Source organism: Trichosurus vulpecula, chromosome 4, assembly GCF_011100635.1.
Source record: "Trichosurus vulpecula isolate mTriVul1 chromosome 4, mTriVul1.pri, whole genome shotgun sequence".
Taxonomy (NCBI): Eukaryota; Metazoa; Chordata; class Mammalia; order Diprotodontia; family Phalangeridae; genus Trichosurus; species Trichosurus vulpecula.
In genome coordinates this window covers 118,109,028-118,253,206 of record NC_050576.1, presented here as the reverse complement: position 1 = coordinate 118,253,206, position 144,179 = coordinate 118,109,028, and the positions used below count along the sequence as shown (strand labels likewise).

The following is a 144,179-nucleotide window of genomic DNA, read 5'->3' as shown; positions in this document are numbered from 1 at the left end:
GGGGTTGTTGCTAGCCCCTCATTCCCTACTCCCAGCCAATCATATTGTTCCCCATGCCTCCAGCTATGTAACCAATCATGTTCCATCAACCCCATGATGTCACCTAACCTGTTCTGTGTTCCCCAAAACCTATAAAAGAGGATCTATCCTTTGGTTTGAGGTCTTTGGCTAGAAACTGAGGCAGTCATTTATTAATCTTTATATGGCCTTTATTAACAGGTCTGGTACCCTATTAATAAATTGTAATCTTGCTCAGAGAAATGTACCTCAGTTTATTTTTTTGTTAAATTTCACTCATGACAATATTAAGGGCTAAGGATACAAAAACATAAACAAAAACTGTCTCTGGCCTAAAGGAACTATTATACAGTAGGAGGAATAAATGCACATAAAAATTAAATTCAAAAATATATAGAAAGTAATTGGGGGGGGGCAGTTCACAGAGTTAGGATTTGAACCCAACCTCTCTGACTGCAAACACAAATCTCTTTCCACTGTACTAGTCTTCTTCCTAAGAGCATAGGCTAGGACTCCCAAAATCTTTTTTTTTTTAATTTAATTATCCTTATGTGATCTGACGCAGTAAGATCAATTGATCAATAAATGTTTATTGACTGACTGATCTCAATATGTTGCAGGCCTGGGATTATGGTAGTTTAGGTCTGATATTACTGTCACGGGGGTGAGTTTGGCTGATATGACTCCGCTTGTGGAAGACCGAGAAACCTGCTTCCAAAAAGGTGTGATGGCATGTAATTCAAAGGCTTAGCTCCCCAGTTCGGAGCCTGAACGTTCTATGACTGGTTCTCTTTGTCTAACCATTTGATGAAGAAATGGACTCTTAATTGGCTACATAGTCAGAAATAGGGTATATTCAAAAGGCACTAACTGGTCAAAGCAAGGCTGGTCCTCATTTCTGATTGAGTGTGTTCTAGTGAACAGTCAAGAATGGCTCTGTGTGTGCGTGTGTGCGTACACATGTATACATATATATACATATATGTGTGTGTATACATAATCTCCATGCTTCATTGTAGCCTTTGGTTAGGGTGGAAAGGGGAAGGGGGGAAAAAGAACAAAGTAAAAAGTTCGCAGCAGAGAACAAAAGAAAACTTACAAGGAAGCAAAGAAAAGATGGACAGCTCTTAACACAATGCAAAGTATTTATTACATAGGCTTTCTTGAAATGGAAATTTATTGCTATGTATTTTAAATCCTCTCATGTTCTGCTGTGCACATGACATACTTTTCTTATTTTGTACTTGTTTCAATATTTAATTATGTTTCTTTTTTCTATTGTGTATTTAAGTTTTAGTATTTACATTTAAAAGAAAAAAATTTAAAAACAAATGGCTGAAAGTCTTTATTGGGGACAAGAGGCTAAGGCCTGCCTCCAGTCTCTCTCCTACTCCAATCCATCCTCCATTCAACCGCTAGAGTGATTTTCCTAAAGCACAGGTTGATCACATCACATCTTTACTCATTAAACTCTAGTGGCTCCCTATTGCCTCCAGAAGCAAATACAAAATGCTCTGTTTGGCATTCAAAGCCCTTCCTGCCTTCTTAGTCTTCTTATACCTTAATCCCCACTTCATACTCTTCTATCCAGTGACAGAAACTGGACTCCTGGCTGTTTCAGGAACAAGATACTCCATTTCTCAGTTCCAGACATTTTCACTAGCTGTCCCTCATGCCTGGCACATTCTCCCTCCTCTGCTGCAGCTTCTGGCCTCTCTAGGTTCCTTTGAGTCCTAACTAAACCCTACCACCTACAGAAAGCCTTCCCAAAGCCCTCTTAATTCCAGTGCTTTCCCTCTTAATTATTTCCTATTTGGCTTGCTTGGTATATATTTGTTTGCATGTTGGCTCTTACATTAGATTGTAAGCTCCTCAAAGGCAGAAACTGTATTTTGCCTCTTTTTGTATCTCCAGCACTTAGCACAGTGACTGGCACAGAGTAGGTGCTTAATAAATGTTTATTGAATGAATAGGTTAATGATTGAATGTTGTCGTATGGCCTATGAGCTCACGGTTCTATTGGCTTATGTTTCTATTATGTCTTTTCTTTCCTCCTTTTTTACTTGTGGCTCTGAATTTGGGTTAGTTAGGTGGCACAGCAGAGAGAATGCTGAATCTGGAATCAGGAAGACCTGGTTTAAATCCAACCTCAGAAACTTATTAGCTGTGTGACCCTAGCAAGTCTCTTCACCCTGTTTGCCTCAGTTTCCTCACCTGTAAAATGAGCTGGAAAAGGAAATGGCAAACCACTCCAGTATCTCTGCCAAGAAAACCCCAAAAGGGGTCACAGAATCAGACCTGACTGAAAAATGACTAAACAAGAACACTGTGCCAGGTGTAGAATCAATAGGATTCATTTTTCGTGACAGATCAGATTTACCTTTTTCTCCAGTTTAACAAATATTTATTGAATACGTATTATACAGAAGAGAGTTAGCATGGCATGGTGGCTTGTGGGTTAGCTTTTCAGTCAGGAAAACTTGGCTTCCAGTCCTAACTCTGACAACTACTACTTGTATGACAACAGGCATGTCACTCAGTCCTTCAGTGGCCCAAGCAGGACTCAAGACTATAAATTACAAACAAGTTTCCATCTGCTTCTGTAGAGGGAATTTCCAAATTGGAAGCTCCCTTCACACCCAAGGTATCACAGATCCATTCCAAAATACAACAACCAGGCCCTGAGGATACAACACCCCCCTCTAAATATCAGGGAAAATATGGGAACAAAAAAAAATGATGATGAAGAGAAGAATGCTACCATTAAATAGTAGAGGCTGAGCCAAAGTGCTAGGAGAAATTTTAGAAAGGAGTGGTCGTTCAATTTAATTCAATTAACCTTTCTTAAACTTAAACTTAAAGCACTGTGTTAAATAATAAAGCTACTTAATGGAATTTAAAAATAAAAATCAAACAGTCTCTGCCCTCAAGAGGCTTACAACCTGGTAGGAGGGAAGATAACTGTACATAAGTGATTTAGTACAAAATTGAATGATATAAGGGCTTAGGAGAAGGTCAAATGAAGCGTTAAATAAACTTGAGGAAGAAAAGATGGCTTACAACTGGGGAAATCAAGGAATATCATATGGAGATCATAGCATCTTGAGCTAAGCCAAGGAGTTCTGCAAGCAGAGAAACTAATGGAAACTTGTGACAATTAATATCCAACCACTCCTCCACAAGTAGAGAGAAGAGCAAGATTCCTGGTATTTGGTTTTATGTACTTTCCTCAAGATAGAGATGTGGATGTGAAATTTGCACAGTGTAGGGAAATCAAATCACACTTTTTACACACTTTTTAAAGTGCTCCCAAAGGCAGAAAGCAACCTTGGGTTCTTAAAGAGAACTCAATTAGTAGAGAATCAGTGTTTGCAGAGACTGTTTAGACATTCATCTGAGTGACACAAAGTAGGCAGTGAATAGTCTCTTAAAGAATGATCAACTGAAATCTTTTTAATTCAACCTTAATTTTACAGACAAAAGGAACATGGTGGGAAGACAGATTGAGTGCCTGCAATGATTTACACTTTGCTCCTTCCTAACTCCCATCAAATTGTTTGGTTCCTTTAAAAATCTCTCCTACCTCTGCCTCCAAATGTTGGGCTGTTTTTTAAATGATTTTCTTTGAGTTGGTGCGCTTTAAAAAACCCCACACAGGTATTCATCTAACAATCATTTAGTCTTAGCCCACTGTATAAACTCAACCCCTTCCCACAGTCTGTTATTATACGTTTCTCCTGGATTTAACATTATGCTGGTTAACAAACATACATTGATACCTACTCTATGCAGAGTATTAAACTAGTTGCTTTGAGAAGATACAAACGAAATGAAGCATAAACACAATCCCTTCCCTCTGGGAGTTTCTATTCTGGTTGAGGGACCAAATATGTATAAGTGAAGGAACCAGAGAAAGATAATAAAATGACATGTGGAAAAACCTAAAAATTCTCCAAGAAGTTGGGTTACCTAAACCCCTATAAAATATATCATGTTCTACATATCTAATTACGGAAGGGAATTGAATAAAGGCTCAATTCAAGTGGGTATAGCATCTCTTCAGGTTACTGCAGTCAACTAACATTCATAGGTTGGGTTCTCTCAGGGGTAACTTTCCCTGATTAAAGTATTCTATGGGTTTGTTCTACAATAAATGATAGTTCACTAGCCCCCACTGATGTGCTGAACTTTTACTAATCAGTCTGGAGACATAATTTGTTCTAGAAAAAAGGTACTTACTAAAATGGTATTCTAAGAAATATCACCATAAAGCTGGCACATACTCTCCATCAATGGAAAGAATGGGTGCCATGAGAGTTCACAAGTGGAATGATCCCTTGAAGGGAGATGAGTTTTAATCCCAAACAAGATCCCACATTTCCATAAACACTTTCAGGAGATTGATTTAAAGGAGGGGGATAAAGTTAGAGCTATATCTTTTGTTTTATTTGTTCAGTGTCAGATGGGGAGCTTAGAATTTATTAGAGTGTTGCTGGTAAAGGGAATTATATGTAAATATTCTTTGTCCATTTAAATTAAATGTTGGCTATTTCCTTGGAAGAAAATTTAATGATTATGATTCTGTGTTTTTTGGTAAATGCTTTATAAGATGATGTCGCTCTCCATGGAGCATAAACAGAATAAATCTGCTGACAGTTTTAGTTCTAATAATCATAAGATTGCAGTAAAAATTAGTACATGGGCTTCCAATGCTTGTGGCCAAGAAAAATGATTCTGGAAATCCAATTGCATGAAAATGGACACTGTCGTTGAATTAGTCTCCACTGAAATGAATTTGTTGGTAACTACCAATAATTCCTTCCAATAAAGAAGTTGTCCATACAATAGAAGCAATCAATAGATCTCTTTCTAAGGAATCAAGTCATTACTTTTCTGGGATTTTGTCCTAAAATACATGAATTAATTTCATGCTTTATGTAAGCAACCTCCTCGATGAAGCCCTATTCTGATATCTCATCATGGAGTGGAGATATTAGATAGCATTTGGGTTTAAAAGGTTATACTATCAAAGCATAAGCTCTGGAAGGTTCTACCATGCTGGAAAGACTTCAGCCCTAGTAACAGACTAAGATTGTTAATTATGCTAACTATGGAGAAGCAGTTCACTAATAGGCTGGCCACCTAATGATGAATTGTTTTGTGCCTGAATAGTCCACGTAACTGAGAAAAATAGGAAAAGTTTTCAGTATTATGAGATCCTCCTCCACTTTGACAGAGGAATGGGAACAGAGTAGATAAAGAATCAAACAATTTTGGGACTTTCAATAAACTTTAACTATTGTCATCTCAAATGTGAGATCCTTGCTGGAGTAGATAAATCATCTCAATCTTGACACTCTTGCTGTTCACAAAGATGAAAAAGAAGATGCAACTCAATAGGCCAGCCCTGGATAGATGATCCTTATGTAGATTTTTAAATATATGGGAGAGTAAGCACGTAGGTCAGTAGTCATTCATGTTCTTAGTTGCAATTTTTATATTAATGAAGTTCAAGATTCTTTCCTTATCTTTAGTATTTTCATCTCTTTTAAAGGAGTTGGTGAAGCGAGTTTTATCAGACACCCAAAAGAGCAAGAAACTTTATTTCATGAAATACTTGGCCATTGTGCATTGTATTTCTAATTATAAATATTTACGAAAAGATCATCATAAAAATTACTGTACCTTACACACCTACCAGGTTTCTGAGGACAAAGTGGCAGAGAAATTCCATGAAGAGCTTGATACAACCCAAATTGAACTGACAAATACTCTGATACTTGATGACTTCAAGGCAAAGCTAGGAAAAGGTAAAGATGGGAAGAAATATGTAGGAAAGCCCGGTGAAGGAAGAAAGGATGTGAGTGGCCAATGACATATATGATACAAAGCAGCCTCACATCCCCGTGTTATAAACACTTTCTTTAAGAAACTAATTGGGAGGATCTGCACATGGAAAGAACTGAATAACATTGTAAAGAATGAAATAGGGCTAGGCATGCCTTGGTCATTTGAGGTTGCTGGGGAGGAGGCAGACTGACAAACAGAGTACTATTAGCCTTAGGCTGGGCCACCGGGCCCTGGATGCTCTCACAGAGTGGAGGTACTGGTGGCATATAGTGGACAATTCTCAATGGGCCCATAATGGGTCTACAAACCCAAACCTACACCAAGGAGCTATTCCAGAAGAATGTGGAGAGGAATGAAGTTCTTCCATATCCAGAACTGATCCTAGATGAATTAAGTGATAAACCAGTAGAAAAATACTTTCACAAAGAAGTGGACATTTGAACAATTTATTGGGATGGTGCAATCCCTCACGAAATTTTACATAAATTAAAGAAGCTGGAACTCTTTGGCACAAAAATTCCAGAAGAATATGACGGCCTCGGTTTTTCAAATACAATGTGTGAACGTTTAGGAGACATCTGTTCTCGGGATGATATAATTTCCATTACTTTAGCTGTATATTACGTAATCTGGCTAAAGGTCATCCTTTCGATAGAGAGCAGATAGCAGAAACCAACATATTTGCCCGACTTGGCAATTGGGGAATATATGACAACTTTTTGTCTCACAGTGAACAAGTGGAAGTGATGATGCATCCCTTCAAACCAAAGCAACTTTAAACGGCTCCCAATATATTCATAGTCTTCTCCAAGACCCATGATTCAGACGGCTTCAAGAAGCACAAAATAACATCATTCATCATTGAAAGAGGATTCGGTAGCCTCACTGACGGAAAACCTGAAAATAAATTAGGCATCTGACACTCACAAAACTGATTTCAAAAATACAAAAGAACTCCTTGAAAATGTAACTGGAGACCAATTTAAGACAGTGCAGAGTAGATGATTTAACATGAGGAGTTTAGTTGATCAAGTGACCAAGAAGTTGATTGGAATGACAACAGAACGTGCTTATACAAGGTCCGATAGACTTCTAAGTAGATTTAATTGAAGAAAAATTTGCTTTGATGATCAAGAAAGGATATGTGGAGACAGTGTATGGCCTGCTTTACCACAGGGATGTTGGACAGACTAGGTTTATCTGATTTCTCTGGGAGGCAGCCACAGTGAAGGTACTGTTTCAACAATTTGGCTAGCAGCTGCTGGGGGGGGGGGTGTAAAACCAACAACAACCAGCTCACACAACGCTGCAAGACCAGGTTCTTTTGATCTGCTTTACTAAGGAAAGCAACGTTAAGGGGTTAACAATCTTACTTTAATCCAACATATAAACATCATTCACTTAGTTCAGGAGGAAAAGCCAGCACCCTGAACTTAAGAGCAAATACAAACAAATTACAAACATCAACAGACAGACCTTGTCTGATTCAAATCTCAATGTATAGTTACTAGAGTTTAGCAAAGTCTGAACATCTGGGTTTACAAGCTGGAGGGCTTTTAGCTACAGCTGCCCGGAGTCTCCACATCAGCACACCTTCAAGAGTGAGAGAACTAAGCAAATAGCTCTGTCTTCTCCTTTTATGCACTCTTTAGCCCGTCATCAAAGTCATCTAAGCCACCAGAACTTAAGCTCTTACTATTGGCTCTGGAGTTAGCACTTCCCCCTAGGACCCTGGGAGCTTCACACCCACATAGGCTTAGCACCTAATAGATACAGGTTTGGGCCTGGCACTTAGCACCTAAAAGGACTCAAAGACACTGAATTAATCAATGGAAACAAAGGCCAAACTCTTCAAGGGCACTTGGTTGAATTAAGTGCTAAGAGCCCATTTTGATTGCCAATACAGGTATTCAGCTTGAAAGCAGCCTGAATTTGTGTGAATAAAGCCCTACAAATTTTTGGAGGTTTGAAAGATTGCATTTTGAGTGGTATCTCCAGGACTCTGCTGATTTTGAAGGGAACAAATTAGATCATCTATGAGCACATTACCCAACAAGACTTCAATATTCGGGCAGTCTTAATGGGAAAAATCAAAGAGATAAAGTTTGATAATGGAGGTGTTGCTGTGCAACAGATTTTGAAGAAATTTGGAGATAGGCTGGGCAGCATGATATCTTTGGGCCTAATGGAAAGAGATGGACTGGCACATCCCAACATGGGGGATAGTACAAACAAATTGGAAGAAGATGTATATAATTTGGGTAGAATAGCTAAAGTACTACTGAGACAATTTGGCAAGACTTACTGTGGAAAGGCAGAAGGCCATGAAATAAGTGAAAGACATTCTTATTAACCTGTATACCATGACAGCCCTCCTCTCCAGAGCCAGTAATTCCATCCACGTCGGGCTACGCAACTATGATCATGACATTCCACTATGAAGGTTTTCTGCACATAGGTGTATTTGCAGAACCATGTCTCCGTCAGAAAATTATTCCTCTGAAAATCTAAATGAACATGTTTTTAAAGCTTCATTGCAGATATTGAATAAGTAGGCCTTCATTTGTGTTCATCCTTTGGAAAGGACATACCACAGAGTAGGGCAAAATGTTTATGGAATCAAATATGTGATTATGATTAACTGTGTCATTTAACTATGCTGGCACATAGTTTTATATATGTCTGACTTAAAATGACATTTGCAATTTCTTCACAGAATAAAGAAATGAATAATTTAAAAAGAACAAAATAGATTTAATTTAACAGCCAGGAAAAGGCTTATTATTGATATGGAATTGTACTTCAGTCAGCCATCTGGGTACAATAAGACCATCAGCATGTCAGAGCTAATAGAGGAATAGGAAAAAGCCTAAAAGTATAATAACGAGAAAAAGGCAATGTGCAATTGAAACAACTTGACCCTTAACAATTAAAATAAGCAATTTAAAATCAAAAATAGAAATGGACAATAGAAGCAATATTAACAACAACTCTAATAATTTTATCCTGAAGTTTGACCAATGTAAGTTATTTGCCAAAAAATCCCAGAGGACAGCTCAGTCAGCAAATATCCGACATTTGTCAAATGGAGAGAGATGATTGCCAAAGGCAACACTAGGTTAGAATACAAACTCATTTGTAAAATCTTACAAAGAAGAATAATGGACAATTATAAGAAGTGTAATCTCACAAAACAAGAGAAGCAATGGAGGATAAAACGAGTTGAAAGCTGGTAAGATGTGCAACTAAGAAATTTCATCTTAGCAGGGCAAAGCCAAGATGGCAGCTGGAAAGCAGGGACTTGCATGAGCTCCCCACCAGGTCCCTCCAAAAACCTATATAAATGGCTCTGAACAAATTCTAGAACTGCAGAACCCACAAAACAGCAGAGGGAAGCAGCGATCCAGCCCAGGACAGCCCGGATGGTCGCTGGATGAGGTCTATCGCTTACAGAGCTGGGAGCAGAGGGAAGCAGAGCCTAGCTTGGGCTGTGGCAGGGACAACCAGACCAGGAGCCAGGTGGAATAGGCCCTAGCACCCTGAATCAGTGAGCTGTGGCAGTTACCAGACTTCTCAACCCACAAACACCAAAGACAACAGAGAAGGTTAGTGGGAAAAGCTGCGGGGGACAGAGTGAAAAGAGTTTGCACTTCGGCCACCGCCCAGGGGACAACAGGGGTTGTGCAGCTACAGAACTACATCTGCAGTTGCTTCCAGCCCCAGGTCCACGTGGTGAGGGGAATTAAGTGGGGATCAGAGCAGGAGTGCAGAGCCTGCTTAAGATCTGAGTCAGGTCCAGGTTGGTGGTTCTTGGGGGAGGAGGAGTGCTGGTGTGGCAGAGCTGGCTGTATAGAAATAGCTCTGAAGACAATAGTGCATCCCCTCAAGCTTGGAACAAAGTACTCTTCTACTCTACAAGCAGTCATACCCCGATGAAAAACTTAAGGGTCAAGTAAATTGGCTGGGAACATGGCCAGGCAGCAAAAACACACTCAGATTCAGTCTCAGACTTTGGAATCCTTCTTTGGTGACAAAGAAGACCAAAGCATACAGCAAGAAGAAGTCAACAAAGTGAAAGAGCCTACATAAAAAGCCTCCAAGAAAAACATGAACTGGTCTCAGGCCGTGGAAGAGCTCAACAAGGATTTGGAAAAGCAAGTTAGAGAAGTAGGGGAAAAATTGGGAAGAGAAATGAGAATGATGAGAGAAAACCATGAAAAACAAGTCAATGACTTGCTAAAGGAGACCCAAAAAAATATTGAAAAAAACATTGAAGAAAACAACACCTTAAAAAATAGACTAACTCAAATGGCAAAAGAGCTCCAAAAAGCCAATGAGGAGAAGAATGCCTTGAAAGGCAGAATTACCCAAATGGAAAAGGAGGTCCAAAAGACCACTGAAGAAAATACTACCTTAAAAATGGGATTGGAGCAAGTGGAAGCTAGTGACTTTATGAGAAATCAAGATATTATAAAACAGAACCAAAGGAATGAAAAAGTGGAAGATAATGTGAAATATCTCATTGGAAAAACCACTGACCTGGAAAATAGATCCAGGAGAGATAATTTAAATATTATTGGACTACCTGAAAGTCATGATCAAAAAAAGAGCCTAGATATCATCTTTCAAGAAATTATCAAGGACAATTGCCCTGATATTCTAGAGCCAGAGGGTAAAATAGAAATTGAAAGAATCCATCAATCGCCTCCTGAAAAAGATCCCAAAAAGAAAACTCCTAGGAATATTGTCGCCAAATTCCACAGCTCCCAGGTCAAGGAGAAAATACTTCAAGCAGCCAGAAAGAAACAATTTGAGTATTGTGGAAACACAGTCAGAATAACCCCAGATCTACCAGCTTCTACATGAAGAGATCGATGGGCTTGGAATACGATATTCCGGAGGTCAATGGAGCTAGGATTAAAACCAAGAATCACCTACCCAGCAAAACTGCTCCAAGGCAAAATATGGATTTCCAATAAAGTAGAAGACTTTCAAGCTTTCTCAGTGGAAAGAGCAGAGCTGAATAGAAAATTTGACTTTCAAACACAAGAATCAAGAGAAGCATGAAAAGGTAATCAAGAAAGAGAAATCACAAGGGACTTACTAAAGTTGAACTGTTTTGTTTACATTCCTACATGGAAAGATGATGTGTGTAATTCATGAGATCTCAGTATCAGAGTAGCTGAAAGGAATATACATATACATATATATATATATATATATATATATATATATATACGTGTGTGTGTGTATATGTACATATATACACGTATGTGTGTATGTATATATGTAAGGTGTATATATGTGTATGTGTATATATATATATATATATAGACAGAGGGCACAGGGTGAATTGAATATGAAGGGATGATATCTAAAAAAATAAAATCAAATTAAGGGATAAGAGAGGAATATTTGAGAGAGGGAGAAAGGGAGAGATAGAATGGGGTAAATTATCTTGCATAAAAATGGCAAGAAAAAGCAGTTCTGTAGGAAGGGAAGAGGGGGCAGGTGAGGAGGAATGAGTAAATCTTGCTCTCATCGGATTTGACCTGAGGAGGGAATTGGGTATCTTATTGGGTATACTCAATTGGGTATCTTACCCCACAGGAAAGAAGGAGGAAGAAGATAAATAAGGGGGAATGATAGAAGGGAGGGCAGACAAGGGGAGGAGGTGATCAAAAACAAACACCTTTGAAAAGGGACAGGGTCAAGGCAGAAAATTCGATAAAGGGGGATAGGTTAGGAAGGAGCAAAACATAGTTAGTCTTTCACAACATGAGTATTGTGGAAGGGTTTTACATAATGATATGCGTGTGGCCTATGTTGAATTGCTTGCCTTCTTAGGGAGGGTGGGCAGGGAGGGAAGAGGGGAGAGAATTTGGACTCAAAAGTTTTAAAAACAGACGTTCAAAAACAAACAAACTATAAAAAGTTTTTGCAAGCAACTAGGAAATAAGATACACAGGCAATGTGGCGTAGAAATTTATCTTGCCCTACAAGAGAAGAAGGGAAAGGGGGATGGGAGGGGAGTGGGGTGACAGAAGGGAGGGCTGACTGCAGAATGGGGCAACCAGAATATACACCATCTTGGAGCGGGTGGGAGGGTAGAAATGGGGAGAAAATTTGTAATTCAAACTCTTGTGAAAATCAATGCTGAAAACTAAATATATTAAATAAATTAAATTTAAAAAAAAGAAATTTCATCTCAAGGACATTCAAAGATGAAAACAGAAAGACTCCATATTGAATAAAATGGAAATCATTTGGAAAAATCATCATAACAAAACTGGGCCCTACCATCATAGTATCAGATGTGCTTAATAGGAGAAGTAGAAATGGAACTAAAGAAAAAAAAAAAACAAGAAAGGCAACTGGATTGGACTGAGAATATATGCAAGATTTCAGTACTGAAGGTGACAGAACTGTGAGGACACTGATGAATTTATATGAAAATTATCTAAAAGAGATGAAAATATCAAAGATGTGGAAAAAATCTTGGACCTTGTTAATACAAAAGAAATGCAACTGAGAACATGAACTGTTACTGATCTATATTCCTACTTTCCCATATATTCAAAAATCTGTATAAGGATTATCTATCCAACATATCTTTGATAAGGTTGTTGTATTAGCAGGGGAATGGGAACAGAAGGGAATAAGAATTTTATAGTGCCTACTAAGTGCCAGGGACTATGCTAAGCACTTTACAAATATTAGCTCATTTGATCCTCACATCTACCTCTATTATTATCCACATTTTGTAGTTAAGGAAACAGAAACAGATAAAGTTTAGGTGACTTGTCCAGAGTTCACATCACTAATAAGTGCATGAGGCTGGATTCGAACTGAGGTCTTTCTCTGAGACAAGAACTCTATCCACTGCATAACCTGTCTCTTAACAGCACACCATATCTTTACATTGCAAAATTAACTGAAAGATATAGATATTGTAATATCTCATTGTGATTATTTTTTATTACAAATGAATATTTTGATTTGATAGAACAAAATGATACCTTTCATACTCTTTTATAAGGTGCCTCCTGTCTTGATGGACTTACATAAAATTATCTAAAAGAGAGGAAAATACCAAAGAGGTGGAAAATATCTTGGAGCATACTAATACCAAAAAGATGCAACTGAAAAACATGAATAACTACCCGACCTATATGCCTACTCTCCCATGTATTCAAAAATCTGTATAAGGATCATCTATCCAGGATATCTTTGATGACAGTATTAGCAGGGGAAGAAAAACAGAAAAAATAGGTATTTGAGATTTCCTGGAATACGTAACAAAAATAACCTCAATTGGCTACCTGTGATAGTAAACATCAGGCAAAACATAAGATGGGGAGATGTCTATTTCCCAGAGATATCTGCCACTGTAATGGAGGAGATCTAGAACAGAGTCTATGTTGAAGAGGAATTCCTTATGGATAATGAAGTTATTCAATTGTGCTTGTTGTTAGATGACATTTTATTGATTACATTAAGATTCAGAATATCGCAGAGCCTCCAGAAGCAAGCTACAATTACTCAAAGGTGTTTTGTCTGTCCATTTATACAGGAAAAACTAAGTAGATGAAAAAGATCTATTTCCCAGATTTCAATATGCATTTTGGATGGACACTCAGTGAGACTTATCCAGCAGAATATATATCTGGGCCAGATAACAGAAATGGAAAATGAGTTGGGCCCAGAGTTAAACAGGAGGAAAAGAGTGGGCTGGAATATTTCCAAACTTCTTTACTGACCCCAAACTTCCTATGAAAGCAAAGGTCTACTGTTTTAATATTAATCTTTTCCTGGTGTCATTATGTGAGAGTGAGACATTGGATACAACTGCCTCAGAAAAATGAAAAACAAGTTTCACACAGAGGGCAATGAAGTTCCAGCATAGGAGTAGTCTCTCCAAGTTCATGTCCAGAGCCAGCAAGACTTTTGATTGAATTCTCATCCAGCTTCCACTAGACTGGATCCGAAAGATCACTCTTTGCTCCTCGGGGCATCAGTGGTAGGCTGGCTGTAACACTTGGCCTGAAACACTGGCTCTGGGATTCTGGGATACCAGGACATCCTCATGATAATCTTTCAAACTCACTAAGTTATAAGACTCCACATTTTCTTCACCTAGAATGGAAAAAAAATGAAAGAGACAAAGGACCAAAGCCTTTCTCTCTGAGCCACATGGCTTCAGAGGGAAGAAGACTTAAGGCCTTTCCCCTGGAAAATGGGCTCTCACTGGACATTGTAAGCAAAGAAGTCATTGAGATCTCAGGAGTGACCAAGACAAAAAGGTAGTAGATGAGGCTGACAAGCTGTTTTGAATGTCTCCAAAGCCAATCAGTCTTTTCTTCACCACTTAACAACAGAACTAGATACAGAACATCTAAACACGGCCAACAGTCTCTCCAAGGCAGTTGCCTCCTGGAAGCAAGCTCCCTAGCATCCTCCACGTGGAGAAGTAACATCAGCAGAGCAAGCTGATGGACCCTATGACTGCGCTAGAGATCCTCAACATCTATATGCCATATCTATCTCCAAAATATAAGCTTCTTGAGAGTAGGAACTGCCATTTTTGTCTTTGCATCCGCATTGACCCATCTTAATGTCTATAACATGTAATAGGCAATTAATAAATGTTGAAATTAAGGGGGGGGGGGGAATTTGCATCAAGTTTCCCTGATAGAAGCCTCATTTCCCAACTATATAAGGGAAGATTCAAATTAATAAAAGCCATTCCCCAATTGTTGGTGTTCATTCTTTGTTTCTGAAGAGAACCAATGACATCATGATGTTGAGGTAAAATAATGGATGGTGGGTCATGTCTTGACTTGCGTGTAAATTGCATTTAAGTGAGGCAGAGTCATACGAAGTCATCAGTCACTCTCTAAGTCCAGCGGTGAAACAAAAGTTCCACAGTGCCTGCTTCATTCACCCGTTCTACCAGGGGAAATCTTCATATGCTTAGGGTAGACATCTCCCTAGCTCCCCAATTGATAAATAATAAAAGGATGTGTAGTTTTCAAAGGAAGAAATCCAAGCTATCAATATCCATGTGAAAAAACCTTCCAAGTCACTAATAATTAGAGAAATCCAAATTAAAGTCACTGAGATCTTTACTTACACCCATCAAATCAACAAAATTGACCAAAAAAAAAAGGAAAACATTAAATGATAAAATGGCAGCGGGAAAACAATCGACGTAGTTTAAGTGAAATTTGAATTGGGCCAGCCACTTAGGAAAGCAATTTGGAACCATGCACAAAAATTCGCTGTACTGTATATGTATACCCTTTTTTGTTTGTCTGTTTAAATTTATTTAGTATTTTATTTTCCCCAGTTACATGTAAAAACAATCTTTAACATTCGTTTTTAGATTTCATGGGTGACTAAGACAAAAGACGTAGTAGACGAGCCTGATGGATGTTTTTGAATGTCTCCAAAGCCTCTGAGTTTCAAATTCCCTCACTTTTTCCCTCCCCACCCTCCTCACTGAGAAAGCAAGCAATGCAACATAGATTATAAGTGTGTAGTCATCTATACATACCTTTTGACCCAAGCCAAAGATCACTTCTAAGTTAGGTTATAAAATGATGTAACTGGGTAAGAAGAGACCAAAATGGGATAGTTAGATGCAAGAAGTCTTGGCTATAAAGAAGACATTCAGAGAAGACATGGAAACATGTATAGGTCCTAAGTTTCCTTCCCTTTTTTCTGACCTAGAATTTTGCTCCATTGAGGGGACCGAGGAATGTGGAAACCTCCATCTTTTTTCTCTAGATCCATAGCTAACTATGGGTATTCAGCCAATCAGCTGTTTAGGATTACATCCTGGTGAGATCAAAAATTTCAAAGTCCCAATGTTCTACACTCCAGGTGGAAATCTGTGGTCTCCAATAACAAACTTGTTGTCTCCATATTTTATAAGCTTTCTACATAATTTCGACCACCACTGATTTTACAATATAACCCCAACCTCACTTAGCTGGCTTCTTTTTGAAAATGAGAAAATGGTATCTTATGAAACATACATACACAGCAAGAACAACCCTCCAAAACCCCTGAAAGCTCTTCGTTCATCAGGCCTCATTATAGTACAAGCAGTTAAGTGCTGCATCCAGGACATGGTGTTCAGAGCTTATCCTGGATAAAGACATAATTTCATAGGCACAGAGTAAGTTGTTCATCAATTTTACTTCAATTGTCAGTCACCATCACTACGGATACATTTAAACAGAGCCATCAATGTAACAAGTCTAAAAGCAAATCCATCTTCCCTATTCCTGTCCAAGGTCATCATGAAGCCATGATGTAATCTGTAAATATCCAACTGTACAAACAGAGGCCCTAAAATGTGAGGAGACCTTAGAGAACATCTTGTCCTATCCAGCCCTCTTCTTTCACAGATGAATAAAGTGAGGCGCAAAGACATGAAAAGATTTTCCCAAGGTCACAAAGCTGCTTAGGGAGGGAAAGACAAGACACTGACCTGGATGTAGGGCTAGGCTAGAACAAGCTTCTGCCGCTTCATGAGAGCTGATAATGTTGAATTTCCAGTGTATTTACACCTCAGAAATCAACCAGTTAAGGCTTGATTTATTGTTATGTTGATTGCATAGAATTAAGTGACAGAGATAGGGTTAATAATGCAGATTAGATTTTAAAATATGTCCTGGTTTTCAGAGAGCCATTTGTTAAACATTCACTAGTACAACCTTGCCTGATTTGCTTGACTTCCAACTCAGTGTTCTTTCCATTACACATATTACTATTCATTTCACTGAGGAAACCACACGTGGTTGCAGAGAAATGATTCTCTTCCGGAAGGCTTACAGTTTGTTTTTAATTTTTTGTAGTACTCGGGTGTCTGGGTTTAGCTAAAATTCAGTGCAATCCAATTCAAAACTGCAACGTGTTCTAGGTGAAAAATAAGGGGCTACAAATGGTCAGCGAAACAATCCCTGCTCTCCCATAATTTGTGCAATGTCAGGGAAAACAATTGGTACACATGCAGACATACACATGATATGTAAAAGAGGTGAGGGGCTGAAAAGAAAAAAAAGCTATTTGTAGGAAGAGATGCAGAAACTGAATCTAAAAGGGAAACGTGGATTCTAAGACACAGAGGCAAGGAAAGAGCGTGTTCCGAGCATGGGAAACAATCGATACAGTCACAAAGATGGGGAAAAGAGTGCCGTGTATGAAGGAATAGTAAGAAGGCAAGATTCACTAGACCTCAGAAAGGGGAGTAATGGATAATTAAGCTAGAAAGGCAAGTTGAAGTAAGGTTGTGGAGGGCTTTAAATACAAAATTGAGTTCATATTTTATCCTAGAAATAAAGAGGAGCCATTAGAAATTTTTGAGAAGAGGACTGACACGGTCAGACCTTTACTTTAGAAAAAAATCGCTTAGGCAGCAATGAAGATGATGGATTAGAATTGGAAGAGACTTTAGGTAGGAAGACCAATTATAATGGTAGGTTATTGCAATAGACCAGGTGAGAATTGATGAGAGTCTGAGTTGGGGTGGTAGCTATTGGATAGAGAAGACTGAGTTGAGAAATGTCAGGAGAAAAGAAATCACAAGATTTGTCAAGTGATCGGATGTATGAGGTAAGGGAAATTGGAGGTGACACTAAGGACACAAAATGGGGTAACTGGGAGAATTGTGGTGATCTGACAGTAATAGGGGAGTTCAGAAGAGGTTTGGGAAGAAAAAGAATGAATTCTGTTTTGGATGTGTTGAGTATGAAATGTCTAAGGGGACATTCATTTCGGAATTTGCCACTAGGCAATTGTTGAGGCAAAATTGGGGCTGAGGAGAGAAAGTAGAGCTAGATATATAGATCTGGAAGTCATCTACATTGAGATAATAACTCAACCCATGGAAGGTAATTAGATCACTAAGGGATATTGCATGGAGAAAAGGAGGACCAGGACAGATCCCTGGGGTACACCCATAGTTAAGAGGAATGACAGGTTATGATCCAACAAAGGAAATTAAAAAGGAAATGCCAGTAGAGTAGAAGACTCAACAGAGATCAGTCTCCCAAAAACCCAGTAAGGAGAGAGTATCCAGAAAAAGTGGATGGTCAACAACATCAAATACTGAGCAGAGGTCAAGAAAATGATTAAGGTCTATACAAAAACAACACCTGGTCACCTGTTGGTCATATACCTTTGCAGCATGGTGGATAGAATACTAGACTTAAATTTTAAAAGTTCAGATTCAATTCTTGCCTTAGACACTTACTAGCCATGTGATCCTAAGCAAATCACTTGGTCTCTCTCAGCCTTAGTTTCCTCATCTGAAAAATGGGGATAATAACAGCACCTACTTCAAAGAGGTATTGTGAGGATCAAATGAAACACTTTGCAAAACTTAAAGCCCTCAATAAGTGTTATTATTATTACTATTATTATTATATACCTTTCATAGCTAAGAGTATGAGAAATATTACTAACCAAAGGATAGAGGAAATCACAGAAGGTAAAATATATAAGTTTAATTACATGAAATTGAAAGGCTTCTGCACAAATAAAATTAATGTATCAAGTATAAGAAAGGAAGAATTCTAATAAGAAAAAAATCTTTGTATTATATCTCTCAGATAAGAGTTTGGAATCCAAGCTATATAGACAACTAACAGAAATATTTGAAACCAAAAGTCATTCCCCAAAAATGAGAGGCCAAAGAATATAAACAAATAATTCTCAAAATAATTATAAATTGTTAATAATCATATGAAATAATGTTCCAACTTACTAATAGCAGGAGAAATGCAAATTTAAATGACCCTGACATTTTACTTCACACCCAATAAATTGTCAAGGATGACAAAAAATAGCAATAATAAATATTGAAGCAACTCTGAAGAGATAGGCACACTAATACATTGTTAGTAGAGCTGTGATTTTGGTACAACTATTTTAGAATAAAGTAGCTAAAATGTCCACACCCTTTGACCCAGAAATTCTGCTGCTTGGCATGTAACTTAATGAGGTCATTGATTAAAAAAAGAAGAAAGATCTCATATATTTAAAAATAGTTATAGTAGCACTTTTTATGGTAGCAAAGAAGTGGAAGCAAAGCAGATGCCCACTAATTGGAAAATTAATAAACAAATTGTAGTATATGGAAGTAATGGAATATTACTATGCTGTGAGAAATGACAAATATAATGAATACAGAGAATTGTGGAAAGACTGACATGAACTGATGCAAAGTGAAGTAAGCAGAGCCAAAAAACAACTCACACAATGATTATAACAATGAAAAATGAAAGAACAATCATAAAACAATGAAAAACAAATGCTGAAAAATTACAAAGAGCAAGCTTGACCCCAAGGAAGAGATATAAGGACACACACATGTCAACTCCTCTTCAGAGGTGGCAAGTCCATGGCTATGGAATATTACATATATTATCAAGGTTTATTTGATCAGTTTGGCTGATTTTTTTTTACTTTGATGCCAACTTTCTTTTCTCTTTTTTCTTTTACACCAGAATACAAATACAGAATAAAGAAAAAAACAAAAACATATCATAAACTTAAATATTGGAACTTAAATACAAAGTAAAGGAAAAAGCATGTCATGTGCATAGCAGAACATGAGAGAGGATTCAAAATATGTAACAATAAATTTTCATTTCAAGAAAGCCCGTATGTGTTGAGAGCTGTCCATCTTTTCTTTGCTTCCTTGTAAGTTTTCTTTTGTTCCCTATTGCACACTTTTTTATTTTGTTCTTTTTCCCTGCCCTCCCACCAAGGCTACAATTAAATGTGGATACATTTCTCTCTAGCTATATATATATATACACACACAAATACATACATATGTGTAGAGAGAGAGAGAGACACATACTTTCCCAAACAAATTCTACTCCTGATCTTTATTTTTATGTTTGTTTATCTCATTTCCTATCCCTCCTGCCTCCTCTACTTTACTTCTACTCACTACCTTGCCCTCCTATTACTTGCCTACCCCCTCCAAAGTTCCCTCCCCTATCCTCCCATTCCCATGAATCTAAAACACCTTTCTATAACTCCCTATAACCTATTCCCTCTCCCTCTCCTCTACAGATCCCTCCCTTATCCGCCCATTCCCATTGATCTAAACACCATTCTATACGCCCCTTTTACCAGTTCCCTCACTTTCCCCTCTAAAGATCCCTCCCTTGTCCTCTCCCCTTTCCCTATCCCCTTATTGCTTTATTTCTTCTGAATTTGGAAGACTTTTAAATTCTTCTAAATATATACGTATTGTTCCCTCTTAAATCTATTTCCCATGAAGGTAGGCTACCAGAACTACCAGGCCTCCTCCCCCAATTAATTCCTGTGTCTATTCTTCCTCTTGTACCTCATTTGTATAAAATAATCATTCTTTTTAGCTGTTCCTAAATGATTTTACTTTTTAAATTCATATCATACTCAGGTTTACCCCAATCTTTCTTATGAGCTACCCAATTATTAATAAGAATCTTAGACACAGATTTTGCATTTTACATATGTGAAAAGTAAATTGTCTGTCCTTATTGAATCCCCTGTAATCACTCTTTGGTATGTAACTTATGTTTCTCTTAGCTCTTGTATGTCAAATCTTCTATTAAGTTCAGGCTGTGGTTTTTTTTTTAATAACAAAGTCTTGAAAGTCTGACAGTTGGTCAAATGCCCATTTTTTTCCATTCAGGGTTATGCTTAACTTTTCTGGGTATTATATTTTCAGCCAGAGCCCCAATTCTTTTGCTCTTCAATACATAGTGTTGAGACCTGTGGTCCTTTAATGTTTCCGCTGCTAGGTCTTGTGTGATTCAAATTGTTGCACCATCATATTTAAATTGTTTTATTTTATTGCTTTAAATATTTTATCCTTGAGCTGGGGGTTTCAGAATTTGACTATAATATTCCTATGAGTTTTCTACATAGGATCTCTTTTAAGTGGTGATAAATGGATTTTTTTTCTATTTCTACTTTCCCTCCTTGTTCTAATGCTTCAGGATAATTTTCTTTAATTATTTCTTGTATTATTTTATCAAGATTCTTTTTTTGATCATAGCTTTCACTTAACCCGATTATTTTTTTGTTTTCTCTTTCTTGATCTATTCTCCAGATCTGTTGTTTTTCTTTTAAGATGTTTCACTTTTTCTATTTGTTCATTATTCATATTTTGTGTAATTATTTCTTGATCTCTTATAATTTTGCTGGCTTCACCTTGCCCAATTCTAATTTTCAAGATACCATTTTCTTCCTTAAGATTCTGGATCTCCTTTTCTAATTGGCTGACTTTCCCTTCATATTCTTCTTGTTTTTCTTGGATTGTTCTTTTTTTTTTTTTTTTTTAGTTTTTCCTCCATTCTGTCATTTGATTTTTAAAGTCTTTAAGATCTTCTATGAATTCCTTTTGGGCAGGAGTTTGGCTGATTTTTTCCTCTTCTTCCTCTTTTTCTATTTTTTTTAAATCTTTGTTATAAGATATGGCCCTCTGGGAAGAGTGTTAGGAAAGGATACAAGGGAAATTTTAACTAAAAAACCAAAGATATCAATATTTCATGTTCAAAAAATGAATCCAAAAAAGCGTGAGGACAGATAAAAGATCATCAGTTTTAACTATTAAATAAATTTGATTTTGGTAATTCATTAGTAACTTTCAGTTTATCGATGGGGTCAGAAGCCAGATTCCAAAGCACCGAGGAATGAAAGAAAGTAGAAGCGGAAAGTGTAAACAGCTTTTTCAAGGAGGTCGGCTAAGAAAGAGAGGAGAGATATACAACAATAGCTTCAAGAAATAGTTGGGCATGGTGAGGTTTGGGTTTTTTTTTTAAAGATTGGAGTGACTTGGGCATCTTTACAGTAAGCAGGGAAGGAAACAAGAGATACTAAGAGATTGAGGTAGAGGATGGAAATTATCATTGTAGCAGTCTGCCAGAGAAAATGGGAAGAACCAAGAAGAAATAAGAGAGGGCACTTCAAAAAGCTGACCAAACTCAAAATAGGTATATTCTTGTTCATTCGTTCTTGTTCATTGTTGACAGCAACAAAGAAGCCTATAAATGAGCCAGAAAGAGAGCTAAAAAATGAGGAGACTCAAAATGTTTGCAGTGACCTTTAATGCTATAGGCAATATTCTGCCTAGGCTCGCCTGACAGTCTCTACACCGTCTTCTGTTAGTCTTTTCTCCTTGAGATACAATTATATTCCTTGGCTATGTTTAGTCATTTTCTTCCTCCCTACCCTTTCCTCTCCATGAACATAAACTTTTTGAGGACAAAGACTTTTTTTCACTGTCTTTAATTTCCAGGCACCTAGCTTAATACCTTACTCATTGTAGACACCTAATAATTGTATGTTGGATGGGATTGGATTAGAATTAGAGATCATCTGGTCCAACCCTTTAATTTTCTAGAGAAGGAAACGGTATGTTTAATATTTCATTCATCCTTTCTCTCAACAATGATATGTCTATTATGCAATAAGCCTGTTCTAGGTGATGAGGATACAAAGCATGAAAAGCAAAATTCAGTCTCATCTATCAAGATCTTTACATTCTTCTATAAATATACTGTAAGTAGATATAAGATAATTTAAGGAGGGCAAGAATACGAACAGCTAAAAAGAACGGGAAAAGCTATCCCAATGACTGTGTGCAGTAGCTTTGGCCAGGATCCAGGGAAGTTTGTATCCTAAGGCCATTTTAGAGAAAACTTGACTTGGCTGGCAGTTACTTTTGGCAGCAAATAAGTCCAATAGAATTATTGCTAGGGGTTGCCTATCACCTCCTTCACTAGTCCAAAGGGATATAGTTGACCCTCTGTTCCATGAGACACCAGGGACTTGGTCAAGGAGTTCTGCGTGGATGAATGGACGTCTCTTGGGCTGCAACAGAAATGATTAGTGAGTAGTTAGGGTACTGTCTTCTCTCTGTGGGGATTCTCCATATGTTTACTATCAGGATGAATTAGTTCTTTGTGTATTTTGAGTTTACTACCCTGTGTTTATTTGGAAAATACACATACTTAGGAGGAGGAAAAGAACTCCTGCAGAAGTGGGGAAAATGAGGTGATAGAAGAGGACAGCCTATTTTCCATGAGAGGCCCTCAGGGAAAGAGGGGAGAAAAGAGCATCATATGACCAAGGCCAGTTTTATCTGCCCATTTTTTTGAAAGCACACACTGTTCTGTACTCCTAAGCTCTTTTGTTCAAGCTAGTAGGGCCTACGAGATTAGAACATGTTCATCCAAAAGGGCTTTTCTTTTATTTTCCTCTTTTGTCCCCTGATCATCATTATTCGAGTTTTTTCCTTGTCAGAGTGAATAGGAGAAAATGAAGGGGGATTAGTAGGAATTTCATCTGAGTTCATCACTAGGGGGAAAAATATATTCTTTAAAAGAAACCAATTGGAGAAGAAACAATTAACTAGGGGAAAAATCTTCGCAGCAATTTTCTCTGATAATGGTCTAATGTCTATGAAATATAAAAACAAGATATTAAATAAACATTCAAAGGATCCTAGCAAATAGTTCTCAAAAGAAGAAATGATGCTATTAACAACCATATAAATATGTCCCAAATCACTAATAAGTGAAATGAAATTTAAAACAATCTTGAAGTTTCATTTCATACCTATATGACTGGCAAAAATGGAAAGTAACAATCACTAGAAGGGCTTTGGAAAACTACACTAATGTACTTTTGGTGGAGCTGTATGTTTGATCCAGCCATTCTGGAAAGCAATTTGACTATATCTAAAAAGTCACTAAACTGTGCATACCTTTTGATCCATTTAAATACTATTATTACTAAGGATATACCTCCAAAGTGATTAAAGAAATAAGGAAAGTATCTAAATGTACAAAAATATTTATAGTAGCACTTTTTGTTGTGGCAAAGAACTGGAAACTAAGAGAGTATCAATTGGGGCATGCGTGAATGAATTATGATATGTGAATGTAACAACATTATAATAAAAAATTACAAAAAGGACAGATTCAGAGAAACCTAGGAAGATCTGTATTAATTGATGCAGTGAAATCAGCACAACCAGAAGAACAATTTATATAATGACTAAATGTTGTAACGGAAAACAACTTTGAAAGATATAAGACATCTATCAATGCAGTGACCAGTCAGAATTCAGAAGACTAATATGTATTTCACAGCTCTTGGAAAAGAAATGATTGCAGGTACAAAACAAATATTTGTTTATCACAAGGGAGAGAGCTTTAATGTGGTACAGGGAGAGTTGGGGGCAGGGTGAATGGTAATAATGATGCGAAAAGAAAAAGTATACCAATGAAAGATTCTTTTTGAAACTACACAAAAGAGAGCACAGTGAAGTTCAGAAGGAGCCACAGACAAGGTAGGCTGTATTAGTACTATTGTGTTAAATTTAACATCTACTTTTTTAAGCACCTAGTATGTGCTGGGCACTGTCCTAAGCACTGGAAATGCCAAAAAAAAAAGAGGTAAAAAAGAGAATGAGAGAGAAAGAGAGAGAGAGAGAGGAAGAGAAGGAGAGAGGGCTCAAAGAGTTTAATGGGGAAGACAACAAGTAAAGAAATATGTATAAACAAGCTATATATAGGATAAATAGGAAATAATTAAGAATTAAGAGAGGTTGAGAAAGGCTTCCCAAAGAAGGTGGCATTTTGAGTTAGTACATGAAGGAAGGCAGGGAAGTCAGTAGGCAGATATGAGGAGGGAGAGCATTCCTGGAATGGGGGACAACCAGAGAAAATGCCTAGGGGTAAGAGATGGAGCGTCTCATTGGAACAGCCTGGATTGAAGAATACATGGCTGTAAAGTGTAAGAAGACTGGAAAGGCAGGAGGGGGCTGTAATGTGAATACCAAATAAAAGCTTGCTAGAAATTCAAGATTTCGCATACAAGTCTCTTTTTCTGTTCTTTGCAAACTGAAATATTCATTTTCATTGATGACTGTTAAGTTCAGCCATCCAGCCTCAAGTCTCTTCTGCATCTGTTCTTCCTATTCCAAGTTCCCAGCATTGCAGGTCTCCCCATGTGCTTCCCATAGCCCTCCAGGAAGAATCTCAATACCTTGGCTTGGTTAGCAAGGCAGCAATTTAATGTTCCTTTTTCCCATTTCAGATACTCAGAAAGAAATTCCAAAATGGAACTTGAGCAGGCAGTTCTCGCAAACCTGCAAAACTTATGGTGGGAAGTCTCTTCGGGGGCAAAAGGGAAACAGAAGATCTCTTGGTATCACATGGCCACACACACTTCCTACCTTACTGGAGCTCTGCTGATCATTTTGTGACTTCCTAAGGATCTCAATTACACAAGTATTATTATTCCCATTTTATAGATGGGAATAACATAGAAAGGATTTCAAAGGGACAAGTAACTGGCCTACCATCAATCACCCAGGTTAGTAAGTGCTGGACTTAGAATTCAGAGGAGGATGAGAAGTTAGGGATATTTAGGACATAAAACACCTGCTATGCTTATGTGTTCCCTGTCCCTCTTCCCCCCCATTTTCATTCTCATTCTCTCTCTCTCTCTCTCTCTCTCTCTCTCTCTCTCTCTCTCTTTCTCTCTCTCCCCCTCCCTCCCTCTTTCTCTCCCTCCCTCTCTCGTCCTCCCTCCCTCTCCCTCTCTCTCCCTCCCTCCCTCTCTCTCTCGTCCTCCCTCTCTCTCTCTCTCTCATCCTCTCCCTCCCTCCCTCTCTGTATCATCTAAAAAGGGTTTTGGAAGCACAGCTGACTTTTCCTTCCCAGTCCAACAACTTCACCTTTTAAATAATGGTTCATATGATACTAGCAATTTGATTCCTCCTTAATAAGTAAACCCAGCAGGTAGGTGATACAGTAGATAGAGTGCTGGGCCTGGAATCAGGAAAACCAGACTTCAAATCACATGTTATCATTTCAGCAGTATTTTAATTTCAGATTGATCTTTAATTGACAGTAGCTACTGTCAATATTAACATGTTAGATGGTGCAGTGGATAGAGCTGCAGTCCTGGAGTCAGGAAGACCTGAGTTCAAGTCTAGCCTCAGACACTTATTGACTGCGTGACCTTGGGCAAGTCAACTTAACCTCTGTTTGCCTCAGTTTCCTCATCTTTATAACGGGGATAATAATAGTACCTACCTCTTAGGGTTGTCATGAGAATCAAATGAGACAATATTTGTAAAGCACTAGTGCCTGGAACACGGTAAGTGCTATATAAGTGTTGGTTATTATTATTAATAGCAATACCTGCCTTGTGGAAACATTGTGAAGATTCAGTGAAAATGCATTTAAAGTATTTTCTAAATCTTGAGAGTTACATATATGGCATAGTGGAAAGGTCTGGTCTCAGAGACAGGATTGGATTCAAGTACCAATCTCAAGCCTTTCCCAAACTCTTTTAATTCTACCACCTTCCTTCTCCTATTTATCCTGTATATAGCTTGGTTGTACACACACTTGGCCTGTGCTTCTCTGTCTGGTTTCAACTCCATGGAACAACATGCCCCTCCCAGATTAAGCTCTCCACTTCCAAACTCACCACCGTGCTGCTAACTCAAGACATGATTGACACCACCTCCTTCAGTCCCCTCTAATTAGAGGGTTGGAGGGTGGAGTACCACACTCCTTCCAATTCCTTCCTTTATAGAGGGCAGAAACTAAATTCTCAACCCATTCCACTTTGTATCTACTGCTCTGCCTGGTTTCAATTCCCTGGAATGTGACCCACACTGGGTACCTATTTCCTGGGTTCTTTTGTGTATTGTCTTTCCCCATTAGATTGTAAGCTCCTTGAGGGCAGTGACTCTTTTTATTCATTGTATCCCCAAAGATTAGCACAATGCCTAACACATAGTAAGCATTCAATAAATGTTTATTAGATTGGATTGGATTTGTTGTCTTCTCCTATTACATTGTGAGCTCCTTATCTTTACCTCTTTTTGCATCTCCAGCACTTAGCAGTGTCTGGCATATAGTGGCTACTTAATAAAGGTCTACTGAAGTGTATAGATATACATTTGAACATGGATGCTGTGACAATGAAGTCAAAAGGAGAAGATTAGCAATTAGTTCTTCTCCGGTAATTTGTTAGGGGACCAGAGCAGAAAAATACATTTAAATCTAAGTTCTGCCTTGGCAAATGTCTACTGAGGGAAGCTGGAAAACAAAGGAAATATGATACTTGGGTTTTGATAGAAGGTAGAACTGGTCAATTGCTTCCTGAGAGTCAGTCAGTTAAGAACAGTTATTAAACGCCTATGGTATGCTGGCCTTGTTTGGAGAAATTAGAATTACATTCCTACCATTGCTCCCTGCTGAGTCCTGTAATGACACAGAAAAGGAAATGTTGCCTCTTCTTGCAGCCCAAACTGAATGAGTTACTGCTAAAGACTGGAGGGGCAGAATAAAATGTCACTCTGACCCAAAGGCCTGAGAGAATGTTAAAAAAAAATACAATTATGAAAAATAATACCAAGCAGGCCACATAAGTCAGGGCAGTAATGTCAAAATGATAGGTACAGTGCTGGCCCTATTAAGCTGCTATACACAATTGAGGCTGGTAAACAAAAAACACAGGAAAAAGAGAAACTATGGATGGGCCAGCAGCCATTTAAGGTTAGTGCTTACTAAAGGAACCTGTGGCCTCAAGGCCACATGTGGCCCTCTAGGTCCCCAAGTGAGGCCTTTTGACTAAGTCCAAGTTTTACAGAACAAATCCTTTTATTAGGGGGATTTGTTCTGGGGAGTTCAGATTCAGTCAAAGGGCCACACTTGAGGACCTAGAGGGCCACATGCAGCCCTCGAGGTCACAGGTTCCCCACCCCGGTACTAGACTATTCCTTGCTATTCCCTTACATGGTAGGTGCTTATAATAAATGACTGCCGAGTGATTATAATTATGGGATTCTGATCCAGTTGAATTTAATTACATACATAAAAGCTGAAAGACATATAGGGAAGAGGGGGTAGTGAAAGGGAACAAGCATTTATTAAGTACCTACTGTGTGCCAGGCTGTTTTGTGACAGTCCTCTGGCATACATGGGAGATACATGCTTTCTACAACTGGGCTCACCATATCATACTCCCCCAGTGCAGGTACAGCTGTCAATAGGTTAAGTCTTTGTCCGGGGACCCAGTTTATGTCTAAGGAAAGGATCATGGACCAGCCAGAGATGTTGTGGGAAACAACCCCTTAATGAGTTCAGGAGCTGAGAATAACATATAAAACAAAGGGAATCAATTCAGTTCAAAGCTTTATTGTAAACAACAGGGAAAAGAGGGAAGGGGAGAAAGGTAATACTGTACACATGTATGAGAATGTAACCTCTGATTGACTGAGAGAATACTAAGCCATAATATTCTATACCTGTATGTAGGGAAAATCATCTTAAGACATGTTTGGAATACTTTGAGAGAAATGGTTGGGAAAGGCAAACATAGGCTTTTGAATGGCTGCTGGGAGCCCTCAGAGCCACAGATATGTGGAGGCGTTAGTCCCCTAACACATCCCTCAACTTCTAGCCCTTACAACCCTAGGTACTGCTAAGAAGAGACTTTCCTTGGTGAGAATGTTTTATCTCTCTTTGAGAAGCTGAAATCTTATCTCTTTCCCAGTTAAAGAGCCTCATTACTTTATGGGTTCTTTGGTCTATTGTAATCTATATTTCTTCAATTTCTATTTACTGCTTAGCTTGATAAAGAGATATATTAGAATTTTGTGGTCTTTTGTGTACTAATATTTGGTGAGAGTAAGCTCATCTGAGAGTGTAACCTAAGGGTTGATACTCTGAGAGTGATCATGACAAGTGTTTTTTATCCTAAATGCATTATTGTATACCTAGGCTATAACTATGTGAAGTACAATAGATAGATATAACTCTAGCACTATACCCTGCTGTTTCCACAATCCTGCTAGCAGCTGCTGTGGGAGGTGTAAAACCAACAACAACCAGCTCACAGAATGCTGCAAGCCCAGATTCTTTTGATCTGCTTTACTAAGGAAAGCAACATTAAGGAGTTAACAATCTCAATTTAATCCAGCATACAAATATCATTCACTTAGTTCAGGGGAAAAAGCCAGCACCCTGAACTTCAGAGCAAATACAAACAAATTACAAACATCAACAGAACAAATACAATTCATAGTTACCAAGAAAACCATCAACATCCAAGTTCAGCCGGAAGGCCCTTACAGCGACTGCCCAGATCCAGGCCTCCAGGAGTGAAAACCTTAAGCAAATAGCTCTGTTCTCCCTTTTTATACAGTTTCAGCCTTCATCAAATATCATCAGAGCGACCAGAACTTAGGCTCCTATGATTGACTCTGATGTTAGCGCCTCCCTTCATTGGCCCCACCTGGAGCCCCACCTTAGTTACCAATTCACACCCACATAGGCTTAGCACTTAATAGATATGGGTTTGGGCCTGGGGCTTAGCACCTAGTAAGACTCAATCAAAGACACGGAATTAATCAAAGGAAACAAAGGCCAAACTCTTCAAGGATTCCCCAATACACCTGCTTGAAGATAGGTAAGGGAAAGAGCAAATGCAGGGCCACTGTCTTTCCCATTCCCCACAAAGGCAGAACTGGCATTCATTCTTGGAGAAAAGTGAGTCAGATCCTAGGTCAGATATCTATCCATGACAAACACAAGTTAAGCAGTCTTTTACATTTAGACAGCTCCACATGCATACATCTTACAGGTCTTTTGTCTTTATATAGATTGGCCAGCTTAGATACTACTTAAAATAACATACAAACAACTTTGAAAAAAAACAAACAATTGGATAACCATGAAACTTAATGGAAAGGGGAAGAGGTTTTTTTTGTTGTTTCAATCGGATCTGACTCTTTATGACCCCGTTTGGGGTTTTCTTGGCAAAGATATTGGAGTGGTTTTCCATTTTCTTCTCCAGCTCATTTTACAGATGAGGAAACTGAGGCAGAGTTAAGTCTCTTGCCCAGAGACACACAGCTAGTAGTTGATTTCAATTCTAGGATAAGTGTTCCCGATCCAAGCCTAGTGCTCTATCCATTGTACCATCTAGCTGCCCCAGGGAAGGAAGAAGTACTTGGATCAATCTCAGGCAGAGGAGAGTTCACCACGAATGGGACATGCCTCGTGCTCAGGAGTGCATTCTGTCTCAATGGATAAAGAATACTGATGACGCAGTGGAGGCAGCTTGTGCTCAGCACCAGCTATAAGTGGCTGCTATACTTTCCTATGTCTTCCCATCACTCATCTTCCCTCAGCCCCCAGTGCCTGTGCCCAAAGGGATGCTGACTAAGCAGCAGTGACTGAGGCAATCTGTTCCAATTGCCTCCTGAAGTTACTCTCTCATTTTCTAATCCCCTGCCAATGTCCTTTCTTAGTACTGTGCTGTGGTGCACACCTCTTGAGAGCCTTTCAATCTTTCCAAGGACAGGGAGGAAAAAAAGCAACTATCCTTCCCAATAACTAACACAGCTAGGCTTTGAGAACTTTATCACTCTGCCCACAGAGGCCCTGGTTTCCCCCCTCCCCCAAAAAATATTAATAATAGCTAGCACCTATATGGTGGTTTAAAGTTTGCAATGTGCTCCAAACATTATTTCATTTGATCATCAGAAGAATTTTGTGAGGTGGGTGCTATGATTATCCCCATTTTACAAATGGGGAACTGAGTTTGGGAGAGGTCAAGTTTCTTGCCCACTTTCGCACAACTAGTGTTGGAGGCAGGATGTGAAATCAAGTCTTCCTGATTCCAAGTCCAGAGCTCTTGTCTGCTTTGAAATACAATTTCTTTTTGAAACATTTTAATTGATTCCTTAAGTTTTTATGTAACCTTTATTTCCTTTTTTTAAAGCTATATATCCTCTATCTCCCAGGATGAAAGTGCAGCCACTCATAGTGCCACTACTGATAGACAGAGGGGTTTTAATTTGCTCCATTTCTGATCTACCAACTTCATTTTCAAATATACCTCTCCCTACTCCCTTGCCCAGAAAGCCATTTCCTCGTAACAAAAAATATAAAAGAGAGGAAGGGCAACATTTCAGCAAAATTAGCCAACACACCAGCTGAGTACAATAGTACATTCAATGTCCCCCATCTAACCAATGAGGCAACCCCATTTCCCACTAGCTATCCTGATTTGGGACTTCTTTGGTCTTCTCCATCATGACCCTGTGCTGAATTCCTTCCTCCGCCCTGATTTCTAGTTTCCTTTTGTGTATTGTCTTCTCCCATTAGATTGTAAGCTCATTGAGGGCAGGGATTGTCTTTCTATTCCTATTTGCATCCCCAGCCCTTAGCAAAGTGCCTGCACATAGTAGGCACTTTGTTCTTACTGTTGAGTCATTTCAGTAGTGTCCAATTCTTTGTGACCCTGTCTGGGATTTTCTTGGTAAAGATACTGGAGTGGTTTGCCTTTTCCTTCTCCAGCTCATTTTATAGATGAGGAACTAAGGCAAACAGAGTTAAGTGACTTGCCCAGAGTCACACAACTACTAAGTGTCTGAGGCCACATTTGAACTCAGATCTTCCTAAGTGCAGGCCTGGCACTCCATCTACTATGCCACCCAGCATAGGCACTTACTAAATATTTATTGACTAAGTGAAAAGATAAATATTTATTGACTGACTAAGGGTGGCATATTGGTCATCATATCATACTGTTTTATAATCTTTCCCATTTACATTCTTGTAATCCAATCCAATAAATATTAAGTGCCTACTATGTGCCAGGTGCTATGCTAAGCAGTGGGAATATAATTAATGAAAAGAAAGTCTCTGCCCTCAAGGAGTTTACAATCTAAAGATTACAATCTAACCATCGTTTTATTTTCTCAGTTCTGCTTCCTTCACTTTGTATTAGTTCATACATCTTCCCAGTCTTCTACAAATTCTTAAAGTACTGTTTCAAGCAATGTGTGGCAGCTGGGGGATAATGGCAGCAAACAGAGTGAGCAGACACTCAGTAACTAGGCACCAGGCCAATGTAGGTATTAAAAGGAAGGGAAACAGTTCTGTGTGTGTGTGTGTGTATTTAGGTGAATATAGGTGGTAGTAGGAAGAATTGGCTTTGGCTAATGAATTCTAAGAGGTAGCCATACCAAAAAAAAAAAAGTTCTGGATATTCTTTGGAGAGGGGAAAGTGTTATTGGAGCCACACCACTGTGGCACAGATAGATACATTGGGTAAACAAATTAGGAACACTTATAGCTAGAACTTTGAGAAGTCCACTAAGGGAACACTTGAGTTATGTCTGAGACTGGCTCCTGTGTTCCCCATACTTGAGATTCAAGCAGCCTCTGTCCCCTTGAGGGTAGTGCTAATTGACAGAAACTTGCCAAATAGCTACCTGAGAGAAAAACCTGTAGCATCTGACCAGGTAGTAAGGGAACCTTAACATGAGTCTGGTGGGAAAGAAATTTATAAGAACCTCTCAGACTCTGGTAATGTTTTATTCTTAAGGGAGGGTATTATTTGGCTCTATTAATATAGTTTCGTTGCATACATTGAGAAGTCTAATTAGTGTTTCCCTTGCACTATTTAGTGTATATATATATATATATATATGTATATATATATATGTGTATATATGTATATATATGTATATATGTGTATATATGTATGTATAGTATATGTATACATATATGTAAAATAAAAACAGATGTAAGTGGGCACTGTGCTTTACAATCTATCACTGGATTTGAATGCTAAAGTCCTTCCTGGCACTCTCTTTAACCAGAATTGACGCAAAATTAAGAAGAAATAGAAAGCTTTTGCCCCAGAAGGAATTCTATAGAAAAGAGGAGACTTTCACTTTTCCCAAGGAATACAAATAACCAGACGGTAGAAAAGTGATTAAAAAGCTTATTTATATTCCTGTTCTAAATGTCTTTGCCTAAACAAGTAAAAAAATGTCATAAAATCTTTTCAGTATTAGATCTCTGTGGTGGTCCACAAGTCATGTAACTTCACAATAATCAGTAATGGGTGGGAGGCCACTAGGTGCAATGGACTGAAAGCTAGTCTAAGGGTTAGAAGACATAGATAGGGTCAAGCCCTACCTCTGCCACATGCAGGCTTTGTGACTGTAAACAAGGGTTCCCAGACAACTCTCTAGGACCCCAAGTTGTAGAAGAGCAGCTTCATAGAGTAGAGGGAATTTCTACTCCTATGCAATCATATGTCTGGACCCTCCCTCTTCTCCCCCACCCCCTAAAATAAATGATTGAAGACCTCAAAACATTGAGAAACTCCCCACCACTAGAGGCAGTTTGGACAGCTCTGATTGTTAACCGTTATCAGGGAATAGTAAAGAGTGAACTAAACATTGGTCTATGTGTCAGAAGATCTGAGAACCAGTCCCAGTTCAGATACTAGCTGTGTGACTCTGAGCAAACCATTTATTCTATTTCTTTACCTACAAAATGAGGGCACTCGACTTCAGTGACTTAAGCCTCATTCGATTCTAATATTCTATAATCTCCCAACACAGAGCCTTCCTCTGCATGTTCAAGAGTTCCTATGATAGCTACGTCCAAGGCAGGAACCTGAAGTCTAAAACCAAAGACCACATCTGCTGGCTTGTGCCTATTCTACTATAATCAATGCAAATCACATAGAATGTGACACCTGAAGGGAGGCAGCTCTTAGGATACTCTTTGCCTCCTGTAGGTACTGTTCTGTTTTGATGCTTACTTTCTCATCATATTTTCTCAAAAAATTTATATTTCTTGGAAGAATATATTTTACGGAGGCACAGAACTCTGAATTTGTGTTTAGTGAATCAGACTTGCTAATTATTTCATGAATAATAAAATATAGAAGAACAGAAAGACCCAGTGATTTTCTACCTTATTGGCATTCATTTACATACTTAATGACACTAAATTAAGAATTAAGACAATGGCGTAGCGGCTCTTAGCAAAACTAAGAAAGTTATAAAGTTTTTCCACAGAGAGAAAAAGTATATGTAACCTACAACCTAGGATCCCCTAGCCATGAGCTCATCTACACCAAGTCATATCTTGAAAGGCAAATCCAAAGATCACTTTTTTTTTTTGGCTCATTATACTCTCACCTAGAGTTTACTCTGGGAAATCTCAGAATACCTCGTATCTAGGTCTCCCAAATGTGAATGACCCTTCGCATATATTAAAGGTAACAAAGGGTACTGGGAACAGTATCCATGTATCGACATTGTATCAACCATGTATTAAGAGTAACAAATGATACTGGGAACAAGACAGCCGTTATTTCAACCCATAGAAAATGCAGAAGATGGAAAAGATTCATTAGAAAAAATAAATGATATGAAAAACACATAAAGTAATCACAGTAGGCCATAATCAGTACCATGCTCCTGTCTTTGCAATGGGTCCTATTTTTATAGGGTTCTCAGAACCTAGATGGTACAGTGGATAGAGTGCCAGGCCTGGAGATAGGAAGCCTTGAGTTCAAATGTGGCCTCAGGCACTTTAGAAGCTGTGTGACCCTGGGCAAGTCACTTAACCCTGTTTGCCCCAGTTTCCTCATCTGTAAAATGAGCTGGAGGAGGAAATGGCAAACCACTCTAGTATCTTTGCCAAGAAAATCCCGAATGGGGTCACAAAGAGTCAGATGCAATTGAAAGGAATGAACAACAGAAACTCCAGGTTCATCACCACACAATGGTCTGGACCCTCAACTGGAAGGGCACCGTTCAATATTTCACCAAGACTCAGAACACTTTCTATTGCTTAGACTCTCTGGAAAAAATATACCTAGGGCTGCAGATCAGGCCCTAACGATATTCTAATGAATAATTTTTCTCACCCCACCATCACCACCACCACTTTCTGAGGGTTGCTATAAAGGCAGTCCCCTTCCCATCAGACCCACGTGGTCCAAATAACTCACCATAATAGTAGAGCACAAAGTCCAAGTCGTTTGCCTGAATATTTTGGCTGTAGTCCCTTGGAGGATTCTCCTTCAAACTATAACAGCCAATGTGGACGATATTCCTCTCTCTCCAAGAGGCACACTACTCAGGAAATTCCTCTTCTCTCAATAGACAGATGCCCAAACTCTCAAAATCAGGGTTACACACAAGGCAAGCCCTGAGCCTGACAGTACCCAGGAAATCTGGCTCCCTCCCCCTTCTCTAGCTAGAAGGTCAGATTCCAGGACTCTCAGACTTGAGACTCAGAGAGCTATCCCTCAGGAACTCCCTCAGGAATCTGAGGTTCAAGAACTCATTGTTCAGGCCACGTGGTCATTTACACACCTGCCTCTGCCACTTGCCTCTTGAAAGTTGTCATTGACAGCACCTGTGGTTGAGATTAGATATGGGAAACCCCAACAAAACCAGTTATATTTGCAAGATCTCTACAGAAGAAAAGAAAAAAAGCTTAACTCTTACCTGAGCCCATTTTATAGGCCAGCACAAAGGTGTGGCTCCTCCCATAAAAGTCTACCTTCCCAGCACCTGAGCCTAATTCACCTCATTCATCTTGAAACAGCCCCCCCATCAGTGAAACCCATTCTCCAGCTGAACCAAGGTGGAGCTCTAAGCTAACCAATTCAACTTTGGGGTGAAACCACTCATTGAAATTTAGATTTCTTTAGTCCTCTCAACAAAGTTCAAGTGTATATGTTCATATCCTCCATAGAAAGATGCTTTCAAAAATCCTGACCCCCATAAATTTGTCAAATTGACTAGTGAAATCTCTGGATTAACACCTTATATGAACAAATCGGAAAAAGGACATCATATTCTGGCTAATGAGAAACTGAAAACTAACTTACATTTCAAAATTAGTTTTTAAAGTTTGGTTAAATGCTATTAAAATAGTAACCATTACAATGAAAATCCTTGTATATCAAAAAAGATTTCCACAACAAAATCCAGACCAAAGACCTGAACTGTCCTTTAGAGTAGTAGAAATGTGATTTTCTCTGCAGTAAAAAGTTTACCATCCTCAGAAATAAGGATTTTTCCTACTCCAACCATATTTTCACTAATTCATGTCTGAGAATTAAGGGTCATTTCAAATAATTTATACTCTAACCTACTTTCACTTAAACTGAAGCCATGGCTAGTTTTTCCTGAAATTATCTGGGTAATGCCTCTAATTCTCCCATACTTTGCTTTGTGTAGAGCTTCACCACTCTTCTCTAGGGCTCAGCTGGATCTCACCTTCAGTCACACATTTTGCCCAGCAAGAACTGGGCTGAGATTGAATACCTGATGATCTCCACCTGGAACCTCATAGCTGCTCTCTGAGAAATGCATTTGGTGAGTCTTTCTCCAAGAATAACTGTGTAATCAACTGTTTTGTTTGGCACTACAGCCCCCAACCCTGAGCTTCTCTTTGGGGATGGGGGAGGTCACATAGGTGCAGGTGGAAGGAGGGCAGGTGCTGAAGAAAACAGACTTCAGTCACCTATTTACTGATCCTAGAGATTTCAGGTGGTCCTATCTGACATTTTGTTTCTTTTAGTGCCAATTAAGAGAATGCCCTGCTGGGGTGCCAAACCCATTCAGTCCCTTGGCTGAGACACCAAGTCAAGATAACTATTGTTTGTTGCCAAGGTTCCTGTTCAGACCCTGTGAGCATCACTACCATCTTTCCTAATCTCAGACAAGAACAGTGGGTTTTGACCAAGGGGTAAAAACTAGGAGGAAGGCTTTTGTTCTATGACTCTCTGCCAAATGAAAACGCCCCTCCTTTTAAAACTTGCTGTGAATTAATCCAGCCATTCTGAAATACATAATTCCAGAATTATGCCAAGAAAGTGATTAAAACAATCATACCCGATCTCTTTAGTCAAGATGGCGGCTGGAAAGCAGGGACTAGTGTGAGCTCCCTGTCAAGTCCCTTCAAAAACCTAATGGCTCTGAACCAATTCGAGAAATGAAGAACCCACAAAATAGCAGAGGGAAGCAGGGCTCCAGCTCAGGACAGCCTGGATGGTTGCTGGGTGAGGTCTTTAGCGCACAGAGCTGGGAGCAGAGCGGAGCAGAGCAGAGTCCAGCATGGGCCACGTGGACCAACCAGACCAGGAGCCAGGCAGAGCAGGCCCTAGCGCCCTGAATCAGTGAGCTGCAGCAGTTACCAGACTTCTCAACCCACAAGCACCAAAGACAACAGAGAAGGTTAGTGGGAAAAGCTGCTGGGGACAGGGTGATAGAGTTCTCGGTTCAGCCACCACCCCGGGGGGCAGCAGAGGTGGGGCAGCTACAGAACTACAGTTGCAGTTGCTTCTGGCCCAAGGCGCACCTGGTGGGAGGAATTAAGTGGCAGATTAGAGCAGGAGTGCAGAGCCTGCTGAAGATCTAAGTCCAGTCCGGGTTGGGGATTCTTGGGGAAGGAGGAGTGCTGGTCAACAGCGCATCCCCCCAAGCTTGGAGTATAGTACTCTTTACAAGCAGTCATACCCCGCCGAAAAACTCAAGGGTCAAGTAAGTTGGCTGGGAACATGACCAGGCAGTGAAAACGCACTCAGATTCAGTCTCAGACTTTGGAATCTTTCTTTGATGACAAAGAAGATCAAAACGTACAGCCAGAAGAGGTCAACAAAGTCAAAAAGCTTACAACAGAAGCCTCCGAGAAGAACATGAACTGGTCTCAGGCCAAAGAAGAGCTCAAAAAGGATTTGGAAAAGCAAGTTAGAGAAGTAGAGGAAAAATTGGGAAGAGAAATGAGAAGGATGCAAGAAAACCACAAAAAACAAGTCAATGACTTGCTAAAGGAGACCCAAAAAAATATTGAAAAATGTACTGAAGAAAACAACACCTTAAAAAATAGACTAACTCAAATGGCAAAAGAGCTCCAAAAAGCCAATGAGGAGAAGAATGCCTTGAAAAGCAGAATTAGCCAAATGGAAAAGGAGGTCCAAAAGACCACTGAAGAAAATGCTACCTGAAAAATGAGATTGGAGCAAGTGGAAGCTAGTGACTTGATGAGAAATCAAGATATTATAAAACAGAACTAAAGGAATGAAAAAGTGGAAGACAATGTCAAATATCTCATTAGAAAAACCATTGACCTGGAAAATAGATCCAGGAGAGATAATTTTAAAATTACTGGACTACCTGAAAGCCATGAACAAAAAAAGAGCCTAGATATCATCTTTCAAGAAACTATCAAGGAGAACTGCCCTGATATTCTAGAGCCACAGGGCAAAATAGAAATTGAAAGAATCCACCGATCACCTGCTCAAATAGATCCCAAAAAGAAAACTCCTAGGAATATTGTTGCCAAATTCCAGAGCTCCCAGATCAAGGAGAAAATACTGCAAGTAGCCAGAAAGAAACAATTTGAGTATTGTGGAAACCCAAACAGAATAACCCAAGATCTCGCAGCTTCTACATTAAGAGATCGAAGGGCTTGGAATACGATATTCCGGAGGTCAATGGAGCTAAGATTAAAACCAAGAATCACCTACCCAGCAAAACTGAGTATCATGCTCTAAGGCAAAATATGGATTTTCAATAAAATAGAGGACTTTCAAGCTTTCTCAGGGAAAAGACCAGAGCTGAATAGAAAATTTGACTTTCAAACACAAGAATCAAGAGAAGCATGAAAAGGTAATCAAGAAACAGAAATTGCAAGGGACTTACTAAAGTTGAACTGTTTTGTTTACATTCCTACATGGAAAGATGATGTGTATGATTCATGAGACCTCAGTATTAGGGTAGCTGAAGGGAATATGCATATATATATATATATATATATATATATATATATATATATATGTATGTGTGTGTATATGTATATATATATATAAGTATATGTGTGTATATGTATGTGTATATGTATATATATATATATATATAGAGAGAGAGAGAGAGAGAGAGAGAGGGCACAGGGTGAGTTGAAGATGAAAGATGAAGGGATGATATCTAAAAGAAATAAAATCAAATTAAGGGATGAGAGAGGAATATATTGAGAGAGGGAGAAAGGGAGAGATAGAATGGGGTAAATTATCTCGCATAAAAGTGGCAAGAAAAAGCAGTTCTGTAGGAAAAGAAGAGAAGTCAGGTGAGGGCGAATGAGTGAATCTTGCTCTCATCAGATTTGACCTGAGGAGGGAATACCATACACACTCAATTGGGTATCTTACCCCACAGGAAAGAAGGAGGAAGAAGATAAAAAGGGGGGGGGGGTAACAGAAGGGAGGGCAGATGGGGGAGGAGGTAATCAAAAACAAACACTTTCAAAAGGGGACAGGGTCAAGGGAGAAAATTGGATAAAGGAGGATAGGTTAGGAAGGAGCAAAATATAATTAGTCTTTCACAGCATGAGTATTGTTGAAGGGTTATACATAATGATATGCGTGTGGCCTATGTTGAATTGCTGGACTTCTTAGGGAGGGTGGGTGGGAAGAGAAGAGGGGAGAGAATTTGGAACTCAAAGTCTTAAAAATAGCTGTTCAAAAACAAAAAAAAAGTTTTTGCATGCAGCTAGAAAATAAGATACACAAGCAATGGGGCATAGAAATTTATCTTGCCCTACAAGAAAGGAAGGGAAAAGGGGACGGGAGGGGAGTGGGGTGACAGAAGGGAGGGCTGACTGGGGAACTGGGCAATCAGAATATATGCCATCTTGGAGTGGGGGGGAGGGTAGAAATGGGGAGAAAATCTGTAATTCAAACTCTTGTGAAAATCAATGCTGAAAACTAAACATATTAAATAAATTAGATTTTAAAAAAAACATACCCTTTTCCTTGATCTTGCTACCAGAGATATGGCCCAAAGAAGTCAAAGATGGGGGTTGAGGGGAATCCCATTTACACCAAAACATTTACAGAAGCACTTAATTTTTTTTATTTTTCCAATTATATGTAATAACAATTTCTAACATTCATTTCTTTAAGTTTTGAATTTCAAAATGTCTCCCCTCCCCCTTCCTTGCACAAGCATTTTGATATTAGACTACACATGTGTAGTCATGCAAAACATATTTCCATATTAGCCATGTTGTGTAAGAAAACACAGATATCCCACCTCCCAAAAAAACCAACCAAGAAAAATAAAGTGTTTTTTTAAAGTATGCTTTGATCTGCATTCTGACTCCATCACTTCTTTCTCTGGAGGTGGATAGCATTTTCCATCATAAGTATTTTGGAATTGTCTTGGATCATTTTAATGCTGAGAAAAGCAAAGTCATCCAAGGTTTATCACTGTACAATATTGCTTTTACTGTGTATAATGTTCTCCTGGTTCTTCTCACTTCACTTTGCATCAGTTCATATACGTCTTCCAGGTTTTTCTGCAACCATACTGTTTGTCATTTCTTATAGCACAATAGTATAGAAGCACTTTTTTTGACATAGCAAAGAACTGAAAATGAAGTTAACTATCCAACAACTGGGGAAAGGTTAAACGAGTTGTGCTACATGAATGTAATGGAATATTAATTACATCAGTGTAGAAAACAATATAATGAATTCAAAGAAGTACGAGAATATGTATGAACTAATGCAAAGTAAAACAAACAGAGCCAAGAATATAATATATACAGTGACCTGAACAACAGAAATGGGAAATAAAAGGAAACTGAATATTGCTTGTTAACATTATCTATCAAGCTTGGTCCTCTTGTTCTGAGAAAAGAAAATGTGTTTCCTTCCCTTGTTTGCAAAGATGGGCGATTATGGGAAAGGAACGTTTTCTATGTTGACAGACATTACTGACATGTTAGTTTTTGCTGAACTGCTTTTTTCTCTCTTTTATTCATTACCAAACATGGCTCTCTCAAGAGGAGAGGAAAGGGGAGGGGATAGGATATATGTGGAAATCCAAGCAATGTCAAAACAAAAAGTATAAATAAAATTAAAAGAAAAGAAAACACCTCCTTCCTAAAGTCTTTCCCTCATCAACCCACCTGATCACTCCTTTTGCCCCAATTATGCCTCAGGGCATATTTTATGTATTAGTATATTAAAAAGATCGATGGGCTAGACGTCAGGAAACCTGAGTTCTAACGTTGGTGCTTCCACTATCTAGCTGTATGATTGAAAAAAAAGTCACTTCTCTCTCTGATACTGGGTGTTCTTATGTGTAAAAATGAAGGGATTGGAATAAATCAGAGGGTCCTAACCTCAAGTCCATAAACTCCTTAGGCATCCTTGGATAGATTTAAGAAGGTCTTTGAGTTTGAATGGGGAAAAAATTATATTTGTATTTCAATATTGTTGGTTTCCTTAGTAACGTTGTGCATTTTATTTGACGCATTAAATACATTATTTTGGGAGAAATCCATAGGCTATCACCAGTCTTCCAAGGGCTCCAAAACACAAAAAATGCTACGAAGCCCTGGATTCCATGGTCTCTAAGGTCCCTTTCAGTTCTAATATTTACATTCTATAACCTACCTCTATAGAGTTATTTCTTTTTCCATGTGTTCTTCCCTGTCTCGATACTAAACATTAAAAATGACAACGGGTCAAGATGGTGGAGTAAAGGCAGGGACTCACCAGAGCTCTCATCCAAACCCCTCCAAATACCTTTTAAAAATGACTCTAAACAAATTCTAGAGAAGCAGAACAAATTTCCAGCCCAAGACAACTTACAAGGTCAGCAGGCTAGGTCTGTCGCGCTAAGCTGAAGGAAGAGCTCAGTCCAGCACAGACAGGGCCCCAGTGAACATGGAGCAGGCCCTGGGGGGACTGAATTGCTGGCAGCTGTGGCAGTTTTTGGACCTCACAGCCCACAGACACCAGGAACAACTTAGAAGGTCAGCAGGGTCTGTCATGCCAGGTTGGGTGTGGAGCACTGCAGCGCAGCTTTGGACAAGCTTTAATTTAGCAGCTTATATAGGACACACAAAGATGAATGACACAAAACTCCTGCCCTTATAGGCTTAGAATCTACTTGGATAGAAAATATATATAAAAAGATAAAATATGCATAACATGTACATAAAAAGATAGGAGACAGTATATATTAGGGGAAATGAGGGGTACAAATGAATAGTAATCTAGCTTTTAAATTTAAGTTATCATTAAGGTCTGGGCAGCAAGATGGCACAGTGGATCCAGTGCTAAAACTGAAGTCAGGAAAATCTGAGTTCAAATCAGGCCTCAGACAGTTACTAGCTGTGACCTTAGGTAAGTCATTTTAACCCTGTTTACCCCAGTTTCTTCATCTATAAAATGAGCTGGATAAGGAAATGGCACATCACTGCAGTATTTTTGCCAAGAAAACCCCAAATGGGGTCACAAAAAGTTGGACATGACTGAAGAACCAATCTGGGGTAGTTGGAAAGGTATCATGGTGAAGGTAGGAGCTGATCCACCTCTTTAAGGAATAATGGGATTTAGCCAAGCAGATAATAGATGAAATGGTCTTCTAGATAGGGAAAAATCTTAGAAATTCAGACATCTTTGTTTTCTCCTCCTCCCAATCCACCAAATCCATTCAGTGGTAAAATCTGCTCCCATTTATCCCACCCTTTCCATCCCCACTTTCACCACTTTACTCCGGATCCTCTGGTTCTCACCTACATTGTAACAGACTCCTAATTTATCTCACCCCATCTTTTCCAGTCTGTCCTGCATCCAAGCCATACTTTATACCCACTGCCAGATCCATCTTCATAAAACACATCTCTGATCATGTTACTTGCCTATTCAAAAAGATTCTCTGGTTTCCTATTGCCTACTGAATAAAATTCAGAGTTAACCTAACATTCAAGGTCCTCCATAATCTTTCTTCAATCTACCACTTTCTAAACTTATTGATTTCCCTCCACCCACCCTACACTTCAGCCAAAGTTACTGTTTCCTGATTACCCCATACCGACCTTTGCATCTTTAATCCTCCTAGAAAGCCTTCCTCCATCCTCAAGAGAGAGTTCCTCCATCCTTCAAGAGAGAGTTCAAATGCGAGTCAGTCAATAAACATTTATTAAGCACCTACTATGTACCAGGCACTGTGCTAAGTGCTGGGGATACAACTGTAAAGGGACTTACTGATGGTTCCCTCAGCATGCACTGTATTACATTTTGTAACTAATTTCTTATGACCAATTTGGTTTTGCCAATACATTTGAAATCTGAAAACATTTCATGAATAAGTTTTTTGTCTCCTTCACTAGACTATAAAATCCTTTAAGGCAGGATTGTGTTTTTTTTTCCTTTATCATCCATCCTTCTGCAGTGCCAATTCATATAATGTTCTGCCTACAGTGGATAGTCAATGAATCCTTAACAAAAGTTTGATTTGCTTTTTTCAGATTTGGCAATTTGAGAAGTGAGAAGAAAGGATTAAGTTTTGGGGCCATCCAAAGGGTATTTAAATATTTAAGTAATATTATGAACAATTCTTGGAAAGAATGACAATGAGAGACATTTTCAGTCTTCATTGTTTCTCAAAGAAGCAACAAATGATTTGCCTGACTTCCCTTTCGGTGCCATTCCCAAGACAAGATCCAAGTATTTCAGAACCTTAAAAACTCACTACTAGTAAGTATAAAGTGGATTCTTCCATCCACTATACTGATAATGGGTCAAATGAATTTGATGGCCTTCCCTCTCTGGAACCATATATCTCTACTGTTCCACATACCCTTGATCAGATGTTGACCTTGGGTTATAAAAAAACAGAGAAACTAGTATGTCACTTTCAGTGGGTGAATAAATCAAACCACATCCCAACCCTCCATAACTAGCCCCAGATTCAGCCTTATCCCATCCAGTCCTCACACCATAACTTAGCACACCAATCTTCCCATCTGCCCTTTTTTTTTTAGTGAATAATAGCCAAACCAACATTATTATTGCTACTGGGAACCACATAACAGTTTATCGCCCAATGGCTCCATTTGGAATTGGACTTGAGTCTTGGGCAGCCTATGCTAAAGTTTCTATCTCTGTTCACCATTAATGACTCTCAAACCTATTCAAGTCAATTCTATCCCTCCCTGGTTGTTATTCCACCCTACTCTCCCCTTCCACTATGCTCCATATAACCCTCTATCTGCATATGGGTTAACTGTCCTTTATACTTACTCTTTTCTTTTCATTCTTCCTTGCAATGATGAAAGCCAGGATCTCCTCAGAAAACACTGGCCACCCACCCCTTAAAGTACTGGATTTATCTCCTCTCAAGCCTGACATCCCAGTCCTCTTACACACACACACACACACACACACACATACACACACAGCCAGAAAGGGGAGTAAGACTATGTTATTCCTCATTTTTAGTGACTCTCTCCTTTGAGGTTCACTTCATCGACAGACAGACAGACAGACAGATGGATAGATAGATGATAGGACATAGATATGAATGTAATCTATCTAGCTATCATTGACCATCTATCTATACATATAGGGATATATTTTTTATATGTATATATCAATTTCGATATCCAAATTTTTTTTTCCAGCTTGCCTAGCAGAGATTGACACTCTCTGGCTGCCTGAGCTCTACAGAAGCCAGCTTACCTAACATGCTGCAGGCTCTAAGCACTCTCTTTGGATGCTCAGCCTGCACAGCAGGCAAGTTGCCTATAACCAGGCAACCCCCTCTGCCCATTTCCAGCTACACATAGCTTCCAGTTACTCAGGGACAACTCCAGCCCCAGACTGAACCAAAATAGACAATGTTATAAATACAAATTAATCCAATAGGACTTATTCCTTGATGATGAATATATACTCCCACCTCATCATTCCCTCCATTCATCTCTGTGATTCTGAACCCCCAGCTGCCATTGATAAGACCTCAGTTCTTGGCACCCAACTTTGACTGTTCTTTTATTCCTATCTCCCCCAACCCAAACCTTCTAAGGTCTCACTCTAAAGCTACATGCCTCTTCTACAGTGCTTTCAGGAATGCCTGACTGCTCCATAGGTAACAAATGAGATTTCATCTTAAAACTTTATGTTTCACCTTAGACTTACAAGAAATCCTCGAGTTTTCCTGGCTTTCCAGTAGCTTTTGCATATTGATTCATACCCTCCAAATCTCTGGTCATGCTGGAAGGAATGGACTACTTGTTCACCCTTGCCACTTCTAGGTTCTCCCTCTACCACGCTAACTTCACTTCGAGATTCATATAATCCACGTTTATAACCCAATTAAGATTCTGATGGTTGTCGTCTACCAATCTTCAGGAGATCCTCCTTCCTCCCTCAATGTGCTTGCTCACCATCTTTCCCTCCTCTCCAACTCCTGCCTTCAGACTGGGGGGTTTCAATATACATACCGATATTCCATCAAATATCCTAATCTCCCAGTTCCTCAACTTCTTTTCCCATGACCTCTACCCCACCTCAGCTACACAGAAGTGGTCATAATCATCTTTGCATCACCCACAAACATATCACTTCCATGTTCATGAACTTTGAAATTTCTTTATCTGATCATAATCTATCATCCATTCCACTTCTTCTGCCTTGCAACTCCCAAACCTATTTTGTCCTTACTATGACCTTCAATCCCTCTACCCTTCAGTTCTCTCCCAGGTCACCACCCCTATGTTAACTGCACTCTACTCCCTTCCCCATCTTGATTCTGGTGAAGCAGTTCAATTTCTATACTGTCTTCTCCTGAATTCTTTGCCCCTTTATCTTATTGTATTACTTGTATTATCTTGTATTACTCCCATCATTGCTCCTATACACACTGCTAAATAAAGCTGGGGAAAATCATGAAACTGTGCTGACTGGACCACCTACAAATGTGTTCCATAATCTCAACTGGGCACTGTCAAGGCAATCCTTCCACAAACCTGCAGTTGAATCACTCACCAGTAGCTTTTCCACACCTTTTCTTCCCTCAAGACTCCCATGAATCCCCTGATCCTTACCCTCTCACCTGAGAACCTTGCCTCATATTTTGTTGAAAAAATATTGGTCATTAGTCAAGAGTCCCCTCTTCATCCTGTATTTTCTAAATGCCTTCTACCACTACCTCCTTCACCTGTTTCTCATAAAGAGACCTTATATCCTGCCAAGGTAAACTAGCAATCCCCTTCCATCCTTTCTCCTCCAGCTGATTTCCACCTCTTATCATCTGCCCTCTTTTCTTCAATCTACTTCCCTCCTGCCTACAAACATGCCCATCTCTTCCTCCATCCTTCCAAAGTCCTAACTTGATCTCTCCATCCCTGTTATACTTTATCTCTTCGCTCTTCCTACCTAATCTAAAGAAAGCTATTGATGCCTTTACTTCCTTTCCTCACTCCCTTAAATCTCTGCAGTCTGGCTTCCAACTACATCATCCACGTGGAACTACTCTTTCTGAAATTACCAATGATCCCTTCACCCCTTGCATCTTTGATCCAGTAATGCCAGCCTTCTTGCTGTTCCATGAACAAGATACCTCATAGCTCCAGGCATTTTCACTCGCTGTCCCCCCATGCCTGAAATGCTCTCCATCCCCATCTCCTCCTCCAGGCTTCCTTCAAGTCCAAACTAAAATCTCATCTTCTACAGGAAGCCTTTCTCAATCCCTCTTAATTCTGGTGCCTTTGTATTTATCCTGTACATAGCCTGCTTGTACATATTTGTTTGCTCGTCTTCCCCCATTAGATTCTGAGCGCCTTAAAGAAAAGTACTATCTTTGCCTCTCTTCATATTTCCCAGTCCCTAGTAGTGCCTGACTCATAGTAGGCACTTCAGGAAATGTTTATTGATTGATTAAATACAAAATCTAATGGTCTTCTCTCAATCCTTATCCTTCCTGCCTTCTCTGTTGGCCTTTGACAATGTCAACCACTCATCTTAATACTTATCTTAATAAAAACCAATTTGGGGTTTTTTGTTAGGGGTTGAACTTTATGTAATCATTATACCTATTATCTGAATAACAACAGGATTTCTAAGCATTTTCGCACACACTCACATTTCTCCATTACCCACACCAGGAGTCAACAGAATTCCACAAGTAATACATTTTTTTTTAATTTTTAATCATTTATGTTAGCTATAGACACTTCAAAATCATAATTTTACTATAAACAAACTATACATATCTTTTACTTACTGCTAAAATACATGGTTTTCTTTTTATTTGTTCAAGAGGACATATGGCTCACTACAATTCCCTCCTCGAAATCTCTCATATGTCTCCTGATATAGGCTAAAACTACAATATACATTTTTGGTATTATTAGTCATTTTAATGAATATAACATATAATTGAAATATTTTACAACTTTTCCCACGTAACTTTATACAGGACTATTTACATTACTGTACATGGCAGAACGAGAATGACATACAAAGGCAAGACAGCCATTCTTGTTCTAACATTTCCCATCTAAACACACACACACAGAGCTCAACAATTGCAAGAATGACTAAAGAGAAACTTCTATGGGAGGGTTTTTAAAAAATGTTTGTTAGCTTGTATAGCACTGATACACTGAAACCTTTTAGAACTTATTGAACTCTACAATTTTCTTCTTGGTTTTGTTCTGGTACAGTGTGTTTGCTTGGGGAATGCTTCGTTCTCATACTGTCTTTAGGGAGGTCAGTAGAAGCTCTTTTTGAAGGATTATTTGCAGAAAGAGGAGATCTTGTGGTAGGTTCCGTGACTGTCACGAGTGATTCCACGTGGTGCTGATGGACATCTTTTGCCTACAACAGAAACATATCTGTTATAATGAAGTGGTTTTAAGGCAAAATTAAGAACAAAGCATCACAACAAACAACTTTAAACTGTCAGATGCTTTCTATATAGAAACTGTATGTGTTGTTTATTTATCAGGGAAGAAATTAGGAGAAAAGTATGGCATAATGGAGGAAGGCAGCATAGTAATGAGAACTTGCAAGTCAAATGACTTCACCCGAGTTTAAATCCTGCCTTTCTCTGCAAGTCAGTATATGCCACTCAGAATGCTTCATTCCCAATCCATTGTTGTTTCTATTATCTGATGCTGATGATAATATAGTTAAACTCAACTCTTAATAATTCTTTTCAGTGATTTACAAAGAATATACAAAAGACATGCTACCTGACCTCAAAGCACATATTTTTAAAGTATTAGACAAAGTAAAGAAATATATAATGTTCTTCATTTACTGCTTATTAAGATATTTGATTAAACACTGACAGAGAGACAGCTGTCTGATGGCAATTTTCAGGAACAGAACTTCTCCCTGATGTACTAAGTTAGAACTAGCTTCTTAAAATTTAATTCAAACACTTAACATGCTTATATTTTGTTAGGTTTGCAAGCTAGAGTATAGACATGTGTCTGCCCTCACGGAATTCCTAGTCTAATACAAAAGCTGAGAGTTGAAAAGAATTGTTGAATAGATGAGAGGGATAGAGGTATTAGATGGGAAGAATTAGGGCTATTTATGGATCTTATGATGAGAAAGAAAAAGGAATAAAAGGATCATAAATAAAAGCTATACATGACTGAAGTTGAAGGCAAATGGAAAAGGCTACTCCCTAGCCTATCTGCTTTGAACATAGTAGGTTACTGATGAACTACGATTTACAAACACAGATTATGACAAATCAAATAATTTAAAAATCTTCCTCTGCTGTACAACTGCAACCAATTTTGAAAACAGGCAGGATGTAAACTATGTAGTTCATGTACAATAAAAAGAAAAGGAATTCTACTAAATCATACCTTAAAGAAGAATGGTAAGACTTATATGAAATGATACAAATTTAAATTTACCTAAATGACTACAACAATATTAACTGAAAGAACGATTTAAAAATAAACACTTAATACTATTGGCCCGTGAGAAGAAATGGAAAAAATCCCTCCCTCATTTCATTTTAGATGTGAGACACAAGAAATAAAAAATGATATGCAATTGGTTGATGTTTCTGAGCTGTTTTATGCTTTGTAGAAAGGGACAGCCAGACAGGGAGAGGGGGGAGAGGGATCATATTCAGAAATGACTATTAAAAACAACAGCAGCAATAAACATCAAATAAGGGATGCCGATCACCACTCAACAAATGCAACACAATCTCAGGGCTCACCATACGTAAAGCAGATCACCAACACTACATTGAGAGCAGCCCTAGCCAGCCACACAGCCAAATCCTGGCTACATTTAGGGGGACTTCGATAATCTTGAATCATGTCCAATTTAGGAAATTATGGTCTGCAACTGATTAAAGCTTGCATTTTAGGTTTGGTTCCCAATAATGGTCAATTAGCTTTACTAGACTTTTTTCAAATTCAACTTAAAAACACTTTACTCATCACAATGGGAGACAGGCTGTAGTGTGTATAGATGGTATAATACAAACCTGTTTTCCCCAGGTTAAGGGAAAGAAACAACTTAAACCCAACTCAAGGCCAACAATGGGTCAGGACTGTACAGTTTTATTGTAAGAGAAAACTATAGAAACACATTCATTAGATTCGTATGAGTATTTATTACTAGGGAAGGTGATTGAGAATAAACTGCTGAACTTGAACTGAAAAGACACAGCCCATCCTTGAGCATCTGAGAGCTGCTGGGCTTATCGGCTCATACCACAAACTCAGTATTTCACTTCTTAATTAATTTGATCTGATCAATTCTCTCATTCACCAAGTTAGTTACAAAAATTAAACAAGAAGCCAAGAACAGCCAATTTCTAAACTATCAGTATACTTTGATAGATATTTAAAGAATAGATACTGATGTATTTTTAAACTTTGTTGTACATCCCACTGTCAGACGCAAGCTTTCAACAACATCTTTTAAAATGACTAGGTACGGGGAGCAAACAGGTGGCTCAGTGAGTAGAGCACTGGCCCTGGAGTCAGGAGGACTTGAGTTCAAATCTGGCCTTAGACATTTGAAACACTTACTAGCTGTATGACCCTGGGCAAGTCACTTAACCCCAACTGCCCTGCCTTCCCCTTTCCCCCCTCCAAAAAAAATGACTAGGTAGGAGCTAAAGCTAAAAGCAAATTTGAGTCTGATCGAGGCATTTTCTAAAAGTCTACTTCCAAAAGGATGCCTTATTATTTGCATTTTCCATTTCAAATTTTCAATTCAATTCAGCTCAACAAAATTTACTAAATAAACAAAAATAAAATGCCTAGTAAGGCCAAGCACTGAGGATACAAAAACACAAACCAAATGATCTCTACCCATCTAACTCACTCAGCAGTAAATCCGTTGCAACCAGTTATTAATTCTTGGACAGTTGAAAAAGAAAATAATATGAAATGAAATGAAGGCCCCCTAGTGTGCAAACCTTTTTTTTCTTAGACAGCTAATCCTAGAAGCCACATTCAAATTAACTTTGCCATCAAGTCTATGATGACACACATGAAAATAGAAAAATACCATACGGCCATTTTTCACAGGCTTTGCTATATCTGATATGTACACTCATCCACAGATATATACATGTACATACAGATGTATACATACACATACAATATTATGAGAAAAATTAGTAACAAACCCAAGTGACAACTTGATATTAGCTTGGAGTAGCTGGTCAACAACAAACATTTATATTAAGGGCTTACAACATACCAATAATTGTGCAAAGTACTGGGGAGGAGGGGGGGGAGGGGGAAGGGCGGAGCCAAGATGGCGGCTGGAAAGCAGGGACTAGCGTGAGCTCCCCGCCGAGTCCCTCCAAAAACCTATAAAAAATGGCTCTGAACCAATTCTAGAACTGCAGAACCCACAAAACAGCAGAGGGAAGCAGGGCTCCAGGACAGCCTGGATGGTCTCTGGGTGAGATCTATCCCACACGGAGCTGGGAGCGGAGCGGAGCAGAGCCCAGCATGAGCGGCAGGGACCAATCAGACCAGGAGCCGGGCGCAGCAGGCCCTAGCGCCCTGAATCAGTGAGCTGCAGCAGTTACCAGACTTCTAAACCCACAAACACCAAACACAGCGGAGAAGGTTAGTGGGAAAAGCTGCGGGAGTGGAAGGAGTTCACCATTGGGCCATCTGCCACCGCCCCTAGGGCAGCAGATGTGGGGCAGCTACAGCTGCTGTTGCTTCTGGCCAGAGGCCCAACCAGTGGGAGGAATTAAGTGGCAGATCAGAGCAGGAGTGCACAGCCTGCTGAAGATCTAAGTCCAGTCCAGGTTGGGGGTTCTTGGGGAAGGAGCAGTGCTGGTGTGGCAGAGCTGGCACCTCCCCCCCAAACGTGGAACATAGAATTCGTTAGTCTACAAGCAGTCATACCCCACTGAAAAACTCAAGGGTCAAGTTAGTTGGTTGGGAATATGGCCAGACAGCGAAAACTCACCCAGATTCAGTCTCAGACTTTGGATTCTTTCTTTGGTGACAAAGAAGACCAAAACATACAGCCTAAAGAAGTTAAGAAAGTACAAGAGCCTACACCAAAAGCCTCCAAGAAAAACATGAACTGGTCCCAGGCCATGGAAGAGCTCAAAAAGGATTTGGAAAAGCAAGTTAGAGAAGTAGAGGAAAAATTGGGAAGAGAAATGAGAAGGATGAGAGAAAACCATGAAAAACAAGTCAATGACTTGCTAAAGGAGACCCAAAAAAATACTGAAAAATACACTGAAGAAAACAACATCTTAGAAAATAGACTAACTCAAATGGCAAAAGAGCTCCAAAAAGCCAATGAGGAGAAGAATGCCTTGAAAGGCACAATTAGCCAAATGGAAAAGGAGGTCCAAAAGACCACTGAAGAAAATACTACTTTAAAAATTAGACTGGCGCAAGTGGAAGCTAGTGACTTTATGAGAAATCAAGATATTATAAAACAGAACCAAAGGAATGAAAAAAATGGAAGACAATGTCAAATATCTCATTGACCTGGAAAATAGATCCAGGAGAGATAATTTAAAAATTATTGGACTACCTGAAAGCCATGATCAAAAAAAGAGCCTCGATATCATCTTTCAAGAAATTATCAAGGAGAACTGCCCTGATATTCTAGAGCTACAGGGCAAAATAGAAATTGAAAGAATCCATCAATCGCCTCCTGAAAAAGATCCCAAAAAGAAAACTCCTAGGAATATTGTCACCAAATTCCAGAGCTCCCAGGTCAAGGAGAAAATACTGCAAGAAGCCAGAAAGAAACAATTTGAGTATTGTGGAAACCCAATCAGAATAACCCAAGATCTGGCAGCTTCTACGTTAAGAGATCAAAGGGCTTGGAATACAATATTCCGGAGGTCAATGGAGCTAGGATTAAAACCTAGAGTCACCTACCCAGCAAAACTGAGTATCATGCTCCAAGGCAAAATATGGACTTTCAAAGTACTAGCAGAGTACTAGGGCTAAAAAGAGGACAATAAACAGTAAATACCTGGTCTCAAGAAGTTTGCATAACAGGGGCAGCTAGGTGGCACAGTGAGCAGAGCATCAGCCCTGGGGTCTGGACCTGAGTTCAATTCTGGCCTCAGACACTTGACACACTTACTAGTTGTGTGACCTTGGGCAAGTCACTTAACCCCAATTGCCCTGCCTTCCCCTCTCCAAAAAAAAAAAAAGAAGAAGAAGAAGAAGCTTACATAACAGACATGGGAGTGTGGGATGGGCAGAGAGACATGAAAATAACCAGGAACATATAAGGTAAATATACAGTTAAGATAGTTGACCTGAGAAGGGAAGGTATTAGTGCAGAGATGATCGGGAAAGGTCTCCTGCAGAAGGTGAAAGTGAGATAGGTCTTGAAGGAATCAGGGATTGTAGTCAAGTCAATGAGCATTTATTAAGTGTCTACAATGTGCCATGCACTGTGTTAGGTATACAAAGAAATTACTTGTCCTCAAGAAGCTTACTCTCCAATGGGGGAGAAACTTGCCAGCAACTATGTTCAAGTAAGATATAAATGGGATAAACTAGATAATTGAGTGAGAAGACACTGGCTTTAAAGGGGCACCAGGAAAGGCTTCTTACAGAAGGCAATATTTAAGCAGAGGTGTGAAAGAAGGCAGGGAAGCTAGAAGACTGAAATGAAGAGGAAGAGCATCCAAGGCATGGGGACAGTCATTGAAAATGACCAGTCGATAGATGGAGTATCTTGTGCCAGGAACAGCAAAGAGGCCACTGTCACCGCATTCTATAGTATGAAGAGGAGAGTAGAAAGACTGGAAAGGTAGGAAGGCGCTAGGTTATGAAAAGCTTCAAAAGATGTTATAGTTTATCCTGGAGGTGACAGGGAAACATTCAAGTGTATTGAGTTAGGGGAGTGGCATGATCAGACTTTTAGGAAGATCACTTTGACAACTGAGTGGAAGACGGAATAGACTGGGGAGACAGAAAACAAGGAGACCGATGAGCAGGCTCTCACAATCATCAAAGGATGAGGTGACAAAGGCTAGCGCCAGGGTGGAGGCAGCCTCTGAGGGGTCATACACCAGAGATGTTACAAAGGTAGACTATAACTAGGCAAAGGACTAGATTTAAGAGGTGAGAGAAGGAGGAGTTAAAGATGACACCTAAGTCACGAGCTTGGGTGAATAGCAAGATTGTGCACCTAAGCCAGTGTCGGTGGATGAGATAACATGGAGGGGAGTAAATTGTAAGAAAACTGGTAGTGTAAGAAAAGGCCACATTATGAAGAGCTTTGAATGCCAAAGGTAGATGCTATCTGAATCTAGAGGTAAAACGCCACTGGAGCTCAGAGTGAACCTCCATTATAATAATAATAGCTGACCTTTATATAGCACTTCAAAGTTTGCAAAATGGTTTCAATTTGATCTTCACAACAACCCTTGGAGGTAGGTGCTGTTAATTATTCTCATTTGTAAAATGAGGAAACAGAGGATCATCAAATAGACATTTAAGTGACTTGCACTGGTTGTATAACTATTAAACCTCTGAGGCAGGATTCAAACTTAAGTCTTCCTAATTCCAAGTTCAGTATTCTACCTACTGCACTACCTAGTTACTCCAGAAAAATCACCTTGGCAGCTGAATGAAGGATGGACTGGGGTGAGACTTAAAATAAGGGAGAACAATTAGAAGGCTATTCTAATTGTCCAGATGTAAAGTGAGGAGGGTTAAATTAGGGTTAAAATGATGGCTGTAAGTAGAGAGAAGAGATATATCTGGAGACCGAAATGACAAGATTGGCAATTGATTGAATGTATGGAGCAAGAACAAGGAAGTCAAGGATAATACCAAGTTTGTGAATCTTGGGTATGATGACATGCTTGACAGTAATAGAGAAACAGAGGAAAAAAACAGGTTTGGAGAAAAAACAGGGAAGTTCTGTTTTGGACCTATTAAATCTGATATACTGACAGGGCATCTAAATTGAGATCTTCACAAGGCAGTGGTGATACTAGAGAGAGATTAAGAGGTGCATATGCAGACCTGAGAATCATCTGCAGAACATGATAAAACTGCACTCATGGGAGTGGATAAGATCAGCACATGAAAAAGAGAGTGAAGAGAAAAGAAGGCCCATGACAGTCTTAGGGAACATCATGGTTAGTGATCATGACACTAATGAGGAATCAGCAAAGGAAACTGAGAAGTGGTGAGGCAGATAGCGGGCAGAATCAGGAAAGAGCAGTGTCACTAAAACCTAGGGAGACAAAATTATCCAGGCAGAGAAGGCAATCAACAGTGTCAAATGCAGCAGAAAAAGGTCAAGAATAAATCAGAATTGAAAAACTGACCACTGGATTTGACAGTTTAGAGATCCTTGGTAAATCTGGAGAGGGGAGTGAGGACATAGCAACTATTCCGGGGATTTGTTGTTTATAAAGTGCTATCACCTCTTTTTGCAGAGGCAAAGAAATGAAAACAAAAGGAATGCCCATTAATTGGGAAAAGGCAGAATATATTTTCGTATATGAATGTAATGGAGTATTATTGTGCAGTTAGAAATAATAAAGGGGATAGTTTCAAAAAACTCAAGGAAGAATGGTATGAGTTAATGCAAAGTTAAATAAGCAGAAATAATAAAACAATTTATACAATAACAACATTATAAAGATAGTTAGTTTTGAAAGACCAAGAACTTGGATCAACACGAGGAACAATCACAGTTCTTATGGACTCAAGATGAAAGAGGCTATTCAACTTTAGAGAGCTGATGGGCTCAGAATTCAAAATAAAGCATCCTTTTTTTTTTTAAATTCTGGACGTGACTAATGTGGGAATTTGCTTTGCATGACTATACGTATTTTTAATGAGTGTAGTTTTCTTGTCTTCTTAGGTGGTGGGAGAGTGGGAAGAAATAGGGAAAGAATTCAAAACTGAAAACTGAATTAAATAAAAAAATAGAAATAATGAAAACACTGTGTTCAGAGAAATCAGTCCCTATAGGAAATTGATGTCAAGTAAAGGTAGTTAACTAGAAGAATAATTTATACAACGCTATAAAGAAAAGTGCAATAACCAATTATAATTTCAAAGAAATAATTATCTATGTTGCTCACCACCTGAAAGAGAATTAAAGATGCCCAATGATACACATTTATGGACAATGGAAATGTGGGAATTTGCTTTGCTTAACAGTACATATTTATTATGAAGAGTTCCTTTTTTTCTCAATTTGGAGGATGGGGTGGGTGAAAGAAAATAAATGATTGTTATTTGCTGATTAAAAAAAAAACTAAAGCAAAAAAAAAAGCTCCTCTTAATAACATGAGACCAGGAGTTATTAATGGCACAAGTGTTTCTTATAGAGAATAAGTTATATGATTTGCCTGAAGAGCAGGCACAGGTTCTTTTAGTTACATTTACATATGTATATGGATGGCATCGTGGCCTTGAGGAAAGTGTGTGGACAGTGGAATGTGGAAGCCTCGGTTCAAGTTACATCTCAGATATTTACTAGCTGTGTCGCTGGGCAAGACACTTAAGCTCTAGGAGCCATAGTTTCCTCATCAATAAAATGGGAATAACACCACTTCCACGACCTTCCTTTCAAGATTTTCTCTGTTGTTATGTCTTAAAGCATTATGCAAATTGTCACCACACACAGAAGAACCACAACGCCATCTTGGGTATAAAGAGACACATAGTCAACCCTTGACTGACATAAGCACAACAAACAACGGTGCCACCCATGGGAGCCGAGCGGAACAGTGCGGAGCAACTCTGGTGAAGACTTCACTTCCTGCTCTGACTTAACACAACAATTCAAAGGCCACATGAAAAAATATACTAATTTGTGAACATGAAAAACATGGACTACGCTTAATACCTTTACCATTCTAGAATATGTTTTTTTTCTGCTAGAATTCCAATGTTCATAGCCCTCTGCAGGCACCTCGATAAGAACCATCACTATTTCCTCCTAATCAGGGCTCAGTGTTCAGAGTACCGAAAAATACTGAAGTAAAAACAGCCTAGAATGAGCAAACTGTCAGTGTCTGGGAGCAAAGGGAAAGGATACCACCTCCAAGCCCTCATTGCTGTTCAGCTGTTTTAAGTTCTATCCAACTCCTCATGACCCTGCTTGGGGTTTTCTTGGCAAAGACACTGGGGGGCTCTGCCATTTCCTTCTCCAGCTCATTTTACAGATGAGGAAACTAAGGCAAAGAAGGTTGGTTAACTGATTTGTCCAACTGGTAAGTGTCTGAGGCTAGATTTGAACTCACGTCTTCTTGACTCAAGGCCCAGTGCTCTAACCACTGCACCACCTAGCTGCCCCAAAGTCTTCGTTATTAACTTAAAAATCTTTTCTCACCATCTCCTTTGGAAGTTTGAGGTAATGCTATTTCTTATTAACTATTTACATATAACACCGCAGGATCCTATATGGTCAAAGATTTATCTGTACATTGCAATGCTTTGCCTTAGGCATTTTCATTGGGCTTATCTTTACCGATTTATTTACACCATACCATAGGAAAGGTAAGACATTAAAAACCAATAAGCACAGGAATTTTGTTGGACCACATCCTCTAAATAATATACACGAATTTCCTAGGATTTCAGATGAGATCACGGTGCACAGCAGTTAGTTACCTTTTGTGATTTGCTGCCCCCAGCTGTTGGTTTGGAGGAGGTCTTAGCAAGATTTTCTGACTGTCCCTTCTGCAGATTCAGAGCAGGTGGTGATAACTTTTGTGCAGCAAGACGGGGGCTGGCCCTTGTGGCCAGGGTCGTTCTCCGAAGGACATAAGGGCTTGTTTTTCCAGTGGGGATATCAGCAAATCCTGTGACACAAGTTTGTTTGTTTTTAAAATATGGCTGGCTTTGATGAGGCAGAAATAGTAATGGTTATTCTAACCTACAGTTGCAAAAAATATTCATCCTCAGGAAGTAAGTAAAGTTTAGATTTTAGAAAAAGGTAATTTTCATGAACATTTCACACTGGCCATAGAACACAGCATAAGCATTTTGATCTATAAGAGGGACTTTTCTTAGAATTCCTCAATTAAGATTTTCCTTCACAAGGATTAAAAAGATTAGAGGGAAATATATGTGTGTGTGCATACTCACATTCACATGCATGTGTACATGAAGATTCTGACAAGCAATGAGGTAAAAATCACCAACTGAGTCACTATCAATTCTGCAATACCAATTGCTGTATTCCTTTATTAACCTCAGAGACAATGCCATGCTTTAGGTTAAGGTACAGCCAAGGAAGAAAGGAAAAAAATGGAAGTAGGAGAAAAAGAGGAGGAAGAGTAGAACCTGTTATTTGTGGGTAGAAGATAAACAAAAGCCACAAACTCAAGTGGCCCCCAGTGATTATATCACTGACTACCTCCAACTAAACAACAGATTGGTAACCTTTGACCTAACACACCCCACTGAGCATAAACCTAAAGGAGGTGAATAATAGAAAGGTAGTACTACATAAAGCAAAATATTCAAAGCAGCACATTTTGTGGTACCAAAAAGCTGGAAACAAGGTGGGTGCCGCCCATCCATCATGGAAAGGCTGAACAAATTGTGGCACGTCAATGTAATAAAATATGATCCTGCTATCAAGAATCAATGAATAATTTTTAAAAGGATCAATGGAATATGAAGAAATATTAGAGAGCTTTGTATGAAGTAACACAGAGTGAAGAAAGCAAAACCAGAACAATATACACATAAATCAATGAAAAAACATTTAACAAGCACCTGTGCTATACACTAGGGATACAAACACAAGGAATGAAATATTCTCTTTTCAAGGAGCTTATATATTAATTGGAATGCCAATATATGTGTGAACACACACACACACACACACACATGCACACACGATAACAATATTCAGAGTAAATACAAAGTTAAATACAAGGTAGTTAGTGGGGAAAGGGGCACTAGAAGTTGGGGGGAGTTGGAATTAAAAAGTCATTGTTTCAGAAGGTGGTGCTTAAGCTGAATCTCAAAAAAAAAAGGTTAAGGCCTGTAAGTATATCACAGACAACAGCCAAACTGGCCTTCTTTCTCAGTCCTTATAACCTGTGCCTGGAATGCGTTCTATCACTGCCATCTATCAGAAGGCCTTTTTCCTTCAAGTCTTCAAGTGCCATGAACTTCTTCCTGCTCCCAGATAGCTGATGGTGGGCCCCTACTCCCAAATCACCTGCCTATTGTAAACTGTATGCTCCTTAAGGATAGGAACTGTCACTTTTGTCTTTGTATCCTCAATATCTATTGTGGCTGGTGCATGGTAGGTACTAAATAGTTATTGATTAACTAAAAGCCATATTTATGACTTTCGGTTAAAATGACCAGTTTTCACTTGGCCACAATGACAGAGTATTAATTTTTTTTAAAGGTATATCATGTTCTTTGATAGGATACTTTACAGGATAAGCTATTTATGACATACATAGAGCTGAAACAAAAAAAAAAATGTAAAAGGCATAGTAGGAATATTAGAGGCAGGGATATCACCAATACTCTCACACTAGCACACCTAATTTCCAAATGACAGGTGATCAAGATATCACTGAGAGTTACTAGGACTTATGGAAGAGTCCCTAGAACTGAAATTCAGGAGATTAAAATCTGTAGCTTTTTAATCCAAAGCACTATTTTTGTTTCGTTATTCGAATCAACCCACTTTTCCTTGTAATCTGGCATGAAGTTTTATCTATCACAAAAAAAGGGGAGAAAAGAGTCTAGACCAATTTAAATAATCATTTGCAAGTCATAAAGGCCAAATTATATACTAATATCCATAAATGTTCTAGACACTGTATACTTCTGTCAGAGAAGGATTTTATTTCACACATTAGGAAAAGGGTGGGGGGATTAGGGAAAGAGAGAAATTATTTAAGAAATAAAGAGTTACCTTTCTTTACCACCTCTGGTAGTCCTTCTGGCTCATATTCAATGTTCTCCAAGCATGCAACACCTTTTGGTGTCACTCCTTTTTTGATCCTTTTAGTAAAAGTCTCTGGTGTAGAAGGCATTGATTCTCCATCACTTTCTTTGGCACCACAAGACCTTCGTCTCTTGCTTGAAACTTTACTTTGACTGGCTAATGTCTTCTTTTCATTAACAGGATGACTTGATATTGAATCAACTGAGTTTGGCAAAGGAGAAGTCTGAGAGGTAAGTTTTCCTTGCAGAGAATTCAAGAAAGTAACCTGTGCTTCTAACATCTCTTTACTTTTTTCTAGTTTTTCATAACTCACAAGAAGGTTGCAGTACTTATCCAAATATTCATCTGTCTCTTTATTTTTTTCTTCAATAGTTTCTTTCAGTTCTTTCACCTCAGCTATCAGTTCTTCTACATTAACATCCGGGGCATTATCTATTTAAAAAGAGATGTCATATTCACAGTTAAGTAATTGAAGAGGTTCTAATTGTTAATATAAATCACTAACATTTAAACAGGTAGCCTTAGGACAAAATTAAAACTATTAGAATACATTTTAACACAGATCAGCCAAACCCCTGATCATGTTTGAAAATGTAAACGTAATGGCTTAAGTTAGATCCATAGCTAACTCAACATATGATCTTAGCTAAACAAACCAGCCTCCCCTCCTAGCAAATATTTTTTTCCCAGGGATACTTACAAAGTCAAATTAATGAGTCTGAATTTCACTTCCTACTTTCTCTACCCACACTTTCTGCTAACAGTGATAATGAGTAATGAAATGATCAAAAGGAGATGGAACAAACAGTCCTGACACAGGTGCAATACTAGGTAAAACAGGCCATGCGCACACATGCACACACACACACACTCTCTCTCTCTCTTTGTCTCTCTCTCCTTCCTGTGGCCTATTAGCTCAGTGAAGTGCTAAAGGAATACACTCTCCAGTGACCATGGCCACACATAAAATCTTGCTCAATTGAGTCACAGATGTACATACGGGCAGATAGGTGAATGTTTTCGGAGAAGGCAAAGCTATCCACAATACAGTGATTCTTATCTTGTCGTTAAGTGTAAGGTAAGCCTTTATCTACTCACTCCTTCCACACAGGTCACCTTAAAAAAAATATTCCCTTAATCTTGTTATTCCTTCAGACTACTGTCCTTTATCTCTCCCAGCTCCTTCTGTCTAAATTTCAGCTACCACATGCCCACGCAGTAGCCAAATCTTGTCAATTCTATCTCCACAATATGTCACGTGTATTGTTTTCCTCTTTACTCATAAGAGCTATTCATCACCTTTCATTAGTCTCATCTGCCCCTTTCCTCAATGCTCCAATCTCACCTGCTTTAATCAGCCTTTATAATTTGCAAAATAATTTTCCCTAAGCATAGGTCTTACCACATCACTCTCATGCTCAAGAATCTTCTGCAGTTACCAATAAATAACTCAGCCTTGGTATTTAAGGCCCTAATGATTTGGAACCAGCCTAACTTTTCAGTATCAAATCACAGTGCTTCCTTTCATGAACTCTACATTCCAGGCTACTAGGTTATTTATTCAAACATCTATCTTAGTCTGTTCGGTCTTCCACACCTGGAAGTAAGCACTTCTTACTCACTTCTAGATGTTTACTTGTTAAAATCTTCATCCTTTCATCCCTCAAATTTTCTTATAACACTCTGTACAGACCTCATCCATCAGACTCTACACCCTGCATTATACTTTACTATATACGTATAAAAAACATGCTATATCCCCCAGTAGGCTAAAAGCTCCTCAAAAGGCAGGCAAGATGTACCTTTTCATCCTTATTTTCTAGCACAAAGTTTGCACAAATTGAAGCCTTAAGTAAACATTTGTTGAATCTGAAGATCATAGTTATTATAACATTAAAAAATGTGGTTCCTTCTTAATTGGCAGCAAATTTTAAAACAAATTCAGAAGAATATGAATTCTTGTATCACTGAATAACAAAGGGACATGTGTCTCAAATACTACCATGTTTCAAAAGTAAGAGCATGCCCTGTTGAAAAAGAATTCTGGTTATTATTCCTCTGATTAATGCCTACTTTGTTTCTGATTCTCTTGTAGAGCTTCAAGGCCAGTAATTTCTTTCTGTAATGCTTCTTTTTCATTCTCCAGCTGTTTACAGGTTTTGATCAACAACTGTATTTTTCCTCTAGCATTTTCATTCTCTTTCTTCAACTGAGTTACGTATTTCATATTATCCGCCTACAAAATAAAAGCACTTCTGGTTAAAACTTTATACACTTAAATAACGTCTCTGTACCCGCAGAAAGTGTCTTCAATGAATTCCAATGATAATGAAACAATGATGACATTTTATGGTTTGCAAATTGTTCCCTTTACAGCAGCACTGTGAGATGGGTAGCCCAAATAGATAGTGTCATCACTTATTTCAGGCAGGGTACCGGAGGACTCACAGTTAAGTGACATGGATGAACACACACTACCATTTGTGTGACTAAGGTTCAAAGCTAAGTCTCTCGACTCCCGCTCATTTCACCACCTTCTACGCTACAAAGTCTACGCCACCATGCTACCTCACCAAAGGTACAAAGCAACAAGAATCATTACATCTTGTACTTTAAAAGACTAGTTTTTGTTCAAATCTAAGAATCTAACTAACTCACTGGCTGACGTTTCCAAATGACTCTTCAGCACAAGTTTAAACATTTCCCCACCTAGAATTATAAACAGGATGTTGAATTTACCATTTTTGGTGTATTTAATAGTTAGAACAATATATGTTAAGATATGAGGGAGCTTACGAATTTTAAGTAGTGTTCCTTTAGTTCTAAATAACTGGATGACCTCCAAGATCCCCTGAATCTATGACCCATGACATAAATTTTCACCACTGAATAAAATGTATAACATATTATGATCCATGAATGAAACCTTCAGATATAAATCCAAGAAAATCGTTAGAGGTAATATGTAAGGAGTGAACCTTGACCCCTTTGTCATAAGGGCACAACTTGGAATGGAAAGGCACACTGACCCAGGTGCCGAACTCCGAGTAGAAGGGATAAAAACCTGGGATCTAGCAAATCTCTGCCATAAGGATCTGGATCGAAAGATTTATCTAGAGGAACTACATTAGCCCACAACTAAAAATCATATACTAAGGAGTGGGAGTTTTAGTATGTGGAAGACTCGTATTGACGGATAATGAGTTTTTAAGTATTTTAAAGCCAAATAATAGTGTCATCATGAATCAGGAACAATGAACAGGAAAAACACTCCAAAATTTAGAACTATATGAAAGTGTAATTATTCAAAAGAAACTGGATGACAACTTGTCAAGAATGCACTAAGAAAATATTCTTATTCAAGTAGGGACTAAAATAACCTCTGACATCCTTTTCTAGCTTTGAAATTATGTAGTGCTTAAAATTTTTTAAGAAAACAAATACTTCATTATTCTGGTTTAAATTCTTATACATTTTAAATTTTGAGAATTTTTTTAAATATTCAATTCTGCCACTTAACTAATTCACAATAACCTTCCCTCCAAAGGTGAGGCATTACTGGGTCTTTTACTATAATACATTTTTCACAATAAAAAAAATCCCTGGACTAGGATTACATGACCTTATCTATCCATTGTCTTATGATGGGTCCATATACATGAAAGAGATGAAAGTACAAGGTACTGACCTGGTTATCTCCACATAAGCCTCAAACACCTAGGATGAAACTGAAGAAACTGACTTAGCAACAGGACTAGCAATAAGGTTATATGATATTTACTGGTATATCACAAGCAATTACTGATTGGGAAGCTCTGTCCATTGCTTTCTCATTCATCTCCACAACTCCTTAATCTCCTTTCAACAGAACTCAGGGAGAAATGCTGTCAAAACACATTTACATGTGCACAGGTTGGAAAAGACAGCTAATCACTTATCAGTCTCTTCAGCAACACAGCCTGTGACATCCTTAGTAGCATCTCTGAGCATGAATTATTATAAAGTTAAGTGAAAAGTGGGAAACATTTAAACTTCAACTCTGTAAATTCAATGTAAACCAAATATTCATATTAGTATCACTATATCATTAATGACCCTTAAAATGGGCTGAACATTATCATGGAAAAATACCTTGGTTTTCTTCAATTCTTCTAATATCTTACTAGTAGATTTCAGCGAATTAGTTAATTCTTCTTTATTGGACTTTAAAATCTCCATCTCTGACTTATGTGAGCTGAGATCCTGTTCTTTACAAATTAGTTTCTCTTGATATGCTTCAATTTCCATTTCATGCTAAAAAAGATAAAATATAGTATTGGTCAAATAACTCAGCAGAGCCAAGTTTACATAACTAACTCACAGTCAAAACAAAACAACATGACCTGGAACTCTGGGTTTCAGAATGATACTTTCTACAGTGAAGGTACAGAATTCTATTTCAGGACCCCTCAGTAAGCAGGATTTTTTTTTCCTCAAGAGCAAATGCACTTTTATCACTATATTGTAGAGAGATCTAAAATATATACATACGTATTTACAAACATTTATAATCTCTCTCACTTCCCTATTCAATTAAAAAGAAAAAAGAAAACTCTCTTAACATATATACATAGTATAGTTAAACAAATTCCCATACTGTCCACATCCAAAAAACATATGTCTCATTCTACATTTTAAGTCCCTCACCTCTCCGTCAGGAGATGAGTAGGAGGAGTAGTCCTCTGGACTCAAATTTTATCAGTAAATGTACATGCTAAGAGAGGCAGTGCAGCATAGTGGATAGAAAGCTTCACTCGGAGTTAGGAAGACTAACAAGTCCCATTTCCATAATAGCTCTGTGACCCTGGGCAAAGCAATTAACCTTTCAGGGTATTCCCTAAGACTACACATTGTAGAGAAGCTGACAATCTGCCATGGTTAATAAAACCCCACACTGGAGGCTACCTCCACCACTGAAATCACAGCTCTGATCCAAAAAAAAGTCAAAATAACTGGACCATCGATTTAGAGACTAAAGGCACCTCAGAGACCTTCTAGGGCAGCCATCACCTCTGAAAGGGCAAGAGACTCTGCCATTTAAGAGCAAACTTAATTAAGGGTAAAAAGGATTTGCCAAAAAGCTCCAAGGGTACAAAAATATATTTCTTTACTCAATAATTACTCAATAAACTGCCAGAAAGGACAATACACTTCTTTTGTTGGTTATCACAAAGATTTTAACACAGTTCTAAAGTCATGGTTTATTCATAAATTCATGTATATGAATATTCACATGACATGCTTATATATGACTACATTGTATTGAGCACGTGTCATTTGACGTGTACCGACAAAACTGTTCCGTCTTAGCATATCACCTATACGATAGTGTCAACAAGAATTCATACAAAGCAAGGCACTTTTCAAGGAGATAGTTCATCATAGTTGATAATGGATCATCAACTTCATCATAGACGTTCAAAGCCTTAAATCAACTATCATCCCTCCTAAAAAATAGATCCCTCCAGCAAAAATTTTCGTAGTAAATTTATCTAATAAAAGTCTCATATTAAATATCTATAAGGAACTGATATAGAACAAGAGTCATTCCCCAATAAATAAATAGTCAAAGGATATATAAGGGGAGAAGGAAGGATACATTTGGACTTCAAGTATTTAAAGAGCTATCATATTGAAAAAGGATTAAGCAGTATGATACGGTGCAGGGTTAGCCAGAGCACTTTAGTTTAAATCCCAACTTCTTATTTGTGTGACTTTGGACAAGTCCCTTAATTATATCCTTAATTTTCCTACTCTATGAGAGAAATTAATTTTAACACTGTACCATTTGATTATTAACAATAATTGGTAATATTTCCTTTCTGTCTAAACATTAGCTTAAAGAGAAGTCCCTCCCCTGGCTAAACAATGCCAACAACATTCCAGCTCCAAGGCATCTGGGCTATAAAATAAACAGGATCCAGTTTGGTTTAGGTCCTTCCCCTGGAGAAAAAGCTCCTATCCTTAGTCCCCCCTTCATTACAGCTTAGACACAGAAGTAGGGAACCTGAGGCCTCAAGGCCACATATGTGGCCCTCTAGGTCCTCAATTGTGGCCCTTTGACTAAATCCAAATTTCCAGAACAAATCCCCTTTAATAAAAGGATTTATTCCGTAAAACTTGGACTCGGTGAAAAGGCTGTGCCCAAGGACCTAGAAGGCCACATGTGTCCTGGAGGCCACAGGTTCCCCACCCCTGGTTAGAGTGACCCAGCTCATGAAGGAGAAACCAAACCAGAGAGAACCTAACTGGGGTGCCCAGATTACTGAAGGAGGCTCATACCTCATGATCAGGCCACATTCTCAGCTGATTTCTCTTCTCTCCCCCACCCCCCATGAAATGACTGGGAGGGGCTGAGGGCTTTTAGTCTACCTCCTCATTAAATGTCCTCCAATCAGTGTTGAGTTTCACTTGTCAGGGAAGTTCCCTGCCAGAAGGTACACACCTGATTTAAGGTGTTTCAGAGACTGTCTAGGGGACTTTGGTTACAGAGAGAAATCACTGACCATTAATTTATTTATTATTGGCTAGCCTATTTAATAAATTAATTTTTATTACCCAGAACTTTGTCTCTTGGAGTTTTACATGACAGCTATAAAATGAGAGGATTTGAATGAATAAGGCTCTTTCTAGCACTGAATCCTATGATTTTAGACTTCTGTTTGGACCCTAAAAGTAATGGGTAAAAGCTGGAGAGAGAAAGATTTCTGATCTGTCAAAAAAATTTCCTAAGTATTAAAGTTATCCAAAATTGGACTCACTATCTAGAAAGACAGTAAGTTTCCTATCACTGACACCCAGTTAATGACCATCTGTCAGTTACTGTAGAGCTACAGGCTGTCACGTATAGGCTGGAGTACACAACCTCTGCTCAAGGATTCTTTCAACTCGAAGTTTCTATAGGTCAGAAAAACACAAGTGACTTGGCCATAGGCCACAACTACTTCATACTAGAATTAGCACTAAAATCTAGGTCACCTGACTCCACAATCAGGACCCTTCCAATCCCACTATTCTATCTCACTGCCCAACAAATTTGGGTGTGATGGAGTCCAGAAACCATGACAACAAAAATTGAAGACACCATTAAAAGAACAAAAATTTTTTTTGTAATTGGTACATTAAAGGTCTATCTTTTAAATGATCTGTATCTGTATTCCCCAATCCTAATTTTAATCTCAATTCCAACTGCCAAATATATTAAAACCCTGCTTGCTCTGATATACTTCTTAGTGTTCTAGACCAAAAATAAGACAAATGGCAAAGCCAGCTCCTTTTGGAACTTCAATAACTCAAATTGTTTAGATAAGGTCAAAGAAGTACTCCACTAATTTGCTGAAGTCCTAGTAAAATTGAATTATAAGGGTAACTGAGTAATCTAAAAATTATATCAGCATCTATATTTATGACTTTCAGTTGCACGTAAACTGACTTACCAGATATAAATTAAATAGCATTAACTATCCATATTAGTCTTCACAAATCTACAACATGTTCTACTATGAAAATCTCCTATCACAATAAACAGCATAACATAAGGACATACTGAAACTGAAAGGCACAACAAAAGGTATTTTTATAAGTAATACAGAATAAGTTGGGGGTAGGGGAAGCTTTCACAGAAACAAAAGTAAAAGGGACCTCATGTCAATGAAAACTAGTCATCCAGTATAAAATACACATAAATTATAAGGATTCCTGTTAAGAAAAACTTTAAATTATCTACAGAATTTATGAAAACATACATTGGAACTATATGAATCCAACTATAAAATACTCTTTACAGAAATAAAGGCAGACCTAAAAAATTGAAAGACTAAATGCTTTTAGGCAGTTCGTGCCAATATAGTAAAGAAGACAAATACTACCTAAATTAACTTTTTCAGTGATGTACCAATCAAGTTACCAAAGGATTATTTTAATAGAGCTAGAAAAAAATAACAGCAATAGTCATTTAGAGGAACAAAAGGTCAAGAATCTCAAGGGAAAAATGAAAAGAAGTAGTGAAGAAGAAGCCTAGCAGTTCTTAAACTATACTAGAAACAAAGAGAAATCACCAAAATGATTTGGCACTGGTTAAAAAATAGATAAATCAATTTATGAAACAAATTAAGTATACAACACAACAGAAGCAAACACAGTAGCACAGAGTGTGGTAAATCCAAAGATTACAGTTACCAAGTTGAGGATTCATCTGACAAAAACTGCTTGGAAAACTGCAAGCAGTCTGTCAAAAATTTGGTATAGATCCCCATTTCACCACATATATAGCAATTTGACCTCCAAATAGACAGAATAAGTTAAATGGAAAGATTGTCATCATAAGTAAATAAGAGAAATGAAAAAGACATTACCTTTTCAATCAATGGATGGGGGAAGAAATCATAATCAAAGAAGAAACAAAAAGGATCACAAAAGACAAAACAGATAATATTTATTACACAAATTTAAAAGGTTTTGCACAAATAAAAGCAGTTAGAAGAGAAATAACTGGGAAAATACCTTTGCATCAAGTTTATCTACTAAAGCTCTTCATATCCAAGAAACATAACAGACTAAGGACATTTACCAAAGTCAAAGAATGTGAAGAGGCAGTGCTCAAGGGAAGAAATTAAAGCCATATGAAAAAAATGCTCCAAATTATGAATTATTGGAGAAATGAAAATTAAAGCAATTCTAAGGTTCTACCTCACACCCATCAGATTGGCAAAGATGACAACAAAGGAAAATGACAAATGTTGGTGCAGCTACAGTAAAACAAGCACATTAATGACCTGCTGATGGAGAAGTTATTAAAGCCACTCCAGAAAGCAATTTAGAACTACGCCCCCAAAGTCACTACCCTTTGACTCAGTCAGACCACTACTAGGCATACACCCCAAAGAGATCAAAGAAAGTGGAAAATGACCCATACGTACACAAATATTTATAGCAGCTCTTTTTACAGTACCAAAAACTGTAAACTAAGGTGTGCTCACCTTTTGAAGAAGAGCTAAACAAATTATGCTATGTGAATGTAATATTACTGCACCATAAGAATGATGAAATAAGAAATTTTCAGAGGAAACTGGGAAGGTTCCTATGAACTAATATAATAGAGAGTGAAGTGAAAACTAAGAGAATAATTTATACAATAGCTATACTATTTTTTAAAAAAACTTTGAAAGGCTTTAGAAATCTGATCAATGTAAAGACAAACCACAATTCCACAAGAACAAAGATGAAGCACACAACCCAGCTCTTGTCAGAGATGATGGAGTTAAAATACTGAGTAAGAACAATTTGTTAGCAGAAAAATTATTAAATTAAATTAAAAAAACAAAAACAAGTAGCTAACCAGGTTCAACTGGAGACCTATAATAAGGAAAGTGACCAATCCATTTCATTTTTAGATAGTTCTGATTATAAGGAAGTTTTTCCCTATATAGGACTAAAATCTGTCTCCCTATAGTTTCCATAGATTAACTATAATAGAAAGCATTAGTATTACTCTATCATCTCAGAAGGGGTTAGGCCACAGTTCTCTGTATATGTGTCATATTCCCTCCTTCCCCCCCCCCACCCAAATAGAGTTTTTTACCTTTTTGTTTGCTTCCTTGAGTAAACTTTCATATTTCTTATTGGCATCCTGAAGCCTACACTGGTAATCTGATATTTCATTTCTTGCTTTCTCTTCTCTTTCCTTCAGTTCTTTTTGTACACAATCCAAACTCTTCTTCAGTTCACACTTTTCCAGAATTAGCTCATCCAGTTTTATCTAAATGCAAAAATGATGTTTGAGCAATTTTATCATTTTGATAAAATTTTTTATTTTCCTTTTTAAAAAAATGAAAAAAACATAAGCACATGCCCATGAAATGTTAAGTTCTAAAGGGAAAAAAATTACCTAAGAACATAAATAGAATCAAATAATATGTTATAGTTACAATTTTTAAAATATTAAACCTGAACTAGTATTACATGTCAATTAATATATCACAACACAATATTTTTTCATTATTTTAAGTATATACCAGAGGAAGCTGTTAGCTAAATAAACATGAAAACAATATGACTATATTAGTGAGCCATAGATAATTTTCTTCAATTTAATGTTCATCATTCAACTTGACATCTTACCTCTTAGTGGCTTTGAATAACTGGTTTATTCAAAGTTTGGAAAACTCAGTGAACTTAGAAAACTGAAATGCTAATTCAACTTCCTTTCAAATTGTGTCTATTTTTTGCAGGACCACCTCATTAACTAGATATTATCAAGAGAATTATTGGCCCCAAATAAGGAAATTTCTTAGATAACCTTAATACTTTAAGACATTTTAATTCTTAAACATTTTAAAATGAAAGCCTACATAAAATGTTTTATATACTTGTCTAAATATAATTTTAAATTTTTTTGATGACTTAAGGTCATTATAAACATCAAAATAAGATTGCTCTTAGAAGCTAGAATATGACTTGTCCCTCAACCAAATGATTCTGGAAAGCTGTACTTTCATAATTGTCTTTTTCTCCTTCACTGTCAGTGACTTTTGTGTCTACTCTTCACAATACTCCCAGCTTTTAACCTGAATTAAGCAGGGAAACTTGCTATCAATTACTGGAATTTTGTGAAAAATAAAATTTCTTATCTATCAAGAGGCACCAAGCGGCCCCTAAAAAAGACTGGGCTTTATTTCATGAATACTTATTTGGCTGTTCCTAAGCTGCACTTCTACTTACTTCTCATAGCGTTCTAGATGGGTTGATTAATAAATAAAAATAACAACCATTCAGTAGCTGATGTTTATCCATAGCGTTAAGGTTTACAAAGCATTTTACTCTCATTATCTCATTTGGGCCTCACAAGAACTCTTTTTAAGCAGATCTGACAGATACCATTATCTCCATTTTTAAAAGTGAGAGGTGAAGAAGTCTGATCAATAGATGGACTGGGGATCACTGTATTTGAAAGCAAAGGTTTTAAAGATATTTCATATGTCATACAAGGCCTCCTACATGACAAAGGCAGTTTTATTATTTGAAATTAGTCAGCATTTCAAAGAGCAACTTACTTTATGCTTCTCTGCTTCTGCTTCTCTAATTTTTACATAATCAGTAAGCCTGTTCTTCTCTCCAGTATATTCTTCTTGCAACACTGTCATCTTTTGCATCATCTCATTCATATCCTTCTTTAGCTGAGCTTCATTATCTGTCACTTTATTTATCTGAAATAGAATTTTTTATTAATCTCCCAGATATTACTTGGATGGCATGTGGATTTTTAACCACTTCTTCTCTACAACATATTCTGGATAATTATTTTAGCCTTCAAAAAGCAATGCTGATGAATTCTCACCTCATTAAACCATTCTAATAATTTTCAAAACCCAAAAAAGTATTCTTTCCCTCACAGTGAAGATTTAACAGAAAACAACTGAGAGAGATAATATCAAAGGATATTACTAGGTCTCTAAATCCTTCACAAACATACCATTACGAACTAAAACCTAAGCAACATTCAGGAAAAGGATATGAAAAAACACTGCATGAAACAGTTTCTTGGATTTGATCAGCTCTAGATTCATTGCTAATCCCCATTATATGCTGATCTAAAAGAAGCACCCTTACTAGAACCTGTTAGAGTGCTTCTTTTATGTATACTTAGTTTTAATATGACAGAGTTTAACCAACTCAAAAGTAACAGCTATCTCAGGTTAACAGAATAGAAAATCCCAAAGTGCTTTAAGAAGATTGTTCAGCCTAAGTAAATTTTCTGATTTACTATGCTGTGTTTTAACCCTTGCTATTAAAAACCATTATGTGTCTACTGTGCATCCATGGCCCTGTGCTAGTTATTGGTAAATATAAAAATGAACAAAAATAGAGCCTTGTTTTCCAGGACTTTACAATATTTTAGAGGGCCAAAGAAACATTTACACAAGAAAGAAGGTTGTAAAGAAGAATGTAAAAAGAGTAAGGAGGTAAGGAACACTTCTAGCAAGGGGGAAAGAAAGAAAAAGAATACACTTATACAGCACCTATCACAAGCCAGGCACTATGTCAAATGCTTTTTACAAATATTATTCCACTTGATCCTCACAACAACCCTAAGAGGTAGATGATATTATTTTCATTCTACAGTGCAGGAAACTAAGGCAAACAGAGGTTAAGTGACTTTGCCCAAGGTCACATAGATAGTATCTGAGGCCAAATTTGATCTCAGGTCTTCCCGACTCCAGTCCCAGGACTCTTTGCACTCTACTACCAGCTGTCTCCAGCAAAGGGGTGTGTATGGTAGAAGGGAAATAGGATGGGAAGTTTTATTATGAAAGTGGTAACACCAAGTTGAACACTGAAGTAAGATTTCAACGGGTAAAAATACAGAAGAAATCTGTTCTAGGCACAAAAGACAGCCTGAATGAATGCAAGGATAAACACAAATAGGAATTTATCTAGTAACAGTTCAGTCTGGCTAAAACACAAAAAGCATGAAGGGGATAGTGTGAAATAAGACTGGAAATAAATCTCTACATAAATATAATTAACCTCCTTTCTTGCTTTAATATTAAAAATATATTCAATCTAATGTTTCTTAGATGATTTAGGATCATAAACCCAATTCTGAACATTAATTTCTATGACAAAATTTTGTGAAAGCAGAAGGTATAATAGACTGGGCGAAAACCATCCTAATATTAAAACACATTTTATATAAGTTGTTTTATAATTTATCTCTCTCTAAATAGCAAAATAATACATCAAGCGTTCTGGTTAATTTACATTTTGCCATAGTTATGGTAGACATCAATGGTTTAAGAGCAGATACCATCCACAATCCTCAAAACCTTTCCATCCCCTCATACTTTGAAAACAAATGAATATAGATCACATTATCATGATGATCTATACTATTAACATGAGCAGTCAGAATGACTTAACATTTAAATCTTACCTTTGATATATGTATTTACTGCACTAACCTAGGGAAGTCACTTAACTTTTCAGTAGCCCCCTGAACCCCTCTAAGACCAGAAGTTGCAAAAGGGTTACCATCTGTACTGGTAGACATTTCCACATTAGCAACTCCCTACACCAATGTAATCCAAGGTCTAAACAAAATTTAAAAATTATATATACTACTTTGCAACTTGGAAATTCCAAGACTATTTTTCCACTAATTATTATTCAAAATAACAGCAAGATTTACATAGCATTTAAATATTTTCAAAATATTTGCTCAAATAAAATCTTACGAAATATCTACAAAGCTGCAAATAGCATAATTTACCTTTTCAAGAAGAGATGAGTTTTCCCTCTTTGTCAGCTCAAGTTCTTTCTCCAGGTTTGCATAAGAACTTTGCAGAGCTTCTAAACTGTCATACAAAGTTTCATTCTTGGACAGTTCTTGGATCTTTTGTTGTAATTCTAATGTAAGATTTTCTAGCTGTGATTTTTCTTTCTCCAGGAGTTGCTGCTCTGCCTCCCTCTGGGTCAACATAGAGGAGAGCTTTCCGAGGTCTTCAGCTTGTTTTTGAAGTATTCTGTTTTCTTCCATTGCCTTCTCTAATTTTTGTTTGTTGCTTTCTGTTTCTTGCATAAGGTCATTCAAAGAAGATTTCAGCACAGCATTATTACTTTTGTTCTCTTCAAGCTGCTGCAGCAAATGAATTTTCTCATTCTTTAGACAATCCACTTGACAATTTAGATCCCGTTCACTGACCTTACATATACTGTGCTCTTCATGTAAGGATTGTATTTTCTCATTTAGGTCATTCAACTGTTTTTGAAGCAACTCTATTGTATGGTTGCATTCTTCCTTAGATTTTCTCTTTTCTTCTTCTTTTTCTTTCAGTAGGCTTTCAAGTGAAACATTTAACATTTCCAGTTCTGCCACTTGACTCTGCTTTTCTTGTAGTTCTTTCAAAAGGTTTTCTTTTTCTGATGATAAAGAAACAACTTCAGTTTCCAAACATTTTAAGTTTTTAGTCGACTCTTCTAATTCACACAGCTGCTTCAACAGATTTTCTTTTTCTGATGTTAAGGAAGTAAATTTGGTTTCCAAGGACTTCAGCTTTCTGCTCAACTCTTCTAATTCAGACATTTTACCCTGCTTTTCTTGCAACTCCTTTAACATGTTCTCTTTTTCTGACCTTAGGTTTATGGTCACCTCTTCTAATTCACAAACTCGACCTTGTTTTTCTCGCAGCTCCTTTGACAGGTCTTCTTTCTCTGACCTTAAAGCAGCAATTTCAGGTTCCAAGTATTTTAGGTTTGTGGTCATCTCTTCTAATTCACAAATGAAAACCTTTTTTTCTTGCAGCTCCTTCAACATACTTTCCTTTTCTGACCTTAAAGAAGCAACTTCAGGTTCCAAAGACCTTAGGCTTTTGGTCAACTCTTCCAAATCAGACACCTGACCCTGCTTTTCTTGTAGTTCTTTCAAAATGTGTTCTTTTTCTGATGATAAAGAAACAACTTCATTTTCCAAACATTTTAGGTTTTTGGTCAACTCTTCTGATTCACACAGCTGCTTCAAAAGATTTTCCTTTTCTGATGTCAGAGAAGCAAATTCAGTTTCCAAACTCTTTAGACTTTTGGTCAACTGTTCTAATTCAGACACTTGACTCTGCTTCTCTTCTAACTCCTTTGACATATTTTCTTTTGCTAATCTTAAGGAAACAACTTCAGTTTCCAAACATTTTAGGCTTATGTTCATCTCTTCTAATTCACAAATTCGATCCTGCTTCTCTTGCAACTCCTTTAACATGTTTTCTTTTTGGAGCCTTAGAGCAGCAATTTCAGGTTCCAAGTATTTTAGGTTTGTGGTCATCTCTTCTAATTCACAAATGTGACCTTGTTTTTCTTGCAGGTCCTTCAACATACTTTCCTTTTCTGACCTTAAAGAATCAACTTCAGGTTCCAAAGATCTTAGGCTTTTGGTCACCTCTTCCAAATCAGACACCTGACCCTGTTTTTCTTGTAGTTCTTTCAAAATGTGTTCTTTTTCTGATGATAAAGAAACAACTTCATTTTCCAAACATTTTAGGTTTTTGGTCAACTCTTCTGATTCACACAGCTGCTTCAAAAGATTTTCCTTTTCTGATGTCAGAGAAGCAAATTCAGTTTCCAAACTCTTTAGACTTTTGGTCAACTGTTCTAATTCAGACACTTGACTCTGCTTCTCTTCTAACTCCTTTGACATATTTTCTTTTGCTAATCTTAAGGAAACAACTTCAGTTTCCAAACATTTTAGGCTTATGTTCATCTCTTCTAATTCACAAATTCGATCCTGCTTTTCTTGCAACTCCTTTAACATGTTTTCTTTTTGGAACCTTAAAGCAGCAATTTCAGGTTCCAAACATTTTAGGTTTGTGGTCATCTCTTCTAATTCACAAATGAGAACCTTTTTTTCTTGCAGCTCCTTCAACATACTTTCCTTTTCTGACCTTAAAGAAGCAACTTCAGGTTCCAAAGATCTTAGGCTTTTGGTCACCTCTTCCAAATCAGACACCTGACCCTGTTTTTCTTGTAGTTCTTTCAAAATGTGTTCTTTTTCTGATGATAAAGAAACAACTTCATTTTCCAAACATTTTAGGTTTTTGGTCAACTCTTCTGATTCACACAGCTGCTTCAAAAGATTTTCCTTTTCTGATGTTAGAGAAGCAAATTCAGTTTCCAAACTCTTTAGACTTTTGGTCAACTGTTCTAATTCAGACACTTTACTCTGCTTTTCTTCTAACTCCTTTGACATATTTTCTTTTACTAATCTTAAGGAAACAACTTCAGTTTCCAAACATTTCAAGCTAATGATAAGCTCTTCTAATTCAGACACTCGATCTTGTCTTTCTTGCAGGTTTTTCAGAACATTTTCTTTTTCTAACCTTACAGTGATAAGTTCTGAATCTAAGCATTTTAGTATTTGGACTAATTCTCCTAATTCAAAAATCTGATAATGATTTTCTTTTAATTCTCTTAGCGTATTTTCTTTTTCTGACCTTAAGAAAACAACTTCTGCTTCCAAGCATTTTAGGGTTTTAATCGACTCTTCTAACTGGCAAACTTGATCTTGCTTTACCTTTAACTCTTTCAATATATTTTCTTTTTCTGACCTTAAGGCAACAACTTCTCCTTTTAATTCATATACTTGATCTTGATTTTCTTGCAGTTCTTTCAACACATTGTCTTTTTCTGACTGTAAAGAAACACCTTCAGTTTCTACACATCTTAAGGTTTCAGTCAATGCTTCTAATTCAGACACTTGACTCGGCTTTTTTTGCAATTCCTCTGATATATTTTCATTTTCCGACCTTACAGAAGTAACTTCAGTTTCCAAACACTTTAGAGATTGGGTCAACTCTTCTAATTCAGTTACTCTATTTTCCTTTTCTTGTAGTTTTTTCAAAATAATTTCTTTTTCTGACCTTAAAGCAACAAGCTCTGATTTTAAACAATTTAAGGTTTGAGTGAACTTTTCTAATGCAAAAACTTGGCCTTTATTTCCTTTCATGTCTTCCATTATGTTTTCTTTTTCTGACCTTAGAGAAAAAACTTCAGTCTCAACAAATTTTAAGCTTTGAGCCAACTGTTCCAGTTGTGATGCCTGACCTTGCTTTTCTTGTAACTCTTTCAATATGTTTTCTTTTTCTGTCCTCAAAGCAATAATTTCTGCTTGTAAACATTTTATGGTTTGGGTCAACCCTTCCAATTCAGACTGTTGACCTTGATTTTCTGGTAACTGATTCAACATATTTTTCCCTGACCTTAAGGCAAATAATTCCAATTCTGAACATTTTATGCCTTTGGTTAACTCTTCCATTTGTGTTTTCAGTGTTTCTAATTCAGACTTTGCATTCTCCGCATCAAGAATCACTGCTTCTTGATTTTCTTCTGACATCTGCAATTCTCTTTCAAGTGCTTCAATTTTGTCCTTAAACAAGTCAGTGTTACGTTCACTTTCCTTCAGCTTTTCCCTAATATAGTGCTTTTTCTTTTCATCAGCCTCTATGCGGATTTTTAGTTTTTCTATGCCACTTCTCAGCTGATGTACTTCTTCTTGTGTTGAATTCAATCTTGCTGCAATCTCACCTTTTTCAATTAAAGAACTCTCTAAAACCTTAGAAAGTTTTACATTTTCTGCTTCTGATTCATTCAGCTTGGCTTTCAGGTTTTCTGATTCTTTTGTAAGAAGCTCTTTCTCATTGGTCAACTGACCAATTTCATTTTTCAAGCCGTCTTTTACCAAACTAAGCATCTGTGTATCCTTCTCCAAACTTTGAAGCTGCTCTTGCAGATGATCTTTGTCTTTTAAAAGTTTGTTTACATCGGATGACATAGTCTGAAGGAGTTGTGTTTTGTCTCTTACCTCAGACTCCATTATTTCTATATGTTGCAGGGATTCCCTTTGATTCGATTCATATACTTCAATTTTTTCCTTCAATTTTTCACATATTTCTTCTATTCGCATTTTTTCCCTTAACAGAATGTCTAGTTCTCCACTAAGGTGGTTCTTCTCAGATATAACCAAGGAAAGTTGTTCTTCAAGATTGGACACCATTTTCTGTTTATTGTCATTATCTTTTTCTAAACAGAGATTCTTTGTTTGAAGACCTTCCAAGTCAGCTTCAATGGAGAAGGCATGATTCTCGATATTAATCTTTTCAGATTTTACCCTCTTCAATTCATTTTCAGTTTCAAGAAACTGTTCTTTCCAGTCCTTATTTGCCATTGCTATATCATCTTCGATATCTGTAGTGTCTGTGAATGTAGCTTTGCATGGTCTTGAACCAGAATTTAAGTTTTCCAAAGATGTTACTTCCTGAAGTAACTGCTCATTATCATAAGAGAGGGATTGTACTTTCTCTTTCAGATCTGATTTTTCTTTCTGAAGTTCCTGAATGACTTTTTCTAATTCTGAACACATACATATCTTAGCAGTTAGTTCAGCCTTTTGTAAACACAGCTTGGAATCTAATTCTTTGATTTCACTGAGTAATCTATCAAAGATTTTATTACTCTCCTCTATGCAGCGGAGTAACTTCAAGTTTTCATTTGGAGTCTCTTTCACCTGCATTTGTAGATTTTGAATGAGCACCTGATTCTCCAGGAAATCTATAGCTGCGGAAGTATCATTACTAGAAAAAGATAATTCACGAATGCTTTCTGAATTGTTTGGGGTTTTATCTGATGAATTTCTATGTTCATTTTCTAAGTTCAGTTCCCTAGAATATACTACTGCAGAGGTGACACCATCAATTTCAGCTATTTTCTCACACTCCAAATTCAAAGTTTGTTGAACATTTTGCTCACAAATGTGTAATCTATCACTCTTAACTATTTTTTCATCAATGAATGAAACATGTTCTTCTGAGTTATCTGAGATACTGTTTTCTTGGTTATTCTTAATTGCCTGTAATTACAAAATACAAACAAGAAAGCATTTTATTTTTCACAAAGAAATACAGAAGTAGGCTAGAAATTAATTTCCAGATATATTTTTCCACAATAAGAAAGGTTAAAATGCAACTTTCCTCCTACTTACCTCCCAAACTGGTCCTCAACTCTCCATTAGGAGTATCAAAGCAATCACTTTAAATGTTATTTTTTGATTTAAGGTAGATAATTGTAGCCTATCTATACTAGACATAATTGGGGTAGGAGGTTTAAAACATTAATAGTAGAAATATAAAACTTCCCTCTTCCTGTCCAAAAATAATGGCAGGTAAATTCCAACCTACTCATCTTTCATTTAATAAATAATAATTTGGTTTAGTTATTTTTTAAGATTTCAGCTATTTGAAACAAAAATGAATGTTTAAAATATATCTAAAAATTAAAATATATCTGAATAGTTGGCTCAGGGAAGCAAAGGTGTGTTTTTAGCTGGTAAAACTAAATTAAATATGTCATAGTAAGCTACCAGGCCAAAAGTTTTCAAACATATGTGCTAATAATAAGGAATTCTTTCTTAATTGCTGTAATTCTAAAATATAACATTCTTCCTGAAAAGTCACAGGGGTCAACTCGGTTACATAACTTTGTATTTTCATGCCAAATTTATATCGAACACATACTTGCTAACATTATTAATTAACCATCATTTAACAATTATGTCATTAGTATTTTTAACCAAATTCACAGAATATAAAAATGAAATCTTAATGTTTAACCAGTCACCTGGAAGACACATGAAGTGATCACCATTGCTGTGATCTAGCAAATAATCTCCAGAAGAATTAACTCCTCTAAGCTCCAAATAATTTGCTTCATTTCAAATATCATCATAGAACCAATTAACAATATTAGGCAGGATATGCCTAATACAATCACTACATCATGAGTGGTGAATAACATGTATTCACTTCTTCATGTTCATGTTCAAACATTACAACATTGCTAAAAAGCAGTCACCATCAATAGTTCCATATATAATGTTTGTGATAATGCCAATCACTGTAATAATTTGCTAAATCAAAGTCTTAGATGAATTTGCTTTCCTGAAGTAGTAATGTAGTTTTTAAAGAAATTTTAAATAGTACAGGAATTTAACTAGGTTTATTTTGTTTTAATATTTAGGAAACCTTTAATCATCATATTAGATTTAATGTAATATAATGCCTTTTTTCCTTTGAACATCAGTAGTTATGGTAGGGGAAAATAAGATTGTTGAACATACTTACATCTTCACCTTCGGCAATAAGGAATGAACGGGAACTTAAATCAAGACCTTGAAGTTGAAGTCTTGCTATTTCAAGTTGAAGTGACAAGTACTCAGTCTGTTTCTTTTCTGCTGCCAACTTTAACTCCATTTCCACAGTCATATTTGCCAATTTTTGTTGCCACTGTTCATTTTCTGATAAATACTGCTCTCTGAGAGATTCTAGCTCTTTCCTTTCAGAACCTATGAGTTGTTTAAGCTCTTGAATCTCTTTATCTTTTATAATCTCTTGACTTTGATATTTGTCTTCAAGATTCTTCAGTGATATCTGATAAGTTTGGCAAAGTGTCTCGAGTTCTTCAATATTCAAACTGGAATCAGATCTAGCAATTTTCTTAGTCATACAGTCTACCACAGGACTGCTACAAGGGGCTTCCTCTATATTAGTACTGGACTGATTGTCTAAAATATTCTCTTCTAAACTGCTCAAAGAAGATATTTCTCTTGTTTCTTCAAATAAGTCCTTATAAAAAGAAGATTCTACAAAACTTGTAAGATTGGGGATTTCATTCATACAAGAGGATGATAAAGATTCACCCTCTTCTAGTGCAAAATCATCTTTACCAGGAGTGCGCTGCTTCATCAAATCAGTTTGTAGGTTTTTAAGATTCATTGATAATACAGAATTTTCAGCCTTTAGTGTGTCAGTGTAAGAACGTAGTTCTGACAACTTGGAGCTCATGGAGCAGTGCTGCTCATGTAAAATTCTGTGCTCAACTTGTAAAGATGAAAATTTTTCCTGTAACTCAACAAAATGCATTTGAACTTCTTTGTTTGACAGTTTCAAATGTTCATAGTCACCACCATCTTCAATACTGCCCTCTAGAAGTTTTAAGCAAATCGACTTTGACTCATTATATTGTTCCCCAAATTCATCTTTACCATTCTCTTCAGTAAGATCACCAGGAAGGCCATTATTTTCATTATTTAGTGTTTTAACTTCATTTACTAGTTTATCTACTTCTTCTGCCATTTTGGTAGTTGCTAAGACACATTCTGATTTTGAATCATTCAGCTCAGATGTTAGTTCTAACTTTTCAATTTGTAGAATCTCACACATCTTCTCCATCTCATTTAGCTTATTTACTGCTGTTTGCAATGAAATCATCAGTTGTGCATTATCATTTTGGCTTGTTGACAATTCATGTAGAACTGAAATATACTTTTCATCCATTTCTCTTTTACAGTCCTCATAGCTGTTGGCTTCAAATGACTGATCATGTTGCTTAGTTTCTATTACCTTTGAATCCCTAGTTTCTAACTCCTTTCTAATCATTTCTAATTCTTGCTGTAAGACCTCCTTCTCCTTTTCACTTTCCTTAAGTCTTAGTTCCATATGTTCCCCAATTTCCTCAAGTTGTACCACTTGTGCATTACAAGTATTTAAAGAACTGTCTTTAGCTTCAAGATTCGAATGAAACATTTCAACTTGAATCATTTTAAAATTATCTAATTCACTCCCATTTTTATTTAAAGACTCACCAATTTGTTCAGAAGCTGGGCTGCCAGGAAGAACCAATTCATTCCTTTGCACATCTTTCGCCTTAACTAATTTCATCAATCGATCATTCTCTTGCAGCAAGATATGACACTGTTCCTGTATTTTGCTGTTTTCACACCTGAAATTTGAAATTTCTTGTCTTAAGCCATCAGCTTCAATCTTCGAACTATTTTGAATAGCTGCAATTTCAGCTCTCAGGCCACACTGTATTGCCTCCCTCTCCAGAATTAATTTCTCATTTTTTTCCTCAGCTAGTGCTAGCTTGCCTACATAATCTTCACGTTCTCTTGCAAAAGCTCCTTCCAGGTCTTTTAATTCATTATTTCTGTTTCCACAAAGACTAGCAGTGTGTTCACTTAAGATACATTCCAATTCAGTGTTCTTTACCTCCATTAACTTGTATTTTTCTTTAAGAAGTTCAAGTCCCTTTTCAGCTTCTTCACATCTCTTTACCAAATGAAGCTCTTCCTCTTTGTTTCTATCAGACAGCTCTGAAATATTTTTCTCCCTTTCAATTAAGCAGTTAGAAAAATTGAAATTTTTTTGTATTAAGTTCATTTTTTCTGTATTTAAAATTGCATTAATTTCCTTGAGATTCTTATTTTCTTGAATCAGTTCTTCAATTTCTTTCTTGTCTCGAAAGAGAGCTGAATTAATTTCCTCTTTCTCAGAACTCGGGGTTTCAGATATCAACTGTAGCTCCTTTACTGACTCTTCAAGTAATTGGTTATTGATTTTTAAATCTTCTATCTCTGTTTGTCCAGATTCCCATTGTTCACTCAACATTTGAAACTGCTTATCCACAAAACTTTCATGCATGTGTTCTTCTTTAATTAGATTTTCATCTGTTTCACCTTTGATTTGCACCAACTCTTCGCAGTGTTTTTGTAAGTCTGATTTCATCTGCTTTTGAGACTCTATTGAAAGCTCAAACGAAGAATATTCATGTTGTAGCACAGCTGCACTTTTTACACTTTGGTCTTCTAAATGTAATTTAATTTTTTGATCTCCCCCTTCTAAAGGTAGGCTTCCTTGAATTTCAAGTATATTTGTACAAGAATCGTTCAATACTGGCTGGTCTAAAATCAAAAGATCCCCACAGTGATCATCACCTGTCTTTTGAGAAATGTTTGGGGATTTAACTAGACTATTGATTCTTTCATATTGTATACACAATTCTTCATAACGCTGATCTTTCCCCAGCATTTCACTGGACATTAACTGTAGTTTTTGTTTCAGATGTTCAACTTCCTCAGTTACCTGAACTATTTTCCAAGAGAGATTTTCTATTTCATTTTTATATTTTTGATCTGAGCATTCAGCTTTTAGCTGGAGTTCACCATAAGCTCTTTTCTGTGCTTCTAATTCTACATTTTTTCCTTCTATTGCATTCTGAAGGTTTCTGATCTCCAAGCCTAAATTTTCTTTTTCAGTTTCCATTATTTTGAAGCTTTCATTGGCATCATGATTTTTCATCTGCTGGGTCTTCAGACATATTTCCAAATGATTAATTTTGCTTTGTAAGCCTTCCTTTTCCAATAAAAGCTGATTCAGAAGTTGTTCTTTCTCACTTTTCCACTGAGAAAATAGAGTTGTCTCTTTTTTTAGTTCTTCACATTCCTTCTCCTTTAATCCCAAGGTACTCAGTAACCCCTCTGACTCTCTCTCTGTTCTGCTTAATTTATCATTTAGCTGTTCAATATGATGTTCCCTTTTTTTCAGCAGATCTTGAGAACAATCCCGTTGCTTCTCTAGATCAGCCACTGCAAGCTTCAGTTTCTCCAAAGTCAAAGATTTTTCCTGTTGATTTATTTTTTCTTGAAGAGCTTTTATAGCTTCCTCTTGAGTGGCATTCTTACCTAAGAAAACATAATGCTTTTAATTAATTATAATCTACATCACAATAAATTTATATATGCCAGGTTACAGTGAATTACCAACTACTTATATACCTTTCTAGACTAATTTCAACTCGTTATTCAAGTTTATTTATAGGAGATCAGGTAGTGAATGTTCTTTCAAATAATATAGAAAATAACACCAGAATATACATACAGCAATCATTCCTTGTCAACGTGCTTGAAATTTAACTATATAAGTCACTGACAAAGAAACAAACTGAGACCAGAGCAAAGCCAGGAAGAATCACCCCATTTCCTAATGCATATTGTTGCCATAATCTTTTCTGGGGTTTTTTAAAATAACTTGAAAGGTTGATACTGTCCCTGACATTCTGAGAAAGAAGCTGCTAGATTCACCTATAACTACTCAGAACAAACACAACTTCAAACACACACCATATGGTTATCATAACATGTGAAGCTCAAAGAAAAATATAATCCCTTAATCAGTAAATATGGGGGAATCAAATAAAGATAAGTATATATGAATAAGGCATGGCAAAAATACGCACACAAAAAAAACTAAACTGTAAATTCAGGTGTGATTAAGGGAACATTATTTGGCTGCAAAAATTATTCAATCAAATAAGAAATCTAAGCCTGAGAGCTGAAATTGCAGCTATTCAAAACAGTTCAAAATAGTTGAGGGTTTGTGAAGCAATAGAGTTAAATAAAAGTTGGTTATGAGTGTAATAATGAAAATTAGGGTAAACTGAGGCACAAAGTTCTGAGCACATTCAATTTATTGTCAAGGCTAGCCATTACCAATAAAAGGAGTCTCTCAGCTCTTCAACAAGCCAAAAGACTCCTAATGAGAAGGACAACTTTCTTTTATAGACAAAAGGAAGAGCCTTTTCTGCAGAGATCCAAAACAGAAGACAGCATTATAGATGGGGGAAACAGTATGACTGGTTACAAAGCTTAAAGCATCATAGATGGGAAAAATAATATGATTACTTATACAATCAGAAGGATCATGGGTATGATGAACAACATGACTGACTGGAAATTAGGAATGAGAGACTAGAAACAGCCCCACCCCTTCCATCCTGTCACTAAGAAAGTTTGCTGTTTGAATCCACATTCAAGGACAGTTTAGTGATAATGACTTCCTTGGATATCCTTGGCATTCACCTGCATCCTTCAAGGATAACAGATTTCTTTGACACAAGAATAAAACAATGATCAGCAGGAGAGAGATCTCAACTTTTAAACTTAGCTCAGAGACAATGAACGATTTACAGGAAAGCTGGATTTCCAAACTTAACTCTAAGATAAATGAAACATGACTTAGGCAAGTAAAAAATGTCACGCTATGATACAGAATGAAATCAATAAAAAACAGAATCAATTTGATTTTCCCAATTTTCATAAGAAAAATTGTAATGAAAGATGAAATGAATAGTCTTGGTATAACTATCACACTTGAGACATAAAAAACAGTATTGTGGAGAAAGTGATTTACTGACAATATAGTTTTATTTGGAAGATTTTACCATTTTGCTTTCAAAGAACTATAAATCAGCCATTTGGGGATAGTTAATTTAAAATAATCCCAACTTTCATAACATAAATTGTTAAAATAATTACATGTGAAAATGTGCTCTAAAAGCTTCATTCTCTTCCCCGCTCCTAACCAAAAATCAAGGACATTATCCAAGGCAAACTTTAAAGATTTAGTTCAGATCTCCAGAATGTTCAAAGAAGATCTATATCTTCTTCTCTTAATGAAAATAACAGCATAGATACCAAATACTTAAACAGTCATTGAACTTACCTTTCATTTCTTCTGCAAGATTCTGATTCTGCTTTAGACAATTTTTGGTTTTCTTGAGTTCTTCCTCCAGTTGGTAGACTTCTCTTGTTCTTTCATCTAACTGATGGCTGAAAAGTTGTTTTTCCTGCATCATTTCCTAAAATATTGGTAACAAAACTTGATTATAAGCAAGAAAAAAAAGTATTTTCTAAAAGAACATAAGATATTAACTCTTAGAGACTAATAATGTGGGCACTGAAGACTGAAATAACAGCTGCTATCTTGTTGAGGTACTGGGATATGAAATTGTGACTAATGGATACCAACTCAATAAAAAACTTTTCTTTTAAGTTATACTCTGTAATGAAGGCAGACGCCTCAATTTAAACAGTAAACCTTAAGAATAGAAAGAAAAGGTAAGGATAGGCCATGGGATCTGACAATAGGTCCTTTCTCATCTATATACTACCACAGGAAAAAATGCTGGCTATTTGAGCTTTCCTTAGAGGATGCAAAGAATCCAGATGTAAAGGTGCTCAAAAGGCAAACACCACCTGTACTCCTAAATACATATAAATCCCACAATTACAGTGCAAACCATTGCTTTCTGTTGCTCGTATTCATTTGGGAAAGAATAAAATTTAGTGAAACTTGATGTAATGCTGTCCTCAGAACCTATATATGGGAGTCAATAAGTAAGTGAAATCACCTAATCACAATGCTATTTTGGTACTTCATTAAATAAAAGTCCTTTGAGAGCTATAGAAAGACAGGCACACAAATACAGAGTTGTAAAAGCTTTGAATCAGTCTAATAATTACTAAAAAATGATTTGGAATTAAGAAATAAAAGTAACCAGAGTAGTCATACCCTTTGAAGCAGAAACTCTACTGCTAGGAATCTACTCCTCCAAGGAGATCAAATATAGAAAGGCCTATTATACGTCAAAATATTTACAGCAGCAATTTGAAGTCAGTAAAGTACTGAGAATGAAGGGGGTGCAAATATAATGAGGAATGTCTAAAAACATTGTGGCATATGAATAATGGAATATTGTTGTGTTATAAGAAACTGAATAAAGAAATTCAGAGAAACATGGGATGATTTTTATAAATGGATTCAAAGTAAGCAGAAATAGGAAAACAACATACACAAGGACTACAAAAAAAACTCAAAGAATAAGAAAACAAAACTATACTGTACAGTTGTAATAATTTTATCCAGAAGAAGAATATACCCCTCCTTTTCTCTGGACATGCAATAATTTTTTATAATGAATATTTTATGATGAGATCTTGTGAATTTTTCTGAAAGTCCATCACAAAAGTAAATTCTGAAGGCTAAGTATGAGATGCAATGTACATTAATGGATAGAAGCTGCCTCCAGAATCAGCAAGACCAAGGTTCAAACCTCACTTACGACACATATTGACTGTGTAACAATGGTTAAGTCACATAACTATAAGGGACTATAAAGCACTGAGTTAAAGAAGTGGTAATTACGTATAATGATACCCAAACCAGAGGTCTCCATACTGATGAAAATGCAAAATGCAGGGCTATAATTGTTTTGGTTTTTTTAAGCATGGCAATGCATTGACCAATGGGATAGATTAGGCACATAATATATAATAGTAAATGACCGCAGTAAAATGGTATTTTATAAACCCAAAGCTCCAAACTACTGGGGCAAGAACTCACTATTTGACAAAAAATGCTGGGAAAACTAGAAAGCAGTCTGGCAGAAACTAGAATTAGACCAACATTTCACACTGTATACCAAGATAAAGTTAAAATGGACGTAATGGACATAAAGGGTAATAAAAGCAAATTAGGAGAAAAAAAAAAACTATCTGTCAGATCTATAAAGAAAAAGTTCATGACTAAATAGGAGATAGAGAGGATCATAGGAGGCAAAATGGCTAATTTTAATTACATTAGATTAAAAAAGGTTTGCACCAAAAAATAAAATTTAAAATGCAGCCAAAATTAGAAAGAAAGCAAGAAACTAGAAAAAATTTTTGTAGCAATGTTCTCCAGTAAAGGTCCCATTTTGTAAATATAATGGAGCCAAATTTATGTAAGAGCCATTCCTCAATTGATAAGTGGTCAAAGGATAGGAGTTTTCAGAAGAAAACAATCAACGCAATCAATAGTCATATAAAAAAATACTCTAAATCACTAAAAATTTAAGGAAATGCAAATTAAAACAACTCTAAGACACCATCTGACATTCATCAAGTTGGCCAAGATGATAAAAAAGGAAAAATGACAGATGCTGGAGGGGATATGGAAAAATACGAACACTAATGCACTGCTGGTGGAACTGTGAACTAGCCAAACCGTTCTGAAGAACAATCTGTAATTATGCCCAAAAGGCTATAAAACTGTGCATACCCTTTGACCCAGAAATACCACTACTAGGTCTGTAGCCCAAAGAAATAAAAGGAAAAGAACCCATATATACAAAAATATTTCTATCAGGTCTTTTTGTGGTGGCAACGAAATGAAAATTAAGGGGATGTCCACCAATTGGGGAATGGCTGAACGTGTGTGCGTGTGTGATGATTGTGATGGAATACTATCATGTTATAAGAAATAATGAAGGAGATGGCTTCAGGAAAAGCTAGGAAGACTCAAGTTAACTGATACAAAGTGAAGTTAGCAAAACCAGGAGAACACTACATAGCAACATCAATATTGTACAATGATCAACTGTTAATTACTTATTCTTGGCAATACAATGATCCATGACAATACGAAAAGAGTCATGATAAGGAATGCTATCCACCTCTAGAAAGGAAACTGATAAACTGTGTAGATTGAAGCTTATTTTCTTTCACTTTCTCTTTTTAAGTTCCTTTTTGAGCTCTTCCATGAGTTCTTTCTGGGCTTGAGACCACTTCCCATTTTCCTTTGGGGCTCTGCCCATAGGCATTTTGACACTGTTTGTCCTCTGACTCTGTGTCTTGAACCTGTCAGCATAATAACTTTCTATGGTCAGATTCTTCTTTTGTTGTTTTTTGCTCATCTTTTTTTGCCTTTTTCCTTTCTTTTAAATTTGAGCTCTGCTCCTGGGGTAGAAGATGCATTGTCTCAAGCTCCTTGTGCAAGGGACTATAGGTGCTATTTATTTGGTGCTGCTCTGATATTGCCCTGAGGCCCATGGGGGACCTTCATGTCTGATGCTGCATTGACAGGGTGTGGTGGGAAGTGGCTAGTGCTGCTGGAGGCCATAGGGGTCTGGCAGCTTACCTGGTCCTTGTGCTGGTGTCTGACATATGCTGAGGATAGTGGGGTGCTTCTACGTCTCCCCGGAGCTATGCCAAAGCATGTGATGGAGGCCCAGCACTAGCAGATGCCTGTTTACTTAGGCATCTGTAGGTCTGGTGTCTACCTGTTTGCCCAGAGCTATAGTGAAGTACATGGAAGTCTAGCTGATGGAAATTGCCTGTACGCCCAGGGCTACATATCAGAGCCAGAGTCTGCCACTTCCCCTGGCTATGCTAAGACATCGGGGGGGGGGGGGGGGGGGGGGGGGGGCGGGGCCTGGTGTTGGTGTTTGCCTGCTCTACCACACTGGGGCTCAGGATCTACCACTGGTTTGCTGAGGTATAGCTTGCTGCTGATTTGCTGAGATGTTTCCTGTCTTGCACTGCATGAACCTTTTACCCGAGACAGATTTTTCTCACCAATCTTCCAAGTTTCTTGGGCTAAAGATTGTTTCACCCTTTTTGCTGGTTCTGCTTTTCCAGGATTTGTTTGGGGGCACCATTTTATGTTTGTTTGGACATAAATATGGGAGAGTGTGGAGATTTACTGCTAACTCTGACATCTTCCCTCCAGGAGTTTATAATCAAGTTGGAAAGATAAGAGAGATATTTGTGAAACAGTTAAACTAATAAGTCTTATCCTGTTAGCAATTGTAGCTTAAATGTCTCACCAAGAAGTACTTAAAAAATGAAATAAAACTGATTCTTAAAAAAAAAAAAAAATACAAGTACCGCCCTCCCCCCAAAAACCCTGCTTCACTATTAGGTAACAGATGGTGCTGGCAATGCTGTGTTGGAATACTGCCTTCAATTATCAGTCTAGTTACTACTAGCAGATGGGTACCAATGTAGGAAAGCCAAATGCAAGAAAAGAAAGGATGACTAGGGAAAAGTACTTGGAAACTTACTGGCAGTTGTCTCTTCAATATATATTTTTAATTTTGTTACTGAGATGGAATCTTATCTAACTTTAATCATTCGTTTCCTAGTCCCTGTCCCTTTATTCACCAAAATGATACCACATTAAATTCGGGCTATCTCAGGGATAAAGTATCAACTTAGACTGTCAAGATTATCTGGTTGATGATGTTTCTGGGTAAAATTAAAATTTTGTAACAAACAATTATAAAAATATACTTGCATCATTACACAATAGAAATTTTCACAAATAACACCTCTAATGTGAGAAAGTCAACATTCCTTATTCAATCCAACATGTAAACATTGGCCAGACCTCTGATTAATGGTAAGAATAGCTGGATGATCCAGTTGTTCAACAGAGCTTGAAGTTTTGTCAAACTATAGACTAAATATTAATATTTGCGCAATAATTTCTTATCCTGAAATGCGAATATAACAAATGCTATCTATTTCAAAGGTCTTGATAAGGATGAGGAGGGAGAAACTCTTTGAAGTAAATGTATTTGGAAAAGCTAACATATTAATGCACAAAGAACTTTACCTGCATCCATATTTTCCCAAACATTTTGTTGAAAAAAGCCAATCTCAAACAAGATAATTTCATCTTGAGTTCTCCCTCTTCTGGAATTAGCTCATCAAACTCTTGTTTATAAGAAGCATAAGGCTAATCTCGGGACCAATAGTCTAATAAGGATATAGAGTTGTTACAAAATCCAAGAGTTTTAAAAGGGCAAGATTAACAGAAATGAACATCTGAAAATATAATTCCAGGCTGGCATCCGTAAGCAGTTAGTCTCAGTGTGGCTGCAGCTACTTTAGACTTGATTGGGTAACTTGTCAATAACAATGAGATAAGCATACAAGGATATATTCTCCCAGGCATCCTCACATAATTTGCAAAACTGGGTACTATCCTGGAAAAACACAACACAAATCCCTATAACTATGTGCCAACACTAGCATTCAGAAAGCAAAACCACCCGGGTTCAACTATTTTTAGGAGAAACAAGGGAGGCATCATTTCCTAAGGCTAAAGAAGACAAATTTTAATTTCTACTTGGTACTTCTCAACTCCATCCATGAATAAAATTTAATGTCTCCTGATGGAAAAAGGCTGCATCATCATGGAAATGGTGATTGGAAGGGTTATTTTTCTTCCTATATATCTCACCCATTCTTATGTGCCAAGACAAACTCCTCAGAGTACTTAGTCATTCAGATTTCCATGCCTGGAAAAGTCCCCAGGCAAATGTTCATAGATTTGGATTGTCAACATGATAGCATTTTACTGCACTACATCATAATGCTACTGAGTTGGCATTGCAACCTGGTTGAATAGTTATTTCTGTATTATATCTGATTTGATACTACAGAGGAACTTTATCCATGATTAGACCACTAAACTACATTTCTAGAATTGATAACTTATCACTTAAGTACCATATTAATTTACTGAATGGGGACAAGAAAGTGTTCATTACAACTTTGATATTATTTCTGTATCCAAAATCTATAAGCACATTAAACTTTACACTTAGTAAGAATTAGAGACAATTTAAAATGCAATTACCAAGATCAAAAGAACAGAAAAACATGCAGCATTTACAATGTTTACTCTATGTAAAATATGCCTCACTTTTCCATAATTTTTTTGTTGCTGCAGGTAAAAATGAACAGGAGCACTACAGTGGCAAAAACCAAGGGGCATAATAGCTGTTAAAGAAGCAAACAAGCAAAACTTGTTAAATCGTTTTTCAATCCCAAATCATAACTCAAAGCACAATTAATCTGTCACCAATCTCCCCCAACCTCTGTACCCTTACATAAGAAAACAACGTTAAATTATCATGCAAAGTTTGGATTTGGTTTTATAGGTGGTTTTTTCTTAGACATTAGAAACCTCTGAAACTAGAGAATAATTGTGGCTAGCTACTCTACAGTTGTACGTACACCAGCAAATCATCTCTTAGGCAAGTCAAGATGCAAAACAGAATGTTTAAAAAAAAACTGCAAGAATGCCTAGACTGCCACCATCATTTGGCCAAGCAGACAAATTTTATAAGTGTTTTAACCATCCTAATCAATCGATTGTTTTTACAAAATGTTTTCACCAGCAGCCAGTAACATCACATGAGAACTGGCTCAAAATACAGCTCACAGAGGACACTGTTCGGTGCCAGTCCGCCTGTGGCTATGTCAGCAGAAGCATCTGTTAGTAGATCCCCCTGGCCAAAAGGCAAACATTTGTTTTCCTGAAACAAACACTTCCATTTCAAAATGTTTGCTAATAAAACCAACATTTGATTTGAAGTTTTCTCTACTTGGGCTTTGGCAGCTTTTCACTTACTTCTCCACATAGAACACTCTTCAGAAACCATTTATTTCTACCTTAATATTATATTTCTTGGACACAAAGATTTCAAGGTTCTCTTTAAGACGTGTATTCCATAGCTTTAAATTCCTTATGTTCTCAACAACTAAAAATTCAGTAAAAAAATCAGGAAAAATCTTGGCTTACCTGAACTATCATTTAGCTTAGTTAAGAAACTGAATCCTCTTCAAAATTATTTAATAACTAATAATGTCATCTAACATTTACGTGGCACTTACTATGTGCCAGGCACTGGTCTAAGCGTTTTATAATTGTTACCACCATTTTACAGATGAGGAAACTGAGGCAAACAGAAGCAAAGCATGACTCGTCCAGTCACACAGTTGTCTGAGGGCAAATTTGAACTCAGGTCTTCCTGACTCCAGGCCCAGAGCTCTATCTACTATGCCAAGCTGCCAGAAATTCTTCATTAGAGAAAAAAGTGCCATTCTTTTGATATTCCTTTCCTTCAAAACTGTTTTAAACAATTTCAATACTGATTCACAGTTCTCTTCAACTTTTAACAGTGAAATTTCATGCAAAACAACCATGTTTACAGACATAAGCCAATGTCCCATTTACATCTCTGAGGTTTCTATTCAACTGAATTCAATAAAACTTTGAATCCTACTATATACAAGGAGCTTTGAACAAAAACAAAATCACACAGTCCGTGCTCTTTAAGAGCTGGCATAGGGATAACTGCAAGGTAATCCAAGGAAGGAGAAGGTTTTTAGTAACAAGAGGGGTCCATGTAGGCTTCAAAGAGGAAGTGGCACCCAAAGAGTGCCTTGAGCTGTAAAGGCACTTTGCATGGTTCTTCTATCTGATAACTGAAATAAGAGTTCTTGGAATTTCTGTTACTTTGTATGAAGTTTATCTTTTATATCTACAAACTTCCTTTTTACCTCCCACCTCAAAGGGTCACATACTTAATATAAACAAGACAGTTATCCTCTTTTAATGCAAGTTACATAATTCTATAATTTCTATATTATGTTAGCAATTTTTTCAAGTTACACTTCATGGGATGAATTGTTTGGTAAACTTATTGTGCTACTTTTTGCTTGAAACCACATAACCCATAGTTCAAAGATAAGCAAAACAATAAAACTGAAAAAAAAAATGCTGCCTTCTACGAATGCAGCTCTAGAGAATTATGTGAACACCCATCAGTGACCCCCCCAGGTCTACTATATGATGCATGATGACAGTTACTTCTCACTTACCTCCATGCTTCTCCTCAGCTCATTTTCCTTTGTCTGACTTGTCTGCAATGCTTGTTCAGATCTGCAGAGCTTCTGCTTAAACTCATCTGAATTTCTCTCCAGCTGCTGTTTCATTGCTACCACCTAGACAAGAAGAGCATATTCTACTTTTTCCTTCTGTCTTGACAAATACATGTAACATGATTTATTTTCCATGGTACCTATTCTTGAGCAATTGAAAGAAAAATTATTACCTTAGAAAGCATGAATTTACTGTAACAACAAAATGAGAAAAGCTAAAAGTTAGAAAAGGACCTTAAAATCCATTTAATCTAGCCTATAGCTGAACAATAATCTCCAATGACATTATCAACTGTCATACAGACTCTGACAAAGACCTCTAATGGGAACCCACTGTATCCAGAAGCAACTCATTTCATTTTTAAATAGCCTTCATTCCTAGGAAGTTTGCTCAACTCCAATACATCACATATTTCATACTGAGTTCATACATCCAATCATATTTACAAGTGGAAAAATTAAAATGGGAAATTCTCTTCTTAAAGGTTCTTCTATGGATCTGTATTTCATTCCCAGACTGTCCTAGCACATCTTTTTTCCCAGGACTTATAACACTGACTTCCTTTACACTATTTCTCTTACTCAATTCTTCATTTCTAACATTCTACAACCTGCACACACCTAGCATTTGCTTTTAAAAAATCTTCTAGTTAATTCTCAATTTCAATTCCTTGAAAAGTGGAATTCAATAACCAGCCTTCATATCACAGGTTGATACTTTCTTTCCTTTCATTCCACCCTTTACTCTGCACTTTTAAAATATGGAATTTGTTTTGTTTATGACCATTTCCTTACCTATTCAGCCCCTTTGTCCACATCTCTCACCTATTTCCCTGTTGCATTTAATGTATTTATGTACCGTACTTTTTGTGGAGAGATGTGTTCGCCCTTCATCTGAATGGCATCTGTGATGCCATTTTTGCCCCATTCAACCCCTTCCTCCATGTTTGTACCCTAACTTTATGAAAAAGTGAGTTCCTTCCCTTTCTTTCTTCTCCTCCCAATATATTCTTCTTTCCTTCTGCTCCTAAGACAATTAAAAGAGAACAAAACCACACAAAGGCACTTTGCCTATCTTACTTAACTTTCTCAATAACACCTGAAGACATTAGAATTCTGAGAGGAAATTTGTTGCTGATCACCCTATTGTTAATAATCAACATCTTTTGGTTTCTTCCAATTGATCAAATGTATTTACTATTCTCTGGGTATCTATCTTGCTTTTTGCCATCTGAAGTTTATACTCAGTTCTAGACTTTTCACTAGAAATACTTATAAGTCCTCTATTTCATCAGTGATCCAATTTTTTTCCCATTAGGACTATATGGGGTTTTCCTAGATAGTTTATTCTTAATTATAAGCCTTTATCTTTGGCCATTTAGAATACTAAAGCTCTAAGCTCTTCTCTCTGGCAGCTGAAGATTCTTCTCTGATCCTGACTGCAGTTCTTCATACTTGATCTCTTTCTCTTTGGCGACTTGCAATAACTTCTTGGTAGACCTAAAAGCTCTCAATTATGAAGTTATTGGAAATTTACTCACTGTCTGGTCCTTAGTTATCAATATTCCTCATCTTTCCTTCCTACTTGGCTCTTGTTTCCTTTAGCATTACATTTTTAATATCCTTTCATTTCTTCCAGGTATTGTTTTTTTTTTTCTGAAGCTCTACTTGGATCTGTGGATTCACTCTCTTCTTCTGAGTTTAACATTGGGCTTCTAACAGATCAGAATCCCTACCTCCAACCTCATTTTTTTTAATTGGGTCTTTGTGACTGGGTCAGAAACTGCTCCCTTCCATACCCTTAGATGGTGAGCGCAGGGCCTGATTGGTCTTGGATATAAAACTATGATTAGGTTCTATTATCTTCAGGAATTCCAGGACTTTTGGCTCAGTCACCCGGTGGTTTTGTCTTTATCTCCTTTCTCTAACTTCTTCTTACAAAGTTCTGAAGCCTGAGTTAACTCTGTTCCTTGCTCTGAGCCTGACATGTCCACAACAGATGTTGTTGGGTATGCCAGTAACAGGCATCTTCCTAGAGGGGCCCAGGTGCTGCCCTGACACTTCTTTCTCCCATGGCTTGGGTAGAGCGAATTCAATAAGCATCAATTAAGCACTTTCTATGTGCCAGGCCCTGTAATAAGCACTAGTAATAGAAATACAAGCAAAAATAAAGACAATACTTACCTTTAAAAAGCTTGAATTCTAATGGGGGAAACAGTGCATAAAAGGCAGCTGAAAAGGAGTTGGAAGGGGAGGTATCCACATGGCAGCAAAATAAGGGTCAGATGCAGAATCAGGAGAGGAGTAAAAGTTAGCCGTCCTGGGCCCTTCCTTGGAATGAAGGTTTCAAGAATAACTCACCAATGAGAGAAGGAACTTGAGTGTGGTCTGGCTGGCTACTCTACCTCAGGAACAACTGCCTGGACACTGGTCTGACCTTGACTCCTTCCTTGGTTATTAAATTCACCATTTGCCTTACACCTACCCTGGCTCATTTTATGCTTATAGCTGGTTTTTTTTTTTATGGTTTTCTTTATCACTGGCTCTCTTTAGTCCAGTGGTAGAAATATACTGGGGGAAGGAAGTCATTGAGTGGGGCAAAGTCTCCATATACACCAAAACAATTTTTTGTGGTAGCAAATAAGTGGAAATAAAGTAAACACCCAACAATTAGGGAATGGCTAAACAAACTGTAATTTAAATAATCTGATGCAGAATGAAACAGAGCCAAAAGAAAATATATAAAATGACTACCACGATGTAAATGTAGTTTATGGGAAGAACCACAAAGACAAAAGAAAATTAAACATGAGGTAAAACCTCAGGGTTGTTTTGATTTTCATTTCCCTTATTCCTAATAATTAGGACATTCTTTCATATGAGCACTGAGAGTTTGCAATTCTTCTAAGACCTGTTTGCTCATATCCTTTAACTACTTCTCTATAATGGCGCACACGTGTGGAAACCAAACACTGCCTTTATCAGAAAAATGTGATATGAACATCTTTTTCCACATAACTTTTCCAAAATTAAATGCATTAATTTTGTTATGCAAAAGATTTCAAGATGGTCAGATGCATTAGGAATATTACTCTATCTCAAATGAGATAATTATAATATCAAATGAGAAAAGAATAAAGCACTTATTAGCACAGTGCCTGGCACATACTAAGCATTATATTAAAAAAGTAATTAGTAGTAGTATTATTATGATTATTGCTATTATCCTACTCTCCTGGATCCTGCCAAACTAGCCTTCTCTCTGTACCTTATACTTCATACTACATCTCCTGTCTACATGATTTTTACAAAGGTCAAACCAATATACCTAAAATTCAATCCCTCATTACCTCAACTTCCTATAATCCTTCTCTTCCTTCAATTTACAACTAGCATCATTTTCTGACATGTATTCTAATCCCCAACCAAAGATTACCCTTTCCTCTCAAACTACCTTATAGTTGATTACTGTTATTTATATAAGCTTTTTATTTCTTCTTCATATTTCTGTGTACTTATCATATGCTTTGATAAAATATAAACATGCTGAGCAGGAATTATTTCATTCCTTGTAGTTTATACCAAGGGCCTATAGTGCTTGCCACATAGCAGGAAATTAATGATTAATTAATACTTGTTGATTTTTGACTGAGACATGCCTAAGACCACTTTCGGGGGGGGAGTGGGGGGGGGGGTGCGGGAATGGGGGATGACAACACACTCAGTACTCAGAGAAAGCATTGGCAGTCCTCCACGTAAAAAAAAAATCATAGCAATATAGGGCCTAAACATTCCATCCAGAAATGTGTAGAGCCTGACCCTAGCACCAAAAAAAGTCCCAAACAATGACATCGATGATAGAGCTATTATGGAGCCAGGGATAATGAAGACAAAATCTCGAGGAAGCAAATAACTCCACAACATCTGTAAGTGATGTGTCTCACACACACATACACACACACACACACACACACACACACGGAAAACAAAAAGAAAAAAAGAAAGGAGAGAGGAGAGAAGAAAAAAAAAATCCAACAGTTTGGTCACAAGGTCAATCATAACTCTTGAAAGAAATGGAGCAAGAGTTTAAAGTCATATTTTAACTCAGGGCTGTCCAACCTTAGGTTATCTTAGGGCTGCATTAAAATAATTGTTCGAGGGCTGCACCCAGAATAAAAAAAAACAGTACACTAATAGAAAGTGGGGGAACGTGAGTCATCAATACGACACGTGAAGCGCAAAAGCAAACACAAAACAAGGTGACAACACAACAGTGTAAGGTAGGTGCATAGTGAGCAGTCTGCATCGTACAGATGGAATGCATCCTACAGATCGACTGAAAATTCTGTGCGATATGTTCCATCTGTAATACTGCATAAAAACACCAAAGAAAATTAACATCAACAAGATTATTAGTGATGGAATTAAAAAATCTAATATGCATTCCATGCAAATTATTATTTTATTTTTTCGCCCTTGAAAATTAAAACCCACAGGTGGGCCACACAAAATCGCACTGTGGGCCACATGCAGCTCGCGGGCCATATTTTGGATGGCCCTGTTTTAACTTAAATTAGAAGCAAAGAAGAATTAGAAAAAAAAAATTTGAGAATACTAGTAAAACTTGAAAGAAGAACTAAAACCTTGGTATAAGATTTGCAAAACCTTATCCAAGTAACAGACTCTCTGAAAATCAGAATAGACAAAACAGATGTTAATGATTCTATAAAGACAATAAGAAATTAAATTAACAAATTTAAACAAATTTAAAAGACTAAAAAAATGCAAGTAAATACCCCTTATCATAAACAACAGACCTGGTTAACAGGTTAAAAAACATAAGAATCAGACTACTTTAAAAGCCAGGGCCAAGACAAGGGATACTGTATTTCAAGAAATCATGACAGAAAACCAAAGAAGCCTTTTAGAACCAGAAAGCTACAAAAATCGCTAAACTGCATCCTTTAATCTAGGGATAACAACTTTAGTACTAGATTCCCAGGGTGATCAAAGAAAGAGGAAAAGGATCTACGTATACATAAAATATTTATAGCACCTTTTTTGTCTTAATAAATAATTGGCAGGAGATGCCCATCAACAGGGGAATGACTGAACAAACTGTGGTAAATGAATGTAATGCAGTACTATTACAATAATAATAATAGTATATAATAAAGGGAACAGTTAAGAGACACTGGGGAAAATAATAAGAACTGATGCAGAGCGGAGTGAGCAGAACTATGCAATTTAAAAAACTGTCCCAAGAAAAATAACTCTGAAAGACATAAGAAGTCTGGCCACTACAAAACCAACCAGGGGTCCAGAATATTGATGAAGTAAATATCCACCTCCTGACTGAGAGGTAGACTCAAAATGTGTAGAGAGATTTATTTTTGGACATGACTAATGCAGGAATTTGTTTTGCCTAATTCTAGAGTATTTGCTACGAAGGTTTTGTTTATTCATTTGGGGGAGGGAGCTGAAAAGGTGAGAGGAAGAAAAATGCTTAATTGAAGAAAATGTATAATAAAATATGTTTAAAGGAAAGGAAAAGGAAAATAGAATGTCACATAATATTTGTAAAGCACTTTCTACAGTTTCTGGCATCATAGTAAGCACTATATATGTATATGTGTGTGTGTGTGTGTGTGTGTGTGTGTGTGTGTGTGTGTATAGATAGATAGATATCCTTCTTGAAAAGAACCATAAATTGAAAATATCATAGCCAAAAACTAGCACCTAAAAAGAAAAAGTTCATGTAACAAGAGGCTCCACTCAAGATCACACAAGATTTGTCAGCTACTACTATCGAAATGAGGAAAGCTTGCTTCCAAAAGGCAAAAGATATATTTTCCTATCCTTTATTTTTCTTTTTTCTTTTTTTGGACATGGCTAATGAAGGAATTTGTTTTGCATGACTATACGTATTTGTAATGAGTTTTGTTTTTCTTGCTCCTTGATGAATTAGGAAAGAGAAGAAAGGAGAGAATTCAGAATAGAAAACAAAATTGAACTTTTAAAAAACAAGAAACTGCGTCCCAGAGAGATTAAACCAAAACAATTCATTTGTAGTTTTGACTAAAAAGATGTTGCGGAAAGCATAAAACAATCTTCTTGAATGTGTTCCAGGTATGGACAGGATTTTTTTAAAAAGATAGGGTACAGAAGTAGGGTTGCAGTGAGACAGGGAAATAGGAAGATCAACTTACTTTATCCAGTTCAGCCTGCAATATGTTTTGAGTGCTTTTGGCTTGCTGTAACTCTTGGTTTAGTTTGGCATTTATCTGAGTGCTTTGCTGGTCCAGCATCTGGAGGGTACGTTGTTGATGAGAAAGTTCCTAAAAATTAAGAGAACAAAAATAAATAATAGCCATTGTTCAGGAGAAGAGAGAGTTAAATGAAAAAAATTATTCAGTTAGTGCACTGAAAGAGCTGCAGACAATAGGGAGCCAGGCTTCCCATCAATTTTATAAGAAAATATAATTAACACCAGTACTGGTTCTGGTAATCAAATCCAGGTCTGTTTAGGTAGGGAATAGACAAATACTAATACTATATAGATAGTAATCTAAATTCAAAGTAATCTGTTAGTCCTCTACTAGACTACTAATTTAATTTTCTTTTCTATTTGGAACAGTGCAAAAAGGAGCTCAAATACATAAATACAGCTGAGATTACCAAGATTAACAATTCTGTTCAACCAGAAAAAATAGAAGATTTTGAAACGCATATATGCAGCATGAATACTAAGAACACATTTAATGAAAATATGGGGAGAGAACAGAGAGGCTTATAAAAAGTCTATATTAGTTAACTTTATAGTCATATAGCAGACTAAGAAGTTCAAAGAATTTAAGACACTAACTACTATACTTATAATTTAATATAAAAAATGCAATTGACTCGGCAGCTCTAAAATACAATATTAAAGACTCCTCTTCCCATACACATTAAGATCATACAGGATTAACTGAAAGATGAAAATAGGGTAAATTTATCCACTATCCTGATTGTTAACAAACGAGACACAAAATGAGATGTCTGCTCATCAAAGGTTTTGGTTATCATCATAGAAGATGATGTCTAGAATCAATCAATAAGCATTTATCATGCTAGGCACTGGATATAGAGGACAAAAAAAAAAAAAAACAGCCCCTACCTTCAAGAAGCCTAGAGTTTACCAGAGGAAACAACATGTATACATGATAATATATACAAAAAGTGCAAAGTCATGCATGGGGTTAGGGGAAGGGGAAGTTGAGAATCATATGAATGAAGTTAAACTTTGAAGAAAACTAGAGATTCTAAGAGGTAGAAGGGAATAATAAATGTATTTCAGGTACTGGAGACACTACGTACAAAAGCAAAAATGGGAGAAAGTATATCACATGAACAACAGAAAGAAGGCCAGTTGGGTTGGATTGTATATTATGTGAAGGAAAGTAATGTACACTCAGTCTGGAAAGACAGGCTGGAGCCAGATTGTAAAAGGCTTCCAGAAAAGAAAAGAGCTTTAGATAGCTTAATTCTCCACATGTTCCTATTTCTGAAAGATTTTGTATTACTGACTGCATCAAGTTCTAGAATATTGCAGGACCTATGAAATCCAAAATCTCTCAAAAAAGTACATTCTAGGAGAATGGATCATATAAGCAACAACATGGTGAACTAGACACTTTCTCTGATTCTCATGACTTCATAAACCTCTCCAAAACAGAAATTATATACCGAAGTTAAAGCAACTTCATCTGCTACATGGTCTAGGATACTCAAATTCCAAAAAATAGGGGGAAAAAACCCAGATTGATACTCACTGACCCTGAACCCACTCAGTTACCTCCCATGCTATTGGCAGCAAGACCACATAGCTGATCCATGGACACAGCACAAGCTTACATCAAAACCCATTCCTGTACCTGGTATAGCTTTTCCTCTTTCCAGTGCCTTAGAATCCCCCAAATCCAGGCTGCTTAAGTTTGCTTAGACCTCATCAATCAATGTGACCCAGTCCTTCAGAAACAAAAGACTGATTGGGGGCTACAACCCAGAAGTACCAGTACGGCAAAGCTTTGAACTTAGGACAGAAGGAATGAACAGGTCACCCTGCCTGTGGGGTGCTGTGCAGCATTCCACCAAGCCTGAGAAAAAAGCCAAGCATCCAGCTGGAGCCAGTTTAGTTCACCCAGAAGTCAACTGGAACAGACAACCTTGACTTGCCCATTGTGCAAGGGGGCAAGGAAGCTTTGAGATCTGTCCCCAAGGATCAGGAAGTGAGTAATAAGGAAAACAGAGGGGGGTGAGGATGGATGACCGAAAATACCAAAGATTTCAGGAAGAAGAAATCTCCAAGACTTTGAACATAAACAGAAAAATCAACAGGAAAAACACTAACAGAAGGAAATATGGCATCCAGATCTAGTAAAAAAAGAAAAAAATCAGGCATCTATTAATGAAGGAAAATGATCAACACTTTATGACGGAGAGCCCTGTGGAATTTTAGGAAAACATGGAATTACAACATATTATTCTTGAGTGGTTTAAAAGAGAAATAAGAATTATGAGAACAGGATTTATGTCGTACGCAGCAAAAATAATGAACAGAATCAAAAAATTTGAATCTGTAAGGACAAGCCTCACCAAAGACACAAAAAAGCAGACAAAAATATTGGAGATATAAATACACGGAAGTGAAGGACAACCTAAAAAAAGAGAAACAAAAAATAAAAACATGAAAACATGTTCACTATGCAAACAAAACATATGAATATTGAAGGAAGACTGAACAGAAACAACCTAAGGTTCATAGATCTTCCAGAAGAACCCAACAGGATAAAAAACCTTACCACCATAATGAAGGAAATAACAGAAGAGCACTGCCCAGAACTTTTGAACGTAGAAAATGAAATTCCAACTGAAAGTCTTCACAGATAGCCTCCAAAAAAAAAAAAAAAAGCTGCAAACTCCAAGATTCATAGTGGTTAAATTTAGTGATTCAATTTGGAAACAAGTTCCACAAACCATCAGGAAAAAGATCATCAAATGCAAAGGAAAAGATATTTAAATAACACAATATTACTCTAGGAAAACGAAGCGGGAATGGAATAATTGTGCCAATGGGAATTAGAGCTCAGGATGGTACCCAGGGCGAGCTATCTCACAAATCTGAGCTTAATTTCACAGGATAAAAGATGAATATTCAATAATAAAGAAGAGTCTGAAACATTTTCAGAAAGAAAACAAAACCTAAAAGAGATTGTTGGCTTCTTGAACACCCCAAACAACAGAACTGCAGAAAGAGTGAACAAATTACAGATAGCAACAGCAACACAGTAACTTTAGCAAACATACAAAGAAGTTGAGTAATATGCATCATAAAAGATAAGAGGAAAAATAAAGGAAAAAAAGAGCTAAGGATGCAATGGAAACAAAGGATAAAGTGATGCATAATTCAATATACATTGTGGCATCCATGTGTTGTAAAGAGTCCTAAATGAAAACTGCCAGCACAACTGACAGATAGATGCCCAAAGGAAAATTTATAGGACATGAATAAGAGTGGAACAAAATGAGAGAGCATGGATAGGGAGTGATCTGAACCAATGGAAGGAGCAGACACATGCTAAGATTGCAGATCCACCAAAGACAGAAATATACAAGACACTATTCAAAAAGTTCAGGAAAGTGGAAGTTGTAAGAGCCACCAATCCACTCAGATAACCAGAATAATCACAGATGAACATTTATACTGCCTATATCAAAAAGAAAAAAATTGTGTTAATGCACAATTTTAACTCTTAAGAGACGCAAATTGTCAACTCTCCTTATCATAGGGTCTGACCTGTTCTTTCCCTTAATGATCCCCATGTGCTTATGCAAACTCTAAACTGCAAAAGCTGGTAAACGTAACACAATTTATTTCATGGCAGGCCATACAGTTATCATGATTCGAAAGGGTAATGCTGTTTTCTCTTACCTTCTAACAATCTCCAAAGAGACTGAAAGCAACAAATAGAAAGGTTTTTGCTTGTCTATCCTACAAACAACTCTGTGAAAGATGTGAAAAGATGACCATGAAGATAAAAATAACGTTAAAGAGCTGGACGGAATCACAAAACCATTTCTCTGCTAATCATATCTCACCATAGCGACTTCACAATTTTTTTTTCCAGAATCTCAAGCCTTAAAAGCACCATGACCACCAAAACCAGAATATATTCCAGAGAGATGCTCAAAATTACAAACCTACCTCCACATACATATGCACCAAGAATATTAAACAGTTTGTTCTTTCTTACCTCCTGATACTCCTTCTCTTTGTCCTTCATTTTCTGTTCCAAAGCGCATCGGGTACTTTCTGCATTTTGTCTTTGGCAATTCAAATCTTCAGACATTTTTTTCAACTTTTGCTCCAGTGTCGTACACTACCAATAAATTAAATAATTCACTAAAATATAAAAACTTCTTCAACTAAATCAAATAAAGAAAAGTGTGCTGCTTTTTTTTTAGTTGGGTTTCCTTTCCTTGGTAATGATAATTTGTCCTGAGTTTTGGAAGATTCAATGTGAAATATGAAATAAAATACCAATATTTCTTGCTTTGCATAAGTGGACAGTTAAGCAGGACTTCTATGTAAAGTGATCTTATGCAATGGCAAATTTGCCCACAGGCACAGGGAAGAGAGGCAGGTAGTTGCACTCATGAAGACAGGGGACCTTCACATGTTCAAGGACATGTGGAGGCCAGGGACAGACATGGGGTATCCAAGCATATATGAATGAAAATAGACATGCAGAGAGGGACAAATGTGTCCTCTATCAGTGCTGGAGGTCTCACTACAAGCCCCAGATTCGGTGGTGGTGGTCCCTCCACCTGTCTGTTCAGCTTTTACTTGGAGGGATTTTTTAAATGGGCTTTTTAGGGCTTTTTTGGTTGGTTGAGGTGGCGGAGGCCAATGAGCACCAAGCTGAGGGATAGAAGTGGAGAGAGCACATTACTGAATAATAAAGTTAATATACGATTTTGGAATGAAAATTTCAGAATTCTATATGCAAAGTCAAATGTGCATAATGCAAATTTACATAAAGCAGGACTGTCTGTAGTTAACCTAAAAGAAAAAACCTAAAATAACTGTCACTTTTTAATCCAAAATAGAAAATTTCAATGTCAATTACCAAATCAATATAAACCAAAGCATATAGTATTCTAGTTTGTTAAGGCAATCAAGTTAAAACCTACATTTAAGCATAATGGTTTTTTTCAGAGAATCAGGACATTGAGATTGCAAAGTACATCAGAGAAAGAAGATAAAAAGGGGAAATGGCACAAAAGAGCTTCTAAGTTATTTTATACAGGGGTTCTTTTTCTTCCTTTCATAATTTTGAGTCTTGGTAATTTCAAGTTTTTATAGAGAATTTTAAAAAGAGCTTTCTACATTCATTTATAGGGGGTCTCCTTTCCTTTTACTGATCATTCCCTCTCTCATCTTATATAGCTAACATTTAAACAGCGCTTTAAGGTTTGTAAAGCACTTTATAATTATCTCATTTCTTCTCCACAATGATTCTGGAAGCAATATTATTCCCATTTTATAGACAAAGAAATCAAGGCAGAGATTAAGATTTGCCCAGTGTCACACAACTAGTAAGTGTGTCTGAGACTTCATGTGAACTTAGCTCTTTCTGATTCCAGGTCCAGTACTCTATCCAATGGGTAACCCAACTGCCATCTTCACTGTCTCCCTATGTACAGGATTCATCCTTGATAACAATAAACCTATCAGCTCCCATATTCTCAAAAATGACCCTACTATGCCCTGAAATATTATCATATCACTCTTTTCACTATCAATTTACTGGAAAGAACCCTCTATCCTCCCTGACTTCATCACCCACTTCTTCCACATTACCCCTTCTTCCACTACTGAAATTACTCTCTCAAAGGTTACCAATAATTTCTTAAATGCTAAAACATTTTGTCTTTTGCCAGTCCGTATCTACTTTGAGATCTCTCCAGCTTTTCTACTTACTGGATACTATCCCTACTCCCAACCTATAGCTCTTCCATCTTTAGAGACCTAGGTTCAAAATCCTCTCTCTCACACTTAGTAAGCAACCTCAGACAAGTCATTTAACATCTGTGAGTCTGTTTCCTCATCTGTAAAAAGAGGTTAAACTAAGTAACCTCAAAGGTCTCTTTCTGCTTTATATCTATAATAATCTTTGCATCCTATATTCTATCCTGGCTCTCCTCCTACCAGCAATAACCAGTCCTTCTCAGTCTCACCTGCTGGATCATCATTCCCTTCCTACCTGGTATCTCTTCTTCTGGTCCTGGTCCTCTCTTCTTCTCAGTCTCAATCATCTGTTTCCATATGTTCAGTTAGCATATCTACACAAATAACTCTCAAGATTAGGTCCTGGTCCTCTCTTCTTCTCAGTCTCAATCATCTGTTTCCATATGTTCAGTTAGCATATCTACACAAATAACTCTCAAATCTATATATCCAGCCCTCATCTCTCTCCAAAGCATCAATTCCATGTCAACTCACAGCTGGACATCTCCCTAACATCTCAAAATTCAACATGTCTAAAATAGACTAGATCTTCTCTACCCTAACTCCAAATCTGGTCCTCCAAATATTCATTTTGCTGTTAGAGGTACCACCATAATCTGTCACCCAAGTACCTAATTTCCATTGTAGGTATCATCATCATCCTTAAAAGTCATTCAATTTCCTAACCTCAGTCACCATCAATTCTATTATCTTTTACCTACTCCCATTCAGTTATCAAGTCTTCACTACCTTATTACAGAAATACAGACCCATATTTAAACAAGAATCCCCTTTTCAACATCACAAAGAAGTATTTATCCATCCTTTACTGAAAACCTTTGGAACCCACTACCTCCAGAGAATTCCAATTGCTAATGTTCCTCCTTGCATTCAGCTGAAGAATCCCTCCAAAATTGTCAACCACTGCCTATTCCGCTATCTAATGTCAAGTAAAACACTCTCTTCTAAGTGATAATCCAACTAACTCAAGATACCCATCATGTTCTCTTCTCCAGACTAAGCATTCCTAAATCCTTCAATCAGTCCTTTTATGAAATTATCTCAAGGCCTTTCACCAATTTGGGCACCCTCTTATGGAAGCTCTACATTCCAATCAAAATTAACAAAATAAAAATTCATTCATTATGGGCAAAAATCACTAGACATATTCCAGAAATAAAGATACAAAAGAAGAGATAATGGGTGGGAAGGTAGCCTAGGTTAACCTCCAGGTTTCCTTCTAATTCTAAGATTTTGATTTCTATTGAACACTGGAAGATCAGCTGAACAATTTAATTTCATGCAAGTCTAAAAATTCTATTTTCATATGTCCTAAGGCTTTTAAAGCTTTCCTATAATTCAGCTTTATCCAGTGTTATTACTAACATTTACCTAATGTCTCTTATTGTACAATACTTTTGCAGGAGAATGATGAGGTGAGTGGAAATTTTAAAATAAACCCACCCACCCAGAAGTACCTTAGTTGCTGCCTGATCAAATTGTGCTGTCAATCTCATCAGTTCATCTCTAGTTTTGTTCAAAACTTTCTCTTTTTCAGTTAGCTCCAGTTTTGTCTTCTCTAGTTGGAGCTGTGTTTCTTGCCATTTATTCATGTGTCCTTTTATGTCTTTTTCTTGTCCTTGCAGTTGATGTTCCAATTCATTAATTTTGTACCTTAACTCTTAAATCACAAAAAAAAAAAAGCACATTGAAAACCTTAGAGTAACAATTCATCTTTCATTTGAACCTTATGACTAGGGAATCTGCAATTAGTTTCACCTTGGACCATGTAATCTGAATGCAACATAAATAAATAGCATTAAGTTACAATATTTTCTTCTCCATTTTCTCCCATATTCAACTACCATAAAGGACACAAGACAGAGTTCATATTTCTACACAAATGAAAAAGTTTATAAAAGGTTTTTAACTGCTAAAATTGCACTTTTAATTGAAATGTGGCTTTTCTCCACAGTATTTCACAGCATTTCTACATCATAAAGGACTTGCAAAATTAAAATATATTGAGCACCACCCTACATATGGGCCTTGGGTTCATAGGGCCGTCACTCTCCTCTCCGCTGGCCCCACTCCTTCTCCAGTCCTGGACCTGATATGTGGCAAGGAAATAAGATCTTCTATTCCAGTTCCTGGTGGGGAATGATGGGGTCAGAAAGGACCTAAACACATCTGTGGGACGCTTCATCCTGTGGGCCTGGTTAGTATCTTATTATCAAAATAACATATACCAGCCGTATAGGCCCAGGGAAATATCCTCACATTCTATAAACCGCTTTATCTGAGGCCCTATTTGTCCAAAACGTGCAGCTGCCAACAGATAAAGCTGACACATGACACCTACAGGACGCAGCATGGAAGAAGGATACGTAGCAGAAACAGTCATCACCACCACCACTAACGTCGGACTTCAGCCCTCAGCTCGTTCTTTTTCTTTAGTGAGATTGGGGAGGGGGGAGCGGGGCACACAGGGGTCTTTTTTGGGGGGAGAACACAGTAATGTAGGAGTGAAGTTATCCTTTCTAGTGAGAAGGTGAGTAGGAGAGTGGGTAGGGCTGCACAAAGTGCCCATCGCCAAACCCCACGCCACTTCCTTTCTCCTTGCTGGGAAAGTGGGGAGAAGAGTAAAAGGTCTGGGGGGAGTAGTAATGCAAGCATCTCTGCAGGACAGGCAATGTGTCACAGCCTGGGGAATGAAAACCTGATTGGCATCAGGAATAAACTGAAACGGGGAAATATGGTTTGGGGGAAAAGTAAACTAAAACATTAAGGTGGCACAGTGGATACAGCGTCGGGCATGAAGTCAAGAAGACTCAAATTCACATTAAGAGTCAGACACTTACAAGCTGTTTGACCCTGGACAAGTCACTTACCCTTTGTCTGCCTCAGTTTTCTCAATTGTAAAACGGGGATAATAGCACCTCATGAAGTTGTTGTAAAGAACAAATCAGATAGTGCTCAGTGCCTTGCACACAGTAGGTGCTATCTAAATGCTATTTATCCTTACTATTATTAGAAGTACTACACTGGTAAAATTTAATATTTGTTTTTGCATCAAAAAATTAATTCTAAGCAATGACTAACTTACCTCAGTTAGCTATCTCAATCAAGAAATTGAAGAGGTCTCTGTCCCTTCAAATTGACAAAAATAGAAATCTCCCCTCTCCCTTCCCTCCCCATATACACTTACACAACCACACTGCCACCAAGAACACACACTTGGATCTAATAGTATTGGCAAAGCATGACACTTCTCACATCGCTGAAATCTGGACATCACAGCATTGTGAACACCACTGTGGCTTACTGGAAGGAGGAGTGACCTTGGAGTCTTTAGGACCACATGTCTAGCTAGCCGTGTGTCCACATGCCAGTCACTTCTCCTCTGTGAGGCTCAGTTTACTCAACTGTAAAAATGGAATCAATCATTGGACTGCCTGCTCCCAGGGTTGTGCCATGCAAGTGAGATAATTATTTAAAGTGTTTTGCAAGACAGAAAAGTAATCCATAAAGGATAGCTGCGATTATTTATTATCATATAAAATTATAATAGTAACGTAGTAACATTGTTCTTATAAAAAATATATTTGGCAAAGTCATTTCCAAAATGACACCTGAGCCACCTGACACAGTTAACTGCAACACTGTGTTAATGAAGATAAAGTCAAGTATTTGCTCCCCATACAGGCAACCTGATACTGCATCCAGACTTGTCTGGTAACTATCAAAGTTGAAGACTGGTCTCATAAAGGAAAAACCAGTTCAGACTGTGAATTACTCGATGTAACTCATCCCTACAGCTCCTAGAAAATATTCGGATACCTGCTTCGCTGAGATGATCCAGAACATCTTACATATAAAGACAATACACTCCCCCCAAAATAAATAAAAACAAAGCAAAGGACAGTAGCAAAGTACAGCCTTCCACACAACAGATTAGTAATTTGGCTTATGTGGATATGTACAAGAAATTAAGTCTCCAAACAAGCAGTTCCCAAAGGACAAAATTCAAGCTACCAGAAGCCATATAAAAAAACTGCTCTGAATTACTACTAATATAATAACTAGCACTTAGAGGCTTGAATGTTTCTTAAAGTGATTTACATATCTCATCTCAATTAACTTGATCCTCACAATTCTATTATTATTTTTGTTTTATCATTCCCATTTTAGAGATGAGGAAATAGGTGGAAGAGAGAGATAAAGTAACTTGCCCAGGGTCACACAGCTATGACAAGGCTGAAGCAGGACACAGCCAATCAGAGAAATGCAAACCAGAGCAACTCTGAGGTTCCTTCTCACAACTATCAGCTAGGCAAAGATGACCCAAAAAAGGATAATGACAAAATATTGGATGAAAAAAGGCAAATCACAAGACATTGTTAGTGGAGCTATGAATTGGTCCAACCACTATAGAAAGCAGTAGAAGCAGTAGGGAACTCAATACTCAAAATCACTAAACTGTACTTACCCTTTGACCCAGCAGTATCACTACTAGTTCAACACCCCAAAGAAAAATGAAAAGGAACTCAAATGTACAAAAATATTTATAGCACCTCTTTTTGCAGTGACAAAGAACCATAAATTGGAGGATGGTTGCACAAATCATGGTAAATAAATGTAATGAAATAATACTGTGCCATAAGAAATGAGTAAAGGGAGAGTTTCAGGAGAACCTGGAAAGATTTGTATGAATTGATGCAATGAGGTGAGTAGAATCAGGAGAGTAATTTATACAAAAACACTGCAAAGAAAAACAGATGTTGAAGACTTAGGAACTCCAATTAATGCAATGACCAACCACAATTACAGAGGTCCAGTGATGAAGCATCCTACCCAAATATCCTAACAGATGTGATGGACTCAAGTATCAGAATGAGATGCTTATTTTTGTACATGGCCAATGAGGGAACCTGTTTTGCTTGACTATGCATATTTGTTACAAGGATTTTGTTTTTCCTTCTTTTTTCAAATGTGGTAGTAGTAGGTGAGAGAAGAGAAAATGCTTGTTACCTGAAAAAAAAAAATTAAAGTCCAAAAAGTAAAATGTCTTCAAGGTCTCTAAAGTAACAACAGGATACATTATATAGTGGAAATTTTATTTACCAGGAGTCAGAGGAGACTGAAGTCTAATCCCAGCTCTATTATTAACAAGTGGGAAAGAAAAATCACTTCATTCGATGTCAGTTTCCTCATCCACAAAATTAAGGGAATGTTATTCCCAACATTAAAAGTTATTTCTAAGCCCCATTCTAACACTGGAAACTTTTTGATACTTCTAGTCAAAGTTCTAGAATCACTTTTAAAGGTTTTCTAAGAATCAGGTTGCAATTTAAACTTAAAAGTTTAATAATTACCTTGATTCTGGGCTTTTATCTGATCCAGCAGGCAAGGATTAGTATGGTTCTCATGGAAACTGCAATTAGTATCTTTGCTCTCCGTTTGCCAACCTGACATCCTATTAGGTGTTGTTTCTCGTTCCCAAGAAATGTGCAAGGCAGTAAGACCTCTCCTAAGGGGAGTTTCTTGAGCATTGGCTGAATGACGAGTAGGTGTCTTTTCTTGTTGCCATGAGAACACTGATGAAGAAGCCTGATGCCGAGCAATTTCCCTGTGACTCATAGTGTTTGGGAGAACTGTCTTACTTGCTTTCTGCGAAAAGATAAAAACAGTTAACTAAAGAATTCTTTAAAAAAGTCTCCACGTTCAAGGCTGCTTATTTTTAGATAAAAGTCACAATCACTGATGCATATCAAATTCCTAAAACAACAAGGTTTAAATTACCACTGAGAAACAGAAATCAACATCAACTTTCTTTTCTAGAGATGTACCTGTATCAGCATTTCAATATTTGGGAAGAGAAGCATCTATCTAGAACATAAGTTGTGTCCAATCAGACCACACTCTTGTTAATAGGTAGGCTAATCAGAGTTTCTTATATAGCTGAAGAATCATTCCTTGTGGAGGTGAATTCCAAGGGAGGAAAGGGTACTCTGCTATATTTATGTAATCATACACATACAGGGGACTGCATCATAACTACAAAGTGAGGCCTCTATGAGACCTCAAAAATGAGGAGAGGGGTTGGATCAAGGGCACTCACTACACCAGGGTGCACAGTATTAGAAAATGAAAAGAGAAAGACTTGGGACAACGGAGCTGCCCAAGAAATATAAGGAGGATATATGTGGGAATAAATGAGATACATAATCCATGTATACATGAGATATGATTCTCATCCTATACTGGAATGAGATGGATAATAGTCTTATGTCCAGTTATCATGGAACAAGCCTGGCTCTGTGGTTTGGCAGAATTGGCAATTACAAAGACTTGCTTTGTCAGTATAAGATAGGCCAAACAGTAATAGACAAGACACTCCTAATTTTCTCTGGAAAGGAAACATCTGTGTGCATTATAGTTTCCAATTTAAGATACAATAAGTTTCCCCTTCATTAAACAGATTAACTAGATCTAGGTGAAAGTTTTAGAACTATCCACCATGTATCAGCCACATTTCTGCCATGCTGCTGCAATCCACCGTCCTCCTCTACCCTGGCGCCCTGGGTGCCTATGTTGTTGGGCTGCTCATATCTCTGCACTTGCAGACCCACTATGATGCACTAGTGCCACATCACCTCCCTTTGCCCACCTCCTCAGACTCACAACTCTGGCTCCTGTCATGGAGACCTGTACTCATGGCTGGTGAAAGTTCATCGTATCTGGGCACCCCCCTAAACCAACCCTGATTCACACAAACCATCTTCCAACACTATTACCACTAAAAATGTCCCAACTAACCCCCTCTCCCACTTTCCACACTCCTGGAAAGCCTATGTTGATCAACTGTCCTGACTCCATTCACTCTACCTGTGAATACTCAGGCCACAAAATCCTTCCCTGGCTACAATCTGCCTATGTGCTATCTTCCCCTAATGTGAACTCCTTGAGAATGAGGCCCACCAAGCTTTTGGTATTTGTAGCCCCAGCATTTAATAAGCGGCTTAGTGCACTGTAAGCACTTAGTAATAAATGCTTTCATTCATTAATTCATACATGTAAGAGACTAAATTTGGTACCTGGCTGTCAGGATCAGAACCGATAAAGCTCAGAACAAGCTGAAGATGACAATGACAGCCAATAAACAAGTGTTTGTTAGCTATACTAAGAGGGAAAAAAAGAGGCCCAGCACAAAGGGAAGGTCCATTGCTTGGAGGAAAAAAAAAAATGTGAAATGACAAGAGGGAAAAGGCAGAACTGGAAATGATGAATTTTAAATTTTGATTCTGTGGCATATGAATGTAACGGAACACCATTGTATTATAAGAAATGATGAGCAGGCAGACTTCAGAAAAACTTAGGAATACTTATATGAACTGATGTTGACAGAAATGAGCAGAACCAGGAGAACATTGTACACAGTCACAGCCACATTGTGCAATGACTGACTTTGATAGACTTAGCTCTTCTCAGCAATGCAAGAATCTAAGACAACTCCAAAAGACTCACAGTAGAAAATACTACCCACATCCAGAGAAAGAACTTTGGAGTCTGAATGCAGATGGAAGCATACTATTTGCTCTCCTTTTTTTTAAGTTCCATTTCTTCTTTCTCCTGGTTCCTCCCACTGGTTCTAATTCTTCTTTACATCATGACTAATATGAAAATGTTTAATATGAATGTATAAGTACAGCCTATGTCAGATTGCACACCGTCTTGGGGAGCGGGGAGGACAGGGAGCTGCATAAAATTTGAAACTCAAAATCTTATGAAAGTGAAGGTTAGGGGCAGTGCCAAGATGGCAGCTGGAAAGCAGGGACTTGCTTAAGCTTTCCCTCAGGTCCCTCCAAACACCTATAAAAATGGCTCTGAACAAATTCTAGAACTGCAGAACCCATGAACAGCAGAGAGAAGCTCTAGCCCAGGACAGCCTAGATGGTCGCTGGTAAGGGTCTACTGCATGGAGCTGGGAGCAGAGCCCAGCGTGGGCCACACCTGGACCAACCAAACCCGGAGCCAGGCGAAACAGGCCATAGGGCCCTGAATCACTGAGCTATGGCAGTTACTAGACTTCTCAACCCACAAACGCCAAAGACAACACAGCAGGTTAGTGGGAATAGCTGCTGGGACAGAGTGAAAGGAGTTTGTGGTCAGCTACCACCCCGGGCGGGGGTGGGGGGGAAAGAGGAGGGCGGTGACAGAGGTGGTACAGCTCTGACCCTGCTTCCAAGAGCTACAGCTGCTGTTGCTTCTGTCCCCAGGCCCACCTCGTGGGAGGAATTAAGCAGCGGATTAGAGTGGGCATGCAAAGCCTACTTTGCCCTGCCTGGATCTGGGCCTCAATCCTGGTTGGTGGTTCTTGAGGAACAAGGAGCACTGGTATGGCAGAGCTTGCTGTATAGGAATAGCTCTGAAAACAAGAGTGCAACCCCTCAAGCTTGGAACAAAGTACCCTCTACTCTACAAGCAGTCTTACCCCGACAAAAAACTCAAGGGTCAAGTAAGTTGGCTGGAACATGGCCAGGCAGCGAAAATGCACTCGGATTCAGTCTCAGACTTTGGAATCTTTCTTTGGTGACAAAGAAGACCAAAACATACAGCCTGAAGAAGTCAACAAAGTCAAAGAGCCTACACCAAAAGCCTCTAAGAAAAAATATGAATTGGTCTCAGGCCATGGAAGAGCTCAAAAAGGATTTGGAAAAGCAAGTTAAAGAAGTAGAGGAAAACGTGGGAAGAGAAATGAGAGTGATGCGAGAAAACAATGAAAAACAAGTCAATGACTTTCTAAAGGAGATCCAAAAAAATACTGAAGAAAATAACACGTTAAAAAATAGACTAACTCAAATGGCAAAAGAGCTCCAAAAAGCCAATGAGGAGAAGAATGCCTTGAAAGGCAGAATTACCCAAATGGAAAAGGAGGTCCAAAAGACCACTGAAGAAAATACTACCTTAAAAGTTAGATTGGAGCAAGTGGAAGCTAGTGACTTTATGAGAAATCAAGATATTATAAAACAGAACCAAAGGAATGAAAAAATGGAACACAATGTGAAATATCTCATTGGAAAAACCACTGCCCTGAAAAATAGATCCAGGAAAGATAATTTAAAAATTACTGGACTACCTGAAAGCCATGATCAAAAAAAGAGCCTAGATATCATCTTTCAAGAAATTATCAAGGAGAATTGCCCTGATATTCCAGAGCCAGAGGGTAAAATAGAAATTGAAAGAATCTACAATTCACCTCCTCAAAAAGATCTCAAAAAGAAAACTCCTAGGAATATTATCAACAAATTGCAGAGCTCCCAGATCAAGGAGAAAACATTGCAAGCAGCCAGAAAGAAACAATTTGAGTATTGTGGAAACACAATCACAATAACACAAGATCTAGCAGATTCTACATTAAGGGATCAAAGGGCTTAGAATACGATATTCCGGAGGTCAATGGAGCTAGGATTAAAACCAAGAATCATCTACCCAGCAAAACTGAGTATCATACTCCAAGGCAAAATATGGACTTTCAATAAAATACAGGACTTTCAAGCTTTCTCAGTTAAAAGACCAGAGCTGAATAGAAAATTTGACTTTCAAACACAAGAATCAAGGGAAGCATGAAAAGGTAAACAAGAAAGAGAAATCATAAGGGACTTACTAAAGTTGTACTGTTTTGTTTACATTCCTACATGGAAAGATGATATGTGTAATTCATGAGACCTCAATATTAGGGGAGCTGAAGGGAATATACATATATATACACATATATACATAAAGACAGAGGGCACAGGGTGAGTTGAATATGAAGGGATGATATCTAAAAGAATAAAACCAAATTAAGGGATGAGAGAGGAATATATTGAGAGAGGGAGAAAGGGAGAGAGAGAATGGAGTAAATTATCTCACATAAAAGTGGCAAGAAAAAGCAGTTCTGTAGGAAGGGAAGGAGGGCAGGTGAGGGGGAATGAGTGAATCTTGATCTCATCAAATTTGACTTGAGGAGGGAATAACGTACATTTGGGTATCTTACCCCACAGGAAAGAAGAGGGATAAAAAAGAGGGGATGATAGAAGAGAGGGCAGATAGGGGGAGGAGGTAATCAAAAGCAAACACTTTTGAAAAGGGACAGGGTCAAGGGAGAAAACTAAATAAAGGGGGACTGGATAGGAGGGAGCAAAAATATAGTTAGTCTTTCACAACATGAGTATTGTGAAAGGGTTTTGCATAATGATACACGTGTGACCTATGTCAAATTGCTTGCCTTCTTAGGGAGGGTGGGTGGGGAGGGAAAAGGGGAGAGAATTTGGAACTCAAAGTCTAAAAAGCAGATGTTCAAAAAAAGAGTTGTTTTTGCATGCAACTGGGAAATAAGATATACAGGCAATGGGGCATAGAAATCTATCTTGCCCTACAAGAAAGTAAGGGAAAAGGGGATGGGGTGGAGTGGGGTGACAGAAGGGAGGGCTGACTGGGGAACGGGGCTATTAAGCCCCTCCTGCTATCAGAAAGATCATGGAAAATAGAAAGGTACTAACAGAACTTGGAAAGGACAAGCATACCCACCATCAAAAAAAGAATCTGCAATTCTAAAGCTACCTAAAGTTCCTAACCTACACTCCATTGTTTTAGTGGTCTTTTTTTTTGACAATTGTATTTTGATATAATTGCTTTCCCTTGTAATCCCATATATTTTATTTTATGCATTTTAAAAAAACATTATGCTGAGAAGCCTGTAGGCTTCACCATCAAACTGCCAAAGGAACCAAAAGACAAAAAATGTTAAGAATCTCTATAGTCTCCCCCAAGGAAATTCTACAAGGGATCAATAAAGAGATGGTTAGTGAACATCGAGAAAAGAGGTAATCACAAAGAACCAGGATAGCTTCATCAAGAGCAGGTTATACGAAATTAATCTGTTGCCTTTTTTGATAGGGTTACAAAACTGGCAAATAAGAATGCTGTAGATATATTTTAACTCAATTTTAGGAAAGCATTTGACAATGTTTTTCATACCATTCTTAAGATAGGAGACGTTGGCAAAATGATAACACAATTAGCCAGATTTGGAATTGCCAAGTAGTAGTCACTAACGATTCAATGTCCATTTGGCAGGAGGTCTCAGTGGAGTACCCCAGTAATCTATGCTTGGCTCTGTTATCCTTAAGGATTTTATCAATGAACTGGATAGAGGCAGAGACAGCATCCTTGTCAGATTTGGAGATCACACAAAACTCGAACACTGGACAACAAAATCAGGACGCAAAAAGACTTTGGTAAGCTAGCATAAAAGTCTTGGGTTTAAAAAAAAAATTAACTTCACAAATATATAATGGAAGAGTCATTGTAAGAAAGCAATATACCTGAAATAAATGTGAGGAACATTTTCTACAATTAACAAAAGATGTGAAGCAACTAGCTCAAGTAAACAAATCAAGTCAGTGAGAGCTTGGCCTTCCCAAGCATTCTTCCATTTGTTACATCTCATTGTCTAGAAAAATAGCTCCGTACCTGACTATTAGTCTATAAAGTAAACTACAGGGTTTTTTTTATGCTTCCATTAGGATTTGTATGTGGGGATGAAGAAAAAACTAATCATCCCTGTTATTACCTTTAATTTCTTATTTTGTACCTGGCTGTTAAATTCCCATTTTTATGTAAAATAATGCACACTACCAACAGGAAGTAGCTTACTTTTCTAAGCAAATAAAAATCTGTCAACAACTGGGGGAAAAGTGCAATCTAATCTTATACTAAATTATAACAAAACAGGTTTTTTGAGATATATATATTACAAAGAACTAACTTACTTTAATTTGTAAAGCTTTTATCTCTTCCTCTAACCTTTTTCGTTCTTCAACCTCTTTACTATATTTTTCTTGTAGTTCTTCATACTTGGAAGCTAAAAACAGACATGAAATATAACTAATTTCAGCAATAGAATTTCAGTTCAACAAAATAAAATCCATAAAGTATCCATCCCAATACTTGAGAATCTAGAAATTAGCATTTTAAATTCCAAATGAAAACAAAATGATTTTGTCATGACAATAGAACTGTTAAATTATTTAAAAGAACTTTTAAAATATATAGAATGAAAGATCCTATTCAACATAGGTTTCAGAAAAAGTTCTCAAGGGCCACACAAAATATCAAAATTCCTTTTGAAGACGTAACAATGTAAGATTAGAGGTCAGATCTGAATTGTTTAATTTCAGAACAAGACCTAGATGATATCTTTTAAAGTTATATTTAGTGTTATCTATTTAAATACATCAGGTTAAAAAAATAAACTGAAAATGCACTTTTCAAGATTATATAGCCAATTACTACTGTCAGAATAAGGACTGGGATTAGGGTCTCATGAATTCCTGTTCAAGGATCTTGCCACTACACTTTCACACTTTGTTCACCCTAGAAAGAGACCTTGGAATTAGAAAAATATAGAGACTTGTTCTTTTTAAAACTGCAGGTTTTTTCCACTTTTTTTTTACTGTTTTGAAGTACTTTGACCTAAAGTCTGAGACTTTTACTTCAATGTTTTCACATTCTTTCCTTTCAAGGAGAAGGTATAAAGTGTAAATAGAAGCAGCTGATGGTACAGTGGATAGAGCACTGGAGCCCAGAGTCAGAAGACCTGAGTTTACGTCTGGCCTCACATACTTACTCTGCAACCCTGAGCAAGTCATTTACCTGTTTGCCTCAATTTCCTCAATTATAAAACAAAGATAATAACAGCATTTACCTCACGAGGTTGTTGTGAGGATCAAATAAAATTAATATTTGTAAAAACTGCTTATCAAGCAGTGCCTGGCACATAGTAGGCACTACATGTTCCTTTCTCCTAAATTAACTTGAATTGATAAACTATCTCCTTCTGTGTAACTTGTGGATACAGATGCTTAAAAGCGTGATTGCATACTACCGATGATTACTCGTGAGGACAGATTTACAAAGCAGCTGCTTGTAAAACATCTATTATAGATGAGAAATGTTTTTCATTTGGAAGGAGGATGGTTTTTTGTTGTTGCTGGTTTGTTTTTTTTCTGGAAGCTATTGCAGGAGAAAAAAAAACATGAGCTATAGGAATAGGTCTCTAAGACACCTGCTTGCTATAGTTTGGAAAAATATCTTGTACTGAACAGAGGAAAACAAATATACTCAAACTAAATCAGTCAGTCAACAATTTCTGTACATTGTGTTTCTAAGCTGGAGGAAATTGTGATGAAATGATCGTTCTCAAAATGTTGCTGGAAAAGACATTTTGTTATTGCTGTATATGTGTTGTTGTAAAATTGTAGGGATTCTGGATAGATAACTAGGAGAAGGGGAGGTAACAGAATGGGAAATGTGAGACATAATTCAAACTGAGCAGAGAGAAGTATTTAGAGATGGTAGCTGGGCTAAGACAGATGTGAAAGATTTTATAGAACCCAGCTGATGTCGGTCTTTCCAAATTATTCAAATGAGCTAAAAAATGATATGGCCTAAATGCACTCTGATCCCAAAATACTGGTAGGAAAAACAACAAGGATCACCAGCCTTGACCTGGAAAATAACAAAAGCTAGAATTGGGCCTCAGAAGGGAATAATTAAGAGACTAGATTCTCTAAAATGAGCATAGTAGCTGAACATAAGAGATAATATATAGGTAAGAGAAAGAGCAAGTTGGTTTGCCAACCAAGATCCTCTATCCCATTAAACAAAATCTTTTTTTTTTTTGACATACCCCTTAGTTCAATTCAAAAATCATTTATTATGCCTTTACTTGATACTATATTTGCAAGGTACTATACTAATCCCTGGGGATTGAAAGACAGAAACACAACAGCTCAAAGGAAAAAAGAGCTTGTATCCATGTCTGGTCTTGGTGGGGAAAATATGGGATTTCTGGAAGCCAGATAGGACAAGTAGAGAGACCTACAAGCAAAACCAATGCATGTGCACATGCACTCAGTCTTTCACTCTCTCTCTTCACACATACACACACACACACACACACACAAAGAGAGGTAGAACTGAGAGTCCAGCAACTCTAAGTTATGTCCTATTACGGAGGAAAGTAAGGAAAGAAAACCTCAGGCAGGACTGCATGCTGGAATTCTAGTACATTACTCATACTCTACTCTACCCTTTGTCTGAGGTCCCTGCACTAAGCTCTTACAAACCAAGTACCAAATCCATACCACTTTGATGACTTGACTGTGCAGAAGCAGCAGAACTCTTCTGTGGCGTACTGTTTAGTGTCGAGACATCTCCTGGCAACACTGCCAGTTGGCTTCTCTCACGTTCAGATTTACATCTGTTAGAAAAGGAATTATAGAAAACTGCAGATGAATTATAGAAATTATACATCTCTAATTACCTCTTCATCATCTAGAAGACTGAAACCTCCTAAAAAATTTTGATAATACTCACATTTGAGTATTCCAAAGTATAAACTGAAAATACTAACATAATGTCCTACATTTCATTATTATTTATAAAATACAAATAAAATTATACCACATTTATAAGAGCATGAAAAGAAAATGGAATTTATTATTTCATTATTACATAAATAACATTAACCTGGGCAGCTAGGTGATGCAATGGATAGAAGGCTCAGCCTAGAGCCAGGAAGACTGTCTTTGTAAGTACAAATCTGGCCTCAAACACTTACTAGTTGTGTGACCCTGGACTAGTCACTTAACCCTGTCTGCCTCAGTTTCTTCATCTGTAAAATGAGCTGGAGAAGGAAATGACAAACCACTCCAATTTCTTTGCTAAGAAAACCCCAAATGGGGACACGAAAAGTTGCACAAGACTGAACAACAACAAGAAATTAACCTATGAATAGAAACCTCTTCCTTCTCAAAGAGCCAATTAGTACTACAAGGTTGGTTGGTTGGTTGTTGTCCTTTGTTCTAGAAGAGGACCAAAATGACATCACTATGCTAGAATCAAGTTTCAATGTGTTCAATTGTGGCTGATCAGACCAATACGAGCTGGGAATGCTCTACCACAGGTCGGGTACAAATAGTCCATGTGAACATTTGGGGTGGATATTCTAAACTTACGCATCCTGCCTTTCCTTTGAGCTGTTTCAATTCTGCTTTTCTCATAGAGCACAGCACCTTCTCTGATGTGGGCATATCATGCTGAGTGGTCCTTTTCAAGATCTGAGGCCAGGTTTTACAGGTTTATAAATTAGTGATGGAAAAGATTTTGGAAGTCAAGTCTAACCCCTGCCCTTTTATTTTTTTTTGGCAGGGCAATTGGGGTTAAGTGACTTGCTCAAGGTCACACAGTTAGTACATGTGTCAAGTGTCTGAGGCCGGATTTGAACTCAGGTCCTCCTGACTCCAGGGCCGGTGCCCCCTGTCCTTTTATAAGTGAGGAAACTAAAGACAGAGAGATTGAGACTTGCCCAAACAGTAAGTCTGAAAGTTAGAATTAAAACCTAGAGAGTCTGACTTCAAATCCTACACAAATACCTACACCATGACACTTCTCAATTTTCCCAATCTTTGTAATAAACCATGATATAACAGACTGTCAATATAAAGAGCGTTCCAAAATTCTTAGTGTAGTTTTACAGCTTTAATACTTTATTAAATTAATAGTTTATTATTAGATTCCTCTAAAAATTAAAATAGTCTAGCTTCCACAAAAAAAAATAAAAACCACAACAAATTTAAAAGTAAATAGCTGCAACAACTTTCTAAAACTATCAAAACAGTTACCTTTTAAGTTCCTGTTCAAGTTTTTCTATTTGTTTTTTGCTTGCATTTAGCTGTCCTTCCTGGAAATTTACTTGTGACTCTTTGACTTGAAGCTCATGAGAAATCTTCTGCTTCATTTTCTCCAAATTATCACATGTTTCCATCAAGCTCTGATTCTCCCTTTTGAGGGTGGCCCCTTCATTTTTTTGATCATCAACCTAATTAAAATCATCAAAAATATTTTAAGGAATTTAAAATAAGGAACTTCTTTCTAAGTTTACCAAATTTGCTGCCAAAGTTAAAGCCTTCATCAATCAAGTAACATATTGAACAAAAATTTAAGCATCGTAAGTCACTAGTTTTCTATTTCTGGAACTTATGACTTAGTAAAAACAACAATCACTAAAAAAAATTTACTGCTAAGGCATTTTATTAATAATTCACGTTTTATTTCTTTGAAATAAGGAGACTTTTAGGTTAACACTTTTTGAATCCAAAAATTTTTTTAAGATTTAAGATCATCCAGGCATAGCTGTCTACCTTCAGGTTGTGTTACAACTATATCACTGCCAGTAAATGAGACCGCATTATATTTTTTAAATTCTTCGGTAAAAAGAAACCCCCTCCAAATCTTCCTAAGAAAACTATTCCAATGTTCAACATCCCTGTGAGCACATTCTCCTAGTGCCACAGTAATAAAAAGACATCATGGAAAAGCAGAAAATTGCTTCTGTCTCATAAAAAATGAGGAGACATTTTTAAAATAAACAAACATATACATATATATAATTCTAGAACAATATATAATTACTTGGCAAGTACATTTTTGGTCACAAATTTTAAAAAAACTTTTGCTTCCAGCTGGCAATCAGAATAATTGTGTTACCAATTAGATCAAGATCAATTAGACCAATTAGGAGATTATAATTCATACTTAATTTTCAAGTCCTACGTTAGTTTTTAATTATTCAAAGGTGAAAATCTAAGATACCACCTCATCCACTTGAGAAAGAGAAATGCCACCTCCCTTTCCACTATCCGTTAACACTGATTTGCCATATTAGAGTCTAAGTCAGGAACTTCTGGCTTATTAGTCAAGACTTCCAAAGTAATTCCCAAAATAAGCTCTTGAGTAGAAGGTTGAATGGGACTTTGGAACTACCAACATCAGCGAGCTAAGGGATTTAGAACTGAAGAAGGAAAAAATTAAAAAATTTTAAAAAACAAAATGAAAATTAAAACGTAAGCAAGAAATCACAATACTTGCTTCGTCCCTGGTGATGCTTAACTCAATCCTCGGTTACCTTTTGCTTCTGCTTTTGCAGGGCAGCCTCCAAGGATTCCAGCTGAAACTGTCTTTGTTGTCTTTCTTTCTTTAGTTTGTCTAGTTGTCCTTCAAGCTCTTGAATTTTCTGAAGGGCTCTGGTAGACAGACCTTCTTTCCACTCCTCTAAGGCCCAACTCATTTTGTTCTACCTTGTTTAGTACTCGATCGCAATTTAAAAATAGGTTGAAAAGAAGAATCCAATCATTGCTCCTGTGGCATTAAGGGGCGAAAATGATTAAAATAAATAAAAATTAAAAAGGAATTCAGCGCCAGGGATTAAGCAATCTGTTCACATCCACATTCTGCACAGGTAAGTTAAAAGTAACGTCCAGCTAGCACAGAAGCCACAGAGCAGGCATTTAAATGTTATATCCCAGGCATAAAATGTCCAACTCACCTGGCTACGAGATTCCAGTTATTGCTCTGGAGCTATTTTTCTTCTTTTCACTAAATCCACAATAACTGAACAGAGACACACAGGTAGGGCACAATAGTTCCTTTCTGTCCCTGCTTCTTTTAGCCTGTGTCTTTTCTTATATCTTAATTTTGCCTTCTTATAAAGTTTTCTACTTTTCCATTGCTTATGATGCAATGTTATACATAAAAAGTGTTATACATTTATTACTACAATAAGAAATTTGATTTTTTTTTCCTGATGAAAGGTGTTATTTAGCACATAGAGAATACGTGCTGTTACGGTTCTGAAGCAGACATCGAGACTCTACATGTTCCCAAAGCCAGGTGTTTTACTTTGTACTATGTCAGCAGTTTGTACTACAAAGTGATGTCTCCCTCTCAGCCACTTAACACGTCACTATAATGAGCATAATCTTTTTTTCTTGGGAAGTAGGGGGTGGGAAATGGGTAGTGGAGATGAAAATATTCTAATCCTTTATTTGAGGTACATGACAATGAAGCTGTTATGACAGAAAACGTAACAGTAACTTCAAGCTTGTTATCTATGGCAAAAGGCATATGGCTTAGTTTGGTTGAATCAGATCTAGATAACTCTAAAACTTCGTTTTCTATTATGCCTCCACCCCTCTAGGACCTTAAGATTTATATTCTCTCTAGCATCATTATCAAAACTAACAAGAGGCTAAGGAACCCGGTGCTGTTTGTTAGGTGCTCTACGTTAAGAAGCAGTGAAAGCCAGTAATGACAGAAACGCAAAATAAGAATTATCCTGAGGTAACACCTCATACTATTCTAAAGGATGGGAAAACTCATGACTAGAGAGATAAGAAGACAGGCATTGCCATTCACTGCCGAGGAGCTGTGAACTGACTCAAACATTCTAGAAAAGTTTGCAACTGTTCAACAAAAGTGACTAAGTTGTTCAAATTGCACCTCAGATACTCCTCCTACCTCCGGGACTCTTACAAAGTCATTCTCCCTCCCTCAACATCAATATCCTCACCTGTAAAATTAAGGGCTTGGATTAGATGGCTGCCGAGGCCCCTTTCAGTTCCAGAGCTAAGATGTCTGAATAAATTATGGTAAGTAAACATAACAGATTATTGCCCTGAAGACACAAAAGGAAACAATTCCAAGGAAGACAAATCTAGATGCACAGGGAATCAACAACCCACTGAGATGGAAGCAAGGCCAGAGCACAGAGGATGACCATAAGATCATGTCATGGCCCCGGAAATTCGGTGTCAGAATAAGCCAAGGCTGGTGAGGAAAGCTAAGGACAACCACAAGGAAAAAGATGGGGAGGAGGGTTAGCTATACTAGGAGAAAAACGAAAACCAAAGAGATAGACTCTTTGCTTGGGGTGAACAAGAGCATGATAACCAACAACAGAAAAGAAAGATTCAATTCTCTTTTGCTTCCGTTTTCCCTGCCATGAAACCACCTCCCCCACCCCACCTGCCAACAGAAGACACTGAACCCCTTGCTATCCTTTCTTGCCCTGGATACACCTTCTTTCGTGGCCGAGAAGGATTACTAAAACAGTCCTTGCTTTTCACTGCCATTTCCAGATCCTTCATCTGCAGCCATTACTCCTAAACCTCTCCTTTGAGATTCAGTAAGGTCTGTCCAAACACGGTTGTTGTTACCTAGAAGTTCCCATTCTCCCTCTTTTCTCAAGAAGTTCAGCATCAGGCTCATTCCTCTCCATCCAAAACTTGATATAGAGAGGGGGAAACAGATATAGATACGTCTATGTCTATATATGCATCTGTCTATGGAGAAAGATAGATAGAAATAGAGATATGTCTACATCTCTATCTGGGGGAGATGGATAGAGAAAGAGATGGGGGAGAGGGGGAAGGAGGGAGAAGGAGAGGGAGAGGAGGGGATGCGGGAGGAGAAGGAGGGAGAGGAAGAGGGGGGGAGGAGGACGGAGCGGGGAGAGAAGGGAATGGGGGAGGAGATGGAGGGAGGGAGAAAGAGGAAGAGGAGCAGAGAAGGGGAGGAGGGGAGAGAGACAGACAGACAAACAGAGACAGACACTAATTTTGGCATTTCCTCAAGCACACTGGCTCATCTCCCAACTTCATCATCTCCCCCGATCTATACCTTTACTCAACCTCTACAAAAGGATAGTCATGCCTTTGATCTCATTACCACACTTAACTGTTGTTTGAGGCTTTATGGAGAGCTCTATAATATAAACTCCTCTCCAACTACAACTTCCCATCCCCTCACTCCCTTTAAACCAGTTCTTCCTACTTACCAGAACTCCAGTCTCGCCACTCCCTCCTCCCTGCTCTCCCAAATTCATCATCCCTTCTTCACTTTGAAATCTTGACCACATAATCAACCATTTCAACTCCAACAAATCCTTACTCTCGTCTTATCTCTTCCCACTCATACCTGTGTTACCACTGTCACCCACCATTCAGCTTCTCCTTTCCTGTTCTACTGCATGCTTCTGAAGAATGTCTCTCAAAGCAGCAGTTCCAAACCCTACCTTCTCTCCTTAGCTACTTCCCATTTCCCTCATCCCTTACCCTTTTAACCGAAGACCTGGCCTACTACATTATGGAGAAAACAGAAGGCATCTGCCCTGATGCCTCCCTCTTCTCTCCAATTCTATCTCAATACCCCCCTTGACATCCTTCCCCATTCTCTCCTCCTTTGCCCCAATCTCTCATGAAGAGAGCCTGACCCCTCCTAGTTTTGTCCTTGATCCCATCTCTTGCAGGAGCTTGACAGATAAATCATCCTCTTTCTCCTCTTTAAGCTTCCTTGTACACTGGTTCCTTCTCTGTCCCCTACAAACATGTCCACATCAGCCTATTCTTAAAAAAAAATTTCATTTATTGGCTAACATGACAAAACAGGAAAATGATAAATGCTGGAGAGAACGTGGGAAAATTGGAACACTGTTACATTGTTGGTGGAGTTGTGAACTGACTCAGCCATTCTGGAGAGCAACTTGGAACTATGCCCAAGGGGCTATAAAAATGTGCATACCCTTTGACCCATACTACTTCTAGGGCTGTATCCTAAAGAGGTCACGCAAGTGGGAAAGGGACCTGTGTGTACAAAAATATTTATAGCAGCTCTTTTTGTGGTAACAAAGAATTGGAAATCAAGGAGATGCCCATCAATTGGGGAATGGCTGAACAAGTTGTGGTATATGAAGGTAATGGAATACTATTGTGCCATAAGAAATGGGGAAGATACAGACTTCATAACAACCTGGAAAGACCTATGTGATATGATGCTAAGTGAGGGGAGCAGAACCAAGAGAACATTGTACACAACCACAGACATATTGATTCTGTGATGACTAACTTTGATAGACTTGGCTCTTCTCAGCAATACAAGGCTCAAAGACAGCTCCAAAGGCCTCATGACGGAAAGAGCTATCTACATCCAGAGAAAGAACTATAGAGTCTAAATGCAGATAGAAGGAAACTATCTACTCTTTTTTTTTTCTATTTTTTTTTGGTTTTGTTTCTTCTTTCTCATGATTCACTCCATTACTCATGTTTCTTCTTTACGACTTGACTACTGTATAAATAAGTTTAATACTAGGGTATATGTAGAACATATATCAGATTCCATGCCATCTTGGGAGGGAAGGGAGGGGAAGAAAACTTGGAACTCAAAAACCTGTGGAACTTAGTGTTGTAAACTAAAAATAAAAACTCTAAAAAAATAAAAAATAAAAATTAAAAAAATTTCATTTAATGCAACCATCCCCCCTCAAGCTAGCATCCTAAATTAAAGTGCTCACCCTTTTCAAAGACAAATTCATAGACAAAGGCTTCTATACTGATCTTCTCCATTTCTTCACCTCCCACTCACTTCTTAAGCCTTTCCAATAAAGTGTCTCAGCCCAACAATGAACTGAAACTGTTCCCTCCAACGCTACCAAAAATTTCTTAGTTATTAAATCTTTTCATAGTCTTTATCCTTTTTCATTCCTCTGACATCCTAGGTACTCTCATTACTAGACTTTTATGACACTGCTCATAACCTCCAATTTGTCTGCTCCTTAGCAAGGCTCCTTTGCTAGATCATTCAACAAGTACTTAGTCACTTATTATGTGGCAGGTACCAGCCAACGGACATACAGAGACCAAAATAAGAGTCCCTACCCTTAAAGAACATATCTTCTATTGGTCAGACAGATCCCAGAACCCTGAGCTTGCCCTAGGAAAGTGGGTTTGGGAAGCAGTGAGGCATTCCCATGAAGAATACACATGGTATGGAAGGGAAGGAAGAGACCCTGGGGCAAAGGAGGAGGTTGTAGGAACAAAAAAGAAAAAAAGAACCAAATGGTGATCCTGACATGCCTCTTACACACACCCTGAACACATGACCCATCCCTTCAAATACAATATGTCATAAAGCCTTCAACACATACCCCCCAACAATCCACTCCCAATTCCTTAGCCATAGGTGTACCACTAAGATTATCTCATAGGCATTACCCTCACACAGACATTAAGTCTCACAGATAATTGACACGTGGACATTTGTATTCTAACCTACTCACAAAATACAAGGACCTCTCACCCCTTTTCAGTTTGATAGAACCAGTCAACATAACTTTGAGGCGATCCTCAGGGACCTCCAGGGAAGGCGGGGGCAGACGCCTCAGCAGGTGTCCTGCCCTATATACATAGGAATGTGTGTCTCTGATGTTTGTGTGTATATGTATGTCTGAATGGATCTTGAAGAGCATGTCCAGAGGGAAGGTGTACGATGTCTGTGCATGCCTGTGTCACATTCAGAGAAGGCACTCACTTCAAGCCTATTCAGTCATGACTCAATCTCAAGATAGGAGACTAGGAACTCTTTAAGGAAGGGCCCTTTAGGACCTTGTCCCACTTATCTTCATGCCCCTCAAGTGCCTATAAGCCCCCCATGGACTCTAGCTTAGAGGATGAGGGTATGTAGAGACCCAGAGAAAAGGCACAGCAACAGGGAGATCTGAAGGGGTCAGGCACAACAGGCTCAGGAAGATAAGTGGTAGATGAACAGAACACAGCTCTCTAGTGGGAAGGTCCAACAGGGTAAGTAGGTGTGGCTCTTTGATCACAAGGGATAAGGAGTAGGGAGCCTAAGGACTAGGCTTTTGGGGGGGGGGGGGGAGCAGGGGGGCCTTTGGGGCTTGTAAATGCTCACCGCTTTCCAAGACCCCAACCCTGGATTACTCCTACCATGTAGCAAATATACGAAACTATCCTGTTGGGGGTCGTGCCCATCTATTAAAGTTTTTCAACCAATACAGACCATGATGGCTGTTGCCTAGGTTCTAAGTCATCTTCCTCCTTTCTCAAGGATTTCAGTACTCCATTCATCTTCTCCCCAACTCCCGTCCTTACACTAGGAGACTTCAACCTTTATGCTGATGCTCCCTCAAACACTCTAATCTTTCAGTTATTCAACATAGCCTCAAATCTAATGACCTACTCCTCCATTCCACCTCAGTGACCAGACGGTCACACCACGAATCTCTCCATTACCCACAAGTGTTCCACTTCCATAATAACTCCGACATGCCTCCATCTGACCAGAACTCATCTTTCCATCTCTCCTTCTCATGCATTACCCATCCTAAACCTACTGTGCACATACTGTATCCTCCAGCCCACAACCACTAAGTATAACCTCTTCTCAGTTTCAACACTACTAGCTAAGCAGTTAAACTCCAAGATGTTTTTTTAACCTCTTCTCCCTTGTCTTACTGCCACTCATCCTCGGCCAAATCCAAACCTCATATTATTACTCTCACCATCTACTCTCACAATGCTGACTAGAGCTAAAGCAAGTCATGCAACTGGGCTGTGTACACTACAAATTTATCTAACCTCCAATGGGCCGTTATAGCCCAATTCCTTTATTCCTGCCTAAATTGATTCCCCCACATAATCTATTCAACTGTCTTCTCCTCAAGCAGCCCACAGCTCAACCTCCCTCCACCTTCTCGGCTGAAGGCCTTCATCACTTAACAAAAAAGTTGGGGCCTCTTGCAATCAACTACTCCTCCCCTTCTCTTCATCTCAAAACCCTCAGCTGTCATCTCACTATCCTATCTAGAGAAGTAGTTTCAGAGAAACCCGCAGACTCAATATGAACTGAGGCAGTGAAGCGATTTGTAAAAGAACAGCAATATCGTAAAGACAAACAGCTTGGAAAAACTAAGAACTCTGACTGATACAGCGTAGTGACCAACCACAATTCCTGAGCCAATGACATATACTACCCACTTCTCCGCAGAGGCGATGGACACAAGCTGCAGAATGAGACAAACATTGGTGGACATGTCCAATGGGGGAATTGTTTTGCTTGTCTATGTGTAACTATGTCTATTTGTTACAATGATTTTGTTTTCCTTTTTTATTTTATTGGGAGTGGAAGGGAAACAAAATAAAAGCTTAATTTAAAATTTAAAAAGATAATTTGATATTGTGAACAGAAAATAGTCTGTGCTATTTTTAAAAAGATCCAAAAATATGTCGGAATATGCTTTTTACCCCACCATCAAAATAAAATTTTAAACTGAGCATGGGAAAGAAAAAGTTATAGCGCTTCCTTACTCGTTTCTAGGATAAAACAGAAATGCCTTGATTGGGAGTTTAAAGCCCTTCACAGTCCGATTTGCATCTGGCATTCCCAATCTTATCTCAAAACTCTGAAAGACTAAAGGAAGCCTTCTAAACCACAGGCCAAGACCAGGGTCAGAGTCCAATCTGAGAATGGGGTCCTGGAATGGTCAACAAATTCACTCCAATATGGGGCGGGGGGAGTTAGTAACGGAGAGGAATAACCTAGTCACCAAAAGGGAACAATAGGGATTCCACGACCGCGGAGAAGGGATTACTGGAGGCAAAGATTCCTTCTTTACCAGGTAAGGAGCAGAGATAATGGGGGGAGGGGTGGGAATACCTTGATAGGGGGGAATGGGGGGGAGGGGAGAGATACTTTCATTAGCCCAAGGGCCGGTGGGCAGGGATAGCTTCTTTATGCCGGGGGTGGAGAGACGGAGGAGGGAAGGGATACCTTCATTAAGGAGAAGAGAAGCAGGAATTTCTTCATTGCACGGGGCTGGGAAGGGGATGGAGACGAATTCCTCCTCACTCCACAGGGTGCGGGGCACCGAACTTGGGGTGCGGGGACCACCCCTTCTCACGACTCGGGGGAGAAGCGCACAGCTAGCGCCCACTTCCACATATACACGCCCTCTTCGCCCCCGCAAGGCGAGAGTCCACCCCAGGCCTTACCTTACTGCACAGCGGTAGGAGACCGACCTCCGCCTAAGGCCCGGGAAGGTCCGGTGCAGCGTCCGCTACCCCGAGACCCAAAAACACCCGCAGATTCAAACCCGGCGCCTCCTCCGCTACGTCAATTACCTTTAGTAGCGTCACCGAACGCAGAGCGATCTTGTAGCCCATTGGTCCAGCTCCTCCATGGCCAGGCCAATCCGCTTCCGCACTCCAGGGACGCGGCCTCTGATTGGTGCATTTGTATGGTTTTAAAAAACAATCAGGCCGCTTACTAGCCGGCTGTTCCGGCCGACTCGAGCTTCTCGGGTCGTGGTGTGGGTAGGTTTGTTTGCGGCTGGGGCTGGGTTGTGAGAGCTGACGCCGGGCATTATCCTCGATTTTGACCCAGAGCCTGCTCCAGCCGTCTTGCCCTCCTATGCAGGCTGATCTTTTGTGAGGCTTTGGCATCTTTAGGGCGTGCAAAAAGGCTTGCTCTTGTCGCAGATGCTGGAGCTCTTCTTTCCCTCCCTTCCCCCCCCCCGCCCCGCTTTTCACTTCTGGGTTATTTCGCTAGTGTCAGAAGCGTTATTAATCATTTCTAACCTGTTTAAATATGCTTCTTCTGACATGGCTACACCAGATTCATCCATGTTAAGGTTTTTTTTTTCTGTAAATAATAGCTGCAACATTTAAGCAAAAATAAAGAAGCCACGTACCAAACTTTTTACTATTTTACTTTTTAAAATCTTAGAGCTGAAAAAGATTATGTCAAACCATGTCCTTGTAGCAGGTTAAAAAAAAATGAAGCTCCGGGAAGGCTACGTGGAGTAATGGAAAAAATGGTGGGGTAAAAGCATTATTCTGACATTTTTGTATCCTTTTAAAAGCAGCACAAAAATACACAAAATAACTTATGGTTGAATGTAGAACATATTCTAATTTGCAAAGCACTTTCCATATAACAAGCCTTGCATCTCAATAGCTGACTTGCTTTACTAATCTCCTATTCTGTCTCGGGATTCAGATACTCTATAGTGTTATTCAGTCGTTTTGTCAGTCACATCTAACTCTTCATGACCCGGTTTGGGGTTTTCTCGGCAAAGATACTGGAGTGGTTTGCAACTTCCTTCTCCAGCTCATTTTACAGTGAGGAAATTGAGGCAAATGTGGTTAAGCGACTTGCCCAGGGTCACACAGCTAGGAAGTATTTGAATTTAGAAAGTTGAGCCTTCCTGACTCCAGGCCTGGCAATCTATTCATGAGCCACCTAACTGCCCCTTCAAATACTCCGGAAGAGTATTGTTGTTTTGGCAAGATTTAATATTTGCAAAGCAATATTCAAAGGACTGTCATATAAACCTTGGAGTAAGCAAAGCACCTGAGTAGGGTGGGGTTCAATTAATAAAGGGAAATTAAGAGTGTTTAAAATGTGGGAACTGGTTTTGATTGGCTACATGTGTGTGTGGTAGATCCTTTTTTTCTTCTTTTGTTCTCAATTGAAAAATTAGGGAGGTGAGACTTTGCTGATTGAAACAAATAATTTTATTTAAGTAATCAAAAGACAATTTACATAAATGTCTGGCCCGGAAAATCCATGTTTCTTTACATATGTATTTTTTTTTAAATCCTGCTTTCATCTATGCTTTCTCAGATGATAAATATTGTATTGCTACTAAAAATAATGTTATCTTAATACCATAAGGGAATAAATGGATATTTAATGAAATAAAAGACTATCAAATGTTTCTGATAAAAAGACCAGATTTGCATAGAAATTTTGAAGGATAAACAGGAGTTATGAGAAATACAAAGGGAATTCTACTCTCTCTCTCTGTCTCCCCCCACCCTTCCCCCTACATCCAGAAGGTGCGCCCACTGTGGACCCACAGCGCAGGTTCTATGAACGTAACTGGGAAAGGGGATACATACCTTCATGCCCTATAGCTTGAGTTATTTCTGTGTCTATTCTCCATTTGTCCTCAATTTCAGGTTCTGGTGGTAACTCCATTGGAACTGGAAATTCCAGCCATGGGGACCCTGAAGCCAGCATTCCTGGTGTAATGTTGTAGTCAGCCACCCCAGGAGGGAAGCCATGAGAAACCAGTATGCCTGGAACTCAAACCCAAAATCTAAATCCAAACCCAAATCCAAAACCCAAGGGATTTAGAACTGGTACTGTGCTGTATGGTAATTGAACTAAGCTATAAACCTAATCTCTTCACCTCCTTCCTGCCACCCCTCCCCCCCCAAAATTGAAGCGGTCGGCAGGGAGAGGGAAAGATTTTATTTCTCTTGTGCTATGTAATACGCTTGTATATTTGTTTACCTTTGAAATAATTTTCTTTTCTAAAAGCTACTCCCACTGTTCGTGGTTACATAGAAGTAAGGTCCTATAGGGGAGGGATGCGGACAGTTAGAGAATGAAGGCAAAGGCTGAACTGCTGATCTGTCCTTGGCTTGGGAGAAAAAGAGACAGAAACAGTGACACACCTTCCCTCTCTCCAGGGGGAAGCCTACTATTCCCATGGGTCAGCTATGCATTGTAACTCCTTTTATTTTTCCTTCCAGGATGAGTGAAAGACAGCTAAAGAGACTCAGGAAGCATCGATCTTCCCTCTAAATGTTCGTCTTCATTCTTGAACTTTAAAAATATGATAAAACTTATTGGCCAACAGAAACCCTACGTTGTTTGTTGTATTTTACTTAATGTTTAGATAGGCAGACATAATAATAATAATAGCTAACACTTATATAGCGCTTACTCTGTGCCAGGCACTGTGCCATGTGCTTTACAATTAATGATCCTCACAACATCCCTGGGGGGGGGAGAGGGGGGGGAGGGTAGTCGCTATTATTGTCCCCGTTTTGTAGATGAGGGAACTGAGGAAAACAGTGGTGAAGTGACTTGCTTAGGGTCACATGTCTAGTAGCTGAGGCCAGAAACTCAGGTCTTCCTGACTCTAGGCCTGGCACTCTATACACTGTATAGAGACAGAGAGGATAGTTAACATGAGAGGGGGAATTAATTGCCCTGTTTTAGAAATGAGGTATTTTTCTGTCTAGCTGGGTCAGGCTGGGATTCAGAAACAGCCGAGCAGGAGAGAAAAGTGGAGGGATTGGTGTTAGACTTTCATAAACCCTGACAAAGTTTCCAAGCCTCAGAAATCCCTAGATGCCTTCCTGTTTTGGGATAAAAGAGGTAGGAAATCAGAAGCATCATGCGGTGGGAAAGTAAAGATTACTGCTTCAGTGAGAGTTACTCAGGCCTTTTCCACTCTGATTCAAAAGCCAAACTCTGAAGAGGAGAGAGGAGAGCTGCACCTCCATGCATTTTCATCAGAAAAGGCTCCAATAGAGCATGTTCCATTGGGAAAAATGTCACCACAGCAACTTAGCAGCTAGCAGTGCCTAACCTCAATCACAACCCCCACCCTCACCCCCTTGGTCGGCCTGCCTTATCATAGTCACTTCCACCCACTGATGGCCACTTTAGGACCAAGCCAAAAAAGAAATCCATTTTCAAATTATATGACAATATCTATTGTATCCTCTCTCACATCCAAGTCTTTTTTTCAGGAGAAACATCCCCAGTTCCTCCAGTCCTCATATGGTATAAACTCGAGGCCATTTTCTGTCTTGTACTTTCTTCTGGGTATTCTATAGCTTATCAATGCCCTTCCTAAGAGGCGGTGCCCATAACTGAAATGATTCTCCATATACTGTCTGACCACAGTAGAATAGAGTAGAACTATACCTGTCTAGTCCTAGAACCCTCTCTTGGTTTCTGTATCATATTGTTGACGCATATGAGTTTGCTGTGCACTAAAACCTCCAATTTGTTATTGTTTAGTCAATTAGTCATGTCCAACTCTCTGCGACGCCATTTGCGGTTTTCATGGCAAAGGCACTGGAATGGTTTGCCATTTCCTTCTCCAGCTCATTTTACAGATGAGGAAACAGAGGCAAATGGGTTAAGTGATTTGTTCAGGGTTATACAGTTAGTAGGTGTCTGTGGCTGGTCCTCCTGCCTCCAGGACTGGTATTCTATCCAAGGTGCCACCTAGCAGCCAGCTGGGCTATCCAGCTATGCCTTACCCATATTTTACTTCTGAAGTTGATATTTTTTTTATCCCTTGTAAAACTTTATGTAAATAAACAGCCTTTGGCCATGCCCACAGGGGATAATAATTCAAGAGACTGAGAAGGAAGGGAATCGAGTAAATGTGGCCACTGGCTGACACTGATTGAATCTCAAATTCATCCTGCTCACCAAACTTTGGAAAAGGATCTCGAGGATGGAAGAACCAGGAAAATGAGCAAAAGGAGGAGCAAGGAAGCAAAAAAAAAAAGAAAAAAAGTGGATGTAAAATAATGAACAGGTGTCACAGCAGCTATCATGCTGTGCTGAAGGAGAGATCAGAACTGATTGCACTTGGAAACTGCTGAGAATCTCTATGTTGCTGAGTTAGGGTCAGTAGCAAGTGAATCCCCCCCCTCCTCTTCCTCCTCCCCTCCTCCTCCTCCTCTTCCTCCTCCTCCTCTTCCTCTTCCTCCTCCTCCTCCTCTTCCTTCTCCTTTCTCGTATCTTTTCCTTAAAGATTTGCTTTAGTTTCTAGTACTTCTACCTGTGACAAAAGTAAAATAATGATGCAGCAGGAGCAGCAGCTTTGCTTAGTGCCCAAGCATCATTCTAGATGAAAGAGGCTGGAGGGAACTGGGCAGATTCTGTCTAGAGATGAAAAACACTTTTTTTTTTTTGAGTTAGGCTGGGAACCTGAAGCAGGTGTGTCCTGGTAAATGTTCAACAATTGGCTCTCTACAAACTTGAGACACTTTTAAGTTTAATCTCCATGATTTACATTTTCTCTATCACTTAAGTGTAGAAATCAATAAAACAATAAACTAAGCACCAATTTATAACATTTGCCAATTTCCAAGGTTTAAATGCTCACACTGAAAATTGAATAATCAGATAAAGGGAGCCAGTATCAACTGATTCCAGCACACTCCTGGCTTGAAATAATTAAAGCAAAAAAAATTTTTTTTGGAGGTCTTGGGGAGTGGGGGAGGGGAGAAAGGGGAACTAGTATAAGTCTGGCCAAAAAAAAATCTTTTAAAAAACCTAGGAATATCCACTTTGAAATCAAGAACTCTTAATAAACCTAGGTTACAAGAAGCAAAATTATTTCCCTTTCTTTTTGTTCCCCCTGGCTTTAGTAATTTGGCTGTCAGGGTATAAAAATAAAGCCATGACTCTACAAAAATAGGGAAAACGAGTGGCTTGGAAAGGGAAAGGCATAACCCTGATGGGAAGCTAGGGAAGCTTCATCAATTCAAAGGGAGAAGAATCAAGTTGTCTACCCAGGCTTTCAGACAGGTCCTCTGGATCAGGGCACAAGCTGACACTTCAACTTGCCTTGTTCACCAGTGACACCTAGTGTCTGACAGTGATATTTATTCCTAATTCCATATTAGTAAATTCAACCCAATTTTCTAGTATTTTGAGATCTTTTTGGAAACTTGCTCTGTTAGGCTAGACATCATCTATCCCTCTTGTGTATTTGCAAATCTGCTGGAACTGAAATCCATTCAAGATACTAACTAGCAAAAGCAAGGCCCTCACTTTGTTCTGTATCTTTCTGATCTGGCTGCAGTTGAGGTCCATAAGATGATAGAGGGGGGAAATGCTGGTTTAGTGAAGTAGCATATATAATATGCCTCACAAACCTCACTATTATGATCTACTTTTCCTTTTACAAAATCAAGTATTAGGTAGTTTTAATAATTACCACTTTGTAGTCACAGACACTGTATTCTCAAACAGTTCTATCCCTGGTTTCTGGAAGAGAAAGTATTATGAGAAAAAGTAGAAGGGAGAAGATGTAAGCTCAAGGAAAAGTTGTGAACATGATTTAGAGGATTTTGAAATTATGAATAAGGTTAGAAATTGAATTGAAGGAGAAAACATTTGTTTATATTTGAAAAGAAGTTGAAGGACTAGAATTGAAAGAGGAAGGAAGGGGCAGCTGTATGGCACAGTGGATAGAGGACTGGCCTTGGAGTGAGGAGGACCTGAGTTCAAATCTAGCTTCAGACCCTTATTAGCTGGGTGACCCTGGACAAGTCACTTAGCCTCCCTCCCCACCCCCCCAAAAGGCAGGGAACAGAAGGACATAAGAAAGAGGAAATACAATAGAAAGAAAAGAACCATGGAAAATAAGCAAAAGAGGAAGGAAAAGATCTTGAGCCTTAAAAGTAGGAGATAGAAGACACAGAAGGAGGAGAAAGACTCAAGGATCTCATGGATAAAATAAGTTCAGATACTGCCCCAAGAAGCTAGAGAAGGAAATGGAAGTTTGGGGGTAGCTCTCAAGGTGTTTTCTGTTGTTTCAGTGGTATCGGATTCTTTGGACCCCCATTTGGGGTTTTCTTGGCAAAGAAATTGGAGAAGTTTGTCATTTCTTTTCCCAGCTCATTTTACAGATGAGGAAACTGCATAGATAAGCTATAATAATAATAAACAAGGTGAACTGAAGATCCTAATATAAGGAAGCAAATTTTATCTCATAAATATCGTTAAGACTTGAGAAGATAAGACCCATGACTACTGTAATATGCTTCTGGAAGTATATACACCTTTATTCAAACGGAACAGGATGATGTTGATAGCAATAAGAAAAGCTAACATTTATACAGCACCTTAAGTTTTGAGAAGCACTTTATAAATGTCAACTGATTTTATCTCAAAACAATCCTAAGAAGTAGGTGTTATTATTTCTACTTTACAAATGAGGGAACTGAGGCAAGGAGAGATTAAGTGACTTTCCCAGAATCACTTAGCTAGTCATTGCGTGAGGTCACATTCAAACCCAGGTCTTCCTTACTAAAGGTCCAGCGCTTGATCCACTAGGCCACCTAGCTATCTCTAATAGGATACAGACACGATAACAGTTCTCGAGCTTTCTAGACTCAGGAGTCCTTTACACTCTTAAAAAAGATTGAGGACTCCCTGCCCCCCAAGAACTTTTTTTACATGGGATATATATATATATATATACACATATATATGTATATATACTATATTAGAAATTTAATATTTTAGTATTGCTATGAAAATAGTTTTGACTGCTTAGACCCCCTGAAGGGGGTGTGGAGATCCTCAGGGGTCGCTAGACCACACTTTGAGAACCACTGAAGGGTTAGGAGCATCGTATATTAAGAAGATCTATTCCTCCGAGGAAATCCAGGAAAGTGGTGAAACACTTAGACGATATCAGTAGAGCCAGAAACAGAATTATATTGTCATCAGAGTATATTACATATCATATAAACAGAAGGAGAAATTCAGGAATCATATCACAAGCCTAGTGTGGAGCCATAATTTGACAGTAATAGTAACTTCAGTTATCTGGATCTGCTGGTTTCTCTCTCTCTCTCTCTCTCTCTCTCTCTGTCTCTCTCTCTCTCTCACACACACACACACACACATACACACATACACACACACACACACACACACACACTCGCAGAGTACATAATAATTTCTTCACTTATTTAACAGGTGCAAAAACCTCTCATGGAGAAGATGGGAAACCTACTTTCAGAAAAGCATAATAAAGTGCCCTGCTCCCCAGTTTGGAACACACATATACCCAGACATTCCATACCTGCTTCAGGTCTTTTAACAATGTGATGAAGACATAGACTACCATCTAGACTAGACTAGGGCTTCTTAGCTGGAACTGAAGTATATTCAAAAGGTACTAACTAGCAAAAGCCAGACAGCTAAGTGGCTCAGCGGGTAGAGTGCCAGGCCTGGAGTCAGGATGACTTGTCTGCCTGAGTTCAAATCTGGCCTCAATCACTTCACCTTGTTTGCCTCAGTTTCCTCCTCTGTAAAATGAGCTAGAAAAGGAAATGGCAAACCACTCTACTGTCTCTGCCAAGAAAACCCCAAGTGGAATCACAAAGAGTTGGACACAAATACAACAACTGAGCAACAAAAGGCAAGGCCCTTATTTTGTTCTGGATCTCTCTGGTCTAGCTGCTTTTCAAGTGCATGTTTTTAGCAGAGTGGGCCCTAGGTTTATGGGGCAGGGAGTGGAGGGGGTGTGGTGGTAAATGTTTTGTAGCTACTATTTTTTCTATGCTATCTTAGTAAATGTGTATGCTGAGAAAAAACAAACGTCTCTTTGGGAAAAGTCTTTCCAAGTCTTCTTTCATCCTTTGCCGGAAAGTTTTTTTTTTTCCTTTTTTAAAGACTAAATTTCACTATTTTACTGAGACTGAAAATGCAGGGCCTTCTCATGGGCCAATCACACTACCACTTGATCAGCATGGGAGCTCTGAGCTAGTCCATTTCAAACCTGGGTGGTATTTCCCCTCCTTAGACAGCTTGGTGGGTCCCCAGCTTCCATTGGACCATTTTGATGCTGGACTAAAGCATACGCTTAATCCACCTTGGCCCACTGCAGTTTAGAATTTACTAGCTAGCCTTAGCCTCCCAGGTAACTGGGACCTACAGGTGTATACCACTACACCCACCAGAGGGCTTTAAAAATTCTCCTTGTACCAGGAGCTCCACCCTCCCATACTTATGTATTTCCCATACTGACTCTTATCATGATCCCATGATGAGTCCTTTCTTCTTAGCTTAAAAAAAAATGCCCCTGCCCAGCAATTTATGCATCCTTGCAGGCAATTAGTCCAGCCTTGCCAGACAGTTAATAGTAGTACTAAATAGATTGAATCTGTCTGGTATTCACATCCCATCAGTACCCTGTGCCTCTCAGACTGGAGGGCAGAGCCATGGGCTCCAGGGCTTTTATTTAAGGAGGGGGCCTGGCACAGTTTTTTCTCCACTTCTATACTGCTTTTGCATGTCTTTGGAACCCTCCATCTTGCCCCCACTTTGAGTACCCAAAGGAATCCCACCCCACCCCCAGTTTTTCAGCTTCTTTTGTGTGTTGTCTTCTACCATTAGATTGAGGGCAGGGACTAGCTTTGTTTTTATTTCTATCTGTATCCCTAGTGTTTAGCATAGTGCTTGGCACACAATTGGCATGCAATGTTTGTTGTGGTTGTGGTTTGTCCTTCATTCTCAAAAAGACCCTCGAAGAAGATCATGACATCAGGAAGATGATGATATGACTTGCAATTGACTTTGATTTGAATGAAGGAGGGCTGTGCAAGGTCACCAGCCTCACTTTCTCCTCCAGAGCCACTTGGGTCCAGTGGCCAGATATTGAATAGGATAACAGGAGATGGCCCAGGATGCAGTGAGAGACCTTGGCCCTTTTAAGCTAAGGTCTTTCCAGGTTCTCACTTTGAGTGAGCCAATAGCCATACAATGAATAGGCCTCTTTAAGAAGTGAGTCCAGGGATGGCCCCCTTAAAAAAAAAATCTAACTGAGAGGGGAATACCCTCAGGATTGCTGGCCCCAAAAAAAAAAAACCAAAAACAGTTACTATTTACTTTCACTAGGAGGCAGGAGGGCCCAAAACATAACCATTAAGTGGTGCTTGGGCAGGGACCTATTGTTCTGCTATCGATAAGATCCAGAGTGAATTGGGTTTCAGGCTTGGTGTTTGATAAAGAAATCTAGCCAGTAAAGCCCCCGGAGGAGAGGAGAGGAGAGGAGAGAAGAGAAGAGGAGAGAGGGGAGGAGCTGTGAACATAGACTTCTCTTTGGAAAGGAACCAGGAGTATATGGACAGGGCTGCACAAATATAATCTATATCAAACTGCCTCCTCAAGGAAAAAGGAGGGAATGAAGGGATAGAGTAACAGAACTGAGGGACTCAAAATTTCAAAATGCAAATGTTAAAAATGGTTTTACATTTAATTGAAACAATATTTTTTTTTTGTAAATAGACGATAAAGTAGACAAAGGCTAATAAAGTAGGAGACAATTCTTTAGACAAAAAAAAAGGGTATGGACAATATCCTGGTACTGAACGACCACTTTATCCAGTATATATAAACCATCCCCTCCCCCGCACAGAATCAGAGGATCTCTGCAGTTTGTAGCTACTTGGCCAAAGTGTTATGGGAGAAGTATTTCTCTTTGAATGACTTCTCTATCAGGAGCTTCTTTAATTAGGGTAGAGATTTTGAGAGTAAGTCAACTCAGACAAACACTTCATGTAGCAGATAGAGCCATACCTCATTATCGCTATGGAATGCACCAGTTAGAACACTTCAAATGCATCTTCAATATATTGAAAACAGTCATCTCATAGAAAATGGCATCATCGAGCCGAGACATAAATTCTCTGAAACACAATTCTGATGCCATTGGGATTTACCTCCATACTCGTGCAAGAACTTTGCCTGTCCACCGACCTGTGCTTTGAAATGCTGGAAGAACTGAAAAGACCAAGCAGTCATGTGAGCTGAACTAAAAGAGAGAGATCATAAAACTTTTTAAAAGTCTTTTTCTATTCCTGCCACTAGGTGATTCCCTCTGCATTAGAAAGATTTTAAAAGCCACTTTCTGCTTGAATGTGCTTTCCATTCTCTCTGTATTTTCGAAGTTTTCTCTCATTTTCTCTGTTGGCTCGTAAGAGAAGAGAAATTGGCAAAAATATGCGGACAGATAATAAGTACCCTTGATTTTAGGAGTACAGAAAACACTCCTTCCCCAGGTAGCCTGCTAATAGTGATTGTAAATACCTTCAAAAGATGATCATAATTACATATAGTGATTAGAAGAATTACATTAAAATTAATTAACAGACTCATAAGGTGACATGATACTCTCCTGTCATCCTTTGGCTCTTTTTAAAGAGATCTCCATTGCTAAAAAGGCCAAGCTACAAATAAAGTTATGAGTTTGAGTAGGATAGATTATCATTGGAAATCTATCACTTCTAAGAAACAAAATATTTTCTTGTGAATCTTGAAGCAATTATCGACTTAAGAATTACTTTCTGTGAAAACACAACCTTTTTCAAAAACAATTATCCGTAGCACTTTACATGAGAAAGTTTATCTTGCTTTGTTTTCCAAACTACCCCAACCTCTGTTGTCTCACTACAACTCTGCGTTCATTGTGTTCTCTGCTTCTCAGCTTCCAATAAGAGCCAAAACAAAAAAAGAAAAGGAGAAGGAGAAGGAGAAGGAGGAGGAGGAGAAGAAGAAGTTGTTGTTGAAATTTCTTGTCCAAGTTCAAGGTCCCCAAATAAAATGGTGGTGAAGTTCAGACCCAGAATAAATTTGCTTAAGGAGATGACAATCTATATCATCACATCATAATTTAAGCTCAAGCTCCCTTTCTCACTTTCGATAGCACTTTTATCCAGACATTGGGGCACATATCTGAACATCCCCAAATCCGGGTAACTTACACAATAGAACAAGATAATAATAACAATAAAGAGGATTTCCAGAGAGCTTGAGAAGAGATGAACACTGTTTCAATAGTATTTCCTTATCTCAGAGAATGTCACAGGCTTTTAAGCATAAGGGACCTTAATATCAAGTTATTACCCTTATCTCTACCTCTCTTTCTTCATCTCTTAAGTGAAGGGACTGAATTAGATGATCTCTAAGGTCCCTTCTGGTTCCCACTGTCACCCAGTGATCTTGTCCAATTCCCTCATTTTAAAGAGGAGGAAAGTACAATTTGGAGAGGAGAGGGCCTATGAAGTTCTTTCCAACTCAGATTTTGTGGTTCTGGGGAAACGTCACGTAACAAAGGTCTTGCTGAAAACATTGACTCATTAGATTTCCCTAGATTCATTATGGGGCGTTTTTGTTAACCACTTTTGTAAATCATGCTCAAACCCCTGATATTCTGGAGCTTCCACCAATTCGTGCTAACTCCTTTTCCTCTTCCAATAAGGGAAGGGAAAGGAATAAGCACTTATTAAGCACCTACATTGTGCCAGGTACTCTAAGTGCTTTTTTTTACAAATATTATCTAATTTGATCTTCACAACAACCTTGAGAAGTAGATGCTATTGTTATCCCCATTTTACAGTTGAGGAAACTGAGGCAGACAGAGTTAAATAACTTGACCAGGGTCATACAACTAGTCATTGTCTGAGGGCAGATTTGACCTGTCTTCCTGATTCTGGCACATAGTAGATGCTTAATAAATGTTTATTATTGATTGATTGATTCCAGGGCAGCATTCTATCCACTGAGATACCAATCGCCTTTAGAGGTAGAAGTAGTCTCTTTTGGCAGTCCAGCTTTCTGATTACAGTCACCAATTATGCCCATCTCCATCACACCCCTGAAGCACTGGCAACAGATTTGAGGGAACCTTCTCAGTGGAATTGGAGGGGGGGCTAGCCTAGCAGAGAGAGATCTTGCTTTATTTATTGGAGATTTTATTTGCTGTTGTTTTCATTATTTTGATCATTGTATTTCAATATCATTTGTTTCCTTTGTAATTCTATGTATTTTATTTATTTAAAAATATTCTGAGAAGGGGTCCATAGATTTAACCAAACTGCCAAAGTGTTTTATAACACACACACACACACACACACACACACACACACACACACTCATACACAATTAAGAACCTCTGCCCTACAGAGAGAAACAACAACTCACCCTTGGGTAAAATTTATGAAACTGATTTGGGAACTCCTTTGATCAACCCCACTCAAAACAAAGATAACCGTTGAAAGAGGTGGAGTTGGGGAGAAAGTACTTTGGAAAGTCAGATGTCTCCTTTAAGAAAACATGGAGATAGAAGATGAAATAAGTGCATCAACATTTGAACAGATTTGAAATTTCAATTCTACAGCACATATGATATTGGCCTAAATTTAAATGACCAGAATTGTAAGGGAATTTAGAAACACTACCTATTTAAGTGGGTAGGGGAAATTGGGAGAACATACACTTACCTGGCTGGGAAAGAAAGAGATTAGGAAAGCAAATTTAAATTCTGAGCCTCCAGGCAATATTTTTTGAAAGGATCCTTTTTATCTTTTGTTAATTGAGAACAAATAGCTCTAACCAACTGCTCCGCAATCCACTAGAGAGGGACACCTTTAATACCTGAGTCCCTGACCTCCCCCCAGCCCTGCTTCCTGGCAATACTCATGCTTATTGTTCCAATGCTCTCTAATAGAAAGAGAGACAGACCCCTGGGAGTCAGAAGATCCAGGTTCTAGTTTTGGCTTTGCCATGTAACCTTCGGCAATTAATTTCTCTGAGCCCTAATTTTCTTACTTACAAAATGATCCAATTCTATGAGATGATTTTTGAATTGATTTCTAGCTCTAATAATTCATGATTATTTAACTGTTGATATTCTAGAAATGGATCCCTCCTGACCAAACTACTTTTTTATTTCTGTTACACATCAGAAACTGGATTGTATTAGCCTCCACCTCCACTCCTTTTCCCCATAACTCTCTTGAGATTAGGTGTATTTTTTGTGGCATATCTCCCCAGACCCCTGCTTAGATACAATGCCATCTTTCTTTTGACTTCTTTGAATAATCTTTCTTTGAAAGGCAAATTCAAGGATTCTAGCAGATCCATTGGCCCTCTGCTTAAGAAGTTTATTGAAATCAACCTGCTGAATTGAAATGATGTCTCCTGAGTGGATAACATGGCAGAACAGGACAGGACAGGGAGATGTAGTGCCAATGCCATACCCACAGTCGCTGCTATGAATATGCCGATGTAGTTCTGAATCACAAAATATAACCAACTCTCTCCATGGGAGACAAAACCAAAACATTTATTCCAGCACCAGAAAGACAAATCCATCATAGCAACAAAGAAATCCATCATAGTAACCAAGAAGTCTACACACATTACCAATGCAGGGGGCACCAACATCCCCAAGCCTTCCCTCCATCAGGCCTTCCTACAAACAAGCAAAATCACTCCCTCTCTCACTCACACTAGCTGTTCTGCCTGCTCTCCCTCTCCCAGCTCTGACTCACTCCAACTCCCTGCCCCACCCCTTCGGCAGGCTTCTCCCGGCCACAGGATCCATGTGACTCAAGCAGGTCACGTGGGCCTATTAATGGATGGGAAAGATCTTCCCATTCCATTAACAATACAAGAGAATACCAGGTATTCCCCCTTGTCTCCCCATCTACTTAGGGAGTGAGTAAAAACTGTCCCTTTTCACTTGTCCTGACAGAAGGCAAGAATGGATGGATCAAAGGTTAAGAAAAAGCAGGTAAAAGGAAATAATTTCTACTGGCCAATTCTTGATAGATATTTTTTAAAAATGGCATTGTATTTGCTTTCTAGGTAGCTGGGTGACCTGGTGGGAGATAAGTGCAAGATAAAATCATTCTCCTTCCTAAAGCACCTTGCTACCAGAGTGTTAATTCAGGGGGTCAAGGACATATAAAAGGGGGAGAGGGAGAGAAAGAGAGAGAGAGCAATCAGGCAGGTTCTATGAACTAGAGTTTGCTATTTCTTGAGCAGGTTACCTCTGGAATATTGGCCATTGGGTGAACTTTTTTTCTTTTGGCCAAAGCTCCTTTTTAATAAAAAGTGGAAGCATTATATAACTCCTAGAACAGAAACTCCTCTCACCTTTTCACTTTTGCAAGTGATGCAACTCATCTGTAATTTATAGGCTTAGAGAATTGCCTGGGGGCACTGAGCAGTAAATCCATCTGCCCGTGGTCAACTAGCTATACATCCACAGAATTTGAACCCAAATTGTTTATCTGTTTGCTTTTACTTCAAATCCAGCATTTTATCTTATACCACAATGCTTCTTAGCTCTTCATCTAATCATCTAAAATTTCTTCTGAAAGAATTAAAGTAATCTGAATAACTCAGGATGATTTTATTTAATGCATTAGATGACAGTACAATAGAGGACAGAGCAATGGGGACCCAGTCTTCTGGGTGGATGTATGGCCAACCTAATTCCAGATGTGCATAATGCAGGGCCCTGGTCTCCACCTTAGAGCAATTTCAGGTATTCTACGACAGTTTCATGTTTGCTTACTATGTGGCAAAGAAAGGCTTTTTGATTAGCTGATGAACAGAATGAGAATGAATTCAAAAGGAACTCACTGGTGAAAGGCATCTTGCTTTCTCTGGCTATATTTGAGTGAAGAGGAATAAATACTGTACGCCTTTTGGTGGGGGAGAGAGTCCTTTATCTCCCTGCCAGGAATGTCCATAATCCGTGAGCATCTATTGTTTCTGACCCTATTGTTTCTATTCTATCCTGTTCTTAGGTGAAGGAGTATTGGAGACAGCTGCAATTTAGTGAGCTTGGAAAGGTCAGAATTGTGAGCTGACAAAGGTTCAAGAACCGGAGTCCATACTGGGGTTTGCTGGCAAGAAAGACTAGATGCACTCTCCCTCAAGGGACTGAGGTAGTAGAGGAAGACTATCTAGCCTGGCACCTCATCTCTAAGGAAAGCAGAGTAGTCAAGCTTCAGGCTCCAACATCTTACTTCCTCTCCTGCAGAACAAAAGTCCCCCTTTGAGAAGGGTAGGGGGAGAAAAGGCCTTTATCTCCCTTTGAGCCACACAATGGAATCCCCTCCCCCCCAATGTTACATGTAGGAAACAATTGTTATTACCAATATAAATTAGAACATGAATGCCAAGGAGAAGTACAAAATGCTATGAGAAAGTCAAAGACTTGGAGGTCGCTTTCTGGGAGGACAATTAGAACAAGACTTTGTGGGAGAAATTTTATTTTAAATTAGTAGCCCAACTTCATTA

The 144,179-nt window shown here is 38.1% G+C and overlaps 1 protein-coding gene across 1 annotated transcript; it reads right to left on the bottom strand.

The window, feature by feature from the left end:
- Positions 1–46,773: 46,773 nt before the first annotated feature.
- CENPF (centromere protein F) lies at positions 46,774–120,960 on the bottom strand. The gene is made up of 20 exons (XM_036755539.1): positions 120,799–120,960; positions 119,516–119,712; positions 117,977–118,092; positions 115,601–115,692; positions 109,160–109,454; positions 105,263–105,465; positions 102,028–102,153; positions 97,942–98,070; positions 91,673–91,795; positions 83,901–84,036; positions 78,684–82,081; positions 75,768–77,413; positions 72,296–75,656; positions 70,080–70,232; positions 68,609–68,785; positions 63,121–63,282; positions 61,063–61,225; positions 58,957–59,421; positions 56,679–56,869; positions 46,774–47,418 (listed from the first exon to the last, which is right to left on the bottom strand). Exons 1-20 carry the CDS (start codon positions 120,958–120,960, stop codon positions 47,221–47,223), a joined length of 11,493 nt encoding a protein of 3,830 aa, XP_036611434.1. The 3' UTR covers positions 46,774–47,220.
- Positions 120,961–144,179: the final 23,219 nt, after the last annotated feature.

Coding starts and splice junctions, on each gene's coding strand:
- CENPF (XM_036755539.1), bottom strand. CDS start 120,960: ATGAGTTGGGCCTTAGAGGAGTGGAAAGAAGGTCTGTCTACCAGAGCC. Junction 118,093..119,515: donor CTTGAACAGGAACTTAAAAG/GTAACTGTTTTG, acceptor CTTTTCTAACAG/ATGTAAATCTGAACGTGAGA. Junction 56,870..58,956: donor ACCAGAGGTGGTAAAGAAAG/GTAACTCTTTAT, acceptor CTTGTGTCACAG/GATTTGCTGATATCCCCACT.